Source organism: Perognathus longimembris, chromosome 24 (assembly GCF_023159225.1).
Source record: "Perognathus longimembris pacificus isolate PPM17 chromosome 24, ASM2315922v1, whole genome shotgun sequence".
In the NCBI taxonomy this organism is placed as follows: domain Eukaryota; kingdom Metazoa; phylum Chordata; class Mammalia; order Rodentia; family Heteromyidae; genus Perognathus; species Perognathus longimembris.
The window spans coordinates 7539205-7673928 of record NC_063184.1 but is presented as its reverse complement, the minus strand read 5'-3'; the positions used below and the strand labels follow the sequence as shown (position 1 = coordinate 7673928).

General features: G+C 42.6%; 2 protein-coding genes, 1 long non-coding RNA gene and 1 pseudogene across 4 annotated transcripts; 1 reads left to right on the top strand and 3 right to left on the bottom strand.

Annotated features, from left to right (window-relative positions):
• The first annotated feature begins 15897 nt into the window (after window positions 1–15897).
• On the top strand, window positions 15898–35132 carry Mettl14 (methyltransferase 14, N6-adenosine-methyltransferase subunit). Its single transcript, XM_048333777.1, has 11 exons — window positions 15898–16117; window positions 18500–18588; window positions 19912–19999; window positions 21804–21884; window positions 22161–22248; window positions 24579–24669; window positions 25905–26046; window positions 27655–27747; window positions 30154–30270; window positions 31796–32006; window positions 33913–35132. The coding sequence occupies exons 1-11, from the start codon at window positions 16052–16054 to the stop codon at window positions 34215–34217; spliced, it is 1371 nt and encodes a 456-aa protein (XP_048189734.1). The 5' UTR covers window positions 15898–16051; the 3' UTR covers window positions 34218–35132.
• Window positions 26064–29845, bottom strand: LOC125341689. Its single transcript, XR_007209049.1, has 3 exons — window positions 29834–29845; window positions 29067–29068; window positions 26064–27080 (listed from the first exon to the last, which is right to left on the bottom strand). It is a non-coding gene; the product is annotated as an uncharacterized LOC125341689 (long non-coding RNA).
• Window positions 35133–36985: 1853 nt separating the features above from the next.
• Sec24d (SEC24 homolog D, COPII coat complex component) lies at window positions 36986–127079 on the bottom strand. 2 transcript variants are annotated; one of them, XM_048333775.1, is made up of 23 exons: window positions 126893–127079; window positions 124731–124886; window positions 116306–116435; window positions 111923–112071; window positions 109425–109697; window positions 109029–109159; window positions 102641–102752; window positions 101826–101953; window positions 74807–74945; window positions 70432–70547; window positions 64477–64601; window positions 58527–58718; window positions 57258–57351; window positions 54564–54680; window positions 53813–53983; window positions 52024–52120; window positions 51763–51908; window positions 50001–50139; window positions 48929–49047; window positions 45029–45208; window positions 43503–43694; window positions 40278–40367; window positions 36986–37797 (listed from the first exon to the last, which is right to left on the bottom strand). In XM_048333775.1, the coding sequence occupies exons 2-23, from the start codon at window positions 124843–124845 to the stop codon at window positions 37657–37659; spliced, it is 3096 nt and encodes a 1031-aa protein (XP_048189732.1). In that variant the 5' UTR covers window positions 124846–124886; window positions 126893–127079; the 3' UTR covers window positions 36986–37656. The 2 variants fall into 2 exon arrangements, with proteins under 2 accessions (XP_048189732.1, XP_048189733.1); XM_048333776.1 differs by having other exon boundaries at window positions 109029–109156.
• On the bottom strand, window positions 89234–89336 carry LOC125341733 (annotated as a pseudogene).
• Window positions 127080–134724: the final 7645 nt, after the last annotated feature.

Here is a 134724-nt window from a genome sequence, read left to right as displayed (position 1 = left end):
CGCACCCGGCCGCCGTGAGCAGAACCAGCTGCCGAGCCGGAGCCCGAACCGGAGCCGGAGCCGGAGGTGCCAAGGCGCGGGGACGAGCCTGCTGCCCTTCGCCAGCGGGCAACACCAACGCAGCCCGGCGTCTGGCAGCGCCCCAGGCTGGCACCGCGCCCTCGGTCATCCCCTCCACTCCGGGGCCTGCGCGTTGTTCTCTGTGTTTTGAAATAGTTGAAGTGTGCAAAGACTTAGAGACGCCCTCCCTTCGCCGCGGCGCGGCCGAGCTCTCCGACCCAGCAGGAAGGTGGACGACGGGGTGGGCATTTCAAGGACAAGTCTCTCTCAGTCACCTTGGCATCGGCTCCCGGAGCCAGCTTAACACGCCGACCCACACAGCACGGGCTGAAATTAAATTCCTGAACCGACCCTGGCAGAGCAGCCGCGAGCCTTTCTGCTTCCTGCCTCCCACTTACCACCCGCTGCCCTGGGCAAGGCCAGTTGTGTGGCTATTATTGGGTTTCGGTGAGGGAGGCTTTCTTAATACCAAATTTCCTCTCCATCGAGGCTTCATCCGCCAGCCTTCCATCCCGTCTCAAAAGCCTGTCCTTCCAACACCTGCCTCGCTTTTTGCAGAGCGAGGGACTTGAGTGAATGAAGCTTCTGCATGCATTGGCCACACCAACGTGGAGCTCTGCCTATGGGTTTCCTAGCTTCTGTTGGCTTGGCCCTGGCCTATGATAGGCCTTCCAACTCCGCTCTAAACATTCCAAAACATGTGTTGCTTAGTATTTATTTTTCTTTTAAATTGACTGGGTGCCAGGCACCAGTGGCTCATACCTGTAATCCTAGCTGCTCAGGAGGCTGAGATCTGAAGGTCGCCATTTGAAGCCAGCCAGGATAGGAAAGTCCAGGAGACTCTTCTCTCCAATTAACCAGCCAAAAGCCAGAGATGGAGCTATGATTCATGTGGTAGAGTGCTAGCCTTGAGGGAGAACACTCAGGGACAGTGCCCAGGCCCTGGGTTCAATTCTCAGTACACACACACACACACACACACACACACAGAGAGAGAGAGAGAGAGAGAGAGAGAGAGAGAGAGAGAGAGAGAGAGGAGCAGGCTGGAGAGGGAGAAGACAGTAACATGATTTCCTGGTGGGTCTCTGTGAAGGATAACTTAGTTGCCTTTTCTGCCTCTCAACAAGTATGTCCCTGAAAAGCCAGTATTTGGTATTGCCTAATACTGGCAAGAGTTTGGCCAAGCATAATGGTAGTTTCAAACCCTCATCCTTATGGCTGCAAGTGGGCCTTAGCCACATTGAACAAGTAAACAATGGGAAAAGAAGCAGCACCTGGTTGCTTGCCAGTGACAGGATTCTTGTTGAAAGCACTCAAAAGTTCCAACTTCCTGTCACATAGAGGAACCTTTCCAGAACTTCCTGACACATGGACTTCCATCTACTCCTTGAAAACTAATCACAGGAAATTCCTGCTAGGAAGCGGTATTTCATCTCTCAGAAGTCCAAACTGTCTGAACAACGTTCCCTTCCACTGAGCCAGAAGTTTCCTCCTAGTTGGAAACCCACTTCTTTGAGCTGGGATGCTCTAAGTGCCTCCCAGGTGATTGGAGGGTCCAGCCGTGGTCCCCAGCAGACCTGAGCTCAAAATCTTGTCATGTATTGGCTTCTCAGCTTTCAAAGGATGTGAAAGATTCCTCTCTTCCTTCTTCCTCTTTAAGAACGAAATGCTGACTTGGAGGTGGACATCAGAAACCACTGATTCCACAGTAGTATTTATTGACTGAGATGGAAATGAATTGGTAATAAGGATGAAATCTTTACCTTCTTTTATTCAGTGGTTTTCCCTTGCTTCAGTTGAAGAATCTGTGTGTGTGTGTGTGTGTGTGTGTGTGTGTGTGTGTGTCCACACTAAGGCTTAAATTTAGGGCCTGGGCACTGTCTGTGAGCTTTTGTGCTTACTGCTAGCATTCTGCCACTTGAGCCACAGCTCCATTTCTGGCTTCTGGGGAATTCGTTAGAGATAAGAGTATCACTGGCTGACTTCAAATAACAACCCTCAGAGCTCAGCCTCCTGAGTAGCTAGGATTACAGGCAGGCATGAGCCACCCTGTTTGGCCAGCTCATCTGAGTAATCTTAAGAACCATTCATAAAGCTGAATTTAGGAGAGGTCACACTGAAAGGAAGAGAAACAGCTCGCTGTTTGGCTAGACAACTAGGAAGTCACTTCAGAGTCTGGGACAGCGTCCAGGATATTGTCAGTTTGCATTTGCCTGGGGAACTCATAGAACGGAGATAGAAGACATGGAGATAGGCCTTAGAGATTGAAACTTTTTCATCACCTATCTGTCACTGCTAATCTCTCTGGATATAATATAATATATCATATCATATAACACAATCTCTTGCTCGCTTGTCTGGGAGAGGGAGATGAAAATTCAGCTTCAAAAAGTTATAAGGATTAGAACTTTCGTGTTAACTTTTATATTATAATCTCTCTCACTTGTCTGGGGTTTGGAGATGGCAAGTCAGCTTCACAAATGGGTGAGGATTAGAACTTTTATTTCAAGTTCTGGACACAGAGAAAAAGTATAATGTTTACATGTGCAAAGAAAATGATCAGAGTTCTGCTTTTCTAGAGTAGACTACCTGAATAGCTAGGATTACAGGCATGATCCCCAGCACCTGGCTGAACCCTTGCCTTTTGAGAATTTATAGTATCAAATATAAAAAAAAATCCCATGCAAATCAGCAGCCTGCAAAGCTGGATATGTATTGTAGATACATTGTATTTAGGAAAATCTCATTTTAGAACCAGAATTTTATGCATGGCTTAAGCATGGGTCAGCAGCTTACCCAATAAATATCTAGATCACTAACTTTTCTTATATATCTGCTTTAAGCTGCATGTAAAATAACCCTCAATTCAAATCTGGGGTTTTAATTTTTTTTTTTTGTTCTTACTATAAAGCCCAAGCGGATCTGGAACTCAGATACCTCAATGCAAGCTAAACTAGCCTTGAACCCAGATCCTCCCATCTCTGCTCCCCAAGTGCTAAGATTACAGGTCTATGCTTCCATGTCCCGCTCAAAAGTAGGTACTTTAGATGACTTGTATGTTAGTATACCACAAGGAATATCACATGTAGCCAGAGTGATTGCTTTAGTACCTGTGTATGCTACTGAGACCTTGATACCTGTTTTATGTTTTTTTCAGAGCTAGATATTATACATGACAAAGAAGTCCTCTCTCGCTTGAGCTACACCTCTAGCTTCTTTTTGCTTATTTGTTTATTTGTTCACTGTTGTTGAGACAGAGTCATGCTACCTTGCGGGCGGAGGCTGGCCTCTAACTCATCATCCTTCTGCCTACATTTTCTGAGTACCTGCATTACAGGTATGTACCACCATGATCAGCTCTTCTCCCTCTGTATTTGACTATCTGAATGTTGGCTTCATCTTCAAACTGCCAAAAACAACCTCACATCTAAATAAAACCTGTGTTTAGAGGAAGAAAAGAAAATTGCTCTTTTTTTTTCTGTCTTTTCATTTTTAGGAGCAAAACAAAACAAAAACACTTTCCCAGAATCCCCTACATCTCTTTCCAAAGCTTGTGGGTCCACACAGAGTCCCATGCTTCTCTCAGAGAAAACAGATTGCTCTGATGAGTCTGGATGAGCTCTCAAGGGCGTGACAGATTCTTGGAAAGAAACCAATGTATGTGTGCTACATCTTGAAAAATCACAAGCCCTGGCAACATGATAAACGGCACACATGTCTATGGCCTATTCCATCCTTAGCACTGGAGGACAGCCCCCCTCCCGTCTGTCTGGCCTTTGTCAGCACTTGAGCTACCCTCATCTCATTTAGGCTTCTGTATCTGGCAAGAATCTATCTCCTTCCCTTGGGATGTTTCATGGATTTTGTTAGACTATGGGTTCTGGAGATGAAGGGTGAATAAGTAGCAGGTTTTCTCACCACTTTTTGGCTTACAACAAGTCACCAAGTTTCTGGTTGTCAGGAATCCAAGAGCGGCAAATCTGGTGGCTCTGACTCAAGGTCTTGAAGTTGCAAGGAGGGAGGCTTGATCAACCTAGAGGATTTGCTTCATGTGGCCGCAAGTGGAGGCCACTGTTCCTTACGGAACTCCATAGTGGCCAAGCCACCAAGAGAAACAATCAAGACAGCAGCCACAGAGACTTCCATAAATCACTCACAGAAGAGACTTACAATTGCTTCTGCCACATCCTGGTGCTTTCACAGTACAGTATCCCTGGGATATGGCAGGAGGGAATCACACAGGATCCGAACTCAAGAAGATGGGGATTATTGGAATTTGGCTTCGGTTATGTTCTGTAAAATTGCCTAAAACAGAACACTTGAAGATACCATATTTATCCAAGCACTGGGGGCTCATGCCTGTAATCCCAACTACACAGGAGGCTGAAATTTGCAGATCATGGTCCAAAGCCAGCCCACTCAGAAAACTTCATGAGACTCTTACCTCTAATTAGCCACCCAAAAACTGGAAGTGGAGGTGTGGTTCAAGTGGTAGAGTGCCAGCTTTGAGAGACAGGGATAGCACCCAGGCCCTGAGTTCAAGTCCCGGTATTAATACACACACACACCACACACACACACACACACACCACACACTACTGTATTTATGTCAGTTTTCCAAATGTAAATATCTGTCTAGGGGCTGGGAATATGGCCTACTGGCAAGAGTGCTTGCCTTGTATGCATGAAGCCCTGGGTTCAATTCCCCAGCACCACATATATAGAAAATGGCCAGAAGTAGCACTGTGGCTCAAGTGGCAGAGTGCTAGCCTTGAGCAAAAAGAAGCCAGGGAAAGTGCTCAGGCCCTGAGTCTAAGGCCCAGGACTGGCCAAAACAAAAACAAATATCTGTCTAGCTGCAAGAAAACAAAATATTTTATCAATTAAATCAAATGTCCAGTCTCTAGTAGCAGACTACAGAATGTACCAGGTGCCAGATGAGATTTAATGTGTCTGGAGTTATTAGCATTTTCACAGAGAAAGAAGAATGCAAAGAATGGACAATGGAATTGTAGGATTTCAAGAATCTCCTGAATTGAGTTCCAAGGAAACAAGAATTTGGTTAAGGAAGATGACATCACTTGAAAGGCTATCCATGTTACAACACTGCTAAAGATAAAGAAACATAAGAATAGCTATGTTTTGCTGGGTGTTGGGTGGTTCATGCCAGTGATCCTAGCTACCCAGGAGGCCAAGACCTGAAAATCAAGGGTTGAAGCCAACCCAGACAGGAAAGTCTGTGAGTCTAACCTCCAATTAACCACAAAAAGCTGGAAGTGGAGCTGTGGCTCAAATGATAGAGTGCTAGCTTTGAGCAAAACAGAACAGAGACAGAACCTAGGCTCTGAGTTCAAGGACTACCACCAAAAAAAGAAAGAAGGGAGGAAGGGAAGAAGGAGATGGGAGCTAGGGAGGAAAGGAGGGAGGGAGGAAGAAGGAAGGACAGAGGGCCTGGGAATATAGCTAGTGATAGAGTACTTGCCTAGCATGCATGAAACTCTGGGTTTGATTCCTCCGTACCACATGAACAGAAAAGGTGGGAAGTGGCACTGTGGCTCAATGGTAGAGTGCTGGCCTTGAGCTGAGAGGCTCAGGGATAGAGCCCAGGCCCTGAGTTCAGGCTCCAGGACTGGCAAGAGGAAGGAGGAGGAGGAGGAAGAGGAGAGGAGAGAGGAGGAGGAGGAGGAGGAGGAGGAGGAGGAGGAGGAGGAGGAGGAGGAGGAGGAGGAGGAGGAGGAGGAGGAGAATGACAGCTATGGTTTGATTTGATAAGATCGCCACTTTTTCAATCAAACTATATTCACTATAAAACAAACTACTGCACATCTTCAAATACAACCGGTTCTTTTTTTTTAGCACAAATATGCTGCACACATTTCTTTTACTTCGCTGTGTTACACACCCCCAAAACATTGGAAGTCTTGTATTTGTGCATAATGAAGCAACAATAACTAGACACAAAACATTCTAGTAGAGCTCAAATCAGAATTTCTTTTTTCTCCTTCTTGCATAAAATGTTACATTGTGAAGCACATATACCTTCATTTTTAGTACTGAAAGATTGATAGACATTTCAAGTAGGAACTCATTGTCAGTATTTATAGCTGAGTTGTGTAATAAAGCAAACTCGGAGTATTAACAGTTTCATGCTGCCCTAGACAAGTCTTTATTTTTAGAAGGCTTAGAGATCTCTACCCCGTGTAAAAAAGCCTCTGCATCTAGCTTAATGGTTTTTACTACAGCTGGTAATAATTAGTCATTAGAAAGATGAAATATAGCAGTCAGAACTGGCATGTGCTCTGTTGAAAACATCAGATGAGGCCAAGCAGATAACCTTAGAGAAAATGCTGGCTTCTATCACAGAATCTAAAATAACAGACAGTAACTAAAAAGACATTGTTCTAGGAAAGAATAGTTATGAATATCATGCCTGGGCCTTATGGAACTCTTTTTTTTTTTTTTTTTGGCCAGTCCTGGGGCTTGCACTTAGGGCCTGAGGACTGTCCCTGGCTTCTTTTTGCTTAAGGCTAGCACTCTGCCACTTGAGCCACAGTACCACTTCTGGCTTTTTCTGTGTATGTGGTGCTGAGGAATTGAACCCAGGGCTTCATGCATACTAGGCAAGCACTCTACCACATTCCCAGAACCCTTATTGGAGCTTGTCTTCAGAAATGGAATGGCTTTGAACCACAATCCTCAGATCTCAGCCTCCTGAGTAGCTAGGATTAAAGACACAAGCCTTTGGACATTCCATGGCTCAGTAGGCTAGATTAAAGCAAAAAGGGAATGATCTAAGAAATAGATCTGAAGTGAGGAGTTTAAAGTGCTTAAGTGTTGAAAATCTACACAAATGCTGAACAATGAATGATATGAGCTTTAAGAAGGTAAACAATGATACAAATTTTATTTTATTTCATTTCATTTTGGTACTGGGGTTTGAACTGAGGGTCTGGTCAATGCTCCTTAGTTTTATTTATTTATTTATTTATTTATTTATTTTAATATAGATTTTTTTTGTTATTGTAAAAGTGATGTACAGAGGGGTTACAGTTACATAAGTCAGGTAATAAGGACATTTCTTTATAGACAATGTTACCCCTTCACTTATTCTCTCCCAGTTTTCCCTTTTGTCCCCACCCACAACTTGTGTAGTTCATTTTCAACATGGTGTCTAGTAAGTACCACTGCTGCATTTGTTCACCCTTTGTTCCTCCATTTCTGTCCCCCCCTTACCCTCTGCTCCTTAGTTTTAATTGGAAATAAGAGTCTCATGGACTTTCCTGACCAAGGTGGCTACGAACTCAGATCTCAGCCTCCTGAGTAACTAGGATTACAGGTGTGAGCTACTAGTGTCTAGCCAATTTTCATATTTGAATATGATACATAATTGTCTTTGGAAGCTATGATGCTGTGATTTTTCTCATACTTTTTTCAAAATCAGTTGGTAAAGATCACTAAAGAATGTCTGTGTACAGTAACATATGTCTGAAATCTCAGTTACTTAGGTACAAAGGTAGGAGGATCAAGGTCTCAGGCTAGCGTGGAGAAACAATGCAAGATGTCTGAAAAATAACTAAAGCCCTAAAGTGCTGCAGCATGGCTCAAGTGGCAGAGCACCTGCTTAGCTAGCAAGAGCCTAGTAGCATCTTTTGATTAATTCAAGATGTACTCACATTTTCAAAATAAAGACTTTTGCCCCAGAGATTGGATGAGTTTGTGTTATTTCACTGTTAAGTAACCATTTTATGGTGTTATTTGATCTTTAATCTGGGGATCATTATTTAATGCTATTTAGTGCAAGCTCCTCAAATGTATTTCATTGGCTCTCTCTTTACTTAGTGCTCTGTGTGCTCTGTGGGTTGATTTCCATTGGGAGATGACTAATTGGTGATAAATGCATTGAATGTGGTTTACTTTCCCCTGTAAATTAGATTTTCCTAGGAAACGGTGATTAAAAACAAAGAAAACTGGCTTTGGCTAGAGTACTTTATTTTGCTACACATACAACTTTTCCATTACACTGCCTTTCCAGCTCTCACAGACAAAGGATTTGATTTCGCAGCTCTAGGAGCACTGAAGGGAACTGGACCCTACACAGTTTGTAAAAGTGTCTGCCGGGAAACTTGGAGCAACACCTTGCAAAGTACTTTATCATTTTGGAGGGTCCAGAACTGGGGCTTGAACTCAGGGTCCTTGAGTTCTTTTGTGGCCTTATTGTTTAAGGTCGGCATTCTACCACTTGTGCTTAAGGTGGGCATTCTACCACTTGAGCCACAGCTCCACTCAGATTAACCATCCCTTTGGTGTGTCACCAAAGGAGAGGTTTAAATTCTAGACCAGGTAAGGGGTGAGGGCAAGTGACAGGGTGAGACAGATAGCTCTGATACATAGCTGAATTATTCTAGGTGTATAGCCAATGAGTTTTTGTTTTCAGGGTTTTTTTGGTGCGGGGAGGAGAGGTGATGGTTCTGGGGCTTGAACTCAGAGTCTAGGTGTTATCCTTGAGCATTTTCACTCATGGATGGCGATCTACCACTCAAGCCACAGCTGTACTTCAAGTGTTTGGGTGATTCATTGGAAATAGAGTCTCACTGACTTTCCTGTTTGGGCTGGCTTCAAATTGGGATCCTCAGACTTCAGCCTCCGGAGTAGCTATGATCACAAACACAATCACTGGAATCCAGCTTGATAGCCAGGATCGTCTATGGCTCTCCAGAGTTGATGCACAATCACCTTGAACAAGACCTTGGTGGTGGTGGGAAGGGTTAAAGTTATTCACTAACTGGTTGGGTTTTTTTCCCCAATACTGTTTATGGTGATTTGTCTACATTTTCATTCCGTTTGCTTTCCTCTCATTTCTCAGCCAACCTCTCCTTCACCTTAATGTTTTCGTTGTCTCTCATGATATCTGTATCTCATGATATCTCATGATTGTCACACATGATATCTGTCCTGACTCAGCCAAAAACTGCTCCCTTCTCATTCCTACTTTCCTTTTCCATATGTACAATATATCATTATTTAAAAAATCTCACTTTTGAAATCTTTTTACGTACACAATGGATGCACAAACTCCGAAACTGCCCCCTCAAAAATGGAAAAAAGGGCCAGCCATTAGTAGATCATACCTATAACACCAAAGAATCCACTTCCATCATCTATAAATGAGCTCTGAAGAACAGTGGTGCATTTCTTTAAACTTAAGAATCCAGCTGTGCCAGAGCTGGTGCCTTACGCCTAGCTACCCAGGAAGTTCTGAGGATTGAGGTTCAATAAGAGCCAAGGCAGAAAAGCTGTGAGACTCATCTCCAATGAACCACCAAAAAGATGGAAATGGAGCTGTTGCTCACGTGGTAGAGCATTAGCCTTGAATGGAAAAAGTTTCAGGACAGTGCCCATGACTGAGTTCAAGACACACACACACACACACACACACACACACACACACACACACACACACACATTTGCTGAGAGCAGGTGGTTCATGCTTATAATCCCAGCTACTCAAGAGGGTGAGACCTGGGGATCCTGGTTCTAAGACACTGGGAGAAGGCAAATCCAAAAACTTTTTACCTCCAATTAATCAATAAGAAAACAAAAGGGAAACTGGAAGCATAGTTCAAGCAGTAGAGCACCATCTGTAAGCATAAAGGCTGGAGAATCAGCTATTGCTAAAAAGATCCGGGGACGGTGTGGTTAGGTTTAGTTCAATACAGCACAAGAGAGAAAAATTTTAAACAGTTGGATATTCAATAAACATTATGAACTTAGCTAGAAAGAAATGTAACCATAAATATCAAAAGACAAAGGATAAATCTGTGTGAAATTAAGAAACAAATGTGAAATTATTTAATCCAAAAAGCCAAAATTATACTGAAAACTCTCCATTTAATTAAAAAAGATGTATAGTCACTATTACTATCAATGATAAGGAATCACTTTTTTAAGAAAAGCACTGACTATAATATACAGTAAGCAGATTTTATTTTTAGTAGACAGGTTTCATTTTAATTTTTATTTTTTGAACTTCTTATTTTTATTTTTTTAATTTATAAAATACCTCCTCCCTCATTTCCCTCTCCCACATCCCCCTTTCCCTCTCCCCTATAATTGTCCAGTTGGTTTACACCAAACAGTTTTGCAAGTATTGCTTTTGTAGTCGTTTGTCTTTTTATCCTTTAATAGACAGGTTTTAATGGAGTCATCACAGAGCTCCATTCTTAGAAGTGGCTCTAAAGTCTGTGTTTTGTTTTGTGCCATTTTGGATTAACACCAGTGTCCAGCACTTGGTAAATTTCCAGCAATGATAACATGAACTTAATTAATCAACCCTGCAGAGTAGCCATTTAACACGGTGATGCCAAGGTTTAGTGGTTAGGTGATGAGCTGCAACTCAGCCCTCATCCTCTGCTCTCATCCCGCATGCAGGGACACTCGCTGGCAGTGAGAAAGTCATGTCCTTTCTTAAATTAGATTAATCCAGTACTCTGGGAACCCACTAGTGAAAACCTAAATGAAACAAAGAGAGGAGAGCACTGAGATTTAAATACACACACATACATACACATACACACACACACAGTGTGGAATAAACAAAGCCAATGGCTTTCAGAATAAACAAAGCCAATGGCTTTCAGAGTATGAGCTTTGTCTGTTGTCTCTGATCAGTGATGAAATATAGTTGAACTGATAATGATCCACACAGAAAAAAAACAAACAGACTTGTGGAGGGGAGGGAAAGTATGCAAAACATGATAATCCTTCAGACTGCTGTCCTTATAAGTTATAGTTGTCTTTCTCAGACAGCAGCGTTAGACATGACCTATACATTCTTTTGGAAATACATCAGTGTGTCCAGTTAAAGTTTCAAAAATGTTACTCAGTACAGAAATAGGTAACAGTTGTTATTCCAAGTTAAAAGCTTCTTAGAAATCTCTTCCCTTGGCAATCAATGTGTTAGCACCCAGGAACATGTCAGCCTTTGAAGGCCTGCATTCTCAACCTTCAGGATTTGGTGAGAATTAACTTCTGAAACTGGTGCTGGACCAAAACAATAAACTTTCTGGTTACTTTTAGAGGTTTCCCCAATGCCTTATCTGTGTTCCATAGCCTGGATTTATTACATTTCCGCCACTTTGGTTACATCTTTCTTTCTCAACTGTGAGCCACCAGGGTGTGGAGCTTGAACGTGATCTCTCTGCTTAGAATCTTATCCCAACGTACAAATAACCCACAGGCTGAAAGGGGTATTTTTTTTAAAAGGCAAGGAGAAAGAGGGAGAGAGGGGTTACTTCTTTGAGAGGAAGGTCAGGCAATGAACATAAAGGGAGGGAAATAGTAAATCACCATCTTCTAAGCACTAATGTGATCATTACATTCAGGAAAGATCATCAATGGGTGCCCAAACCACCAGGTGGTTAAAATGTTGTTGGGGATAATGGAGACAGTGCACCCACCATCACCACATTTTTTGTATGCTGATACTGGGACTGGGTGCTGTTCCTAAGCTTTTATGCTCAAAGTTAGTGCTCTACCACTTGAGCCACAGCTCCACTTCCAGCTTCTTGGTGGTTAATTGGAGATCAGAGTCTCACAGACTTTCCTGCCCTGGCTAGCTTCAAATCTCGATTCTCAGATCTCAGTCTCCTGAGTAGCTAGTGTTACAGGCATGAGTCACCAATGTTTAGCTAAACTATATATTTGTTATAAATTGTTCAGAAAAACATGATCCCTTAACAATTGGAGAAATCTAGCAGATACAAGGTTAACTAAGTCATAAGATTGGACAGTATCCACAGTCATTGGAAAGAATCCTTCAGTGGGATTGAGCAGAGTCCAACTTCCTCTTCTTAGTCAACAGAGGTTTCTTTAAGTCTGGTAGACAAGGAAAAGCTTGCTCTGTCAGAAGCCAAGCTTTTTTCTTTCTCTCTTCCATTCTCCTCCCTTTTCTCTTCCACTCTCTTTTTCATCTGGCTGAGATGACAAATAGCAAAGCCCAGCAATAAGCTTATGTACAGAAAACACTGACAATCAGGGATGTGAAGAATGTGGAAGAAGAAATCCTGGTGTTTGGGTGGAATGTGAGATATCTGTGTGAAACCATTTCAAGCAAATGAGTTGTTCAATATAAAGGGACAAGAAGCTAGATAGGTATGTACATAGACATATGTGTATATATGGATGACACATATGGATAGGTAGATTATCGTTGATAGATATTAGGTAGACAGAGAGCAAGATAGATAGATAATGGGTAGATGATAGGCAGATAATGAGTAGATAGATGATGGATGACAGATAATAGACGTAAATAATATAAAAACAAGTAAAAGCACTTGTATTTGTAGATACAGCCACATGCATATATATTTCTTAACTCATTCAATAAGAGGAACCAGAAGTAAAGGAATCACTTTAGTAATGAGCATACTTTGTGCTTAGTTATGCCTAGTGCCTAGACCTAGTTTCACTCAACGCTGACAAACCTTCAGTGTCTTTATTGCAGAGGTGTCCTGCAGCTCCTCACGGTTGAAAGACCTAGGAAGATGCTTCAGGCAGAACAGGTAACAAGAAGAGATGGTAGCAGGAAGCAAGGTCCAAAAGCCAAACAAACAGGCATCAGAATGAATGAAAAATTTTGAGTTAAGTACCCACAAAGCACCCAAAAATATGAATTAATTAGGAAGAAAGAAAGATCTTGTCTGCTTTATCGTGAAATGCCACAATCTAAGAAGATTTTCTGTTTGGCAACGATTATAGTAAAAATCGATTCAAGTAAAAATAATGAAGAGGTTGGGTGCCTATGGCTCATGCTGTAATCCTAACTATTCAGGAGACTGAGATCCAAGGATAATGGTTTGAAGTCAGCCTGGGCAGACAAATCCATTAAGACTCTTATCTTCAATTAGCTAGCAAAAAGTCTGAAGTGGAGGAGTTGCTCAAGGGGTAGAGTGCCAGCTTTGAGTGAGGGTGGAGGGAGAAACAAGCAAAAGCTCAAGCCCTTGAATTCAAACCCCAGTACTAGCCTTCTTTGCTCAAGGCTGGCACTCACTCTAACATTTGAGTGTACTTTTTGCTGGCTAATTGTAGATCAGAGTCTCATGGACTTTTCACCAGGGCTGGCTTTGAACTGTGATCCTCAGATCTCATCCTCTGAGTAGCTACGATTATAGATATGAGCCACAGAAATTTTTACTGCTGAGTAAAATATTTATTGTTTTATGTGCAAAGATAATATTAGAATGAAATAAACTGTTTCTTTTTAAATGATTGCTAGATAGGTTACATGAAACTCAATAAAGGACAATCCTTTGGCAAAAACACCGTTGTATTTTCTATACTTACAAAGTAATTCTCCTAGAATGCTAATTAACCATAGTTTAATGAATTACTCCTTTCTTAGGATGCAAATTAATTTGCACCCAGAAAGTTAATTTCTAACACTTGGTTAGAAAAATATATTTAAAGATTTGTATTAATATAATATCCATCTGTCTTGTACATAAGGCATTGAAATTATCCCAGAATCTGTTTTATAACCTGTGCATGCATTTTCTGGGTGCATCAGTTAAAATTTCCTTCTGAAAATTGACACATATGCATGATTTATGAGTCATATGGCCCATGAATACCAAGATTTCAGATTTTTCTACTACCAGAATGTACAATTTTCCTTTTATCTTATTTCATTACTTTTTCCTCTTGGGTCTTTCCATTCTCATTTACATTGTCTTTCACATCAGATACATTTCACACTACTATCCCATAAATTGCCCCAGGCATTTAAAAATAGTCTTGGGAAATTAAATTCACTATTGTCTGTGTGCATGTCTTGAGTCAGTAGAATACATCCTATATTCCTAAGACCTATTCACAATACTATATAAAAATGACCATCTGTGTGTTATCGCTCTATTGTACTTTACTGTAGGTACAGGTTATATATTCTGACTAGCCAATTCTTTAGGAATGGGTCTCAAGGCTCTGCTATCTATCCTCTGCTATCTAGGTATCACAGATAATACTGGGAAAACACTCTGGTCGATGTCTCTTATGGACAGACGTATAGAGTACATACAGGTGTGAGACTGATGGTTACATGAAATGAGATAGATATAGTCAGTCATGAACAGTGTACTATGTCAGTCAGTGAGGAACCACATATATAACAATAGCTCCATAAGATTATACTGAACCTGTGGCCTCATGACAGATACCATACACTCAACAGCACAACACAAGGCTCACATTTGTACTGGTGCTGGTATAAACCAGCCTACTTTACTTCTTCATATAAAGGCATGGAATATCCAATTATAAAAAGCACATGCTTGTTTAATAATATCAATGCTTTATGTATATACTGTGTTTTTAGAATTATTATAGTGTACACACACACATGTAAAAGCTGGGCTCCAATGCTCATGCCTGCAATCCTAGCTATGGAGGAGGCTGATATCTGTGGATCACAGCTCAAAGCCAGCTTGGGCAGGAAAGTTTGTGAGACTCTTATCTCCAGCTAACGGCAAAAGCCAGAAGTAGAGGTGTGGCTCAAGTGGTAGAGCCTTGAGTGAGAAAGCACCCAGGCTCTGAGTTCAAGCTCAAGCTAGTACTGGTGCACCTGCATGTGTACATCCACACATCCACACATACCACTTCACTGTGAGAAGGTATGCTGGGTTATATCACCAACTTTGCACAGCTCAATAGCCCTGTCTCTTGAACTCAAGAAGGCTCTGTATACTGTGATTGACATACACCCTCTAGGTTTGTGTAAGTACACTCTATAATGTCAACCCCAAGATGAAATTCTCTAATGATGCTTTCTCAGAACATCAAGTGACATATAACTGCAATTAATTTCACAATGTAGTTTATACGTGTACCACCAGTGCTTGAGTAATCTCATTTTAGCCAGCACTTGGTGTTAGCAGACCTTCTAAGTTTTACCAATTGTTTGTTGACTCAATTTGAATTCTCTGACCACAGTGAAGTGAAATAGATCTTCAGGCGCATTCCAGCTATCTAGGAAGGGCTCCCTTCTTTGAACTGTTTTTACCCTTTATTCAATTATGTGGTTTCCTTAGCGATTTTGGTAGTTTCTAGGTTGCAGAGTGTGGATGTTAAATGGTTGAATTTTATGTTTTGAAGACATTGTTCCTGATCTGCCACCAGATGCCAGTTTCTGACTTGGTAGTTTGAACACATCGTTGGGAATGTCACAAGAATATGACCCGGGTGTCTCGGTTGGTGCTGTGTGTGTGTGTGTGTGTGTGTGTGTGTGTGTGTGTTGGTCCAGGGCTTGAACTCAGGGCCGAGGTGCTGTCCCTTAGCTTTCTTGCTCAAGGCTAGCGCTCTACCACTTGGAGCCACAGGTGCATTTCCAGCTTTCCGGTGGTCGACTGGAGATGGATCTCGTGTATTCTCTTGCCAGGGCTGGCTTGCACTGAGATCCTCACATCTCAGGGCCCTGAGAAGCTAGGACTTCAGGTGTGAGCCCCGCTGCCGGGCTTCGGCGGCTGCTCTTGGAAGCGCAGAGGTCTGGCTCGCTCGGCCAGGCGCGTCAGGAGTTCCTGGTTTGGTCCTCGTCGTGGCCGGGCCCGGAGTGTCCTGGCCGGTGCCCGAGCGCCCTGGTCGGTGCCCGTTATCACTGGAGAGCAGTCAGCTCCGCAGCCACCAGGATGAGGACTCAGAGGAGGCCACAGCGGGCCCGCTTTTACCACGCCAGACAGCGCGCCTCGGGCTTCAGCAGCGCTCATTGGTTCTTGCCTAGGCGACATCACCAACCCACGTCTGGGTGACGCCAGGAGGCGGGACTTCCGCAGGTGGCCGCGCCAAGTCTAGCAGCACCGGAAGTGCCCCACGGAGGAAAAGGGAAACGACCCTGCTGCAAGTTCCCGGGTGAAGGCAGCGATCCGCGGGTCCGGAAGAACAATTGGCGTCCGTTCGCCAGTAACGAGTTTTCGAGACAGTGAGAAACACGAGCTGGGGCATGGATAGTCGCTTGCAGGAGATCCGGGAGCGACAGAAGTTACGGCGGCAACTCCTGGCTCAGCAGGTCCGCGGCCGGTGCGGGGCGGGATCGACAGTGCCCCCGCCCCCGCCGTGTCCTCCCTCCTCATCCCTCACCGCCCCTCTCCGCCCTCCACCCTGTCTCCCCGTAGCTTCCCACCCTTCCATAGCCCCCACTCCCTCCTCTACCCCAATGCCCCCACACCCCACTGCGCCCTCCTTCCCCCATTCTCTTTGCCCCCCCCCCCTTTGCTGCCGCTGTGGACGTCCCCCCTTCCCCCCTCCCGAGTCTCGCCCTTGCTTTCTGTTCTCACGGGACCAGCCTCTGTTGGTGACCAAACCCAAACCTTTCGTGTTTGCCGCCAGCGGTCTGGCGTGATCCTCAGTGGCGGGCGTGCACGGTACTGGCCTTTGTGAATACATTTCCGCAGTTCCCGCGAGGACAAGTGACCTGACATCTCCTCCCACGCTCGCTTCTCTTTTCTCTATTTATACCACCTTCTTTGCCCGGCCTTTCCCTGCAGTCAGCACATGTTCTTGGGATTCATTTTGAAATAAGTTTATCAAGTCTTTCCTTCGTGGTCGTGTTCGGAAAACTGCATTGCAGGTGGCCTGGGGGTAGACTTTAGGTTTTGCCTCTTTTGTGCAACATCTTTGATATTTATATATTCGAAGATGGAGTCATCTAATATTTGTATTTCATTTATTATTTAGATGTCCCCCCCCCCCCCCACGAAACTGGAAGCATTCAATTTACTTAGTGAATAAATGGGTTTCAGATTTTACCCTGGTCACTCAAGTCTCATCAGGTTGTACCCCTGTCCCTCTGTCTCCACAAAAGGTTGTTTTCTAAGCCCGTCTCCACTGCTTCTTGTGGATGAGTAAGTTGATGTTTGCTGGTTGGTTGAGTTCCCGTGCAGGGGAATCAAAGGCTGTTTTCTATTCTGCCATGAGATCAACACAAGTGATAGGGAGACATCCTGCAGTTCACTTCAGTGCAGAATTTTGGTTTTACTAAGTGCTAATCTGAAACCTGTCCTTTCTGATCTGATGAATAAGTGTGGTACCTTGTTTGAAATATGAGAATTTGGATTTCGTTTTGTTTGGCATTGAAACCTCTCAGAGGAGATATTCTTTCTCTTTCTGCTAACTCTTGTCATATATTCAGAAATGTTTGGTGGCACTTTGGTGTCCCCTCATAAGGTCTTTTACTTAATTTTCACTTCAAAGCTCTCTAAAAGCTCAGGGATAGCACTCAGGTAGAACTCAGGCCCTGAGTTCAAGCCCTAGGACCAACGCTAAATAAATAAATAAAGCATCTGTCTTGTACTACATTGTATTGTAATTTAGATCCAGGTAGGAAATCTCTTTCCTTCATTGAGATACTTACTGGGTCAGCATTACTATGCTGGCTCCTGAACATAGAGGTTATCAACAAGACAGATAGGGTTCTCAGTGAGGTTACATTGAATGGGAAGAAGTGAACCAAAGGAAACTTTGTAAGTGTACAAATAATTGGGAATTGTGGTATAATGACATAAATAGAACATAAAGGAAGAATTGAAAGTTGTACTGTGCTGCAAATGAATTAGGAAATGACGATGCTGAGAAGGGCTCTGCTCCTTCTGTGTGTTATGCTCATGCTCATGGAAGAACTCTTGGAGGAAACACCTGGTATTCTGAGATAGGAGTGTGAAAAGAGGAACTATGACTAACGAGGGAGGAGCCAGCCATGGAAGAAAGCTAGGAAGTTTTGTCTATAGGAAGTAAATGTGCTGTCTCTTGACCAAAAGGAAGAGTCAGGAAGATTTTGTGGTGGAGGGGAGAGTTTTGGACAGTGGATGTGCTGGCAGTCAAAAGGATAGGAATTGTTTAAAATCAAGGCTGGTGACTGCTGCTCTTATCCTCTGCTGCTTCGAAATACTAAATATTCTTCATGCTATTCTGCACTTTCTAGTCTACCTTTGCATTTTCATGAATTGATTCTACCGTACTTAACTTTGACTTTAATTGCATTCGTTGCATTTTGTAGAAATTATTCAGATGCCAGTTAAAGTTGACATTACTGTTTTTAATGTTAAAACCTTAAAAGTGAGGCTCAGAATTGTGCCTGCCATCAGTTATAAAAGCCTAGCTTAAATAACACTGGGTATGTTTTGGCTTGCACAGTCACTAAGTTACATATGAGCTGACATATACAAAGTGCTCAATATGGTACCTACAAACACACATACACATGGTGTTAGCTGCTCTTTGGGGGCTATTGCTACTACCAGTTCATGTTTTATTATTGACTTTAAAAGTCAAAAGTTGACTAAAATTGTCTTAATTTCAAGTATAATCAAAAGCGTAACATACTTTTCCAGCTGAAACAAATCATTCTCAGTTATCACAATTTTGTGATCTGATTTTTGGGTTTTCCCCTCAGTTGGGAGCTGAAAGTGCAGACAGCATTGGTGCTGTGTTAAATAGCAAAGAAGAACAGAGAGAAATTGCTGAAACAAGAGAAACTTGCAGGTAAGTAGGGTAATTGTTCAGTGACATACTGGTTAATATTTTGAAAGGGACTATGTTTTAATAAACAACTAACTGTAGATGTACATGTTTTGCCATAAGTAGTAGCATCCACAGATAGATGCTGGAAACATGGGATTTGAGGGCCAACTTTTGGATTGTGAAACTTTATTCTCTGAATACAGTAACTTTTCATTTAAAAAGTAGCTGAAGCAAGGCGCCGGTGGCTCATTTCTATAATCTAGCTACTTGTGAGACTTAGATCTGGAGAATTGAGGTTTAAGGCCAGCCATGTAGAAAAGTTTGCCACTAGCAACAAATAAGGCTAGGGACATAGGGAATATGGCCTAGTGGTAGAGTGCTTGCCTTGCATACATGAAGCCCTAGGTTCAGTTCCTCAGCACCACATACATGGAAAAAGCCAGAAGAGGCACTGTGGCTCAAGTGGTAGAGTGCTAGCCTTGAGCAAAAAAGAAAAAAAAGAAGCCAGGGACAGTGCTTAATTCCTGAGTTCAAGCCCCAGGACTGGCAAAAAAAAAAGTCACAAACAAGGCTAAGTATATGGCTCAAGTGGTAGAGCACCAGCCTAGTTAGCAAGCTGAACAAGGCCTTGAGTTCAAATACTAGGGCTGTCCTCCAAAAAGTATTAGAACAAGGAATGTTAGACTGATAAAGCTTGCATCAGAAAAAAATTGTATTTTAAAGTATAAATTATGTTTTATAAATTTAAGAAGAAAATATACTTTGTTCTGAAAGTGATATTCATTTGATTGCTCAGAAAACAGTTTAGAACTTTTTTCAAGTACTCAATTTTTTAAATTTGGAATCTGATCTTTTTCTAACATATTCCTTTATTTTTTTGGTCTGTTGTGGGACTTGAACTCAGGGCCTGGGTGCTGTCCTTGAGCTTTTTTTTTTTCTTTTTAAAGTTCAAGGCTAGCTCTCTTCCACTTTAAGCCACAGCACCACTTCTGGTTTTCTGGGGGTTGTTTGGAGATAAGAATCTCACAGACTTTTTGCCTGGGCTGGCTTTGAACCACAATTCTCAGATCTCAGTCTCCTCAGGAGCTAGGATTACAGGTGTGAGCCACTGGCCTCTGGCTTTTAATATATTCTTTATAACAGCTTTTTTCTTTAGTTGCTTTCTCAAGAAAATACAATATCGTCATTTAGAATGGGATCATTTGTAAACAGAATAAACAGATGTCATTTAACTAGGAGAAATCTGCCTTGTTCTGTTTTTAGAGCCTGTTATTCAGTAATGCCAGTAGATGCCTATGTGTGTCTGTATGTATTTGTATATGATGCTTCTATTTTAATTTTCAGGGCTTCCTATGATACCTCTGCTCCAAATGCAAAACGTAAGTGTTTGGATGAAGGAGAGACAGATGAGGACAAAGTGGAAGAATATAAGGCAAGTAAAGAAAAAGAAAATCCTTATAGTAATAGACTTACATGTAAGAAAACCAATTAGATGGGAAGCTGAATGTGAACCTAGGTGAAAACCATTGTCAGTTGCATCTGTTATCAGTTAAATTAAGGCATGTAAATGGTTACCAGTGGCTCACATCTGTAATTGTGTTGGTAGGCTGAGAATAGTAGGAGATTGTAGGCTCAGCTCAGCATGGGAGAAAAGTTTGAGAGACCTCAACTCATAGCTGGGCTCAGCAGTGCACACCTGTCTTTCCAAGTCAGAGACCAGGATTGGGAGTAGGGAGTAGGGAATAGCAAGGTTCTAGGCCATGCCAGGCAAAGAAAAACAAATGTTCATAAGCCTGTCTCATGGAAGGTAGCTGGATGCGGTGCACGCATGCCTGTGATCATAGCAGCGATGACACTCCTGGAGTAGGTGGATCACAGTTCAGAGGAAAAGGGAGACTGTATCCTAAACATGACCAATAAAAACAAGGCTGGAGATGTGGTTCAGTGAGTAGTACTGCCCCAGCTCAGCAAGTGATGGGCCCTGAGCTCAAATCCCAGTACTGTCAAAAAAAGAGAAAGAAAAAATTAAAGCTTTCCTATCATTCCCCTCATTTTATGTAGGAGTTGCATGTCTTCTTCCTTTATGAATGTAAATGTGGCCTATAGTTATGAATATAAAGCATTTAGCAAAATTCTTAGTAAGCACTGGCAATATTTATTTTTCAGTGTTATAAAAAGACTTTAAGCAATTTTAGCAGGATTAAAGCAGGGAGAAATGGAGGAAAGAAACATTTCCTCCTCCCCATGCAGGAAATGGAATTAAAACTCTAGTAGTATTTTTTAAGAAGAATGAATTAATAAGTGTACAAGTAACTTTGGATAACTGGGTTTGATTTGAAGAGACTACCTTAGTCTCTTTTTGTTCTCCAATATAGGGTAGTACAGTTTAAATGTTTTGAGAACTCATGGGCTACACAGCAGAAAGAGGCCCAAGAAAAAGCAAACTTCTGGACTTCTAATAGCAATATTTTAAGAGGAAGTATTTTGGGCAAAAATACCTCAACAATTTTAATAGTACATATTTATTGTAGAATCAAATGCCTACTTTGGTAGTTCTATTTCATTCCTAAATTTTTAGGAAGTTCAGTGACATAATACCTATTCTCATGAGTACTAATTTACATGTTTCATTTTAATATGTGCTTATACATAACAAATATTTGTGATTTTATTAGGTAGAACATACATAGTTACTAATATTAGAACATTTTATACCTATAAGAAGTAAACTTGCCCATTAATAATAATAATCATTCTAACATTTGTTTGTTTGTTTGTTTTTTGGCCAGTCCTGGGCCTTGGACTCAGGGCCTGAGCACTGTCCCTGGCTTCCTTTTGCTCAAGGCTAGCACTCTGCCACTTGAGCCACAGTGCCACTTCTGGCCGTTTTCTGTATATGTGGTGCTGGGGAATCGAACCCAGGGCCTCATGTATACGAGGAAAGCTCTCTTGCCACTAGGCCATATCCCCAGCCCCTCATTCTAACATTTATATGAGATGATGCTAGACAGTTGAGTAAATAACATTAATTGTAGGTAATTATTCATAATAATGAGAAAAAATTTATTGTAAAATTAATCAACTACTTAGATCTGGTGATAGGAAAGCAAAGCCTTTACTGTTTTTTAATGCTAATTTGAAACATAATCTTAGGGAAATAAATATTCTGAGTCTTAAGATATAATAAGGAGATAGACCATATACATTAAATGTTTCCTTAATGCTCCTTTTCAAAGGATGAACTAGAAATGCAACAGGAAGAAGAGAACTTGCCATATGAAGAAGAGATTTACAAAGATTCTAGTACTTTCCTTAAGGTAAAATCAATTTTTAAATCTTATAACAGCACATATTTAAATTATGTGCCTGAAAGTATTGTTTGTATCTATTTGTCTTTCAGTTACTGAGAATCACTAATACAATTAGAATTATCTAAGTTACTTTTGAAATACTCTTGTGTTTAGGTTGGGATGGTGGTATGTTCATGTCATCATCTCCTGAAGAGACTGTGTTATTACTTTCGTTGTATTTTCAAAGTTATTGTATCTGCATTGCAGTGCATGCCACTAATTTAATTTTGACACTTTCTTTAGGGAACGCAGAGCTTAAATCCTCATAATGATTACTGCCAGCATTTTGTAGATACTGGACATAGACCTCAGAATTTCATCAGGGATGTAGGTATGTCAGATGGATTTGGGTTCTCTTATTGTAAGCTGTTGATTATATGCTTGTGATTTTATTCTTTTTTTTTTTTTTGGCCAATTGTGGGGCTTGGCTTCTTTTTGCTCAAGGCTAGCACTCTACCACCTGAGCCACAGCGCCACTTCCGGCTTTTTCTGTCAATGTAGTACTGAGGAATTGGACCCAGGGTTTCGTGCATGCTAGGCAAGCACTCTACCAGTAGGCCATATTCCCAGCCCTTACTAGTTACTTTTAAGACCATTTAACACTTGCAAAGTACTTCAGAATAATATCAATCATGGAAAATATATTTTAAAATGAGGGTAGTTTCCAAAAGCTGATGAAGTACTTGATCTTTTTTTTCTTTTGCCAGTCCTAGGGCTTGGACCCAGGGCCTGAGCACTGTCTCTGGCTTCTTTTTGCTCAAGGCCTAGCACTCTGCCAACTTGAGCCACAGTGCCACTTCTGGCCTTTTATATAGATGTGGTGCTGAGGAATCGAACCTAGGGCTTCAGGTATACGAGGCAAACACTCTTGTCACTAGGCCATATTCACAGCCCCTTTATTCATTTTTCAGGTTAATTTTAACTATTTTTTTTTCCCAGCTTGGACTTGCTCTTTCTCATCTCAATGCTTCTAGTAGATCTTTATTTTCCATTGAGCAATGCTACTTTTGTTTTGGCTCTGCTGAGGTCTTTGTTTTGTAGATAATTTGTGTACTGTAGTCAACCCATTTAATGGTATAATTAGTGAATTAGTATAAATCTTTTAGTGTTCCCATGAGGTTGTTAGCAACCATTACCACCACTAATGGTAGAACATTTTCATTTTTGCTAAACAAGCTCTATACTCATTATCAATCAATCCTCTTATATATTGTATTGTACTGTTTCTTTCTTTCTTTCTTTCTTTCTTTTTTGCTAGTCCTAGAGCTTGAACTCGGGGCGTGAGCACTGTCCTTGGCTTCTTTTTGCTCGAAGCTAGCACTCTACCACTTGAACCACAGCACCACTTCTGGCTTTTTCTGTGTATGTGGTGCTGAGGAATCAAACTCAGGGCTTCATGCATGCTAGGCAAGCAGTCTACCACTAAGCCACATTCCTGGTCCCTTGTATTGTTTTCTTTTCAGTTTATTTTATAATTGCATAATTTTTTCTACCCCCCTCTCCTTTTTTTTTCTTTTGGTGCTAGTACTAGGGCTTGAAATCAGGGTCTTGAGTTCTTTTTGCTCACTGCTGGCATTTTACAGTTAGCCATGCCTCCATTTCCCGTCCTCATATTTTAGATAGGACACTACACATCTGTTCATCAAATTCTTTAAATTAGGCCTTCGATTTTGTTAGGCTAAAGAGCTTTTGTTAGATTAAAGAGCTTACTCTGCTGACCATCACAAAATCTGACCATCACAAAATCTTCAAATTTGTTTTATTTGAAGTGTGATTTACATTGGTTGGAAAACTTTCACATTTTTCATTTTTACTCTTGATGGTAAAAACATGTGGCTTTTGTGTTTTGTCAGTACAGGGGTTTGAACTCAGCACCCCATGCTTGTTGGCAGGTGCTCCATCACTTGAGCAATGCCCACAGCCCTGTTTACTTTTCAGCTAAGAGCCTCCAGTTTCTGCTTGAGGTTGGCCTTGGACTACAGTCCTTCGGTAGAAGGTCCCTTCTAGCTGGGAACACAGTGCATGTCACTCTGCTCAACTTGGTTGCGAGAGAGTCTTGCCTAACCCAGGAAGATCTCGCCTTCTGATCACCTTCTGATCTCTGCCTCTTGAGTAGCTGAAATTCTAAGTATGCACCACTATGCCCAGTCAACAACTTTTGATGTTTGAATGAAGTTTACATAACCTATTGTTACTATTATGTTCAATATGAGAGGAAAGCATACTAAAAGAAAAAGAATGAGGCTGGATATGGTGGTACACCCCTATAATCTAGCTGCTGGGAAGGTAGAGATTGGGAGGATGGTGGCTTAAGGCCAACCTAGGAAAAAGGTAGTGAGAGTCCCCTCCCAGTAAATAATCTGGGCATGGAGTGCATGCACACTTAGGATTCCAGCTTCATGGGGAGACATCAGTAGGAGGATCACAGACCGAGGCTGATCCTGGCCAAAAATGAGACTCACCCCTATTTTAAAAAAGGGACTGGGGTGTGGCTCATAGCCTGCCTAACAGGCATGCGGTCCTGAATTCAAACCTTAGTAATGGGGTGTGTGTGTGTGTGTGTGTTGTTTTGCTTTCTTGGAAGAACTTAAAAGCTATGAATTCATTAATACATTAATATTTTATTTGAATTAAAAATTGTACTTTATATTTCCTCCTTAGGTTTAGCTGACAGATTTGAAGAATATCCCAAACTAAGGGAACTCATCAGGCTAAAAGATGAGTTAATAGCTAAGTCTAACACCCCTCCAATGTAAGTAGCTCTGTTACTTTTTGTTCCTAACTGTGCCTTAAAGTAGCAGTCTGTTCATCCTATAACCTTGCTTTTCAAGAAAACTGTGCTTGATGTTAAAATATTCCATGGGTCTGTTTCTTGGAATTCTTTAGTTGAGTACATAATGGGTTCTAATTTAACTTGCTAGATAATTACAGTGCCTCCAATTTTCTAAGTCTTCTGACCTAGAAAACCACTTGGATTTATTGTATTCTTTTTTTTTTCCGTGTGTGTGTGTGTGTGTGTGTGTGTGTGTGTGTGTGTGGTGGTGGTAGAGATTGAACCTAAGGCATTGAGCGTGCTGAGTCAGTGTTCTACATCACCAGCCAGCCAGATGCTTGTATTGATAATTTGCATAAAGCGCCTTTAATGACTTGTTTCCCCCTTCACAAAGTAATTTGTTGAAAGTTTAGGGCACTTAGGTGAAGAAAAAGAAAACAAAAATTATAACTTGCCATACTGAAATACTATTTTTAACCACTTGGAATACAATAATTTATTTTACCTTTTGCTCAACAGAATAAGGTTTTCTTAGAAATGTATGTATATAAGGAGTTTTAAATTTGGACTGTATTTGGATATCTTATACTTGTAACTTGTTTGTCATTAGAACAACCTAAAATCAGTGGGAAGTCTAGGTATATTCTAATATTTATCTATTTTAAAATATTCCTTAAACTTAAAATACTTTCAAGTTACATGAAATATCTTTAAACCGGTAATAATTACCATTATGTCATGTGTAAAGACTACTAATATGTACATTTTTACTAATGAACACATGTTAAAAGAAAATTATGTCCATATTTACAAATTTTCTTATGGGGATGAACTTGAAACTTTGTGAGAAATAGTTTATCTTACCTAATTAAATAATCGAGAAAAAAGCAATACAATATTTCTTAGAACATTCCAGTGGCAATGGAAAGTGGGTTATGGACTCAGATCTGAGTGTAGACTTCAGTGTAAAAGTGCAGAATATAAATGGCTGTTAATGGGAAATAATGTGGCATTTACTTTGTCTTGTCCTATGTCATAGGGCAGAGATATCGGTTGATGGATTCATATCTATGATGAAGAAAGAAGACCCTCCGAAATATATTACTTTGAAAATATTTAACAATACTGTTTAGTAATAGTTAAGCCATTTCTTTGATTACTGTCTACAAGGTATTTGAAAATCTTTTACTTATTCTTTTTTTTTTTTAAACTAGGTACTTACAGGCAGATATAGAAGCCTTTGATATTCGAGAATTAACACCCAAATTTGATGTGATTCTTCTGGAACCTCCTTTAGAAGAATATTACAGAGAGACTGGCATCACGGCTAATGAAAAGTGCTGGACTTGGGATGATGTATGATCATACTTTATCGATATTTCAAATGTTTATTTGATCAGAAAGTAAGACTATAACTACTATTTTTGTATTGATAATAAATAAAAATTTATAGAACTTTTTGTAGCTGAAGGTCCAAGGAACACTGACATATAATAAATTGTCTTTAATTTGTTTTTATTTTTGAGTAAAACCTGAGCAGCTAGTAAGTAAACTATGAAAGAACCATAATCCTACTTGTAGAGTCCTTGAATATATTGGGAAAATCTAAAAGCAAATGGAATGATTTCTAATTCATTGAGCATTTGTTCAGTTTTAGTAAGAAGCATTGGAATATGTATGTGTATGTATACATTTCTGTTCTTATATACAACTTGCAGTCTTGTACAGTATAGATCATGACATGGAAGCACATAATTTCATCATGATAAAGTTAAATTTTCCTAAATAACTGATTATTTCAATTCAGTTACATAAAGTATCTGGATCTGTTGATCCAATAATAAAAGTAACAAATATTAATTGAGCACTACTCATTACTGCATAACTTCCTACAGATTCAACACTTCATACTGAGGGAATAGGGATGAGCAGGGCCCTTGAACAACATTTGCATTATGATTCTGTTGGCTCTGTAGTGGAGAATAGCGTGATGCTAATGAGAGCACTGACCATGCAAAGGAAAACGGCATGTGAGCATGCAGAAAGTGACACCTGCGAAGGGTATTCAGGTGGAACTGGCTCAGTGACGAAAGTTGGGGCGCAAGGATTCTTAGCTGAAGGAAGAGTGAGAATACAAGAGATAGAGGTAGAAGATAGTGTCTGCTTTGTGGGTGGATATGGTTCGAGAATAGATTAGGGTTACACTGAGATGATTTCTCAGGAGCTTGAACTTTTCGTATGAAGGCATTAAGGTGTTTTGAATATTCAGAATATCCTGTTAGTGTGGCAGAGATGGGACAAGGGGAAAAGCATCTAGGAAAAGCAACTGTTGGTGGTTCCTGCAGTGACCTATCTGCAGATGCTGGGCCCAAGTGACCCCAAATTTAACTCTTTTTTTTTCGTGTGTGTGTGTGTGTGTGTGTGTGTGTGTGTGTGTGTGTGTGTGTGCAGGGCCTGCATACTATCTGCAGATGCTGGGCCCAAGTGACCCCAAATTTAACTTTTTTTCGTGTGTGTGTGTGTGTGTGTGTGTGTGTGTGCAGGGCCTGCATACTATCTGCAGATGCTGGGCCCAAGTGACCCCAAATTTAACTTTTTTTTCGTGTGTGTGTGTGTGTGTGTGTGTGTGTGTGTGTGTGTGCAGGGCCTGCATACTATCTGCAGATGCTGGGCCCAAGTGACCCCAAATTTAACTTTTTTTTTTTTGTGTGTGTGTGTGTGTGTGTGTGTGTGTGTGTGTGTGTGTGCTGGGCCTGCATACTATCTGCAGATGCTGGGTCCAAGTGACCCCCAAATTTAACTTTTGTGTGTGTGTGTGTGTGTGTGTGTGTGTGTGTGTGTGTGTGTGTGTGTAGGGCCTGCATACTATCCCTGAACTTTTTTGCTCAAGGCTAGTACTCTCCCACTTGAGCCACAGCTCCACTTCTGGCTTTTTTGGTGGTCTCATGTTTTGTTTTCTTACAGATTATGAAGTTAGAGATAGATGAGATTGCAGCACCACGGTCATTTATATTTCTCTGGTGTGGTTCTGGGGAAGGCCTGGACCTTGGAAGAGTGGTAAGATCTGATTTTTTTTTTTTTCTTTTTTGGTTCTGGGGCTTCAACTTGGGTCCTACACTCTGTCCCTTTCCATTACCACTTGAACTGCATCTGGACTTCCAGCTTTTTTGGTGGTTAGTTGGAGGTGATAGTCTCATGGACTTTCCTGCCCAGGCACGCTTTGAGCAGTCCTCAAATTTCAGCCTCCTGAGTAGCTAGGATTACAGACATGAGCTACTGGCACCCAGCAAAATCAGATTCTTTTACTGTGGGTTCCTAAATTCATAAAGAAAAAAATATAACAGTATGTTGCAGAAAGAGTGTAAATGTTCATGTTATTCTGTCATTTGTTTCTTGAGTAGTTCTAAAATATTCAAGGAAAAAACGTGTAAGGCCCTAAGTTAGTTAACAAGCACTAAGGTAAATAAATATTGATTCTTCAGAATACAGTTTAGTAGGTGTACAGGAAGAGAATAAGTTAGAGGCTGAAGCTCAAGATAATAGCAAAAGAGTGAACTGTTTGTTGCTCTTTATGAGTAGCAAACACTTGCTCTGAGTAGTGTTGACTTCTGAACTCCAAGTGGGGGACACACTGGGGGAGTAACACAGCCTCTGTACCGCATAGTTTGAATGCCTGACTGGAGAGAGAACGGCGGAACTCCTCAGCTTATTGTCTTTTAGACTCGTTTGCATCTCAGAACTTTTCTTCTTCTTTATTATTTGGAGTAGTTTGCCAAAAAGAAATAAGTGACCATAAGTGCCTTTAACCAGAAATAGTGGGGCCCTTGGCTCTCTATCAGAAGTCTTCCGTTTGATCTTAATTCACTGGTGTGCAGCAGGAACTTTGGTCCAAGAGATACAACTCCTCTGGGGATTGGTTTCATCATGTGTCACTGGGTAACACTTTCCTAGTTTAGGTTATATCACTCTCTGTACAGGAAGCGGTCCTGTTTAATCCTGCTAATTTGTCCATTTGACAGATGAAGATTTTAAGATTATGTGAGATAAGTTAGGATCATATTGAAGTAAATTTCTACTCAAGGACTGACATTCTTCATTTCCTTTGTATTCCTTATATTTGGAAGTAGTGAGTTAGAGGCTACTGGATAATAGCATTGTTTTCATCACTAATTAACTCCAAGCTAAGGGGGGGGACTCTTTTTTTTTTTTTGCCAGTCCTGAGGCTTGAACTCAGGGCCTGAGCACTGTCTCTGGCTTCTTTTTGCTCAAGGCTAGCAGTCTACCACTTAAGCCACAGTGCCACTTCCAGCTTTTCAATATATGTGATGCTGAGGAATTGAACCCATGGCTTCATGCATGCTAGGAAAGCACTATACCACTAGGCCACATTCCCAGCCCAAGGGGGGACTATTGTATTGATCTTGGTCCTTGATAGTTATTTAAGTAAAAATCTTAAGTTTCACTTGAGTTGTTAGCTCACTATGAGTAGTGGAGAACATTTATGACAATTATGTGTTTTACCTTTCTGTATACTTGATCATACTACAAACAGTACTGCACTATACACTTTGCTTATTCTTCCTTACTTTGCTCTTCAGTGGGCAATATCAGCATATGCACTATACCATTTGCTCTTCACTGGGCCAGAGATCGGGACCAGATCTTACTCATGCTTTTATTCTCAGTAGCTGGCCAGCGCCTGCATTTGGTAAGCCCTGCACCTGCCACTCTGAGCAATGGTTTAACTAAACTAGTATTTTCCATATAATCTTATTTAGCAGATTTTGGATACTGAAGATCATATCTCTATTTTGATGATTATTAAAGGTCAAAAGTACAATTTTACCCAATAAGGAGATAGGCATAGCAATTTTGTGTGCAGTTGAACGTAGTCAATACAGAAATGAAGTTTTATAGAGCTTATTTGAAGAGAATTGTCAGGAGAGTTCAGCTGTATTTGCCTATGTCAGCAGACAGAACATGGAGGTGGTAGGATTCAGATTCTCTTTTGGATTATTTTGTGATTATGCAGTTTCCTTACACCTGACAGCTCATTGTCTGTCGATGGCAGTGGAAGGTAGGGCAGGCCAGTGGCCCCATTCAAATGTTTCAGACAAAAGTGTTTCAGATTTGGGAGTTTAACGCTCCCAAATCCAGAACCATCTGAATATTTTATTAACAATTGAAAAGTTATTTTGAGAGCATTTGTGATTTAAAATTTGCTGATTAGGAATGCCCAGTCTGTAATAATGAATTGGTTGGAATATGATGTAATCTTTTTTTATACTTTATATATGATATAAATGTTATATATATATTTGCATTCTGTATTATGGCTACCATTTTTTTCCTTCTATATCTATACTCAAAAGTTACTTTAATAATGTAGAATTTAGTGTCCCTCTAGAAAAGTTTGAAGGTATTATTTCTTTAATTGATAAACTTAATTTTTTAAATTTCTAGTGTTTACGCAAGTGGGGTTACAGAAGATGTGAAGATATTTGTTGGATTAAAACCAACAAAAATAACCCTGGAAAGACGAAGACTCTAGATCCAAAGGCTGTTTTCCAGAGAACAAAGGTATTATCATTAGTTTTGTTTGTGTTCTTTTTAGTCTCTCAAAACTTTCCAGATCATTGTATGCTGTTTAATTTATTTCAGTAGCAGGACTGTTTTCTTAACACTTATAAAAATAACACTGAGCATTACACAAATATATCCAAATTAATTTTAAGGCGTTTCATTCACTATTTTTTTTTTTGTTTTTTTTTTGGCCAGTCCTGGGCCTTGGACTCAGGGCCTAAGCACTGTCCCTGGCTTCTTCCCGCTCAAGGCTAGCGCTCCGCCACTTGAGCCACAGCGCCGCTTCTGGCCGTTTTCTGTATATGTGGTACTGGGGAATCGAACCTAGGGCCTCGTGTATCCGAGGCAGGCACTCTTGCCACTAGGCTATATCCCCAGCCCCTCATTCACTATTTTATATTGACCTCCACCATGCTGGAAAGGGGAAAATATTCTTGTATGTTCTAAGTTTTTTTTTTTTTTTTTTGGCCAGTCCCGGGCCTTGGACTCAGGGCCTGAGCACTGTCCCTGGCTTCTTCCCGCTCAAGGCTAGCACTCTGCCACTTGAGCCACAGCGCCGCTTCTGGCCGTTTTCTGTATATGTGGTGCTGGGGAATCGAACCTAGGGCCTCGTGTATCCGAGGCAGGCACTCTTGCCACTAGGCTATATCCCCAGCCCCATGTTCTAAGTTTTATATATCAAAGTTAGATATGGGCATTTGAAATTTCTGATGCTCAGAATTATTTTTTTTTCTCTAGGCTTAGAAACAAGAAATAGCAACAACACTCATAAGTAGAAATTACTTTTCTTTCCCATGGGAAGCGTTTTTCTTCCTTTTTTTTCCTACCCAAAATGTCCCGAGAGTTTCTGCCTCAGTGGACTGTACTAGTGTCAGCTTCAGCATTTCTTACTCAGGAGCTTTTGGGAGCCAGCAGTGGATCTTTGTTAAGTCCTTGGATTTAAAGGCAGGCATGGAGGGGGGGTGCTTTGAGGGTGGCATATCTGGAAGCTCAGTTCCTTGCCTCACACTTTATCATATGCATTTTTCCTACCTGCCTGTTCCTGAGTCACAACCTTTTATAATGAGCATGTAATACTAAACCACTCTCCTGAGTTCCATGAGCCACTGTGGTGAGCGATTCAGCCCAAGAGAATTATTAGAACATTTGACTTCTAGTTGGCCAGTCAGAAGCATTGGTGACAGTCTGGACTTGTGATTCGCAGGATGACAGTCCTATGAGAATGAGCCTTTCACCTCTGGCTTTGTGCTCATGAATCGTAGGTAGTATTAGAATTGAACTGACATTGAACAGAATCGGTGTTGGTGGAGCATTGCTGCATTAGTGTTCTGAAAGCAGTGAGTTTTCCCACTTCCTGGTAATCTGCTCACACCCACCTCCCAAGCCTTTCTACCAAGTGTTTACAATAAAAGTTTCCTAAAGATTAAGAGAAACCAAGAATGTTTTAGAGTTGGTGACATGAGCAGTGTAAAATGCTGCCAGCTGTGCTTATTGATGAATGAGTCCCCTTCGTTTGCTACAGGAACACTGCCTTATGGGGATCAAAGGAACGGTGAAGAGAAGCACAGACGGGGACTTCATCCATGCCAATGTTGACATCGACTTAATCATCACAGAAGAACCGGAGATCGGCAACATTGAAAAGCCTGTGGAGATTTTCCATATAATTGAACATTTCTGTCTTGGCAGAAGACGTCTCCATCTGTTTGGGAGGGATAGTACAATTCGGCCAGGTAGGAATAAAAAGGATAATGCTGATTCTTTGTGATGCAGGTGTTAAGAAATAGGACACAGTGCTTCCTAAAATATAATTATTATATATCTGTAGTTTTAGGTTCATGGCAGAATTAAGAGTAGAGATTGCCCAGATCCTCCCTGCCCCAGCATGCTTATCACTTCCTCCTGTGTCATAATTCCCCGCCATAATGGCACACTTGTTATACTGGGCGAACCTTCAGGGATGCTTCAAATCTTCAGTGTCTATGCTGTATGTGTGTACATTATGTGATCAGAGTGGGGTAATTGGTGTATCTAAAGACAGCTATGCACCATTTTTTAAAATGTTGTATTTAAAATGGTCCCTACTGTTTTGGAGTATTTGATGTGTGTGACCAACCAAGGTATTCCACTGTGCTACAGGACATTTGAAGTCGTTCCCCCAACCCAACTGTACATCTTTATGAGGGATGTTTAGTTTCTATCTGTGAGAATACGCCATGGTTGTCTTTCTGTGCCCAACTCCTTTACTTATTAATGAACATGGTGTTCTCTAGTTTCATCAGGTGTGTATGCTACATTGTCTTTATTCACTCATCTGTCAGTGGATACCCAAGCTGATTCCGTATTATGTTGGCTCCTGTGAAGAAGAGTACTTTGAAACAGGCAAGGGCAGATGTCTCTTCAGCACAGTAATTTCGACCCTTCTGGCTACGTTGCTGGATCATGATCACAGGGAGTTCTAGGTCAGGTTTTTTGAGGAAGCTCCACACTGCTTTCCCTAATAGGTATCCTAATTCACAATTCCACCAGCATTGATAATAGCCATTATTATCGGCTGTTGATGGGGGCAAGTGATAACTCCCTGGTTTTGATTTGCACTTCCCTGGTGATTTGTGGTGTTGAGCACTGTTTCAAATATTAGTCACTTGAATATCCTCTTGTGAATGTCTGATCCACTCATCTGCCCATGGAAAGATGGTGGGAATGCTCTGTTTCTACGACCTGTGAACTGAGAATATTTTGCTGTAAAGCAACAATGGGTTCCAAAATATTAGTCACTTGAATATCCTCTTGTGAATGTCTGATCCACTCATCTGCCCATGGAAAGATGGTGGGAATGCTCTGTTTCTACGACCTGTGAACTGAGAATATTTTGCTGTAAAGCAACAATGGGTTCCAAAATATTAGTCACTTGAATATCCTCTTGTGAATGTCTGATCCACTCATCTGCCCATGGAAAGATGGTGGGAATGCTCTGTTTCTACGACCTGTGGACTGAGAATATTTTGCTGTAAAGCAACAATGGGTTCCAAAATTTTGGGCAGGAAACAGTGGTGCTCTTTTCGTAAGTAAGAAGTGTATGTGTAACTTAGTAAATTTTCAGGAACCTAAACTTGGTCTGTTTTGTAATTGCTTTTTTAAGTGGCATGTAGACCATGGATGGGGAGTAGGGAGGATGGTATCTTGTGAAAGTCATAAGCTAGAAGGTAAAACATGATACATAGGTGGTCTCTAAGATATGACCATGATATCAGTGCCATACATTCAGTAAGAGGCTTTCACCATTGGGTGGATTTTTAATGATTAAGAATGAATTGGGGCTGCGTGCCGGTGGCTCACGCCTGTTTTCCTAGCTACTCTGATGACTGAGATTTGTGGATCATGATGTAAAGCCAGTCTGGGCAGGAAAGTCTGTGAGACTCTTCTCTCCAATTAACTACCAGAAAGCCAGAAGTGGTGCTGTGGCTCAAGTGGCAGAACTCTTGCCTTGAGCAAAAGAGCTCAGGGACAGCACCCACATCCTGAGTTCAAGGTCTGACACCTCCCAAAAAAGAGAATGGATTAGGGATTCATATTACTCCCCCAAAAGGATGGATAAGAGACAGGGAAAATAAAAAGAATGCTTTTCTTTTGTTTCAGGTTGGCTTACAGTTGGACCAACACTTACCAATAGCAACTACAATGCAGAAACGTATGCCTCCTATTTCAGCGCCCCGAATTCCTACTTGACTGGGTGTACAGAGGAAATAGAGAGACTGCGACCAAAGTCACCTCCTCCCAAATCCAAGTCTGATCGGGGTGGTGGTGCTCCCAGAGGTGGAGGGAGAGGAGGGACTTCTGCTGGCCGGGGCCGAGAGAGAAATCGGTCCAACTTCCGTGGAGAACGAGGAGGTTTTCGGGGTGGCCGAGGAGGAGCACACAGAGGTGGCTTCCCTCCTCGATAAGTTTCAGAGACACGGGTCTCTGGTAGTGCAGCTCAAAACTCCCTTGTGGGGTGCTGACTGTCAGTCTTGGTTCCAGCTTACTTTTGCTTCTCCATACAGCCAGGAATATTCTAGCAAACTCCCTTGCATTTGGCACACACACAGTCCAATTCTGTACCTCAAAACTAGATGGTCCTTCCGGATGAGCCTGCCTTGGGTGTGTAACTGAACAAAGTGCAGGGGCACAAGTAGTTTTACTTTAGACTGAAGTTATCCTGATCTCATCCACAGTTTTTGCGTTTTAGGAAGAGTAAAAAGTGCAAAAGATCTTTGCATATAAGCGCCTGCAGGCAGGGGTCAACGTGTGCTGTCCCAGTACTGGGACACTGAAGCCTCCTCCAGGGTGCTTGGGACGAGTGGGAAGCTTTGGTCTGGCTTTAACACTGTCTTATTTAAACAATAAAAAGCACACTTTTTTCTTCCTTTAATGAGAATTTTAGTAAGTACGTATGTCATTGGAGTACCAAAGACATTGACAGAACAGGAATGTGAGGCGGAGCTCCCACAAGCGGTGGTGGGAGAGGTAGGGCTGTGTAGGCAGAGGTCAGAATAGAAGCCCGTTCTCAGGCCTTTGCTGTGGCTGCAGGTAGCCTGCCCATCCTGAGGAGGCGGAGGCAGACGATGCCAAGCACTGAGGCTGCTGCCGACTTTCAGGCCAGTACTCGCCCATCTTTCTTTTCCTCAAAAGTAACAGAGGCAACAACAGATATCTGAATATTTGTTAATGAGGTTATAACATAAATCTTGTAGCTTGTTATTAGGAAATCCATGTACCTGGGCATCAGTGGTTCATGCCTATAATCCTAGCTACAAGGCTGAGATCTGAGGATCAAGTTTCAAATTCTGCCCAGGCAGGGAAGTCCATGAGACTCCTACCTACAATTAATTACCAAAAAAAGTTGGAAGTGGAGCTATGGCTTAAGTGGTAGAGCACTAGCTTTGAGCAGAGAAACTCAGGGACAGTGCTAAGGCTCTGAGTTCAAGCCCCAGGCCCGGCACACACACACATTGCAAACAGTTGGGAGTATAGCTTGCAAGTGGGGTTGTCATGTGGTGTGTGTTAAGGGTCTGGCTGTGCACATCAGCTGTATAAGACTTCATGCTGTCTTTCTGTATCTTCACTCATGTTTAAATGAATTTCCTGAATAAGATAGTACATTATTCTTGATTACTATGTTTTATTTTGTTATAAATTTTGTAATGAAACTTCACAAACCTCTGAAAGTTGTTTGTTTTCTATAAGTGGAATTATTATTGTTAGCAAATGTTAAAGTGCAACCTGAGATCAAAGCTCTGCTGCTGGCCTTGCATTCTGTTGCTCAGCTGTTCTCTTCTCACAGTGCGCCTAAGGTGAGTTGTGTCACTCAATGAGACTAAGGCCTCAAAAGCCGGGTGCCCCTAACCTGTCCAGCCAGTCAGGACTTTCCAGTACAGACAGCATTTGACAAACAGCTTTCCTGCTGTCATTCCATATCACAGTGGGTTAGAATGTTTAAGGGAGTGATGATTTCAGCAGGAGGTGTGAATGGGATGCTTCTGTCACGTGGTGGCCTCTCCCCACAACTGAGAGAAAGTGCTTTGCGATAACAACCGCTGTTCCCACACTTCAAGTTCCTTTTTTAATACCTACAGAAGTGTCTCCCACGTGTGCATCTGGCCTTTTTTTTTTTATGCAAGTCTAGAAGCTTACAATTCTTGGCAGTTAATATTGGAGGGATGTAAATCCTGTCACTTTGTTTTAACATTAGAGTCAACTTCATGGCATCTGCCAATTTCACACTCCGTGTTAGGCATGGAATCATAGGCAGAGTACTTACTTGCTTCAAGCTCACTTGTTGTATACATGGAACTGATAATGGGATTAGGTTTGGTTCAAAGGAATTAATGTAGAAATGGTCACAAAACTCTTGGGACATGCGCTTCATGGTATACTGTAGCTGTTATTCATACTTTTGATAAAAGTTGAATAAGGCAGACACTATTTGATGTCACACACCCCAAATCACTGATATATATGTATATACATATGTCCATATACATATATACACATATACACATACTCATCATTACTAATGTCTGTGGTCAGTTTGTATTTCTTTGCCCACAAAGATGTATTTGAGAACTTTTTTAATGTTTTGAGTACATGGTCTTTAATAGCTCCTAGATTTGGGCTGGGAATATGGTCTAGTGGTAAAGTGCTCACCTCGTATACATGAAGTGATTCCTCAGCACCACATAAACAGAAAAAACTGGAAGTGGCACTGTGGCTCAAATGGTAGAGTGCTAGCCTTGAGCAAAAAGAAGCCAGGGGGGCTGGGGATATGGCCTAGTGGCAAGAGAGCTAGCCTCGTATACATGAGGCCCTGGGTTTGATTCCCCAGCACCACATATACAGAAAACGGCCAGAAGTGGCGCTGTGGCTCAGGTTGGCAGAGTGCTAGCCTTGAGCAAAAGGAAGCCAGGGACAGTGCTCAGGCCCTGAGTCCAAGGCCCAGGACTGGCCAAAAAAAAAAAAAAAAGAAGCCAGGGACAGTGCTCACGCCTTGAGTTCAAGCCCCAGGACTGGCAAAAAACAAAACAGCTCCTAGGTTATAACACTCCTCAACCTGGAAACAAAAGATTATCTTCTCATCCTGATTTACTCTTAGTGACCTATCCAGTTTTCCCCAAGACACTGTATTATCCTTTTTAAAGAATCTCAGAATGCCTGAAAAGTACTTTTACACTGATTTAAGAGTATATGAAGTGATTTATTGGTACTGGTTAAGATCCATTATATACAGGTAGAAACCATGAAAATTGTACAAAGAACCATTAAGAATATTGATAAGACAGTTTTATAGACAAAACACCTGGAAAATACTTTCAACATAGACAAATATAATTATGGAAAATATAGTAGAACACAAGTTCTACCAGATAGATTCCAAGGTTATTAAAAGTACTATGCAAACTTTACTTTGAAAAATTAGTTCAATGGAGTTCAACGACTTTAAAAAATTAGGCATAATGTAAAAATTAATTTTCCCTCTCACTGTAAATATGAGGGAAACCAGACAACTTTTTACTCCAAATCTATACACTTTGAAAAATAATTTATATGTCTAGCACAAAGAAAATTGAGAATGTTTATGTTTCTGTAAACTACGCTTTTCATGAAATGGAAACTGCATCAGTTTTCAAATTAAAAGTTGTGCAATCAGAAATAGACTTGTTCCCTTTATGGTACAACTGTCCCTTCACTGGCTTTATACCTGAGCACCAAAGCTACAGTCCTAAATGCCGTCTTGGAAAGATATTCTGAAATTGAGCAAGAAATCAAAACTAGCCTATGTCATCTGGAAAATTAGGCACCAAGAAGGAGAGACCTCTTTCAATTGCAACATTGCCGAAAGAAGTTTCAGTTAAGCAGCTGGCAGATCTCCTTGTGAACACAACACAGGAAGTCCACGTAGGATGCGCCTCCGTACAGCCCTTTGTCTTCCACCAGGAACTGTCGGAAGACCATCTCTGGCTGTTCTCGCTGCTTTACTATTATCAGCTAGGAAACAACAGCCGCTGGTTACAAACATTTTCTCACGTGGCTCTGTTTAGCTTGCTTCCATTTTTCCAAGTGCTGTAGAATACTGACTGTGGATTAACCCCCCACCCCCGCCCCCAGAGTGCCTGGTACCAGAGCAGAGGAAGGCACCAGCTCCACACCAGACATTGAATTTTCAGTGGCAAAGAGTAAAATTTCCACTAGGCTCCTGATGGCTCATGCCTGTAATCCTAGCAATTCAGGAGGCTAAGACTGAAGATCTTGGTTCAAAGCCAGCTTGAGTAAGAAAGTTTGTAAGACTATCTCTGGTTAACCACCAAAAAGCCAGGAGTGGAGGTGGGGCTCAATTGGTAGAGTACTAGCCTTGAGCTAAGGGAGAATGTGAGGCCCTGAGTTCAAGCCTAAGTACTGGCACATGCACACATATACATGCAAAATTCCCATAAGTAGAGTGCTATGGGAAAGGCTTTACAGAGTCACTGTCACGTAGGTTTTCCTAGGCCTTTAAGGGATGGGGTAGGGTTTGAGAGCATTCCATACCGGAATGCTTCATGTATAAGACAGCTGGCGTGTAAATTATTGCAAGGCTTTGTGTGTGTGTGCACACATGTAACACACACGTGTGTCAGTACTGGAGCTTGAACTCAGAACCTTGGTATTGTCCCTTCACTTATATACTCAAGGCTAACATTCTACCACTTGAATCACAACTCTTTTTGCTGGTTAACTGGGGATGAGTCACAGACTTTCCTGCTTGAACTGGCTTTGAACAGTGATCCTCAGATCTCAGCCTCCTGAGCAGCTAGGATTACAGGTATGAGCCTCCAGCTTCCACCCCTTCTATCCAGTCTTAACTAGGAAGAGTATGATTTTGTTTCCTTTGTGTGGTCATTTTGCAGATGTCAGGAGAAAGATGTGTAATGCTGACTGCAACTGTGCTGTAGGTCTTGACTTTCTGATGTCAGCATGAAGAGTTGTGGGGGCTCACTGGTCTACCAGAGAGGCCTCAGAAAGCAGTGTGCACCATACTCAGTCTCCTCTCCCAAGGCCTGAGTCACTGCATGCTGGAGCAATTAGGATGTCCTAGGAAGGATGTGCTGAGAAAAAAAGCAGAGCGCCATGGACACAAACCATACCCCACTCTTAGGGGGCAGGTTAGCTGGGAAGGTCGCTGGGAAAGAAGAGTCGAGATCACTGTTTTAAAAGGTGATAGAAGACAGAATTCCAGGAATGAGGTAATATTCCATGTTGTACATGTTGCTAAAAAAGCCTTGAAAATCTGTTGTCTTCAGCAATTTAGCTGTTTATAGACTAGTGGAGGGAGGGGAAGGAGAAGTCACAAATAGTCAAGCACAGATGACTTTTTCAAGAACCTGCTGGTAAGGGAATGTCTGCTATGATGATAATATGCAGTAAATATTTGTAGAAAGAATGGCTGGGAAGGGAAGCAGAATTCTGCAGGAGCAGTTAGGCTTAAACAGTTTGCAAACTGTGGAAAAGAGCCAGAGGGAAGAGAGTTGTCCAGAAAAGACAGGAGCAACTGAGGGCAAACCTCTGCAGCACAGAGAACCATGAAGAGCAGATCTAGAATGTATCAGCATTGTTTCTAGTCATCTCACGAGGGAAATCTTTTTTTTTCCACCACAAAATTAAGAATGAGGCCCAAGAAATTGAGTCTGAAAAAGTAATTAGCATCACCTGAACAGTGGCAGCACCTTCTAATTTGATTTTGCTTTGTTTGTTGTCTTTAAAAAAAAAACAGTCTCAGTAATGTTGCCTAGGCTGGCCCTGAACTCATGGACAGAAGCAATTCTCTTGCCTCAGCCTCCTGAGGAGCTGGAACTATAGGTATGGCCACCATACCTGGCTCAATTTAGCTTCTTAGTGTTTCTTTCCTATTCAATCTTCTGTCTCTGTCTCTGTCTGTCTCTCTCTTTTGTGCCAGAACTGGGACTTGAACTCCAGTCCTGGGCCCTGTCCCTTAGCTTTGAAGTACTTTTAGGCACTGAAGGAAAAGTTATTTCAAAGCCTGCCAATGATATCAATTGCTGCTGCACCATGAAATAGATCTTCATGATTTTAAGTTGATACTTAAAGCTAATTCTTGGTGATAACTCCTAATCGGAAGTTAGTATGAGTTACATCATAGCAATGTGGAATATTTGCTGGGTGCTGATGACTCATGCCTGTAATCCCAGCTGCTCAGGAGTCTGAGATTTGAGAATTGTAGTACAAAGCCAGCCTGGGCAGAAAAATCCCCAAGATTCTGATCTCCAGTTAACCAGCAAAAAGCCAGAAGCAGAGGTGTGGCTCAAGTGGAAGAGGTCAGCCTCCGGGGGGGAAAAAAAGCCAAGCAAAAGTGAGTTTAAGTCCCACTTACTAAGTAAATAAATATTAAAAAATACAGACATACCCTTAAAGAGTCATAAAATAAATGGAAAAATAAACCCTGATAAAGCCCAGCCAAATCTCCTTTTCACCTTCATGGAATACGGCCTCTTCTGCTGGAGAAGATTCATGGTCATTCTGAGCTGTTGCGAGTATGGATTTCCCACCTCCGGAAGCAGGGTCTACAGTGAAGAAAATCACAGTTTCAGTTCACTTTCGAGGATGACATAGAAGACGTGACGTGAGAGAACATCAGATGTATCCTTCGAGTACTGGAGGCGACGGGCTTAATTCACTTACCTGAAAACAAAATATGGAAAACTCTGAACTTAAAATTACTTTTTTGGGGGCACACATTCCCACTGATGAAATCATTTTCTCTATCTTTTGAAAATAGTTGTTTAAAAAAAAAAAAAACAACCAAACCCTCCTGTGGAATGTGACAGATGTGTGTGGCTGCGGTGGCCTGTCGGATGTGATGGTTTATCTCAAGGACGCCTTTGGAGCCTGCTGATGCTGAAGCCCTTCCCAGGGTCTGTGCTTTAGGGTTGCATGTCCAAGTAAAAAACGTGCTGTATCTCCTCATTGCCTTGTTTGGGTCCAACATGAAAAAACAAACTACCAAACTGCTTATTTTTCAAGGGGATGTGGTCTCTCATATTTCCCCCAAATCCGGTGAGTAGTTTACAAAACAGTCTGGCTGCACACGGCTGCAGGAGCCACTTCCTGGCTGGCAGGGTCAGATGTTCCCCGCGACTCCCTGCACGAGGGATGAGATCCAACACCACACATTCTTCAGGGAGCCACACAAGAGGGAGTCAGGATGCGGGCCTGGAACAGCTCTGAGCCTCAGGAAAAGAATACAGCCCACTGTGTTCGAGAGGCTTCATCATGCACATTCATACTTTCTCCTCTGTGTAGTCTTGGACGTGTGTGTGTGTGTGTGTGTGTGTGTGTGTGTGTGTGTGTGTGTGGTTACTAAGGTTTGTATTCAAGGCCTCCGGCTTGCTTACCTTTTTTTTCCTTAACATTTTTAAACTCTAGTTTTATTGGTATTATTAAGGTGTTGTACAAAGTGGCTTGCCTTGCTCGTGGCTGGTGCTCTACCGCATGAGCCGCGGCCCCAGTCACTGATGGGTCCTTTATTTTCAGCAAATAAAGTACTCTTGATGTACATGCATCAATGTGCTAGCTTCTTTGGAAAAGAATGTTTTTAATTTTGTTTCTTTTTTTGAAGAAAGTGCAGATGTTTACATAAACATAAAGGACACAAAGTCCTTGCCCATGGAATTTTAATTCTGGTTCTCTCTTTAAGAATTTCATTTCTGGGGCTGGGGATATAGCCTAGTGGCAAGAGTGCCTGCCTCGGATACACGAGGCCCTAGGTTCGATTCCCCAGCACCACATATACAGAAAACGGCCAGAAGCCGCGCTGTGGCTCAAGTGGCAGAGTGCTAGCCTTGAGCGAGAAGAAGCCAGGGACAGTGCTCAGGCCCTGAGTCCAAGGCCCAGGACTGGCCAAAAAAAAAAGAATTTCATTTCTAACAATGCCTTAATTTCTCCTATGTGCAGGCATCTTACTGTTCCGAGATCTTCGTCTTAATCCTAAAGCGAGTCTCCATGGACTATGTGCACCTGGATTCCTTTCAAAACATTTTTATGGCATTCGTAATGGTCCGCAGCTAGCTCTGAACTGACCACCAGCCTATCTTTGGAGCTTTAAACTTTATTCCTACTGCTTTCTACAAGAGATTACAGGTTCCCTAAATTATACACTCACACTCAAAATTAGACAGAACACCTGGAATTAGCCATCCTGCCAGGACTTCAGGGAAGAATTCCCCAGACTCCACCACCGTGCAGAGCAACAGCCCTGCCACGCCAGCCACAGTGCGACATACAGGCGGGTACATCTGCAACCAATGTCAGCCCCCAACGTAACATGGCTGGGGGTCCTAAAATGTTTTTAAAAATTGGCATTTTGTGTTCATTTCCACACCCAACCCACACTGTCTTTTGTTGTGATTACAATTAAAGGGCCTATCATCTGTTCTCATAACTGTCTTGTCTTGTGTTAATCTGATTTGAGTCTCTAGCCCAACATGGATGCTTGCATCTCGTCGGCATTCAGAATAAGCTGGGGCTGAGGAAGCAAGTCCAGGCCCGCCTTTACCCAACTGCCTGCAACAACTCAGCTCTGGGCCTTCCTTGGCTCAGCTACAAAAGCTTGACAACAGGCAATGGAAATGAGGGTTTTTTTCTTTGCTGTTATTTTGTTGTCTTGTCTTTTTGTCTTGTTTGTTTGTTCATCTGTCTTTGAGAAGGTAAAGGGGACACAGAAATGGAGGGAGGGAAAAGTGAACAAATGCAGCAGTGGTACTCACTAGAGACTATGTGGAAAAATGAACTATACAACTTATAGATAGTAGTGATGAGAGGGAAAAACTAGGAGTTAGAGAAGAAGTAACATTGTCCAGAAAGAAATGTACTACTCATTACCTGACTTATGTAACTGTAACCCCTCTGTACATCACCTTTATAATAATACAAAATAAAAATTAAGTTAAGGGCTGGGAATATGGCCTAGTGGCAAGAGTGCTTGCCTCATATACATGAAGCCCTGGGTTCAATTCCCCAGCACGACGTGTATAGAAAATGGCCAGAAGTGGTGTTGTGGCTCAAGTGGCAGAGTGCTAGCCTTGAGCAAAAAGAAGCCAGAGACAGTGCTCAGGTCCTGAGTCCAAGGCCGAGGACTGGCAAAAAAAAAAAAAATTAAATTAATAAGTTGCTCAAATTTCCCAAATTGTCAGCCAAAATACCCATTTTTGTCAAGATAAGTATCTTGATTGTCACAGTGATGGAAACCTGATTACTAAAAATGTCTAAAATTTTAATTTAAAATATAGGTGCCATATCTGCTTTACTTATTTGCTAGGAGAACAAAATGACAGGTATGACTACCATACAGCAAGTGATCGTAAAGCACCAGCAATTCCTGCTCAAATCATATAGTGTGGTTAATTCTTTTTGTAAATAATTGTCTTTTTTTTTTTCTTGTCAGTTGTGGGGCTTGACCTTGTGGACTGGGCGCTGTCCCTGAGCTCTTTCACTCAAGGCTAGTGCTCTACCTCTTTGAGCCACAGTGCAATTTCCTGTAAATAATTGTGTATCAGCTCTTATTCATCAAAATCTGGTTTTGCTCATACAGAATTACTTGCTCTATTACTTTTTTTCTTTGTAATATTAAAGTACACAGGAAATTTATTTAGGAATGTATCTTTTGTATACATCTCACAAAACAATGCCAAAATACATACCATATCTGTGTTGACATGTGCAAAAGATGGCACATTAAATATCGCCTGGATCAGCTCAGGCGGGCTGCTCACGCCCAGCCAGAGGAACATGTGCAGACCATTAGCCAACAGGAAGATGCCTTCCTCCGAAAGGCGGGACTCTGAGCAGCGGACCGGGGCGGGTAGCGCTGTGTTCTTCACATCTAACGTGTGCTGTGTGGACAGACAGAAGAGAGTTCCAACCCTCTTCCTCCTCTTCTTTATTCTTCCCCTCCCTTCCTTTCCTCTTTCCCTCCTATGCACACTTAACCAGTATCTACTCAAGGTCAGATATTGCCCTAGTTATTATCTGGCTGGAAGAAAAGAGCATAAAAAGTAGAAAAATAAGCTCAGCTACTCAGAAGGGTGAGATCTGAGAATCTTCAAAGCCAACGCAGGCAGGAAAATCTGTGGGACTTATCTCTAATACACTACTCAAAGCCAGAAGTAGAGCCATGGCTCAAGTTTTGAGTGCTAGCCTTGCACAACAACAACAACAACAAAAAGCTCAAGGACCAGCACACAAGTACCAAAAAAAGTGTAAAATGTATACAAGTCTGGACAGTTATATTTAATAACTTTTCAGAGTTGGGTGCCAATGGCTCATACCTGTAATCTTAGCTAGTCAGGAAGCCAAACTCTGGAAGACTGTGGTTCAAAGTTTAAAGTTTGTGAAACTCTAACTACAAAATAACCAGCAAAAAGCAGGGCAGGAGGCATGGCACAAGTGGTAGAGTGACAGCCAAGTGACTACCCTAAGCGAACCTGAGTTTCTGAGTTCTAATCTCAGTATTGTCAAAACAAAACAACCTATGCAGAACCAACAGAAAAGTGGGAGTGGAAGTGTATTGGTAGTGAGAGAGGAATGTTAGAATTTTAATTGGGGCAGTCCAGGCAGTAACTTCTGAGTAAAGATTGAGGCAAGAAAATAAGTTTTCTTTAATGTTGTAGAGTTCCCTCCCTCGTTCCCTCCCTTTCTTTTTTTGTTTTGTGGGCTACGGGTTGGTAGAGCTCTTTTGCTCAAGGCTAGGACTCTACCACTTTGAGCCACAGCATCATTTAGTTTTCTGGTAGTTAACTGGAGATAAGAGTCTCATGGCTTTCCTGCCTAGGCTAGCTTTGAACCACAGTCCTCACTCAGATCTCAACTTCCTAAGTAGCTAGGATTACAGGTGTGAACCACCAGCACCCAGCTTTGCTGTGGAGTTCTTTAACGATTGCCACTTAGGTGATTCCAAGTTATCTGCAGATTTCGCAGTGTGCCTTTTCAGTTGAAGATGACTGAGTTGAGAAGGAGCCAGGCAAGCCACCCAGCTGAGCTGTTCAGAGAAATCTGGACTCCTCCTAACTCCCTTGCTCTGTGCTGTGCACAGATTCTGAAAGCCATTTGTAATTTTGAGTTTCTTCCAAAAGGTTTGCACACATATCCATGTGTGCAAAAAAACAAAAAATGCAATCCCTTTTTCGACTGTGCTAGGAAGTGCAAGTGTGACAGGCCGCTCGCTTACGATGGGCAGCAACTGCGGGTAGAAGAAGAGCTGGGAGTCTGCCACTGCCATGGCCATGACCAGCTGCCTCTGGTACGCCCGCTCGTCCGTGGAGATCTCTGGGCGGCTGAGCAGCACACAGTTCTTCAACAAGCAGTTCATGTACACCGGGAACACCTTCATGGATTCCGGCAGAATCAGCTGGAAGAGAAAGGCAGGTGTTCAGCTGGACTTTGGCAAGGAAGACCCCCAAGTTCCCAGGTGTAAGGAAGAATCATTTGCTTTGGAAGTTGTGTAGATTAAAGGCACGCATTTCTCCACCATCACTCTGGTTCAATAATGATATGCTATGAAATGCCGAAGACCACCTGACAGTTCATAACATTCTGGATAATAGTCTATCAACAACTATCTGTAGATACAATAATCAAGTCTGACTGACCACAGTGACTACCTTCCTTCTAATAGGATGGGTCACCAGTAAACAAGGAAATAAAAATTAAAAATATGCAAAAGGGCATGTTTGTATATGCATAATGCCAATTTGTACATAAAGGCCTGAAATATCTGCCCCATATGTCCATGATTTCTTTGTAGATATCTGTCTTTTAAAGTGATGGCTGTAATCCTAAACTACTCAGGAGGCTAGGGCCTGAGGATTGAGGTTCAAAGCCAGCCTGAGCAGGAAAGTCCATGAGACTTTCATCTCCAATGAAGCAACAAAAAAGCCAGAAATGGAGCTATGGCTCAAGTGGCAGAGTCCTAGCCTTGAGCAAAAACAGTTCAAGGCCCCAAGTTCAAAGCCCAGGACTAGAAATATTAAAAAAAAAACAAAACAAAAAAAACAGAACCTACTCTGAGAAGAAACTCTCCCTTCGGGCTCTATTAAGACTTATTTTTTGTCTCAAAAATTGTTATTATAAAAGTGATGTACAGAAGAGTTACAGTTACATAAGTCAAGTAAAAGTATATTTCTTTCTGGGCAATGCCACTCCTTCTCTCGCTCTCTCCCATTTTTTCCCTCCTGCCCCCACCCAGAGTAGTACAGTTCATTTTCCACAGTGTCTGGTGAGTATCACTGCTGCATTTGTTCACCTTTTATTTCTGTGCCCATTTCTGTGCCCCCCCTTTTGCCCTCCCAAAGACAGATAAATGAACAAACAAGACAAAAAGACAAGACAGCAAAAACAACCAAAATGAAAACCTCATTTCCCTTTCCTAGGATGCATTTCAATAATAAATAAAGTAAATATTATTTTATATGATCAGAGGCACACAGGCATCATGCCTTTGTGTTTCTCCCCTGCTTCATCTTACATCTTTCACATTACAGGTCTCTTCTCATGATCTAAATAAGGAACATATTCTAACAGACTCAGGCACATGTGATCCTCCTTTGTGGTTTCTTTCAAAGCACCAAAGACAGTTTTAACATTTTTCTCTACTAGAAAACATTTCCCTTGTGATAATTATTTCTCTAGCACAAACATTTCTACTCAGCAGCACATGAGACTGAGTTGCTTCCTCAGCCAAGGAAAGCTGCCATCAAAACACATAGGAGTCCCAGTCATGTTTCAGAGCCATGTCCGCCAGCACTATTCCTGGACATCACACACTAAGAAAGTTGCTAGAAAGTTCTTAAGCACTAAGAAAGTTCCTAGATCCACAAATAGAAGTATATATGTACTGTTGTTGTTTTTCCATACTATTGGTGAATATCACAGATTTCTTCTGATTAAAACAGGCCACATTAAGAAAGTTAACTGGGCATCAGTGGTTCATGCCTGTTATCCTAGCTACTCAGAAGGTTGAGGATCCAAGTCTGAATCCAGCTGGTGCAGAATTTTCTGGAGATGGCCTACAATTAACCAGCAAAAAGAAAAGCTGGACTGGTGGGATGGCTCAAGTGTAGAGGACAAGCTGTGAGCCAAAATGCTGATTGAGAGTACAAGGCCTGGCTGGGAATGTGGCTTAGTGGTAGAGTGCTTGCTGAGCATGCATAAAGCCCTAAGGTTTGATTCCTCAGTACCTCATAAACAGAAAAAGCCAGGGATGGCGCTGTGGCTCATGTGGTAGAGAGTGCAAGGCCCTGTGACGAAGCTCCAGTACTGGCACACACACAAAATTCCCTGGCATGCCTGTGCTCTTCCTATTTATGTCCCCCTGGGCTGTCAGATGGCAGATGTGCCTCCAAATAATAGTAACAATAACAGTAAGTGGGCACTGTGCTCAGCCATTGGGTGAGATGGAGTATCACAAACTTTCTTTTGCCCTACAAGTTTTTTAGGGGCCCTCAAGTTGTGATCCCCCAATCTCTTCCTCCCAAACACTATGCCTAGCTAAACTTTGTCATGTTTAAAGACATTCACTTGTTAAGAATGTACTGAACATGTACTGATGGAGGAAGAAAAATTTCACTGTACGAACAGGGATAATCTCTCTTTCAGAGAATACAGACATCATAATATTTTTTACGTCAGGATAACTAAACTATTAAACAGATGGTATAACAGTAGGGAAAATGCTTTTAAACTGATAAAGTCTTTTTCTCCCTTCATTAGAGTTTTCACTTGTGGTCTTTGAGCCCAACATTCTAACATTAACAAATGAGTTTGCAGAGAACACTAACTGTACCTATTCATCTCATCCCTTGCAGAAGTGAGACACTGCAGATGGAAAACTGTCTTCCCAGAGGCCCAAGACAAACCATAAAGCCTGGGCTCTGTCCAGGTGAGACTGCTGGTAGCGCTCACGGGCTTCACCCAACGTCAACAAGCACAGTAAGCAATAGTTCACTGAACACTCACATTTACTATAGGGGAACATCTGAATAATAATGAGTGTCAAAACCTCAAATATAGCCAACAATTGCTAATACAATTCTCAGCATGGGAGATGAAATGTATAGGCAATCACTTTGAGCCACACAAAAGGAACTTTTAGGGAAAGTCTAATCTCAATATGCCTTTGTTTTCCTTCTGGAACACAGATTATGAGTTTGGATCCAGAATTTATCAGCTTTGTTTTTCTGGCTAAAGGTTTCCTCGCAGGGGTGCTTTCAGACATCCTGTCAGTAACCACTTTGACAACGAATGAACTACAAGATGTGCCCATCTCTGGCTCACTCTTTGCTTTTTCAGTTAAACTTTTATGGCCAAATGTTTAAGACACAACTATGAGAAATAGCTAACTATTGGACTAGGGAAGAACGTAAACAAGAGAACAAATGTAAAAACAAACATGGATTTGAGGGTGGATTCTGTTGTGTGGTAAAGCATCTAAATGAGGGTTATTTAAGTGATTTTCTAAAATTTCTGCTAGCTACTCAGAAGGCTGACATATGAGGACTGAAGATCAAAGCTAGAGCCCAGGCAGACATATCCAAGAGACCTGTGTATACAAATATAACTGGAAAAAAGCCAGAATGATAGAGTGACAGCCTTGAGCGAAAGAAAAGAATTTCCAGAGATATATTTTTTTCAAAATTCTTCATACCTGTAACTTCTCAGTATGAGCAGCTAACATATGTTTATAAATTATATTTTAATAACATACATTATTACTGCCATCAGTGATGACATTGTTAATATGCTTACACATATTTTAGCATACATATTTCACACAAAAATATCCATCTTGATACATTCTTTCATTTATACATAATGTTGAGATTATCAGCTGGATGTATATACACATTTCAGGTCTGACATTCTGTAAAGCCCAGCTTTTCAATGTTGATTATATATAAATAAATATATATATACTTCAATCCCACCCCCTCCCCATTGTATTCTCAGTCTTCCTGGCTGTAGGCTTTCCTACCAGCATCTAAGTGCCCACAGCATCATTGTCTTCCGTAGCTCAAGCTGAAAGATCACGTGTGTTTTATACTTCACCGTCTAAGCACCATAGGTAGCTTACCTGGCTCACTGCCAAGGGGCTTGCACAATTCTTCCGGTAACACGCCAACATATGGGCTGTCTGATTAACGAGGATTTCCCGGATCACCTTCAGAGGCTGGTGTAAAACTGCTTTAAAAGCTATGTGCACACAACCATGAACAAAAAAGAAAGGACATCAAAGTCTTAGAAACTGATCTCTTCAAATAAGAGAAAAGAGCAAATGACTGTTTATCTTAGATCACCTAGCAAGGAGAGCAGCATTTGAAAGCTATATGCCAATGGCTCTCTCTCCACCAAAGAATAGCCAATGGAAGACGATGGCTCCCTAGAGCAAAAAGTTTTAGGTTGGTCTTCAGAATATTAGAATCAAAATTCTACACCCAGCAAAGAAAAAGGCCAGTTTGTCCTTTTTTTTTTTTTTGTCATGTGGAATTTTCTGGGCTGCTTGTGACTTCTTAACTGAGGTGTTTCAGAAGGAAAGACAAAGAAAAGACTCCCTGAAGACCCATTCTATTTCTTAGACTCATCAAAGTATGGATGGTCAAGGGTGTCCAGAGTCACCTGCCACTGGGATCTGTCATATACATCATAAAACCCTTCGCATCACCTTCCCTCATTTCAACCCAGACTCTCCACCAGGAAGAAAACCAGAGTCTGAGCAGCCTGGCCCTGTGCTGAATTTAGATGCTGTATTCATTGTCCTCTACTCTGGCTTTTTCGGGGGGGGGGGGTGTGGGTCTGTGGGTGTGTGGGTGGGTGTGTGTGTGTCCTGGCTCAGAGACTGAGTGCTGGCCCTGAGCACTCTACCACTTGAGCTACATACAGCTTTACTTCTGGCTTTTTTTGGTAGTTTTAATAGAGATAAAGAGTCTCACAGGCTTTCCTGCCTGGGTTGACTTCAAACCATGATCCTCAGATCTCGGCCCACTGAGTAGCTAGGATTATAGGTGTGAACCACCAGCACCCAGCTTAATAATTTTCTACCACACACTTGTACCACCATAGTAAGTTTCTAGGTACTGCCTCTAACCCACAAGTATTGACTGAGTTATGAAGCAAGGCTTACGGAACTGCAGGGTACAAGGTGTTACCTGACTTGGCAAAGAAGTTGATCAGGGCATCTGTCTCACAGCTCTTGTACAGATCAGCTAATTGGGAGCTGCAGTTTAACCCCAGGTTGTGAATCCGGAGTCGCCTTTGGCCACCGATGGTTGTGTAGAGCACAGCACACTGCAGAAGCAACAATGAGGCAGGGGCATTAGCATTCACACAACTAGCCATGCTAACTTGAGCTTATCAACATTTGCAGAACAGTGGGCTTAGATAAAAGTGCTCTCAAGTCTTCATGGCATTTTTTTTCCTATCCTTGTGAGCAACACTGATGAAGAGGGAATGAGGACCACACCTCATCTGCAGAGTTCTTATGTGCCATTGATGGGCGGTTCGCACCTTAGTATCTGCTCACATTTCCATTTTGCAGACCTCACTTAGCAAAGTTCAGGTCAGGAGCCTTCACAAATCATAGCACTACTCAAGGCTTGCCTCCTGTTAAGTATACAAACAGCTTTAATAATCTTCAACTTACTGCCTGCTTTTCTTCACTGTTCAAGGGTGATATCTGAAAATGATGCCTTTTGGTATATGTTTTTCCTTATTTTAACAGAAAAACTCCATGGTCCCTAGTTAATTTTACTCATTACAAAGCCAAATTCAATTCCATTTATAATACCATAATGTGCTTGACATGCTCTTATGGGCCCAACTGTGATTTCCCCCAGCCTTGTATGATGGAGTCCTGGTCCCCAGCACCTCAGACTATAGCTGGACTTGGGTGATAGCACCTTTAAAGAGGTAAAGTGACTCTAACAGGGCCCTGGGGGCAGGCCCCAACCCAATGTGCTTGTGTCTTTATCTGAGAAGGAACTTGAATAGAGGGAAGACTACACAGACACAGAAAGACAATGACATGCCAAGAGGAGAGTCCTAGTATAGATTCACGCTGGATGGCCCTCAGAAGTCTTTGATTTTGAATTTCCAGCCTCCAGAACTTTGAAAAGATAAAATTCTTTTTGTGGTACTTTGTTATGGGGACATCAGCCAACAGATGCATACCTGGCAGAAGTAAAAGGGTCCTAATGCAGAAAAAAGTCATTCCCACGAGTTTTCTGGGTTCCCTTGCAATGGCATGTGAATGCTCCGTCACATTGCAATGACATACAACTGTTACATCACATTTCAAAGACACATGCATGGTATATATCATATTGTACCATATATATACATGCATGAGATTGGGGGGGGGCATAATATGGTACTCTAATGACATTTTCACTTAAAGAGAGTTGGGGTGTGTGTGTGTGTGTGTGTGTGTGTGTGTCACTATAAGGTTATGAACTCAGAACCTGGGCACTCTTCCTTAGCTCTTTTGCTCAAGCCTGGCACTCTACCACTTTAGCCATAGCTCCATTTTGGGCCTTTTGCTGGTTAATGGAAAAGAAGTCTCATAGACTTTCTTGCCTGGGCTGGCTTTGAACCTTAATCTTCAGATCTCTGCCTCCTGAACAGGATTGCAGGCATAAGCGACTGGTACCCAGCTCAGAGTTAAAATTATTTTTAAATTATGACTTTATTGTTATTATAAAAATGATGTACAGGGGGACGACAATGACATGAGTTAGGTAAGGAGTACATTTCCTTTTATACAATGTCATTGCTTCCCTTGCTCTCTCCCATTAGGTTCTTTGTTTAATGAAGAAACTAGCACGTCTATTCAAATGGCTTGTGTCCCTGTCCCTACTCCTCTCTGCCCATCACACACTGAAAAGCCAAAGCTGAGAATCATCATTGAGTCACCTGGATCAAGGCCCCCGTGTCTTCGCTGAGCTTGTCATCGTGCTTGAACTCCACAGTCACTGCCTTGTCGCAGTCAATGGCTGCCATCTCCACGTCAGTCGTATTGTTCATAAAAATGGCACCAAAAAAATCAGTGGCTCTGAAACCTAAAGACAAAAATATAGGGTCCTCTGACTGTTACTGTTTTACTGTCTTTCTGTTGAATTTGAAAAGAAAAGCATGACTCCAATGATAACTAAACATGGTGCAGGTGGTGGTTACCTGTGCTGGTGCGAACTCGCATGATGGCATCGAAGCCTATTTTCTTTTCGATGTCGTTTCTGAGGTCCTTCAGAAACTGTTGGCTGTCCAAATGAATCTAAAAAAGAACATGCGATCAGTGAGCACTAGAGGGCAGCAGCATACTTCAAATAGCAGTGTGGGTGTGGGTGTAACCTGATTTAAAATAGTTCTTGTTTTTCATTCTAATTCAATATATTTATGTGCATAGCTTGTTTCTTTGGCTAAATAAATATAAATATATATATATAATATTATATACCTATCTTATCTATCTGTCATCTTTGGACAATGATTCTTTAAGGTTCCAAATGAAATCTCAGCTACATTTCATCGTTATAACGTTTGAAAGGGGGAAAAAAAAATCAATCATTTCAATTTTCCACTGTGAACATAGAATAAATTATCTACTCAAGGGTTTAGTGTCAGGGGTAAGGTTAACACCCAGTTCAATGAGTCTGAGGTCCTTTTATGTCACCACGGACAGAGCTCAGTGAAGCTAAGTGAGCCGGTATTTCACACGTGAAGTGGGTAGAAACCCTGCTTGGGGCCCTTTCCTTTCCTTTCTCTTTTTGGTGGTGGCTGTCAGTCCTGGAGACTGAACGCAGGGCTCAGCACTTCCCAGCAAGTCCTTTACCACTCAAGCTCACACCAGCACTTCACATTCATTTTGTTTTTAAGATAGGGTCATGCGCAGTGTGCTCTGGCAGGCTCCTACAGTCTCCACCTCCTGAACAGCTGGGATTACGGGTGCTCACCATCATGCCTGGACCATCGACTGGTTTTCTTCACACATCTGGTCTCACTTTACTGTTGAAAGCTATTCTCTGCAGGCAACACCAATGCAATGTGCACACGTGTGCAGGGCTGAGCTCAGAGCTGGCCCCGGAGAGTAAGCAAGTGAGCTGAGTGCGAGGCTTGTGCAGCAGCCCCTGGGACCGCACTGGTCAGGGCAGCTCTTTGAGTTCTCACCTACATGTGAGAGGCAGGGGAGAGGTGCACTATTCCATCTCCAGCTCCCAAACCCCCAGCACAAAGGGAGGCAACTCCAGTCTTGAAAACAGACTCAGTTCTACCTTGTAATACCACTGGATGGTAGATCCTATTATAACTTGAAATGCCAGAATGTGATTTCATTTCACAACAATGTGCAGTAAATGCAAATAAATGAGAGTAACATAGCCCAAATTAGCACTCTTAACTGTCTTTGATTACAATCCTAGCACAGTTTGCTCAGGATTAGTGCCTAACTCAGTAATGTCAAGAAACAGGAGAAGGCCATAAGCCAGGATGGTCTCGCTGTGGGGCCCCGGCTGCCTCTGCTTCATCCAGCCCCATGTTCTAGAGGGCTGGCACTCTACGGCAGATAATCAAAACAGAGCCCAGCTCGGGACCCTGGCATTGCTTAGATGTTCCAGGACAGAAAAACAAGATGCTGGAAGATGGTGGCTTATGCCTATAACCTAGCTACTCAGGGGGCTGAGGTCTGGAGGATTGTAGTTTACCATCAGTATAGGAAGAAAAGTCCATGGGACTTTATCTCCAAGATAACAGCAAAAAAAGAAGCCAGGCTGAAGGCATGGCTCAGTGGTAGAACGCCTGTCTAGTAAGCATGAGGCTCTGAATTCAAACCCTGCTATTGCCCTTCAAAACTTAAATATATCTTATCTTTGTCAATTGGCCACAAAGGATTATAGCTTTCTTAAACTGTAAGCTAAGCATCAAACCCAACATGGGAGAGGATGGAGAAGAACCAATGGCGGCTATGTACCTGGAAATTGTTGTATTTATAGAGGGTTCCTCCAGTGAGCTGAGGAACAAGGCTTAAGGAGGCCACATCCACATACTGGCTGGGGAAGAGGAAGAGCGTCACTGAGCAGCCGTGGGACACGCAGGCCTTGGCCAGAGACTCATACACATTTGTTTGGGGCTGAAAGAGTAGCTGGAGGAACAAGACCCAAGAAAGGAAAAACCAAATTAGTTTCAGTTTAAAGTTAAGTTTCTATTGAACTCTTAGAGAAGTTGTAAATGAGGAAAAAAAATATATGAGTACATACACATACACACACACAAAAGTATATATATATGTATATATATATATATATATATTCCCCTCCCCCCCCCCCAGTTAACTGGACTGGGCTAAAGAAACAGTTTCATACACTTCAATTTCACTTGATTCTCTACTGGACCCTGGGGGCCAGGACTGGCATTGCTGTTCCAACTCAGGCCTGCAGGGGGTGCTTGTGTGGCATTAAGTGGTTGATTTGGATGCCTTCATCCAAGGCCTTACTGTTCCCACTGGCTTCCCTCCCTCCCCCCACTGCTTCCTGTGTCTCCTACACAGACCCTACATGGAAAAAAAAAAAGAGTAGGATCTGATTTCAACTTAGACATTGCAGATAGAAACCAGGGTTTGTACTCCAAATATTCCTACAACATATACATTAGATTTGGCTTCTCTTTTTTAAGCACCGGACACACTGGCCCCGCCTCTGCAGTGGAACAACACTGTTCACTACCTTCTCCTTGTCTGTGTTAACCAGCTTTTTGTCGTCTCTGTTTTTCAGCTTTCCTGGTGCTTCCGCAGTGGGCAAGGAGGAATGGAAGATGAACAGCTTCCCAGGACATTCTGCTGCCTAAGACAAAACAACAAGAAAGAATTTGAGAACATGCTTGGATACGAAGGATTTTGGGGGGTTGGTTTTGGTGCCAGTTCTGGGGCTTGAGCTAGAGCCTGGGCACTGTCCCTGAGCTTTTGAGCTCAAGGCTAGTGCTCTACCATTTGAGGCACAGGTGCACTTCAGGATATTCTGGCAGTTAATTGGAAATAAGTTTCGTAACTTTCTTGCCTGGGTCGGCTTTGAACTGTGATCCTCAAATCTCAACCTCCTGAGTAGCTAGGATTACAGGTGTGAGCCACTGGGACCCAGCAGTAAGGTTTTACGACAATCAGAAATATATTAAAATATTTAACTTCTTTCTATGAGCCAAACACTGCAGCCACCAAAGTGAACAATAGCCTCGGGCAGGAACTATTCTCTCCACTTGATAGATTGGTAAACTGAGGCTTACCAAGGATAAGCCAACAGATATAAAAGTGAAATGGAAAGACCAATGTTTAAATTTCGATCTCGAGGACCTAGCTTTACAACGCTGGCAGAGTAGAATGACACAGGGAAAGCTTGGACTTGTTTAGTCAACAATAGAGTCTTTCAAGACAGGAAAATCCCAGAATGCAACAGGTCATGAAAGGACCCCGGGATCCGTCATCCCAGGATGTCAGAACTTCAGTGCACACGCATGACAATGAAGGTGTATTTGATGGAGGAAGGCAAAAAGCATGAGGTGGTAGTTTGGCTACTGGGGACACAGGGCACTGGATTCCAGGTGCAACTAGGGAAAGGTATTTCCTAGAATGGTCAAGGTCACAGGTTTGATCCCCAAAACCACAAGGCAAAAAAAAAAAAAAAAAAAGACTCAGGCTCTATGAAAACCAGCCCAGTATTAAATTTAAAATCATACCTAAGGAGTTAAAAAGTTTCAATGACAAAATTTTCACTGAAATGAAATATAATTCAGTATATGGGCCCATGCCCTTATACTGCTGTCTCTAAACCAGACCTCACGGGATGCCAGGACGGCTGCCCCAGCTCCACCCGATACTTTTGGTGGAGTGGGTCACAGCTGACGTGAGCTGTCTGGGCTTGGCTGAGTTATTGGTGAGATAGGATGTAAGCTGTGATCTTGTCTGTGTGGTCAGTCCACTGAAAGTCCCACACAGAGACAGCATTAGGAAGAAAGAAGGCAAGGGAAATCAAGAGCCATAGCTTGGAAGCTAAGCTAAGTATGTCAATAACATTGAAATTCTATGACTAATTTACAATCTGTCACATTCATTACTTTGAAAACACTGTCTTCAGTGGAAGCTGGGCGGCAACAGGGAAAAGCAGTCAGGCATGTGCAGTAGTGTACAAACATCTCCTAGATATGTAATTTAGACACTAGCAGCAGCTACTATGTGCCTTAATAATAGCAGCAGTAATAATAATAATAATAGCAATAATAACAACAATAATAATAACAATAATTCTAGCTATTCAAGAGGCTAAGATCTGAAAACCATGGTTCAGAATCAGCTTGAGACAAATCTGCAAGACACTTACCGCAACACGTAAAAACAAGTACAAAGCCCAAAGTTCAAACCCCAGTTCCTACAGACAATAAGCAAATAAAAGTCTCAGAAAGAGGTGCTGCACTAGAATCACGCTATAAATCTAGATATGAAATTTGTGCCAGAAGTGGTTCACACCCTCGGTTTTGTTCTCTTATTGCTGATACTTGTATTACTGTATTATGAATAGTCGTTTTAGTTTAAAAGTAAGTCTGAAAGTGAATACTCAAATTTAAAACTAATTGTAAGAATAAGCTCGAAGGTAACCATCACTTAGAGCAAGGGCCTCCAAGGCATTTGTCTTCGTTATTTTACTGTGTGGACTACTAGGAGACTGACCCCAAGTTGTTTGGGTTCAGCTTCCCGAATGGGCACTGGGCCAAGCTCTTGTTCCCTCGTGGCCACCAGCGAGGCCCTGAGTGGCACGCACATCCCATCAGTGGCCATGCCAAGGCCTGGCCCACACAGAGTTCAAGGTCCCAAAGAAGGAGAGGGCAATTGGGAACTGAAGGCTTCAGAGCAGTGATCTGGGGATACAAAGGTCAACCAAAAGCAGAAGGGAGGAGCTTAACTGGAAATCCTGACAATTTCAGTTGATGGCTGCTGAAAGTGCTGGAATGTAAGTGCTGGAAGCAGTGGTGTCTTGGCTGTCTCCTCCTGAGGAGGAGAAGGAGAGAGGGGGAGGAGTCTGCAGCCGCCTCTAACAGCCTGCAAGCTTTGGTGACACTGCACTTCCCATAAATGAAACTGTATTTTGTCTCATTTTTCTTTTCTTTCTTTTTTGTGCCAGTTCTGGGGCTTGAACTCAGGATCTGGGTGCTGTCGCTTACAAGGCTAGCACTCTACCACCTGAGTCACAGCTCCACTTCTGGCTTTCTTGGTGGTTAATTGGAGAAGAGCGTCTCATGGATTTTCCTGCCCCAGCTGGGATAGAACCAGGATCCTTAGATCTCAGCCTCCTGAACAGTGAGGGTCACAGGTGCCAGCCCCTGGCGCCAGGCTCTCTCTCACTGTTTTGAAAATGTATTTGGTAGCCTCTCACCTTCAGGGCTTCCATGCCAGCCTGGATGACAGGTGCGAAGACAGTTTCGTTTTCACTGGAGTCTGCAAACATCTCTGGAATCTGGTCCAATAAACTTCAGGAAGTGAAGGAGGACAAGATTTTTAAATAATCTCAATAAATAAATCAAAGAATAAGCCAGTAACATTTCAAGCTAAACACTCATGGTATTTATTTTATGTACAGCACCTAGGAGAGAGTTTTACCTACTGAGAAAGTAAGTAAAATGATAAAGAAATTCCTTAGGAAATGATGTCCTACTGTGGTTTGCACCAAACCTAAGATTTGGATGGAACACTTTTACTCAGTCACACTTTTTGTACATATTATTCTAGTCATTGTATTACTATTCTCATAGACACTAAATTCTTGGAACTGTAGCTGCATCTTTAATTTTTATCATCACTATGTCCATTCATATGCAGAAAATGCCTTCTTGCATTACTTTGAAAGCCAAGACAAAAAATTCCCAAGATTGAAAGTGAGTATAACACAATGGGATTCTATTCATCCATCAGGAAGGATATTATTTGCAAAAGGAAGGGCTGGAATTATGTCACAAGAAGTCACGCTCAAAGATACAATAGATGCATGTTTTCTCTCATATGTGGAAGTTAGATCTAAACTACAGACATAAATAAAAACATGTACAGGGTCAGATGCATATATACACAACAAACTGACAAAAGTATGACACATGCAGGGAAAGATTCCAATGGTGTAACTCCTCTGAACAAGGAGGTTACAGTCTAACAAGAATAAATACTAGGAAGATGAAACACATGTTGTCAGAGGGGAAGAGGTCTGGGGGAGGGAGCAGGTGGATGGAGAGAGGAAGGGGGGAGAGAACAGTCATAATATTCAATGTGCCAATGTGAAAATGGAACCAGGTAACTTGAGGAGAGGGGTGGAGTGGGGAAAAGATGGGGAGAATGATGGAAGGGGTGATATTGATCAAGATGCATTACTCTCATAATCTGACATGTTCAAATGAAACCCCTTTGTACAACTACTTAAATATACCAGTAAATACATTTCAAAAATAAAGAGTGTAATAAAAATTCTTCCTTCTAAATACTGGTGTACATTAAAAAAGAAATAGACCTAACAGAAATGATAGTGTTTTACAAGCCATGTCATAAAGTCCCCTTGCTTATGACAAAATAAAACACTGTATAATGGAATCAAAGCAAAATGCAATCAGAAACAGATGTCCAGTTGCAGTTAGATGCTACAACACTTGCTATTTACTTGTGAATCACAGATTGGGACTCCTGGTAGTTGACAAGGAAGCCATCTAACAAAGGAACGAAGACTTCTCCCACGTCAGTCACCACCATCATCTGAGGCTGGGCCAAGTTACTCTTCACGTTGAAGAAATGCAGAACTTTGTTATAGGTGATAAAACCAACTCGAATAGCAGACGTCTCTTCTTGCTCTTCCCTGAGAGAACAGTAAGTGTTTACAGTCCTTTTATCAGCCTAAAACGATGGACTTTTTTTTGTCTGAAATTCATTAAGATTGTTTTTGTGAAATTGGCATATGTTTGAAGTTCCCACCTGCAATCCTAGCTGCTCAGGAGGCTGACACCTGAGGACTGAAAGTTGAAGCCAGCCTAGCAGACAAATCCACCGGGGTCTTTAGTTACCTACTTTCTTCTTTCCTCTTACTCTTCTCCTAAAGTCTAACACTGAGATGCATTTCCAGTGACAGTTAGTACACAGTGCTCAATGATCCAATGAAAACCATACAATATACATACCATTTATTTTATACCTTTAGATGTCAGTTAAAAAAACACACACACCTTATTTCACTTAGGAGATACTTTAAAAAAAAAAAAAAAAAGAACCTGATTTGCTCCACTTCCACACAGCAAAAAGCTTAAACCCAAGAAAAAGAGAAATGGAAGTATAGTGATGAAACATCTCAAGCTCAGGTGTGCCTCCACCACTCACATCTGCCTCAGTTTCTTTCATGTTCCAGCAGGCTGACCAGCGCTGGTTCTTCCTTCTTGCCAGTCCTGGGGCTGGAAATCAGGGTCTGAGCACTGTCCCTGGCTACTTACTTTTTGCTTGAGACTAGCACTCTACCACTTGAGCTACAGCACCACTTCCAGATTTTTCTGTTTATGTGGTGCTAAGGAATCGAACCCAGGGCTGCATGTAGGCTAGGCAAACACTGTACCACTAAGCCAGCCCCCAGCACTGGTTCTTTAATTCTGTTTTCTTTCTTTCTTCATTGTGGACTTGACAAATGGATGAACAGTTTAAAAATTCTCATAATTACCAGACACCAGTAACTCACCAGGCTTAATCCTAGCTACTTAGGAGGCTGAAATCTGAGAATCAATGTTCAGAGCCAGCTGGGTAGATAAATCTGCAAGGGTCTTATCCATAATTAACCAGCAAAAAAGCTGGAACTGGAGACATAGCTCAAATGGTACAGCTCCAAACGTGAGTTCCAAAGCAGAGTGAGCACAAGCTCTGAGTTCAAACCCCAATATCAGAAAAATAAAATTCCCATTGCCTTCCAAAAGCACTTGGTACACGCTTATGTTCTAGACCCTTGCAAAACTTTTTGGCAGTGAAAATTTCATCTTTTATGACTCTCCTCCCACCCGCCCTCCTTCCCTGCCCAGCACCTCAGCCCTGTGAGCGCTCACATCCACCCTTGAACTGTACTCTGCCATGCTGCACCACACTGCTTGCCAGCTGTCCTCTCCTCTCCATTATTCAACAAGTATAAATCCTTCCTCTCTGAAACTTCCCTATAAACACCAATCAGAAGGCAATCATTTCCACTATGCTTGCAGTCCACGATGACTTTAACATTTGATGAATCTTCCGCCAGCAGTGAATAAGGAGTGCTGCACAAGGCCTCCGTCCCCAGTCCTCACAGGGTCTCCCTGATCCAGTGTGGAGAACTGGAGGTTTGACTGAAGAGGTTTACAGAATAGGGAGACATTGGCTTTGGGATGGCAAGTCAGAGCCCTCAATAAGCCAACGTTAGGCAACTCAGGTTTTGCGTCACCTCCCTAGTAGCTTAAGGTCATCCAGCTCTAAGTACTGACCCCATGGAATGAACAGACACTGCAAACCAAGGCTTGATTACTAGCAAACTACTGGGTAAGTTTCCATCCCCCCAATTAACCTCATCACATAAGGGAAAGTGCCTGACTAGTTACAAAGTATTCTCATTTCTTGGTTAATCTGGAGTCAACTAAGGTAAGAGACACAAAAGAAAAACTACACAGCATGGTCCTCATTGCCATTTTCCAGTGAATCTGGGCAGATTCAAGTGGTGGGAAAGGAGTACCGTGGGATTTTCAGGGTTCACTAAGAACCTAAATTAACATTTTTGTAAAGCATTTAATCAGAACATTTCACATTACTGTGAAAATATTATTATTGTCTCCATGGGAACATTTTTTTTTTTGAGAGAAAAAAAAAAAACTATCCTAAAAAGTTCATCAGGGCTGGGAATATGGCCTAGTGGTAGAATACTTGCCTCACATACATGAAGCCCTGGGTTCAATTCCTCAGCACCACATATACAGAAAAATCCAAAAGTGGTGCTATGACTCAAGTGGTAGAGTGTTAGCCTTGAGCGAAAACAAGTCAGAGACAGTGCTCAGGCCCTGAGTTCAAGCCCTAAGACTGGCAAAAAAAGTTCATCAACATTATAGCTACCTCATTAAGTTATATTCAGAAGAAAATTAATTCTCTGTCTCTCCTCTGTATTAATTTTATACCAGCTTTGTGAAGTTATATCATGGGTGACATGAAGTCTAGCACAGGTTGCTCTTTTGTTTTTCAATGGCCAGTGTCTTCAATACTTGCTCCTATCATTTTAATAAAATGAATCAGACAGAACAGCATGGAAAATGTACCAACATAGAACCAGAAAAATCCCTAAATCATGTATTGCAAACATTATAGTTACAGTAGCACTTAAAAAAAAATGGGAGAATAAAAACTCAATCCAGGAACCTGATTTGAACAACAGGTGAAACATTTCAAGGTTTGTCTTTCTTGTTCCAAGGAAGTCAGAAAAGCCTGGAAACATTTCAAGGTCAGAGATAGAAATTCAAAGTTGACTAGAGAGGACAGACTCATTTTCTTCTCAAAAGCTTAGCTCAGGGCTGACCACACCCTTGGCTGATTCCAGAGCTCAGGCTGTGACTTAGAAAGGCTATTCAGCATGTTTTTCCCACTTCAGTACAGAGAAGCAAATCAAACTGACAGGGCAATCTTACTATGAAAATAAAGGTTCATAAACATACAGCTCCACAAGTTTGTTTTAAAAAATTTTAAAAAAGGGCGGGGGGAAGGAAGTAGTTGCCTTGGGGGTTAGGGGGCACTTTTAAGAGAGATTTTCATAGGGTCAGAAATAACCAGTGGTAATCTTTTATTCTAACCCCCATCTTTTGCCAAAGCCACACATCCACTTTAATGGATAGTAGTTCTGGTGACACATAAGGAAACAATGTGATTTGCTCTCTCATATCAAGAGATTTTAAGTTTCACACCACCACTGTAATGGTAAGAAAGAGGGGGTGGAATGACTGGTCTATGAAAATAGGGTAGATACACTACATCGAATCAGTTTCAGACAGGACGAGACCATTTTCAGAAACTTAGGTAGTTTTCTTTCACACTAACCAAGTTCTAAGTTCAGGTTTAGATGTAAAACAATCCTGTCAAGAATTGCCACAGGTGACTCACACCTTTAATCTCAGCTACTCAGAAGGCTGAGATTTGAGGATCAAGTTTCAAAAGCCAGCCTGGGGCAGGAAAGTCTATGGAATTCTTATCTCCAATTAACTAGCAAAAAGTCAAAAGTGGAGCCATGGCTCAAGGGGTAAAGCACCAGCCTTGAGCAAAAAAGCTAAGGGACAGTGCCCAGTCCTTGAGTTCAAGCCCCAGTACAGACACCATACCAAACCAAACCAAACCGACAAAAACCCTGTTAGAGATCTCCTTGATAACATACACCGTATTCTGCAGAAAATCAATCCACACATCTCAAGTTTCCCTAAGGATGGGCTAAGAGAAACTCCTGTCACCATGTCTGCAGGCGGAGGAGGCCTTCCTTATGTAGGACCTTCCACTTGCTCCCGGCTTATTCCTCATCTGGATTCAGTTTGAAATCATCTCAGTGTTTCTCAAACATCCCCACTGCTTTTCCAAACTATCCTGCAGAATATTATGTCTTCAGCTTCACAGATACAAACAAAGCCACTTCTGGGAGGTCCCAAGTTCCCTTGGCAGAGCCTCATGGGGCCCAAAATATCCGCCTTAGGTAGAAGGAGCAAGAAGGGACAGGCATCCAAAGACCCAAGGAGCACTAAGAGCTGAAGTCAGGCCCTGTGCCTTGCAAAATCCACTTTCCAAAACAGTCTTTGCCCATGTGTTCAGTAAGCCAGAGGTGGGAAGGGCAGGAACTATGGCACTTGTTAGCTGCTTTATTATCAAGCAAGAGATGGCAAGGACCCATGGCCTTTACTGATCCCTAATCTCCTTGCCAGATGCTTGTCCTGCCCTAAACAACAAGCAGGTACACTGAAGACATTTAAAACTAGCCAGATTTGATACTAGTTAGGTCCTCTCCCTGAGGGCTCCATGTAGATGCCCCTACCTCATTAAGTCACCACCCAGTTACCTGGGTAACCTGCAGACCTGGAGGCAGTTACCTCCCCTTTCCCTGAGGTCACATCCTAATCCACCTGGCCACACCCCTTGCCCCTGCCCTAGATATAAGGCAGGGCTGGGTAGGGGTCGCTCTCTCTCTCTCCCTTCTCTCCGGCCATGGATCATCTTGGCCACAGGCCAGCAGTTCGGTAATAAACTTTCTCTCCTGCCTGAATACCGCGTGGCGTTCTCCTTTACCGGCTACCTACTTTAAAAACCTAACAATACTAACATCAGTAGAGGAGGCAAGAGAAAAAAAAATGAAAGGCTTCCTCGAGCTATTCCCAGCCACTCTTCAAATCTGTCTGAAAGGGGGCTGGGAATGTGGCCTAGTGGCAAGAGTGCTTGCCTCCAATACATGAAGCCCTGGGTTCAATTCCCCAGCACCACATATAAAGAAAACAGCCAGAAGTGGTGCTGTGGCTCAAGTGGCAGAGTGCTAGCCTTGAGCAAAAAGAAGCCAGGGACAGTGCTCAGGCCAAGTCCAAGGCCCAGGACTGGCAAAAAAACAAAAAAAATCTGTCTGAAAGGATTTTATTCAAGCCAAAATACCTTTTGCATACCCCTCCCTTCATTTTTCAAATTTGCTTCTTTTTCTCCATAAAATTTATGTAGGGCTGTGTACATGTGGAGTTTCCTATTTTCTCATAGTGAGAGTGCTATCAGTTTTAGTTACTTATTTGTGCTAAACCGGGGACCGTGCCAAGTCTCCTTTCTTCCAGGATGGTGAAGTTCATGAACATCTAGGATAATGCTCACTTGCTGGCTATGCCCAGGTGTGCTCTGCAGCAGCAGCAAGTAGAGGGATGCACCTGCCACCGAGGGGGAACTCAAGGGTGGCAGGCAGCAGAGTGAGCCAGTGCACTGGAAAAGGATACCATCTTGGCCTTAAGACAGATATCCAAGTTTTATAACACTTTTAGAACACTTGTCACTTCCAGAAACTTGCAGTTCTCACTAGAAAGCCGTTTATCTAAACTTGCAGTTCCCACTAGAAAGCCGCTTCCAGACTTCCCTCTCCTACTGTTAGGATCCTCATAACTTATATGTTTTGAAAGTTTTCCCGCTAACATTATTATTTTTTCCTAGTTGGTGTGATTCTTTTGCTTTATACAAAAGATCACTCTGACTTTTTTTTTTTTTTGGCCAGTCCTGGGCCTTGAACTCAGGGCCTGAGCACTGTCCCTGGCTTCCTTTTGCTCAAGGCTAGCACTCTGCCACTTGAGCCACAGGGCCACTTCTGGCCATTTTCTGTATATGTGGTGCTGGGGAATTGAACCCAGGGCCTCATGTATACGAGGCAAGCTCTCTTGCCACTAGGCCATATCCCCAGCGCCACTCTGACTTTTTAAAGCTTCTAAGGAATCAAGCTGTTTGATTAGCTGACTACTCAATGTTCTCATTAGTAAAAATTAAAAAAAAATACCCATTGGCCACTCAGCATTTGTTTTCTGGACAATGCATTCATTCAGCAATGGAAGCTATGGAAAGAATGGTGGTTCTCTTACTTTGGGAGCTTTTCCAACACGGTCTTCAGTTCTTCACATATGAGCTTGACAAGTCCGTTCTTTATGTTACTATATGAAACATCAATCATGAAGATGAAGGCTGGTGGGTTGGGAGGTCTGTTCTTCTACAAGAGAGCAAACACATCACACAAATTGATAGAAAGTAAATACACTTCAGGATCCAACTTAAACACTCACTAGGAGCTTCAAGTTGATCAGATGCTTCATGCAAGATGTGTGGCCTAACAAGTAGTAATCAAGTCACTTTCTAAAACAGTTTTTTTTTTTTGTTGTTGTTGTTGTTGTTTTTTTGCCATTCCTGGGCCTTGGACTCGGCCTGAGCACTGTCCCTGGCTTCTTTTTTTTTTTTTGGCCAGTCCTGGGCCTTGAACTCAGGGCCTGAGCACTGTCCCTGGCTTCCTTTTGCTCAAGGCTAGCACTCTGCCACTTGAGCCACAGTGCCACTTCTGGCCGTTTTCTGTATATGTGGTGCTGGGGAATTGAACCCAGGGCCTCATGTATACAAGGCAAGCTCTCTTGCCACAAGGCCATATCCCCAGCCCCCCTGGCTTCTTTTTGCTCAAGGCTAGCACTCTGCCACTTGAGCCAGAGCGCCACTTCTAGCCATCTTCTATATATGTGGTGCTGGGGAATCGAACTCAGGGCTTCATGTGTATGAGGCAAGCACTCTTGCCACTCGGCCATACTCCCAGCCCTCTAAAACAGTTTTTGATGCTATATATTTTAAAAAGACAAAAGAAACTGTTTTTCAGGATGTAGCCTGAACTAGCCAGGGCTCAAGGATCCATTAGTACAGTTACTAAAGGGAAGGTATGGTATTGTGGCCAGCCCTGCTGTAACACTGTCTTCCGGGATGAAATGTGTTTGGAGCCCTAAAGTCTTGCTAAAAAAAGTGTGTGTGTGTGTGTGTGTGTGTATACTAATACATATATTAGTGTGTATATATATATGTGTGTGTATACTAATACATATATTAGTATAAATTAGTATTTATTTTGGAAACTGAAAAAACTTCACTAACTTGGATATGCTGTTTTCAAGGCTTTTATGAGTTCTTTCCATTTAGAGATATAAAATTATATGGGAACATGTAACTGCATATTTTAAAAACCAACCATACTGTTAAATACTTACCTGATTTATTGCATATTTACAGTAAGAATGGCCTTTTCTCTGTGTTTAAAACAATCATTCTGACATAACACAGCTGCTGTAACAATGGTTTCTAGCTGTGGGGCTCTATTTTGGCTGGTGGTCAAACAGTACTTAGGGAAATGATCTTTCAGTTAGGACTTACAAAATATTTAGAAAAGACGGCTCTGGGAGAGCAATGTTAGTGACCCACACTAGAGAATAAAAGATTAAGACCAAGTGAATATTTAACTTTGTGATCAATTTAAAAGTTAGATCAATTTTTAAATTAAAATAAAATTGGACTTCAACTACTATAAACTTAGGAAATACAGGGCTAGGAAGGTGGCTTAGTGGTAGCATAATTGCCTAGCATCCATGAGGCCCTGGGTTCGATTCCTCAGTATAACATACACAGAAAAAGGCAAAGTGGCGCTGTGGCTCAAGTTGTAGAGTGCTAGCCTTGAGCAAAAGAAGCTCAGGAACAGCAACCAGGCCCGAGTTCAAGCTCCAGGACTGGCAAAAAATTAAAAAAATTAGGGAATACTGCCAGTAAAGTTTTTTTTTTGGTGCTGGTCCTGAGGCTTGAACCCAGGGCCTGCACACTGTCCTTGAACATTTTTGCTCCAGGCTAGTACTCTACCACTTGAGCCACAGCTCCACTCCCTAAAATACTTCATTTTAAGTAAAAAAAAAAAAACAAACTATAAAACTTAAAGATTATCAACCTGTAAACATCCAAAATAGGCCAGTACATCCTCTGCTTCTATGTGAATATATGTTTCTCTGCATGTGTGTGCGTGTGTGTGTGCGTGTGCGTGTGTGTGTGTGTGTGTGTGTGTGTGTGTGTGTGTATGGGTGGCCAGGGGCTTAAACTTATGCCTTCAAACTTGTACTTGGCTTTTTCCATTCATACTTGGTACTCTACCACTTGAGGCAAACCTCCACTTCTAGCTTTCTGATGGCTAACTGAATATAAGAATCTCAAGGGCTGGGAATATGGCCTAGTGGCAAGAGTGCTTGCCTCCTACACATGAAGCTCTCGGTTCAATTCCCCAGCACCACATATATGGAAAACGGCCAGAAGGGGCGCTGTGGCTCAGGTGGCAGAGTGCTAGCCTTGAGGGGGAAGAAGCCAGGGAAGGTGCTCAGGCCCTGAGTCCAAGGCCCAGGATGGCCAAAAAAAAAAAAAAAAAGTATCTCAAGGAATTTTCTCCCTAGCTTGGCTTCAAACCATGATTGACAGATCTCAGCCTCCTGAGTAGCTAGGTGGGAGTCACAGCACCTGACCAATCTATTTCATAATAGAGCACACTGATTTATATTAGGTGAAAATAATTATTGTTAATTAAACCAAAAACTTTGCAGCAGTGGGCTGGGGATATAGCCTAGTGGCAAGAGTGCCTGCCTCGGATACACGAGGCCCTAGGTTCGATTCCCCAGCACCACATATACAGAAAACGGCCAGAAGCGGTGCTGTGGCTCAAGTGGCAGAGTGCTAGCCTTGAGCTGGAAGAAGCCAGGGACAGTGCTCAGGCCCTGAGTCCAAGGCCCAGGACTGGCCAAAAAAAAAAAAAAAGCTTTGCAGCAAACTCAAACATATCTTCCTATCTTTATATTCTCTCCTAAATTCAATGTGAGCAATTCCCCAGTAAATAATTTTCATAGCTCCAGCCTGCATATTTCTACATAGCACTTCACTGTAACTTGTTTCCTATGTGTAGAATTAATCCATCATTCCTCTAAATCACATTATCTTCCAGCTTCTCTTTGTGTGTCTATGACTCAAAGCCTTCATAACTTGAAATAGGTTAAACAGTTCTTTTTCCTTCCATCACTGAGCCCCAATCCCTCTTCTTTAAAAATGAATATCCTGCTGGGTGCCATGGCTCACGCTTGTCATCCTGGCTACTCAGGAGGCTGAAATCTGAGGGTCATGGTTCAAAGCCAGCCCGGGCAGGAGAGTCTGTGAGACTCTCATCTCCAATTAACTACCTAAAAGCTAGAAGTGAGCCGTGGCTCAATTGGTAGCATGCCAGCCTTCAGCAAAAAGTGAGGATAGTGCCAAGGCCCTGAGTTCAAGCCTCTGTAGTGGGCACGCGCACTCACACACACTCCACACACACACACACATATACACACACACATACACACAAAGACCAGAAATACAATGCCAGTAGAAAATGAAAAAGTAGAGTGTTTAAAAAACTTTCCCTCGATTTACTTCCCATTACTTTACAATAAACATTCTCCCACTTAAGTGGAAGTCAAAGCCAGCTAGGGCCAAAAGCCTGGGGCCTTATCTGAAAAGTAACTGAAGCAAAAGGGCTTGTGGGTAGAATTGAAGTGTTGAAGCACTTGTCCAGCAAGTACAGGCCTTGAGTTCAAATTCTAGCACTGTCAGAATAACCAAAGTTGATGTTAAGATCAACTACAATGGACAGAAAAACATGAGTTTTGTAACTCTCCTTCCAGTGTGTATGGTGCTAGAAAAATACAAATACGAATTAAATAAGCTCGCTCCACATTCCAAATCCCTAAGCTAACCTGTTATTCTACTTCATTTACATTTTAAATTATAAGTAAATCTGAAAGTGTTCATAGCCCTATTCATTATAAACTCTACTTGGAAAATGATAAGGAAGATTAAGCTTGCTAAAGCCTCTTATTTGGTTCTATGCATGCTGGGTGTGATTTTTTTTCCATCACACTTCTGGAATATTTCCATATAACAGAATCTGAAGATACTAAGATTTTTGTTCCCAGAAATAGATTTGACTCTCTACCTAAGTTTCTACTAAAAAGCATAAAGTCAAGATAATGTAGCCATTTTGGCAGGCAGCTGGAGACTGGCAATGTTGCAAGATTTATACTATAGTTGTAAAGATCATTCACTGAGTAAATTCTCCTACTACAGGTTATGATGGCTTTATGAGGTATAAACAGGATATTAAATGTTCATGCCTTGCCTATTGATGCTCCTTCAGTCAATAGCAGGAAGGAATAAATGAACAATTCAGATGTCCTTGGAGACCTGCTTCTTGCCTGACAGAAAGCATTTGTACTAAAAAGTGTTCTTTTATTCCCACTGTATGCTCAATCATGATGGTGCTTCTAATCAATGAGGCTCACAGTTCTTTCTGTAACTAATTCTATGTAACACAGTGCAAACTAATATAATACACTAAAATAAATGGAGGTGTTAATTAAGAAAAGAGATTCAGTCAATGGAGAAAGTGCCTAGTTTGTACAAGTACTTTTTGTTCCGTTCTCTTCTCAATAGATGAGCAGGACAATTAGAAACCATCTACAGAAGAAATCTGTGGATAGAGGCAGGTTTCTGGGCAAGAAGTGTTAGTGGAATTTCATTTTCAGAAGGGAAAGCAAGGCAAGAAGACAGAATGACCCTGTTTCATTCAAGCCTTCTCATGATGCTTCAGATGGAAGCTGAATTCTCAACTAAGACTTGAAGCAACACACATGAGTTTCAAATCACTACACCACTATAAATCGGTGCAAGGTGCCTATAGTGATGTCATGAAAACTGACACTGAAAAGGGGGATGGGCAGTTGTGACACACTTGTAAATTCACTCATTTATTTGCTCATTCCATACATAATGATTAATTGTCCATCTGTGTGAGACACTATCAAAATGTTATTAAGAGATTTAGGACAAGATTTGGGTCTCCAAGGACATAGGAAGAGAGTAGACAGGCAAGAAGACTTAAATTCCATAGGGAAAACTGCTAACATAGAGATAGAGCTAGATGGTTTGTGTTAAAAAAAATCAGAGGCTGTAGTGAACAACTATTGTGACATAGATAGAAAGTTGTACACATACACATAACAAAACTTCAGCGAGGATGGTAAGCACAAGTGTGCCAGAGGGGATCTATACACACAGATGTCACAGGACAACAGAAAGGCATAATGAAGGGACATGACCTTGTCCAAGAGCTGGTAAGTTCAGAGCACATGGTAAGAGCTTTGTAGAACTGAAGATACACATGGCTGAAGTGGCACTGTAGGGTGCAATGTCAATGGCTTTAAAAGGACAGGTACACTTTTGTAACTTAATATTCTAGAAGAGAAAAAGCCAGAAGAGGTTTGTGGAGCAAGAGGCCAAGATCCAAGGCCACCAAAATAACAACTAGAGTATAGAACAGATGCAAAGAAACATGTCAATGGTTCTGCCACCTAAGATGGGCAAGGTCGTCTCTTGGTAGAGAAGTTTCCCTGAGGGGCTGGGGATATGGCCTAGTGGCAAGAGAGCTTGCCTCATATACATGAGGCCCTGGGTTCGATTCCCCAGCACCACATATACAGAAAATGGCCAGAAGTGGCGCTGTGGCTCAAGTGGCAGAGTGCTAGCCTTGAGCAAAAAGGAAGCCAGGGATAGTGCTCAGGCCCTGAGTCCAAGGCCCAGGACTGGCCAAAAAAAAAAAAAAAAAAGAAGAAGTTTCCCTGAGATTACTGACAACAAATGAGGCAGAAGATCTGCATGATGCTGTTGCACTAAGAAGCCAGTATATTCTCTCTGGAAGAAATAAAGTAATCGTTTCTATTTCTGGCATCCTATTTCTACAAATGGGTCTTTCCAAGAGGATGCTTGAGCAAGTGCTTCATGTTCACAACCTAGAAGTTTGGATATGGGTCTCACATCCAGTCTTTTTGCATTCCCAGGGTACCGCCAACATGTTTTGTTTATGAATCAAGTCAGTTCTGAACAGAAGAATGTTGGTCACTTGAATGTGACACTGATGCATAACTACTTGTGCAGCCATGGGAGCAAACACTTACTCTGCAATAATCCAAAGTGGCAACGTACTCATACGATCCCAGCGATAACTCAGGCTTCTCGTAGTGGTCCAGCCTTCTTCCAATGTGGTCCAGATGTTGGAAATAGAATGGTGGAACTAATGAGAGCCAAACAGAAAAGGACATGCTTTGTTTTCATAAACAGACAATTTAATACATTCTCAAAATTTATTATGGGAAGGAAGGAGGTAGTTTAAGAAAAGTAGTTTAATGCTGGAATGCAGAATATTCTAAATACAAAAAGCATGTCTTGTGGGGCTGGGAATATGGCCCAGTGGTAGAGTGCTTGCCTCAGATACATGATGTCCTGGGTTCAGTTCCTCAGCACCATAAATATAGAAAAAGCCAGAAATGGTGTTGTGGCTCAAGTGGTAGAGTGCTAGCCTTGAGCAAAAAGAGGCCAGGGACAGTGTTCAGGCCCTGAGTCCAAGCCCTAGGACTGGCAAAAAAGGAAGGAAGGAAGGAGGGGAGGGAGGGAGGAAGATTATGTCATGTAAATTTAAGTGTTTCTTACAAATCCACTCAATTCTTCTACAAGTTATGGTGACAAAGAATGTTCGTGATTGGGATCATCAAGAAAACAGGAAAACTGAGTGCTAGTGGCTCATACCTAGTTAATCCAAAGACTGAGGTCTGAGGATTATGGTTCAAAGCCAGCCTAGGCAAGACTTTTCATCTCCAATTAACCACCAAAAAAGCCAGAAATGGAACTGTGGCTCAAGTGGTAAAGGGACCAGCTTTGAGTAAGGGACAAAAGTTCAAACCCCAATTCCAGATCCAAAACAAACAAACAAAAACTAGGACAAAAGTTACCATTGATTTTAAATCTATAGTCATCTGTGATTGAAATCTCTTAAAAAGGACTGAGTTTTCTATCTGAATTTTCAGTCTACCTAACAGAGATAAGCACTGGTTATTTGAACTACATTATTAACTTCCATATTTATTATATTTTAATTAGGAAATGTTTTCAGCCCTAGGGAAGGTTGTAGGGTAATCTTTTCATGGCTGGGTTGGAGAGTGCTGAAGATGACTGTATTAGGGAAAGTCTGCACCACGGAGATCTCTGAAGAATTTGATTCAAATGTCTCAGAAGGTTAGTTCTGGCTCAGTCCTGGAAGTCATCCAGTAGCACAGAAATACTTCTGAGTCACAGACAGAGCACTTGAACAAATAAGGCCTGGTATCTGTGCAAGAAAGAACTCTAGTTGCCTCAAGATGAATAGGGAAGGCTAGGAAACTTCTGCCAACAAGGGTGTTTAGAGAAACTCCCAGTGCTTTTGTGTGAGGCATTTTGTAAAGAACAACATCTTCCTCTGTAAAGCTTTACAAATAAAGTAAGAACTTTTGTATGAAACTAGCTGAATGTTCTTTACTTTTAGTTGTGAAAATGGCATAAATGTTATGAGGGACTATTTTCTCTTTCAATAATATTTAGTTGGCCAATAAAAATTGCCTGTAGTTATGGCATGCAATGCAATGTTTCGATAGACGGATACCTTGCCTATTGGCTAAATCAAGGTAATGAATGAACAGTTGCAATGTGCAATTCACTGACAATTTATACATTCACAATATCATATAACCTCAGTTGTTTTGGTTTCAAGGTATTTGATCACCTCAGAAGAAACTCCAGACCCCTTAGCTCCCTTTTTCTTTTGGTGGTACTAAGGTTTGAACTCAGGGCCTTGTAGGTCCTTTACTGCTTGAGACTTGTTCACAACAAATTTTCTAAGGTAAGATTTGTAGAAAACAATCATCAAACTTTGATTTTTTTCTACATTCTTAACATATCATGACCATTTCTTTTAAAGTTTATATTTATATATAGGTCTCTGAATGTGGAAAATTCAACATTTTTAAAAATTATGACTAAGTTGGAAACTGAGTCTCAGCTTAGTGGTAGTGGTGCCAAGACGTGAGACAGAAGACATGGGCTGTCTGGCTGAGGACATATGGTAGTGGCCTGTCTGTTTAATCACTTGTAGCATATTCCAGTGTCTACACAATCACCTATAGTTCAACTCACATGTAACATTCCACATCACTTAGCCTACAGCTGAAATCCACACATCTACATGAATTTTCACTCTTGAAATTTATCTTCATTAGCATTTAATATTCTCTGTCATCTTTACGATCCAAAATTTAAGTCATAACAGAGATCAGGCACTGCCATGTGATTCCTGTCTTCCAGCATCCTTCTACCATCATGGCCCCCACCAGGCAATCTCTAGACATTACAGGGTAGAAAGAGTAGAATTATTTGAGCAAGGATTCTTGTTCTAAACATCTACGCCCTTCTGTCTTCATTAAACCAAAATGGAGGACATAGAGATGAACCTAACTCCACAGGATCCTGGCCTACAGCCTGGGAACACTGGCCTGCAGGCTGTTTTAAGCTCATGAAATCATTTGGTACAAACAGAATAGACATGTCAACCACCTGTCGGCTGCCCACAGCCTGACTTTCTGCACTGATACTTTTGTGAGGCCCATAATGATGTTATAAATACCCAACTAGCACTTGGTAGAAAAAACGTCCCCAAATCCTGTGAGAGAACAGGGAATGACAGCAAATGGAAGGTTCTCAGTGTTCTACACCCTTGATACTTTTCTCATCACTTTCCAAAGACAGCTGAGGGTTTGGTCTCCAACCCCAAGGAGCCAGTGGATGGGGGAGGAACTTCATCCTAGTGTTTCAAGAGAGGCCTCTGCCATCTCACAACAGTCCTCCCCAAAGACAAAGATGAACTTCCCCAGCCTCCTGAAATGCAAGTGCTGAAACAGAGGGCCAGTCAAGGATCTGGTTACAGATTGCGTTTGGGGATGAGCGAGTAAGCACACCTTCCTCAGGAAGCATCAATCCCATTTGCTCTGAGTAGATGTTATGTTTGGCATGAGGACAGACACCTGCAGAGGGGTCCATGACACAGTCTTCAAGGTAAGACTAGAAGCCAACCATGCAAATCCATAGCAAGCTACTTGTACCAACTGCCCGACTTTCCTTATGAGGAAGACTCCCAACACCAGTGTCCAGCACTTAATGTTTCTTTGTTGCACAGAGGCACCTCTAGACTGTGTGCACAACAAGAGCACAGGAAAGAAGGTGACAAGCAGTACTCTCCCACCGGGGAGCACTCAGAGCCACCAGGCCACAAACATGATGAGATCGGCAGGAAGCTGTGGCTGGGCACAGTGCCCATGAAGGGGCAAAGGAACAGGGAGCACTGTGTGGCTACGCGGCACATTCTTCTGGTCTCAGGACCTGTCCGGAAGCACATCCGTGATGATAAGGAATGGGGGGAAATCCTAGGACAATCATTCTCCCATAATCACCAGAGTTAACAAACATCAACACATGTACACAAATGTGGAGACATGTTTCATTTAATACCAGGGAATTAAAAATATAAAGACATGTTATAAATATGATACACATGAAAATAATCTTGGAAAGGCTGCAGGTTTTTTTTCCCCAATGTCAGTGAGTTGGAATGATACTAAAAATATAATGCCTAAAAAATATAGACAAGTGTCTCATAAAAACATTCCTTCCTTAAAATATTCAGCATTTCTATCAGAGGAGGAAAGGAAAGTCTATTGAAGAGTTAAAGCTTTGGGTAGCATCTGTGCTTTTTCTCCGTGCCAGGGACTTCACAATTGGGAATACTGAGCCTCATGCTGGTGGCTCACACCCATAACCCTAGCTACTCAGGAGGCTGAGACCTAAGAATCACAGTCTAAAGTCAGCCCAGGCAGAAAAGACCTGAGACTCTTACCTCCAATTTACCAGGAAAAGACCGGAAGTGGAACTAAGGCTCAAGTGGTAGAGCACTAAAATGCCAACTGACAGTGCAAGGTCTGGAGCTCAAGACTCAGGACCAGCATGAAAAGACAGACAGGCAGACAGGCAGAGAGAGAGAGAGAGAGAGAGAGAGAGAGAGAGAGAGAGAGAGAGAGAGAGAATCCCAAGGGTTCACAAATGAGAAGTCTCTAGGGTTTATCCTCTGTAAACTTAAAGGTAAAAAAATAAATAAATAAAATCTCATTTTGCTGCAACCTGGTCTTTTGTGTAAGGTAGTTGGAAAATAACACCCACCCCAGCTACCACATCTGAGTTTTCTTTCACAATTTCCATGTGGGACTCAGCCAGCTACAGAAAGCTAAGAGGGGAAGGGGGACATGTATTCCCAAACAGAGCATGCATGTTCTATTTAGTTAACCTCCAGGAAATGACAAGGTACTAGAACAAATCAAAGGTGGGAAAAACACAAGTGCATTTTTGCTGAGCTAAAACGTGTTGTGCATTCTGCTTCTAGAGGGAGACCTTCCACAGAGCAGGCGCGGCACCTACCGTCGTTGACACAGTTGCAGAGGCCACACTGGTACTTCCTCCCTCCCTCGATGAACTGCATGAATGGACACATGTAGGCTTTGCACCTGTTGCACCGGACGGGCCCGTTCTCACCATGGTTTACCAAGTAAAGGGGGGTCTGGAAGAAGCAAGTCAGACTAAATGAACGGCTGAATTGGAAATGTCTTCTAATATAGCATTTGCTCACTAAGGAACACAACACAGAGAATTTCCCAGGATGGCAGACATCTCTCCCTGGGCAGCATGTGAACATGCCCACAGGGCCCAAACTAAAACCTTAAACTATCTATATGTAGCATATCATCATACGGTATATTATCAGTAGATAGCAATCTATGTACACTGTCATCTAGCTGGTATATTTACTTTATGTGTGTATAGGTAGGAATTATAATACTTAGTTGTACTTATATTATGAACCCCTAAACCCACACATTTTGTTAAATTTGCTAATAAACTACAAATGAAGAAGCAGATGATGGACTGGGTTTTCTCCTCTGTGTCTCCTCTGACCTGTGCTCTTTTGAGGTGACTCTGGTGCTCACTGGCAGGACTGAGAAACAGACTATATGAGTGTCCAGTCAGTACAGAGTGTTGTACCCAGTGTCAATGGCTGGAAAAAGGTAACTTTTACCATTTCAAAACCATCACTCATGAGAAAGTATCTCTACTAGGGGTGGGAGGTGGATTAGTATGAAAAGAGTTTACTTTTTTTAAAGTGAACCTTACTTTGTAATTGTTTTGTTGTCGGTCGTATGGCTTGAATTCAGGGCCTGAGCACTGTACCTGAGGTCTTTTGCTCAAAGCTAGTGCTCTACCATTTTGTGCCATATTGCCACTTCTGGTTTTCTGGCTATTAGTTGGAGATAAAAGTCTTGTGGATTTTCCCATCCTGGCTGGCTTTGAACTGTGATTCTCAGATGTTAGCCATCTGAGTAGCAAGGATTATAGGCATGAGCTACTAGTATCAGCTTTCAAAATGAACTTTATTAATTTATGCAGAACATTATTACAATCTAGTCTGGGTGCCCATGGCTCACACCTGTAATTCTCAGAAGGCTGCAAGCTGAGGATTGTGGTTTGAAGCCAGCCTAGGCAGGAAAGTCCCTGAGACTCTTATCTCCAATAAACTACCAAAAAGCCAGAAGTGAACTGTGGCTCAAGTGGTCAGAATACCAGCCTTGAGACAAAAAAAGCTCAGGGACAGCATCTATGCCCTGAGGTCAAGGCTCAGGACCAGAACTAAAAAATTGAAAAAAAAACAAAACATGAAGATACTCTAGAAGACAGAAGCTCTAGCTGAATATGTTCTAGTGTTTGAAAGCTGAGAGGCAGAGTAGATTTGTAACCACGTCAACAATTTGCTTTCATGTGGATTCACATACACAGGTCACCTATTGATCTACCACCACAGTTGTGTACACAAACCTTTTGTGTGAAAGACATGAAGCCGCAGTGTTCATTCTCTTTAGTCGGTAATAATGAGAAATTGGGGGGTGGGGGAATGATGGAAGGGGTAATACTGACCAAGATATGTTATACTCATACATTGGAACACTGAAATGGTAAACATTTCTACAACTATTTAAAGATAATAAAAAATATAATTAGGGGCTGGGGATATAGCCTAGCGGCAAGAGTGCCTGCCTCGGATACACGAGGCCCTAGGTTCGATTCCCCAGCACCACATATACAGAAAACGGCCAGAAGCGGCGCTGTGGCTCAAGTGGCAGAGTGCTAGCCTTGAGCGGGAAGAAGCCAGGGACAGTGCTCAGGCCCTGAGTCCAAGGCCCAGGACTGGCAAAAAAAAAAAAAAATATATATATATATATATATATATATATATATATATATATAATTTAAAAAATGGTCTGTGGATGGGAAGGGATGGGAAAAACTGGGAGAGAGTGAAGGAAGGAGTGACACTGTCCAAAAAGAAATTACTCATTACCTGACTTATATAACTGTAACCCCTCTGTACATCACTTTATAATAACAATAAAAAATAAAAATAAATGGCCTGAGGAAAGCAAAAAAAATTTACAGATTAAAAAAGAGAAAGAGATTCTTAGGAAGATGAAGGGAGCTATCAGAGGATCAGAAGCATAAGATGATGGCAGACACGCCTTAGTGGGCTTCAGAGCGGAAAGTCCAGGGGTCAATTCTGCCTGTGATTTCTGTCTGGGCTCCAGCTCCATCCTCCTCAGTTCAGAAGATACCTTCCAAAGCTAAACTACATTCACTCCAGCCACATCATCTATTCTCATCCTTTTGTTTTCAGAGTTCAAAGACTATACTCAATTCTCTGAGATACTTGAGACCTCAAACAGAATGCAATTATTTTGCCTTGTTCTACTCCTATGATTTGTTCAGGGGCAGAGGCAACCTAAAGTTACCATGACTTGTCAGCCACTAATGCTTAAGCCTTCTAATCCTGACAGATTCCAACTTGTACAACTGAAAATAAATGTCTAGCAACAAGTTGCAGTCAAGTTGCAGTGATATCTAAGCAATTAAGTACACTTCTTTTTTTTTTTCCAATTTTCACTCTTGCAAAGCAGATGATAGATAGGTAAGGAAGGTCTTCAGACAATCAAGGTGACAGTAAAGAATGTTAAAAGCTTTTTGACTGTTTACATTTTGTTTGGGGGCAACAGGGCATGTGTTTCTAAATGACACTGTTATGTTTCCTCTCTCACAGGCCATCCTGAAAACAATCAGGCTTTTTTTTTCCCTCTTTCCCCAGATGTCTGCTTATCTGCTTAGTGGGACTGTGTAAGAACTTATAAACAGCTAAGTTTACTTTGTTTCTGTCGTCAATCTATGTGAATATAGCTTTAAAAAAAAAAAGAAAGAAAACCCTCATTACTTAAAAAAAAAGAACAACAATGAAATGCCCTAACTTGTTTTTTTTTTTTTTTAATATCCTATTTACTTGAGAAATATTTTCAGGTTTTAACTGCTTTGTTTATAAATGTGCTTTAATCTTCACTCTAAAATATCCCTGCCAGCTTTCTTTTCTTGTCTTCTCTTATAAATGGAAGAAGGAAAGGACAGAGAGTGGCTGGCTCCAAGCCCTCAGCTGACTATTCTTAGTTCTGCCATTATGGGCCATGATTGAGATAAGCTAAGAAGGAAAGTAATTTTGAATCGCATGTTGCTGGATAAACAAGGGAGTATCACATTAACTAGACTGGCACCAATTTTCATTAAAATGTTTGTTTTCATCTTTAATTAACATGACCGGAGATTACACAATGGGTTTTGCTGACAACCCTATGAATTCAGACATTTCTCCATCAAGCCATGCCTCTCCTTCCACACATACTCCTTTCTCCACTACTTCCTTCACCAGTTTTATTTCTCGTGCCAGTACTGGGACTTGAATTCAGGGCCTGTATATTGTTCTTTAGCTTTTTTTTTTTTTTTTGCTCCAGGCTGGTGATCTACCACTTGAGCCAGAGCTCCACTACTGGCTTTTGCTGGTTAATTGGAGACAGGAGTCTCATGGGTTTGTCTCTCAAGGCTGGCTTTAAACCATCATCTTCAGACCTCAGCCTCCTAAGCAGATAGGATGATAAGGTAGGCACAACTGGCACCCAGCTTCCTATTCCATTTTTTAAAAAACCATTTTTAGTGAATTTCATTATGCTATTTTCATACACACATGCACACACAATGGACTTTGACTCCATTTACCCCCTCGCTCTCTCCTTTTCTCCTCCTACCAGTTCCCTCTGGCAATTAGTTCCCCTTTTCCAATCATGTTTATTATTATTATTATTATTACCATTACTATTATCATTATTATTTAGATCTAGGTTCCACATGAGTGAAAACTTGAAGTTTTTTTCCTGAGTTTATCTTTTTCAACATGGTGATCTCCATCCATTTTCCCTCAAAATGTCTCTTTTTTAATTCATATAAAACAAGTACCGTGAACCTTACTATTGTACATTTTGGAATACAAGCAAAAGTACCATCCACTCACTAGTCAAATGATGCCAATGATTTAAAAAAACAAAAAACCTCTTGATTATTTCCCATGTTAAAGAAGGTATCACTTAGTATCAATCAATACCTTGATACTACTTATAAAATTTTGATATTTTCTTACTGCAACGTGTTATCTAACTTTAATACCCTCTGCAGCACAGTTTTCCCTCAGGAATCATGGAACCCGGCATGTAGTCTGTTTGTGGGGTTCACCAGGCAGTGGAGCAGGAAGACAATGACACAACTGAGAGAGAACAGAGTGCACACAGACAAAAAACTTTCCCAGTTATCACTAACTAAGGTTATTTTTAGATTACAAAGGCAATGCTAAACCATCCATATTGGATTTCCAAAACAGAAGCAGATGCTCCAAGAAAATGAAGCACAATATAAGATGACCCATCTCTAAGAATGTCTAAGTTTGCAAGGTATGAGGTTTTTTTATTCTTACAATTGAAAGAAAACTAAATATCCAGCTTGGTGAGATGGCTCATGCCAATGATCCCAGAACCAGGAAAATCATAGAAGGATGACAAGTTCTAGGCAAGCCAGGGCAACATGGAAAGATCCTGTCTCAAGAATGCATGAACCTGGCTATCGATCTTCTCAGCAGTTAAATACCAAATCTGGGAAGTCAAACTGTTAAGGTGTTTACTAACATACAGCCAGTAGGTGGCACTGTGCAATCAAAAATTAAAACAAAGCTTTCACAGGTCATAAAATATCCAAGATAACTGTAACCATTTTATGTAACGTTAATAATTGTTAAATGAATTTACAGCATCATCACAAAATTGAGAAACCTAAACTTTCCTTAAAATGAATCCATCTTTGATTAAGGGTTTGAAAAGGTACTAAAAGTGAAATCAAATAAGAAATCTATGGCTACTACTGTGTAAATAAACTTTATAGAAATTAAGTTTGGCCAGGTTCATACCTGTAATCCCAGCTACTTGGGAGGCTAAGATCTGAGGATCATGGTTTGAAGGCAGCCCAGGCAGGAAAAAAACTGGAAGTGAAGCTCTGACTCAAAGTAGTAGAGTTCTAGCCTTGAACAAATAAAGCTCAGGGACAGTGCCCAGGCCCTGAGTCCAAGCTCCATGACCAACAAGAAAGAAAAGAAGGGCTGGGAATATGGCCTAGTGGCAAGAGTGCTTGCCTCGTATACAGGAAGCCCTGGGTTCAATTCCTCAGCACCACATATATAGAAAAACAGCCAGAAGTGGTGCTGTGGCTCAGGTGGCAGAGTGCTGGCCTTGAGCAAAAAAAAGCCAGGGACAGTGCTCAGGCCCTGAGTCCAAGCCCAGAGACTGGCACAAAAAAAAAAAAAAAAGAAGAAGAAGAAGAAGAAGAAAGAAAAGGAAGAAGAGAGAGAGAGGGAAGGAAGGAAGGGAGGAAGGAAGGAAGGGAGGGAGGGAGGGAGGGAGGGAGGGAGGGAGGGAGGGAGGGAGGGAGGGAGGGAGACTGGAAGAAAAAAGAGAAAAAGAAAGGGAGAGAGAAAGAGGAAGAGAAAGACAGAAAAAGGAAAGAAGAAAGAAAAAGGAAGGAAGAAATGAAAGGATGTGCTAGATTTACTGATAACAGACAAGAACTTATTTTAAAAGTGTCTCCTCTTCTTTCAGCATTTCTCCCCTTCTCTATGCAGAACAGAGAGTGTTGGGGCAGTGGTCAGCCCCAAGCCCACGTGGTTGCCTGAAGCAAAGGGCACCAGAGGGTTGGGGTGAGGGAGGCCACCCTGCACACTGGCGAATGTGGAGGACACTGACACTTGCTGAGTCATGCTGTTTGGCAGCACACTGGCCTGAGGAGGTGATGGTCTTCAGCAACCATCTACCTCCGATTGGAACAATAAATCCAGTCACCAGTAAAGTGAGGCTGATACAGGGGTGACACGACACTGAATCAGCAATGTCACCCTGACAATACCCAAAATGCTGCTGGGGAGATGTCCCCATGGCTCCTCTCCTACTGCGCACTTTCAGTCTCTCTCTCCACTTTTCTCTCACTGCCCCCACCCCCGCCTTCTAAGACTGGGTTATTTTTAAAGCATACAAATTCTGCATTTTCACACTTCTCTCCATCTATTTGTTCCAGGTAAACTAGGCCAGGGTGGCTCATGCCTGTAATTCTAGCTATTCAAGAGACTAAAGGGGGAGGGGAAGTTTCCAAATACAAAGTCAGTAAGCTAGTGTCCTGAAACTGTATTGCTGTCTGCATGTCAGTTATCTTCTACTTCACTTAGTTAATATCTCAGCAGAGGTGAAGACAGGGGTTTTTTCTTCCCATACTCCATCCTAAGTCAGATGAGAAGACTGAAAATAAGAAGATGAGACAAAGGGCACACAGTTGTCCAGCTGGAGTGACAACCACAGTCAGCATCGGCCAATGCTCCCCAGCAAACGTCCCTGAGAGGCTCTGGGGATAGGAGCAGCATCTGGTTTCTGAAATGTCACATAAGTAGGCAGTGGGCTAACTTGGAATGACTGCAGGATGGAGGCAGAAGCATGGAAATGGGTATGTGTAAAAGATCATCTACAACCTGTGATGAGCAACTAAACTGGGCCAGCTTGATAAACATGAGGAAATGCCATAAAGGGATTGCAAATCAAAACAACACTGAGATCCCATCTCACCCCAGTAAGAATGGCCATCATCAAAAAAAAAATCTACTGTGAGTATATGGTCAAAAAAACGTATTCTGCTAAGAGGTACAACAGAACTCAAATGACAGTACATCGCTCTCAGAGACATAACTTACCCTTGCACATTTGAAATGTTTTCTACAAAGTGCAAAATTTGAAAGACAGGAGAGCCATGCATATGGTCTTCGATGAAGCTAACACACAGGTGAGGCGCCATCTTGGGACATGGCCATTTGGGCTTGCTGGGCCAATCCCAGGGAGGCAGATACCTACCTTTTGTAAGTTCATTTGACTTGAGTAAACAAACAGTCACTATCAAAAATAAGGTTTTTAAAAAAGTTGGGTTGAAACAAGTGGGAGAGAATAATGGATGGAGTTACACTGATCCAAATGCATGCGCTGAGTGCTGGTGGCTCATGCCTATAATCTTAGCTGCTTAGGAAGCTGAGGATCATGGTTCAAAGTCAAACTGGGTAGGAAAGTCTTTGAGACTTTTATCCCCAATTAACCAACAAATAAATGGAAGTGGAGCTATGGTTCAAGTGATAAAGCACTAGCCTTGAGCAAAACAGCCCAGGAACAACACCCACACCATGAGTTCAAGCCCTAGTTACTGGTGCCACACACGTGCATGCACAAAAGCATTATACCCATAAACTAACATGTTGAATTGAAACCCCTTTGTACAGATTAAAAAAATAAATTTTGACACTATGTTGAAAATGAACTATAAAATTTGTAGGTTGGGATGGGAGAGAAAAACTGAGAGGGAGGGAGGGAGGGAGGGAGGTGGGGAAGGGATGACATTGTCCAAAAAGAAATGCACATTTTACCTGACTCAAATTACTATAACCTGTCTGCTTTGTAACGAAAAGTTTCACAAATAAATAAGTTTCATCACTAAGGAGAAAAAACAAATACTTAACAAAGGTTCTCATTTTTTAAAATAATCTAATTTAAAAGCATCTAAAATAAATGTTTTGTGTTTTCAGTATAAATCAGTCATGAACTGCAATAAGAGAAGGTGGTCCATTAACTCACCACATGCAATAAGAAAATGGATAAAAATTAGTTAATCCACCTTTTGTATCCTTTTCCTGTGAAAGGAGGACGTGATATAACAGATGAAATTGTAATTTGCAGTATTGAGATGAAAAGTTATATGACCTATGAAGATGCAGAAAGCATGGGAAAGCAGAAACTCAAAGCTGGAATCTCACTCCTGTGTTACACACTCATCACAAGCCCACCACTAAGATGGAGAAAGGTGAGTAACATATGCCTTGTAATTAGGGTTCTTGTGTTTAATTTGATTTTTTTTTCACTTGAAGACATTGTTCAGTAAAGCTCATGATGGTCTTATTTTCTCAAATGATGGATGCATTTTGAAGATCTGAAGATTCAGACCCACTCTTTCTTTGCACATGGCTCACTTATATGCTTCCCTGCACACAGGTGCACGTGTATAAATACTATACACCTCCCCCAATATGCACATGTACAAACACTTACACATGCATAATACAATATATCTGACAGTGAAATGATATTGAGAAAAACCAACACTGGGGGAGAAAAAGAAATGTGAAACCTAAGCTAAATCTAGGGAAAAATTTACTGTCCAGGAAATTCCTTAAGCAACTGTTCCCAGAGCCAACACAGCTGTCTTTAACTGCTAGCAGTCCTAACAGCCAGGACAATGTGCGCTGAGTGTGCACTGAGTCCCCTGAGGGCAAGTTTTCACTAAAACGTATGTATGGAAATACGATATTTTCATTGATACAGAACATGGAAGCTTAGGTAAATGGCAGATGGCTGCATGAGGAGATGAAACATGAGGAGAATGATACTATGTCATTTGCAAGGAAATGGACTGACCTGGAAACAAATTATGTTAAGTGAAGTAAGTCAGGCTCAAAGTGACATTTGTGGAAGTTAGATCTATATTATAAACATATATGAAGGAGAGGATTCTAATAGGGAAATTCCTTTGAGTAACGAACTTACAGTTTAAAAAAATGAATACCAGAAAGCTGGACATGTGTTGAAGGGAGGACTACGGTATGGGTTCAAAAGTCAGGCAAACAGATAGAGGAAGGGCAGATGAGCGCAGTCATAATATTTAATGTATATATGGGAAAATGGAACTAGGAAAATTGAGAGGATGGGTGGGGTGGGGAGATATGGGGAGAATGATGAAAGGAGTGGCACTGGTCATAATGCATTGCTCTCATAAACTGACATGTTAAATTGAAGCCCCTTTGCACAACTATTTAAGGATAAAAGACAAATAAATGACTAAAGATGTGGGTTCCAGGCTTGTCAGGGCTTTCCCTATTTATTTGTAACCTTTGTGTTTCAGATACAGCTTTTATACTGCAAGAAGAATGCCCAATGAATGTTTGGACATAGAACTCCATGGTGAGAAGTCTCATCAAATTACTTGTCCTCAAAGTTCTAGCAGATTTCCACATATAGGTGAAGGTAGACAAGCTTACTTGAATATTATTTAGCACAATTGTTTTTCAGATTTAGTCTTTTAGGCTCTGAGAAAGCAAGCCTATGCTCCTGACAATAATCACTTCAACATAACTGACACTCCAGACAAACATGTGGGTGACATTATCAGACATCCCAAGAAACAGCTATAAACATGAAACTTAAGACTTTTTTCCCCTACATTTAAAAATATGATTTTGTTGATTAGCTTAAATTTTTTTATTCAGTGAATGCCTGATACTTAGGAAACATTCACATATCAAACTCCACAACACTTAACTTTCTCCCACGAGGCACACCCCCCCCACCCTCACACTGCCTAAACATCCACAAAGTTTCAATGAAGCCAACAGCAGGAAGCAGGGTAAAAACTGCCCTTAGAGAATCTGAAATCCCATGGGGATTAAGAAATTCCAAAGTTTCTGGGCAAACACAGCACAATGCTGAGAAGGCCTGCTTACAAAGACACATCCCTGTTTTTTGAAATGTTAAAATGTGGAAATGGAGTTGTGGGTCAAGCAGTAGAGTGCCAGCCTGAAGTGAAAAAAGCTAAGAGACAGCACCTAGGCCATAAGTTCAAGCCCCAGTACCAGCACTAGAACAAACAAACAACAAAAATGTGAGAAAATTCAGGTCTTAATATTAACCAACAAGCTGGTGCCATTGGCTCACCCCTGTAACCCTAGCTACTCTGGAGGCTGAGATCTGAGGAACATGGTACAAACCCATCCAGGACAAGAAAGTCTGTGAGACTCTTATCTCCAATTAACCACCAGAAAACTGGAAGTGGCGCTGTGGCTCAAGTGGTAGAGTGCTAGTCTTGAGCTGAAGAGCTCAGGGACAGTGCCTAAGCCCAGAGTTCAATCCCCAGTACTGACAAAAAAGAAAAGAATCAACCAGTGGAATGGTAGCTAAAAGGCTCTAACCAGTCCCTCTGTGGAGGCTTCTCAAAGAGCCTCTGGAGTTTAGCCCCTGGGCTTATATCACAGATTCCATGCAAGCAACTGCCACTTACATTCTCTGAAAATTAAATCATGGCAGAAACTTGTGAGGTTTTCGTGCGCCAGTCCTGGGACTTGAACTCAGTCAAAACTTGGGCACCGTCCCTTAGCTTCTTTTACAATAGCTAGCACTCTATCACTGGAGCCACAGCCCCACTTTTGGGTTTCTGGTTGGAGATAAGAGTCCCACAGATTTTCTTGACCTATCTGGCTTCGAACGAGATCCTCCAAGTAGCCAGATGCTCCTGAGTAGCTAGGATAATGGCATGCACCACATGCACCTGTTAGCACTTGTCTTTTTTTTAAATTATTGTTTTTCCTAAAGTTATTCTTCATTTAAAATTAAAATGGAAGATCTACATGAACAATTCTGTGGTTGAGAAAATCAGCTCAGGATGTTTGGCTCCTCAACTGGAACTTAAAATAGAATTCTAACAACCTTTGCTCCTGACAAATGTGACCATAACTGTTTGTCTGCTCCTGTTCTAACACGGTTCTAAAAGAGCACCCAGCTCTGGTTTGCAGCTGCCAGAATCACCCACAGTCCTTTCTCACAGGGCTGCAACCAGAGTGACCAAACACCAGAAGGGACATGACTCAGTTCCTAATAACTTTATACCACAAAGGTACTTTAAATGCTACCATCACCATCTTATTTCTTTAATTTTTATTAATTTTAATTTTTATGGTTAATATCTGGGTGATACACAGAGGGATTACAGTTTCACAAGTCAGGTAATAAGTACATTTCTTTTTTGGGCAATATCATCCCTTCCTTTACTCTCTCCCAGATTTTCCCTCCTATACTGTTGCTATTTTACAGTTTTTACATTTTTGCTGATGTAGCAACAGGGAGGGTTATTCTGAGCAAAATGTAATATATGAACATCTGAAATACCACAGTGAAAACCCTGGATGTAATTAATACACACTACAAAAGAATGACAGGCAAGTACAGCAGGCTCCTGAGAAGAGTAAGCTCCAGGGGGAGGGTGAATGGCTACAGGGGGGCTTGTTTATTCATCTGAGGCCTCTACTGTATTCCCTCTCACTGCTTGGTTCTGAATGGTGCCTTCTTTGTCTTCAAGGACTACTAAGCAGGAACTTAACATCAAAAGACAAAGAAAAGAAAACCAGTTTCAGATAGACACTTTTCAAGATAACTCACAAACTTGCAACAGTAAAAATGCCGTTGCTAACTCAATAGCCAGCAAGAAAAAAAGGAATACTGTTTCACATGTGGAGCCCATTGAAAGCAGGCAAGCACAGCAGCAGCCAGGGGAGCTGGAAGATCCTGGCACTAGGGTTCTTGCATTCTAGCCACATCACCTGTTGATGTGGCTGAATGATTTCCAACAGCCCAAAACCTTTATTTCCACCATCTCTAAAAGTAGGATAATGCCTATTTCTCAAGCTACCATTTTCCTAAGGAGCAGATGACGCAAGGTCACTGACTTAAACTACTGCAATGAGCAGAAGTGTGCTCTCTGATATATTAAGCCGCAGTTACCAATTCTGCCACAACGACATTAAGTCATACAAGCAAGACGAGCTGAAAAGCCACAGGCATGCCCAGCCATGCCTCCTGGAATGAGTGGTGAAGGCTGGCGGGGGCTTTCAGCATGAGTCTTTTCCTTTTATGCTGACTTTATTGATCTGTCTTCCCAACAGGCCTTCTTCATACTTAGTCTATCTGAATGTGAACCCTCATGAAGAAAGAATGGAAATGGTAGCAAATAGAACAATTTCTTCAGCAAAAAACCTAGAATAGCCAAAGAAATTCTAGGCAAAAAAAATAGTGCAGGAGGTATCACCATACCAGACTTCAAGCTCTACTACAAGGCCATCATAACAAAAACAGCATGGTATTGGTATAAAAACAGATCGGAAGACCAGTGAATTAGAATTGAAGACCCAGAAATAAAACCGCACTCTTACAGCCAACTGATATTCGACAAAGGAGCTAAAGACATACAATGGAATAAACATAGCCTCTTCAACTACTGGTGCTGGGAGAAGTGGGCAGCCATATGCAGAAAACTCAAAGTAGACCCAAGCCTATCACCATGCACCAAGATCAACTCAAAATGGATCAAGGACCTCAATATCAGACCTGAATCCTTGAAACTACTGAAGGACAGAGTAGGAAAGACACTAGAACTTATAGGCACAGGAAGGAACTTCCTGTATAGAGTCCCAGGGGCACAACAAATAGGGGAAAGACTCAACAAATGGGACTACTACAAATTAAAAAGTTTCTGCACAGCTAAGGTCATAGCCACCAAAATAGAAAGACAGCCAACGATATGGGAAAGGATATTTACCAGCACAGCAACAGACAAAGGCCTGATATCTGTCATCTACAGAGAACTCAAAAAACTAAGCCCCTCCAAGCCCAATAAACCTATTAGGAAATGGGCAAAAGAGCTAAAGAGAGACTTCACAAGAGAAGATATAAAAATGGCAAAGAAACACATGAGGAAATGCTCAACATCCCTGCTAGTAAAGGAAATGCAAATAAAAACAACCCTGAGATACCACCTCACCCCAGTTAGAATGGCCTATACTCTGAACTCAGGAAACAACAAATGCTGGAGGGGTTGTGGGGAAAGAGGAACCCTTCTCCATTGTTGGTGGGAGTGCAAATTAGTACAACCACTTTGGAGAACAGTATGGAGGTTTCTCAAAAAGCTCAATATAGACCTACCCTATGACCCAGCCATACCACTCCTAGGCATCTATCCTAAACAGCAAAACCCAAGATATCAAAAAGACATTTGTACTTCCATGTTTATCGCGGCACAATTCACAATAGCCAAAATATGGAAACAACCCAGATGCCCCTCCACAGACGAATGGATCCAAAAAATATGGTACTTATACACAATGGAATACTACATAGCGATTAGGAATGGTGAAATATTGTTATTCGCAGGGAAATGGTCAGAACTCAAACAAATAATGTTGAGTGAGACAAGCCTAGAACACAGAAAACAAAGGGGCATGATCTCCCTGATATATGACTGTTAACAAAGGGAGACGGAGAGACAGTAGAGACCAAGTCTGTGAACACTGTATATGTGCTTGATACACTGTATATTGCATATGGGTCTACCTGACCTAGACAAGGGATGGAAAAACAGGTTGTAAGATATCACAAGAAATGTACACACTGCCCTACTATGTAACTGCACCCTCTTTGCACAACACCTTGTAAAAAAATTTATGTTCAATTAATAATAAAAAAATATATATATAAAAAAGAACAATTTCTTTTCTTTATTAAATCATTTTAGGCAAAAGTCTCTCTGAACTGAATCTCCCAAGAATGAAGCTATCCTTATTAGAGCCATCTTCACAATGAAAATTGTTATGCAAATTGCCTATAAATTCTGACCAAAAAATAACTGACTTAGTGGGGAGCTTGTGGCTAACATCTGTCTTCCTGAGCTGCTTAGGAGGCTGAAATCTGGAGAACTAGAGTTCAAAGACAGACTGGACAGAAAAGTCCACTAGATTCCACTTCCAAAAAAATACTTGAGCCACACACCCCACTTCTAGTTTTTTGCTGGCGAGTTGGAGATCAGAGTCTTTTAGATTTGCCAACGCTGGCTTTGAATCTTGATTTTTAGGTTTCAATCTCCTGAATAGCTAGGATTGAAGACATGAGCCATTAATGACCAGCCAGAAAGTTTTTCTGTTGTTTTAATGCTACAGTAAAGACTAATACTAGTAAGATAAGCACTCAAATCCTAACATTTTGCTAATATGAAAATAAACAAGTAATTTAAGGTCATTCATGAGAAGAACATGAAATTCATTTGCCTTTGAGAGACACTTTAAAACATTGAGTATATGAAGATGAATACTTAAAACCAGCCATCCTTTATTTTCTGTTACTTGTTTCATTTTTTCCTAATTGGTAAAGGTTTGAACCACTTATTGACATGTGGGTGATTAGAAATTCGCTTTTGTACATGTGACATTGGCATTTTCTCGGCAGTACCTCAGGAAAGCTGTGAGAGAGGCCAGAGGACTGCAGATTTAGACTTAAGGAAAGCAGGGTTTAGCTAGTGAAGGTGCAGAACTCAGAAAGCACACCACCTGGATGGGGGATTCTAGCTCTGCCACTTAGCCCTGACCCCAACAAGGTATCAAACCCTGCACCTCACTTTCTTTTTCTTTTTTAAGCTTTTACATCAACTTTATTCTCAGAGCCAACCTGCATGAGTTAACAAACCCCCATCATTGTCAACTATTGTAGCAATCATGTTCCTTCTTACATGCAACAAAAACTCATACTCAACAATGAGTTCTGGGTTGCAAAAAGAGGATTCACAATTTGCACCTGGTCCCTGAGACCTCATAGCACCTTGCTTTCTTTGTATCTAAACTGGAGATAAAAGGCTGAACTAATTAAAATAAGAAGAAAGCCTGTAATTATACTCTTGCAAATTGTATAGTAGGGTAACAATGTTTCTTTATGTTAATATTTCACCAAAGTTAGATCTAGTTAAGTACCTCCATACTTAAGGTTTGTTGGGTTGTTTTGTTTTGTTTAAGTATGGCCTTGGGGAACTTCTGCCTAGTGCTTCAGCATCTGTTTCACACTCCTTCACTTTTCTACTTCAACAAAGAAAAGTCAAAATATTTCTTTAAAAAGAGCAAGTCTTTATTTAAGGAGATATTGCCATGTAAGGGACAGACACAATTTTTTTTCTCCTGTCCTGGGACTTGAACTCAGGGCTTGGGAACTGTCCCTGAGCTTTCTAGATCAGGGCTAGTACTCCACCACTGAACCCAGCTTCACTTCTTGCTTCTTAGTGGTTAATTGTAAATAAGAGTCTCACAGAATTTCCTGCCTGGGCTGGTTTTGAACCATAATCCTCAGATCTCAGCCTCCTGAGTAGCTAGACTGCAAGTGTGGACCACCTACAACAATCTAGTACCACTTCTTAAAAGTAGTATGTTCAGAGTAATTCTACTCTTGAAATTCTAAGAAAAAAGGAAGAGCTTTTGGTAGAAATGGCCGGAGCAGAGAAAGCAGCTCTGTCACAATGCACAGAGCTGGTCAGGAGTGAAACTCTAGAAACAGTAAATGTGTTAAGCACCGTACTGGTAGCTCACACCTGTTATTCCTAGCTACTCAGGAGGCTGAGACCTACAGGATCACAGATCAAAGCCTTCTCCCCCTCCTCCCCCCCCCCTTACAGAAATGTCCATCAGATTCCATTTCCAATAACCAACAAAATACTGAATTAGAGGCATGGTTGAAGTGATAGAGCTTCAACTGTGAGCAAACAAGCCAAGCAAGAGATTAAGGTCTTGCGTTCAAGCCCTGGTGAACAGCATGTTGCTTCCCCACGTAGAGTTTCTCTCTATGTCAGATTTCAGAAATAAGCTATTAGTCTAATGTAATCTGTTTATTACTTTGGAAAGCTCAAAGACTTTAATGCAGTATAAGTTTTCACAAAAGGAAAATTTTAGGCTAGACAGGAGATTGTATTTATTTAAAATAAAACTTTAGATAACTAGAAATATACCCAGTGTATATGGATATAGAATGCCTATCAGCATTGTGGGAAAGGCTTCGATTAATATTTAAAAGCTTTTGTTGCACATTGATGGCTCACGCCTGTAATCCTAGCTACTCAGGAGGCTGAGATCTAAGGATTACGATTTGAAGCCAGCCCGGGTAGAAAAGTCTCCAGTAGACTCTTATTTCCAATAAACTACTCAAAAAAGCTGGAAGTGGTGCTGTGGCTCAAGGGGTAGAGCGCTAGCCTTGAGCACAGAAAGGCTCAGGAATAGCACTCAGGCCCTACATTTCAAGTCCCAGGACCATCAAAAAATAAATAAAAATAAAAGCAAAACACCTAAAAAATGAGGTTTTGTTTTCAGGAATAGATTAAACAAATAATTTCACTGTTAATATAGACTTATGTCAAGAAAACTTAAGAGCCTAATTTCAGATGTGAACAGTTACTGAGTTTTTGACTTTGAGCTTTGTCACAAGTAGGGGGAGGGAAGAGAGTCTGTACTTGTGTCTGCTTGAAACCTTGGCAAATTCACTGTCGTGTAGAAGGTGAGCCCGACAAGGACACTATTCTGGGGCATAAGTCCCACACAGCCACAATTCTGCTACACAACAGTGGCTGCCCAGGATATTTATGTTCTTTTATATATGCTTCAGCTTTCTCTGGAGATACAAATATTATCTTCTCCTGATTATGAAAGTGAGGGGCTGCAAAACCATCCAAACAGCACAGGAGCCAAGTGAAATAGGAAAGACACATGCATAGCCACCCTCTCTGGAAGGACCATTGGTGATGATGATTGCCCCCTGCTTCCCAAATATTCACAGCAATGGCTGCTGCCATTTTCTCACATCTATGGGCATCTCAAACTTGATACAGATGCCTATTAACACCTGTGCTCTTATTACTAGATTAGGCTTATTTGTTTGTGTAACTGTTTATTTTTGTGTCAGTACTAGGATTTGGACCCAGGGACTCAGGCTCTTGTTTGGCTTTTTTTTTTTTTTAACCCACAGCTGTTACTCTATCACTTTAACCACTCCTGTACTTCTGACATTTGCTGGTTATTTGGAAATAAGATAGATTCTCATGGATTTGTTTGCCTGGCCTGGCTTTGAATCATGATTCTGAAAGCTCAGCCTCCTGAGTATCTGGGATTAGATGAGCCATGGGTACCCAGTCTTTCACAGTTCTGTACACAGAAGCACTGAATGAGTACTAGACACATGGCCTGGAAGATCAGTGTAGAACAATGTGTGAGCTGCGTCACCATTTACATAGTTGTATTCTGGTCAGTGTATGCTTTATTTCTAACAGGAATCACTAAAATTGGGGAAAGATGTCTGAAAATGGGAAAGGGCATAGGTGGAAATAGACTATAGTTCAATGAGACATTGAGTTCAAATCTCAACACCACCAAAAAGCTATAGATACATATATATAACTTTACATGTGACGTGTATATACATGTATGTTACATATAATATATAAAACTGTATATAAATATATATGTAGTGTTATATACTAATTGTGTATATATACTTATGTTCCTCTATATATATGTGTGTCTCTTTATAGATATGACACACATATCTATACCTATAGGTGTATATATAAATGTATGTATACATATATATGGTAGGAAGAGGCCTATTTTTCCATCTTTTGAATGTTTATATTTTGCCTGTTTCTTACTTATGTGAAAGTCAATATCTCTAAAAAGTAATGAACATTATTATGTATCAGTATGGTTACTTGCATAGGAAGTGACATGCAGAAACGCACAATGCTAACTCAAGAGGGAAGGAAGCCATGTCCCCAGAAAGGCTAGGATTCATAGCCACTTTACTCATAGTAGCCCAAAGGTGAAAGCAAAGCCCAGATGTCCATCCCAAAGACTATGTGAGTGACCCATCAAATGCTATCCCTGATAATAAAGAAACAGACACTGGAACATAGTGCTTTCGAAACATTATGAGATATAAGGAAAAGCTACCATGAGAGAGTGCATATTCTACTACCCTTTTAAAAGGCGAGGCACTGGAATAATCAAACAAATCTGTTGTGGAAAACAACTGAAACACTGTGTCGTGACAGGCAAATGAACAGAGGTCAGGGAAAACAGAAGTCTACAATTTGATATGAGCCCTTGATTTTGGTGGGTCTTAAACAGTGTCATCCACTGTCACTTGATGAACGTGATCCCTAGCCTATGACTGGCCCTTTGGCCAGCCCCCTTTCTTTCCCGCCATTACTTCTATATAAGTGCCCTTCCATATTAAAGTCTTTGAGACGCTTCCCACCACCGCAGCGTGTCCCTGATGCCTTCCTTTTCGCCTCCGCCCTTGGTAACATGTGGGGGGACTGGGGGGAGGGGAGGCATCAGCAACCCTTCCTCAACTTAGCGCTTGCCCATGTGAGCACGCCTTTGGCCTTCCGCTGGCGGAGGGCCAGGCTGAGTGCTCTTTCATAGAGTTTGTGGTTACCATTCTCCCCGTGGGGGGAGAAAGGGGGTGTCCAAACCCCAACATAATGGCGCCCAATGTGGGGCTCGAATCGTACGGCCGAGAAGTTCGGGGTACAGTATCCCCACAGAATTGTGCTAAGTAGGGTTTTAGAGGAGGGTCCTGCCCATCCAGACGGGGCAGAAGCATGGAGACAAGACAGGCCAGACATGGGCTCGCGGGACGCGGCCAGAGAGTTGCCCCGCCGTGGCGATTTGGCGCCAGGCGGCGCGCGGAAACGTGTCAATGCCGGAGTGAGAGGACGGTGACCCCGGGCTGGGGTTGGTTCTGCTCTGCGCACCCCGGGCCAGATGGCGGCAGGCACCGGCAGTGGTGCTTGAGAAGCAGTGGGTGGCCGAGCGCCGGAGCGGTTTGGCTTGCGCGGGCTGAGCGTGAGTACACTGGGCTCTGCGCAGCCCCAGGTTTGCGAGCTGCGTGCGCTGGGGCTCGCGTGGCCCCGGGCGGCACCAGGCGTCTTTTGCGGTAGCATTTGGGCAGCCGAGTGTGGCGGGCCGAGCACGGCGTGGCGGAAGCGCGGTTCCGCCATGTGGGAAGCTGTGGCATGGCGGCGGCAGAGCATTGGGGATCGCTGCTGCTTTGGCCAGGCTTGTATTTACAGTGGCTGGGCTGGAGCCAGCAGCTTGCCTGCAGCCCCAGCCTGCGGATAGAGTTAAAAAAAAAAAAAGGCGTGGCGTGCAGTTTAGGCCATGGGCCGGCGTCCCAGTTGGGATGCGTGGGTGGCAGCAGCGGCGGCAGCAGCCCCGGAGTGGCTGGACCTGCTGCAGCCCGGCAAACTGCTTTATGCCCGCCGATGGTCGTTAAGCTCAGAAATTAGGGTGAGTTGGTTGAATCCTGATTTCTCTGACTTAACACACACGTGGAGCACAATGGGGCACGCCATATTGGAGGCGGGGCCCCACTCATTCCCCCCAGGTGAGGGGCATGCCAGACTCCCCTGGGCTGGGCGATTGCGCTGCAGCTGAGAGAGGCAAGCACCCCGCTGTGCTTGCCTGCACGTTTTCTCTCTGTGTCAGACTTACAGCTGCAGACGGGGTTGGAACCAGGAAAGTCTCAAATTATAAACTAAAATGGAATATTAAAAGGAAAACAAAGAGTTTTGATACAACAATAGGTAATTTGATTGAACTTCCATGTTTACCAGTTCAAAGATATGAAATCAACTGGAGTTTTTCTAGATGGATAAAAGGGTTTGCTTGTCCACTGTGATTTTAAAATTGTCATGTTGGGAGTGTGTAATTAACAGGTTTCCCTTTTGTTTTTTATTCAACCACGTGGTTCTATTATGGGCAAATTAATACCATTTGCCACTGGAATTCCAAAAAAATTAAATGGCCAATCAAAGCAATTTTAAAGAGCGCTCAGGTATTTTTGTGTGTGTGTGTGTGTGCGTGCGCACGTGTGGTTGTTGGTAAGATTTGAAAGCATAACAATAGGTTTTCATCCCAATATTCGATGCAAATAAAGGTGCCTATAAAAATTTCCATAAGGTTCAAATATGCAACATGTGGTAAAAGTACACCAGTATGTTATTTTATATTCAGTGTGTTTCCATAAGGTTCAAATATGCAGCATGTGGTAAAAGCACAATGGTATAAAATCAGCATGTTATTTTATATTCAGTGTGTTAAAAGTTAAGTGTGCATCTAGTCTTAACTCTTTGGCATAAATTAAGATTTTACCTTCCCATTTTTCTCTCCTGTGTTCTCATAAACTCTCAAGATCAAGGAATTGGGATTGCTTCATACAAATGTGACTATTAACCTCAACTTTCCTGACCCAGGATTAATATATTGCTTTATAGGATACAGGTGGACAGATGTGCTAGCCGCATGGACGGTGGCAGCCCATGGATACGGGAAGCTGCCACCACAGTCTGTTCCCAAACTGCCTGGTTTCACTACTAATGATTCTTTGCTCTCTCTCCCATTGGAAGCTGCTCGAATGATTTATGAGCCTTGTGAGGATGTGAGTAGTTCCATCCTAACAGTTACTCCAGGTTAAATCACCATAGTCATGTTAGTGGTCACAGCTAGCCAGGTAAAATTTTGTGATTAAGAAAGTCTTTGAATTTTGTGATTAAAAAAGTCTTTTCACCCTGCTTAAACCAGAAGGGCATCGATATACCAGAGCCAGAAATGCTGAAAAAATTTTGAACACCCTAACCAATCTATATAGAAATTTTGCAGGCAACCCAGAGCAAGACGTGAGTCTATCCAGAGATGCCACTGCAGCCTTGCCTAGAGTTCCCCATCGCATGGCATGGAACTTGCCAAATGGGGATGAGGGACGCAGCCACTTCCGAGACTGAGGATTCCACAATGCTTTAACCCTTTGCCCTTGGTTGTCATTTATCTGTGTTCTCTTTCACTTGCCAGTGGGATTCAATGGCGTGATTCAAGTTGATGGCATGTAAATCTCATGTTCTCTAAGTGTTATAGCCAAACCTTCACAAGCAGTTTTTGGTCAGTTCTCAACGAGTTACAAATGGATTATCTCTGTTGTGTTTTTTCCTTGTTGCTCAATTGGGAATAAAAAGGGCTTGTAGGACTATGACTCCCTGGATAGTTCAAAGCCAGCCCGGGCAAAAGGAAAAAATCTCTCCAAAATCCCACCTCCAGTTAACAGCAAAGAGCCAGATTGAGAGCTCAACCACAGAGAGCGAGCAAAAGGCTGAAGCAGCACCGTGACTCAAGTGGTAGAGCACTAGCCTTGAGCAAAAGTGCTCATGGACAGTGCTCAGGCCCCGAGTTCAAACGCGGATGGGAAAATGCAATTCCAGCCACAAACGTTAAAATTCCTGGGACTTAGCCAGTCCAGGAGACGGAAAGGTGGAGTGGAGTGAGAGGAGAATGGTGCCATATTATCCTAAAGGGAGCTGCCTTGTTTCACCCTTTCAAAATGGATCAGAGCCGGGAAATCGAGAGAGATAATTCCTGTCCATTTCCTTCTTTTCTGCCAGTTGTATATAGGTGTATATATATATTTATTTTTTTTATTTTTTTTTTTGCCTCTGACTGGCTATGCCAAACCAGTTTTCTATCATTAACCACTTCTTTCAGTCGTTTCTCCTTACTTGTTCACTTTACAATTGGGTTTATGCTCCAAAAGGGAACTGTTCCTGGCTTATGCCCAGGGTGTGTTCTATGCCATTCATGCCAACCAGCTCTGAGAACTTGTCGATACTTTGCCTGACCTTTTCAAAAGTGTCTTTTGACAGAATAACATCTCTTGCTGAGATCACCAATGGGGAATTTGCCGTTCACAGTCGTCACCCTAACACAGGCCTGAACCCTGGAGGCACCAGCCTTGGAAACTTCTGGGTATGCCCAAAGACTCAGGGGGGGGCTGGAGAAAACCATAGCACTCTCTGGCCCTAGTGACCATACTCATGGTAATGATGGGGACTTTTTGCCAGCTACACCGGACTGCCAGGCTGACCAGGGGCCCTTGATTTACGTCGCCCCCTTGACAGCAGGAAGTAGCTACAGAAGACGAGACCTCCATCCATACTCCCTGCCTGGTGGCCGCCGGTGTCATAATTTTAAAAAACAAAAGGGGGGGTATTCCCCAGGATTAGTTATGCTTATGTTAATTATCCAGAAATTTTAAATCATCCCGAATCAGTGTGGGATGGAGTACAGTATATGTGTTTTTCCAGATTGGAAAACTAAACCCAGAGCACCCGCTCTGGAGAAATGTTTTCTTGTTCTCTCCAGGAAAAGGAGGACCATGTTGGACTTCTGCTCTCCCATGAAAATATGGAAAGTAGGACCGCCTACGGTAGGAGGCAACCAAGCTTCCTTTCCTTGTTTGCTTTCTAGATTCCTTCTTGAGCATCTCATGGCTCATGGAAAGTAGGACTGCCTACGGTAGGAGGCAACCAAGCTTCCTTTCCTTGTTTGCTTTCTAGATTCCTTCTTGAGCGTCTCATGGCTCAATGTTTTGCTGGGGCAATACTGCCTACAGCGTCACACAAAGAAACTAAAGGAATTTTGCACCATGCTTCTTCCTTTCCTCTCCCCCTGCTGCTAGACTTGGGGAGTCCTGTTGGAAAAAAATAGGAGCTGAGGGTATTGACACTCAACCCCAATGTTTTATGAGAGAAATATTTAAAAAAGTAAACGCAAAGGCTTAGCACCTTGGCTTCAATGTTTATATGAAAGAATGTTTCACTAATCACTTATGTTTGAGTTATCAGCTACTGTGAACTGCCGGGAATGCCAGAGTTTCAGCTTCTACCTCACCAGCAAAAGAGGGCACCTTCCTGCACTTGGCAGAAACCAGCTGAGGATTCCGACTTCTGGACCTAGCCAGACGGATGGACTCTTACCTACCCCTCACCCCAGTTTTGTGGAAGGGGCCCCACAGATCTTATGTCAGCATTTGCCTTATGCCCACACATGCCATGTGTTTACAGCATCCCCTGCTCATTGAAAAAAAACAAAAAGGGGGAGATGTTGGGGATTATTATGGCCTTGGGAAGGCTGCCCAGCTTTGGGACAATGGAAGTCCCTCCCACCTTCTGGCCTCCACCCCTTGGGAGGTGAACACGTGGGTGCCACCATGATGGGGTTGTCCCGCCCACAAAGGGAAGTTTCGTGAGGTCACTTGATGAACGTGATCCCTAGCCTATGACTGGCCCTTTGGCCAGCCCCCTTTCTTTCCCGCCATTACTTCTATATAAGTGCCCTTCCATATTAAAGTCTTTGAGACGCTTCCCACCACCGCAGCGTGTCCCTGATGCCTTCCTTTTTGCCTCCGCCCTTGGTAACATGTGGGGGGACTGGGGGGAGGGGAGGCATCAGCAACCCTTCCTCAACTTAGCGCTTGCCCATGTGAGCACGCCTTTGGCCTTCCGCTGGCGGAGGGCCAGGCTGAGTGCTCTTTCATAGAGTTTGTGGTTACCATTCTCCCCGTGGGGGGAGAAAGGGGGTGTCCAAACCCCAACAATCCACAGAGACACGAGAGCAAGATGGCTAGCAGCTTTGTGCTGCTGTGTCTTTTACCTTTATAGAGTTCCATTATGTGTAACTCCACAGAACATCAAATGTGGACACAAGGAATTGTGGGAGAGGGAACAAACTTTGCCTCACTTCTGGAGTTGACCACCCAGACTTGCGTTGTAGACTCTTGACTGCTGATGCCGGGCCTAGCTGCCTGCATTCCTAACTCCTGGCATTTAATGATGACTGTCTTTCTTCAGTACTGTTTATTTGTTTCAGAAATAATTGTGTTTGGGAAAATACAAAAAACAAAGGGAAGAGTATTTCACTACTAGACAGGAGTACTACTGTTGACATTTTGGTATATGATATTCCAGGTCTGTATGTACATCAATAATTTGTTTTTAAATCAAAAGTGAAGTCATCCCCACTCTAATACAACTAGCCTGTTGGTGTTCTGCCCTGCCTCTCATAGCATTAAATTCCCTGTAATCTTCTCATACCATTAAATTCCCTGTAATCTTATTTTTTTGTCTTTTTGTTGGTAGTGGGGCTTGAATTTGGGGCCTGGTACTGTCCCTGAGCTCTTTTGTTCAAGGCTAGCACTCTACCACGTTGAGCCACAACTCCATTTCAACTTTTTCTGGAGGTTAATTGGAGATAAGAATCTCACAGCCTTTCCTGCCCAGGCTAGCTTGGAATAAAATCCTCAGATCTCAACCTGCTGGGTAGCTAAGATTACAAGTATAAGGCTACCAGTGCCAGACTTGTAATCTTTTTTTTTTTTTTTTTTTGGCCAGTCCTGGGCCTTGGGCTCAGGGCCTGAGCACTGTCCCTGGCTTCCTTTTGCTCAAGGCTAGCACTCTGCCACTTGAGCCACAGCGCCACTTCTGGCCGTTTTCTGTATATGTGGTGCTGGGGAATTGAACCCAGGGCCTCATGTATACGAGGCAAGCTCTCTTGCCACTAGGCCATATCCCCAGCCCCTGGACTTGTAATCTTGTGTTTTAAAAAATAAAATTAAAACAGCAGTTGGCAAGGAAGGGAGGCTATGTGAGAGGTCTGGATGCCCAGGAAGGAGCATGATTGACTTTCTAGAGTAATTATGAGCTTCTAGATTTTGGTAAAAGTTCAGGTTACAAACATATTTGTCAAAAACTGAGGGAATAAGACGTCCATTTTATGTGTGAAGCACGGGTTCAATTCTCAACACTATCCACACAAATATATTCACACACATACATACATACACACACACACACACACACACACACACACACACAAACTTATGGTTTGTTTTGGTGTCAGTATAGGGTACATCTTGAATTCAGGGCCTAGGTGTTGTCTCTTACCATTTTTGTTGTCCCTTAGGCAGCTAGCACTATCTTCAAACCTCAATTTTCAAATCTCAGCCTCCTGAGTAACAAGGATTAAAGGCACGAGCAACTGGTGCCCAGCCAGGTATCTATATCTTTATATGTATATCTATGTTTTGTGAATGAATTCTGCCTCAAAGGGAAACAGAAATCTCTATAGAAATCTAAGCAAATACTGAACATTAATTAATGATGTGTTTGCTAGACTTGCTAGAGTGAACTGCGATCTGCAACTAACCCCGAAAGGTATGCAGATTAAAAAAATAGTAGACATGTGATAAAATAGTACATCTGAGCATTAACTGCATTGCAGAGGAAACAAGGAAACAGGTGTTCATGAGGAAGTTCTTTCAAGGCTTCTGTTGGAAGTATCTTATCATAAAATGTTGGAAATATTCTTTAAAACACACATGCCATTTAATGTAGTAGATCTCTATCAGAATGTATCAGTCTACTTCATCCTCATTGGGTCTGTAATTTTAAAAAATTTTAGGGCTGGGGCTGGGGATATGGCCTAGTGGCAAGAGTGCTTGCCTTCTACACATGAGGCCCTGGGTTCAATTCACCAGCACCATATATACAGAAAATGGCCAGAAGTGGCACTGTGGCTCAAGTGGCAGAGTGCTAGCCTTGAGCAAAAAGAAGCCAGGGACAGTGCTCAGGCCCTGAGTCCAAGCCCCAGGACTGGCAAAAAAAAAAAAAAAAAAATTTAGGGCTGGGAATGTGGCTTAGTGGTAGAGTGCTTGCCCAGCATGCATGAAGCCCTGGGTTCGATTCCTCAGCACCACATAAACAGAGAAATCTAGAAGTGGCTCAAATGGTAGAGTGCTAGCCTTGAGCAAAAAGAAGCCAGGGACAGTGCTTAATTGGGCCCTGAGTTCACATCCCAGGACTGGAAAAAAATGAAAATAAATTTTGAAAAGAGTTCAAAAGCATTAGGTTAAATTTAAGCTCAATAATGTAACTATTGATTAAATGCAGATCTTGATCCGGCTTCTCAGCATAGCTTGAGGCCTCGCATGAGCTGTTCCCTCAACTCCCCAAAGAAGAGATGGCAGCACTCCCTCTGCTCACAGAGAAAGAAGCGACCCCACACAGTATGAAAGCTGCCAGCTCTTCCTTCTGTCGTCCCTCCATCAGGTGATGTAGACCCCAGTACCAGCCCCCTCCCTGCACTGTGCTTTACCCCACATCAGCCCAAAAAAGGGGTGAGGCCTGCTCTGTCCTGGGGGTGCTCAGCCTCTTCTCTGCATCTAGATCAGCCTTCCTCATAGGACCAGTGGCTCCAGGCCAAGGGTCAGGTTGGGAGGGGAGCTGCTGGGGCTTTGGCCTGGAGTGCAGTAGAATCATGGGTGGTTCCGCCTATCTTCTGGGAATATGCAGTGGTGATAGTGGAAGCCCAGGCTTCATTTCCCATTTGGCTTCTCTGCTACCACATCTATGTCTCTGTGTGGATGAGCATCCATCACAGGACCATTAGGAAAGGCATGGCAGCACTGGAGATAGGCTATGTCCAGATGGTATGCTCATGGCATGGTGCTGCCCATCTTTCCAATGTCAACTATATACAGATTTATCTACCTCGTGTTTCTTTTATTTCATTGGTGAATAATAGGAACATATCTCTCAAAGCTCTTTGAGGGCTGGGAAGTCCAGGATGAAGGAGCTGACAGACTCAGTGTCTGCTGATTGTTGACTCTGCTACTAAGATGGCATCTTACTGTGGCATCCTCTGGAGAATACAAACTTGGTATCCTCTCAGAGTGGTTGGGCAGAAGGGATGAAAGAGACTAGGCTATCCATCTCATGTTCCTCACATCCAATTTATGAGCACTTTGACCCAGCTGGGATTACAGTCATGCACTACAATCCCAATTACTCAGGAGGCCACAGGCAGAGGCAGAAGGATCTAAAGTTCAATACCAGCCTAAGAAACATTAGCAAGACCTTAAAAACAAAATATAAACAAAAGGAGGTGTGTAGAGCATAACTCAAGTGCTACAACATTTGCCTTGTGTTAACTAAAGCCCTGGTTCAATCCCTAATCTGTGTGTGTATGTTTCTGTCTCTCTTTCTCTTTCTCTCACTCACACACAGACATAGATACACACATACACACACACACACACACACACACACACACACACACCCCACAACCAAGAACTACACCACAGGCAAAAAGGCTTCACCACAGGTCATATGTTTGACGCTACAGGACCTGCTGCTGTTTCTGTGTATATGCATTGTTACAATAGATCACAAATTGACTCAGTCCACCCATGATTGGTGGACAGGATGCCAAAAAACATAATTTAGGAGACTTATGCTGTCCCAACGAATTAGATGACCAGATGTTTCTGTATAATATAACCATCTTCCAACTTCCTGTTTCTAATAACAAATCACTGTGTAAGAAATAAAGATGAGAAAGGAATTTGGAATCTGCACATGATTGCATCTGTGCCATGCACAGTCATACCTCATTGGATGGAATGGTGGCAAAGGGTTTGATGACAGCTGCTAGCGGGATCTGAGCTTGCTTCGCCATGTCTGATGTGCACGGGAAACAGTACGTTGTACACCGGATGTAGCGAGGACTAGCATTGCCTGAGACATTCAAAGCGACACAGGCAGAACTCGTTTAGAAACTAACTTTCCTGAGACATTTACATTTTTTTTTTATTTCAGGGATTATATTTCAGGGACACTATACATTTCTTATAAGATACTGAATCCTACTAAAGATATAACAGATGTTTCAATTATACTATGATTATTTTCAATAAATCAAATCGTAATGTACCTTAATGTACACTGGACAGGTGTTTAGTTTTGTGGGGTTTTTTGCCAGTCCTGGAGCTTGGACTCATGGCCTGGGCACTGTCCCTGGCTTCTTTTTGCTCAAGGCTAGCACTCTACCACTTGAGCCACAGAGCCACTTCCAGCTTTTTCTGTATATGTGGTGCTGAGGAATTGAACCCAGGGCTTCATGTATGCTAGGCAAATGCTCTACCACTAGGCCACATTCTCAGCAGGTGTTTAGAGTCAATGGAAGATGACAAAGAGGCAAAAAAGCAGAAATCAGTAAAACCTTTGGGTGACAATCACTTCTATCAACACCTTTGTATATGGTAAGGGTAAGTAACTACACACCACTTCACACTGTCAGTGAGGCCTTGTCAAACATGACTGCATTCTGACCATGCTTCTGTCTAGATTTGTCAACTAAAGTGACACTTCTACATGGACAACTAACATATGCTAATGAAAATCTTAAAGAAAACCTTGGAATACCTTGGTCTTGTATCACACAGTCTGTGGTGACCAGGGGAGGGACCTGGCCTCTGGTGTTGGTAGTGTACACTTGTCCCCCTTTGGTGGCTCTGTCATTCTCGATCACCTGGATCTAGGAAATAGGACACCAAGAGCAAGTTAAAACTAAGTGAAGACTCATTTCAACACTCAAAGAGGGGTGCATATCAGCTGTTCGTGCTCCCTCTTGCTTCTTTCTTACCTCTTCCCTTCACACACACAGAGATACACACATGTATTCTCTCTCTCTCTCTCTCTCTCTCTCTCTCTCTCATATCAAACCCCCAGTCTGAGACTAACTGGGACTCAAATTCAGTGCCTGCTGCTTTTGATAATTGGCTAGTGCTGTACCAATTGAGCCACGCCTCCAACCCCATACCAAATTCTTAATGAGACCTACCAGGTCTTCTTCAGTTCCACATTTGTTTGCTTCCAAAATTAGACCACTAATTTTTCAGCTCTTTTCTCTCATACTCAGAGCTCTGATCCTGACCCTTTAAAGAACTTTTTCTCCAGTTTTCTACTGGGCCTAGAGGTAAGCATTTTAAAAAATATTCTGGGAGCTAGGGATGTAACTCAGTGGTAGAGTATTTGCCTAGTATGTGCAAGGCTTTGAGTTCTAACCCTGGTATTGTGACAAACACAACAATGATAATAAAACCAATACAACAAATAAGTAAATGAGTTTTAAAAATTCTTAGTAAAGGTCATTAAGAAAGTTTTAAAAAATATTTTAATAAAGAGTTGTCTTTAGAAAATTAAAAAGAATAAATTCAGAAGAGATTATCCACAATACATGACCTAAAGAAGCATTAATTTTTCTCTTCCAAATTCCTTCTGATCTTCAATTTGCCTTTCAGGTCTTCCTCACTTGAAAGACAAGAATAGTAGGGTCTCCTTATGGAGACTTCTACCTAATGCATAGAAATCAAAGGGAGCCAAGGCCCTCAAATTTTGTTACATAATTTAGAAACATATCTTTGTACTATAAATATGTATTGACAAATAATATGTAAGGGTTTAAAAAAACTGCTATAACTGTCTAGAGGGATTAAAAAGTATGAACAAAATGCAGTAGTATGGATTAAGAAGAAAAGAAAAAGAAAGTCTAATAATTATCTTGTTTGTTGCCTTCTACCTCACCTCGTTTCTTTCACCAGAAAACAGAAAAGGAAGGAGAAAAGAAAATCAAAACAAAGCAAACAAAAAGATGAAAGAAGGCAAAAAAAAAAAAAAAAAGGAAAAGAAGAAGTGGAAGGGGACAAGAGCAATGTCCAGAGTAGAATAAAAAGATGGAAGATTCAAGGGCTGGGGATATAGCCTAGTGGCAAGAGTGCCTGCCTCGGATACACGAGGCCCTAGGTTCGATTCCCCAGCACCACATATACAGAAAAAACGGCCAGAAGCGGCGCTGTGGCTCACGTGGCAGAGTGCTAGCCTTGAGCTGGAAGAAGCCAGGGACAGAGCTCAGGCCCTGAGTCCAAGGCCCAGGACTGGCCAAAAAAAAAAAAGATGGAAGATTCTGATACTCATAAAGAAACTAGCTTTCACCAAATTCTAAAATGTGTATCTTCTACCTTTTCTGTCTATCCCATCCAATCCAGACATAACTGAAGAGCACTCGTTTCTCAAAATGTTTGCAACAGATGTAGTCTGGCTTTAAAAAATATATATATATATATGTGTGTGTGTGTGTGTGTGTGTGTCGGTCTGCCAAAACTCACAGAACTTGAATGACTATTAGATTAGCGATATAGCATGTGTTCCAAATACCACTATAGAAAGACATAAAGTTACCATAGGCCAAGCTAAGAGGTGAGCAGAAAAAATCAAAACACTATAACTGCATTCTATATTTTGACTACAAGGTTCACTGGCTTGATTCAAAAATCAGCAAAGGCTTTATATTAATGTCTATTACAATCATTTCAACTAACAAAACCATCTCAACTATCTGAGGTAAAAGCCATAGTTTTTAGAGATATGCCTAATAAATTGAAGCCATATATTCAATAGTTGGTCTTCAATAGACTGTATTTCTACAAAGTTTGTTTGTAGTACCGGACACTGTTGGCTTACTCCTGTGGTCCTCACTGTTGGCTTACCCCTATAATCCTCACTACTCAGGAGGTTGAGATCTGAAGATTGCAATCTAAAGACATCCTGGGCAGACAAATCTAAGAGACTCTTATCTCCAATTAAACACTAGAAAGCCAGAAGTGTACGTGTGGCTCAAGTGGTAGAGAGCCAGCCCTGAGTGAAAAGCTGAAGGAAAATCAAATTAGAGTGGAAAGTTAAGTTCAAACCCTAGTACAGGCACACACACACACACACACACACACACTTTATTTGTAAAATCTGACATTTACAAAACTTATCCCCGAAGAAACAATGTTGTAAGTAGTAATTACACTGCTAAATGACTCTACATCTTGGCAAAGCAGATTAAAGTAGAAAACAGTAAGCAAAACATGGCAGATCCAGTCATTTTTATAAACACATGCACACTAGGGGGAAGCAGTAAGCAGAGATTTCAGTAGTAACTCTCACTGTGACTGGGAATTTGAAGAGTTTAGCAATAAAGATGGTGACTCAATAAAGATGGTGCCAATGCTTCCCCAAAGGCATAGACTGCTTTCTCCTCAGAACATATGCCTCTAGAGTCATTTTCACATACCTGCTATGAATATAGTACACAAGTTCATAAAAGAGAGTTGAAAATGTAGAGTATACGTAGAGGTGGGTTTCTATGACATAACTCTTTTTAACAACTAGCAGTTTAACAAAATGAATAAAGAGTAGGAAGCTGGAACATGTCTTGCTCAAAGCGAATAGAAACATAGGTTGCATGGTTTTCCTCATTTACAGTAGCTAGAATGTGCCTATAAATCTACAAGTAAATACATTGGGTGTTTATGCAAGTAGTTACAAATGAATTAACCGACGTATAATAGACTCTATGGAGCACTCCAACACTATAGTTCTTTAAAAAGACTAAGTCAAAGCCCAACAAAATAAGTACCAGGAAATGGGTGCTTGCAAGAGGGGAGAGTGGGGCCAAGGAGAAAGGGGTAGAAGCATGCAGGAGGAATGGGGAAGAATGCAGGCAAGAACTGACAGAATAAACTACAGAATTGAGAAATACAAGGGGGAAGGTGGGTCGGGGGAGGGGGGGTGAAGATTGAAAGGGTCATGCAGACCAAGATGCATTGTATACATAAACTCCGTTGCTAAATGGTCAAAAAAATTCAATACATACCCTAAAAATTAGGGTGAGGGAAGGGGTGTGGGTTGGGTAGGTTGGATGAGAATGTTGAAAGGAGTTACATTGATCAGGATGCACCATATTTGTAAACTGCTGTGTTGAATGGCAACTCCTTTGTACAACTACTTAAAAGACAAAAACATCTTTAAAAAATATAAGAGGGGGATGGGGACAGATGAATGGAGCCAAGAAACTTGAAGAGACTGGTGAGGATAGGATTAAATGGGGGAGAGCGAAGCAGTATAGAGGGGTTGACAGTGATCAAGAGACATTATGCACAAGTTGAACTGAAACCTCTTTGTACTACTACTCAGAGATAATTTCCAGGGAAGAAAGCAAAAACAAGATAAATGAACAAGAAGTATAAAGGAGAAATATATTAAGCTATGTGAGCTTTACTAAGGAAGGCTAGCTTACTCAAAGCAGAATTATGTGGGTTCAGGAGTGGTGACAGAGAGGGTCGCCAAGTGCAGCTTCGGAATGTGCATCCTCCAAATGCAGGACAGGCAGTGGGGATGAGTTCTGATTTTGTCAGTTGCCTTGCTTCCAAAATGTGGCTGAAATCACCACCCAGAGGGCTGTAAAAAGCATTGAGGCTCAGGATTCGAGTATGGCATCTTTCTTTCCAAAATGAAGAGTTTATGTCATTAGCAAAGGCATGTTGTTTTGGAAACAGGAACAAGCTCCATCTGGCACAGCTATTTCATTACTTTAAAATAAAGAATAAATATGAGATTGATTTGCATGTGTCTGAAGAGTCTATGCTGAATCACAGCACAGACTGCTTCCTGATTCTGTGCTGGTAATCATACCTTCCTTCATTCCTTATACAAATACATGAATGCCTTCTATAAACCAGGTAGCGTGGATACAACCAAATTCTTGCCCTCATTCATGGAGCTGACACTGTAGTCAGGAAAACAGTCAATAAATAAACAATGCATGAATAATAGCCCCCAGTCATAGAACTGTAAATGCTGTGGATGGAGAGACCCAGGTGGGAGTACCAGGGAGGCAGGCATGAGCAATGAGGACACAAAAGAGATGAAGGCATGAGCCAGGCCCTGCATATGTCTAGAGAAAAGCATTCCACCAAAGGAAATGTCAGATGCCCGATCTGTGGGGCCGGGAGCACATGAGGCTTGTCTGTATAAGACAGGGGGCTGGAGCTCAGAGGAGAGGAGAAGAAATCACATCAGGTACTCATGTTTATGCATGCATTTGCATTTGAGGAGTAAAGGAAGGGGACATGGTGGAGCCAGAGGTGAGAAATGAAGTCAGATCTCATAAGCTACTGTAAGAATGTTGATATTTAAGTAGAAGAGTGATGGCCGGGTTTATTCTGAACCAGAACCTGACCTAACTTAGAACTGGACTGCATCTCCCTGGCTCCTGGTTACATTGTGGTAGGAGCAAGGAGGGCAGGTAAAAGACACAATAATTCAGGGGGTAGATATGGAGTCTTAGACCAGGGTGAGCAGATGATAGGACAGAATTGGTTAAAGAACCACTTGTGAGGTATAAAAGAAAGACTCCATAATGACTTTTGACGAGATACAAGATTTTTGGCGAGATACTAGAAATAAGATTGGATTTGGATTTTAGGAGCAAAGGAGTAGAAACCACCGCATTCTCATTTAAAGCCACGAGAACGAGGGGGTCCTCTAGAGCACTGATCCCAGGTAGTGTGTTTATGAATCCCCGAGAGAGCCTAGAAGATAAGGATCCCCTCTGAGAGATTAAGACCCAGGAAGTCTGAAAGAATGGCCTGAACACGAATTTTGCAGAACCTCTGAATGAATGTGGATGACACTGTACTGAAAGTTCATTCCAGTACTGTTGACCTGAGATAGGGACAGTTTCAAAGCCTAAGAGCTTTGGGGCGCCTTTCACACTACGAGGTCAGAATGATGAGGTGAAAGGAACATATTTTACCAAATGGTAAGAAAAGGCCTAAGTCCTGCAGGCGCTGCAGACTTGTGAGAATGAGGGGCATGACCCAGAGTGTTGGAAAATGTCAGGGGTAATACACAGACACAAAACCAACATAATCTCAATAGAAACACCTAATTTTTAAACTGGAATAATAAAACAAAATTAAACCATAAAAGTAATGGCCGGATCCAGGCATGGTATGGTGGTGGGTAGCTCAAGCCAGTGATTTATTTTTTGTGCCAGTCCTAGAAGTTGAACTCAGAATCTGGGCACTGCCCCTGGGCTTTTGTGCTTGAGGCTAGCACTCTACCACCTGAATTCTACTTTTTGCCTTTATAGTGGTTAATTGGAGATTGGAATCTCACAAACTTTCCTGGGCTGGCACTAAACTGTGATTCTCAGATCTCAGCCTCTTGTGTAGCTAGGATTATAGACATGAGCCACTAGTTCCCAGCTCAGGCCAGTCATCTTAACTACTTGGGAGGAAGTGATTCAAGAATTGTAATTAGAGGTCAGCCCTGGGAGGGGAAAAAAGCTAGAAAGACTGCATCTCAACTAGTTAGAGCACAGTGCCACACATCTACTATCTCAGCTACAGGGGAAGCTCAAAGGCTGGATCATTGTCCAGACTGGCCTAGGCATAAAGAAAGATCTTACCATGGAAAGAACCAATACAACTGGGGAGTGATGCAGTGGCTCAAGTGGTAGAGTGCCTGCCTAGTAAGCATAAAGCCCCCAAGTTCAATCCCTAGTACCAGCAAAGAAAAAAAGAAAAGATCACAAATATGGTTGTAATAAAGTAGTTAGAGAATCTAATTTCTAATGTTATGAAGCTTGTTAGACACTTAAATCTTGACCTTAAATCTTCAAGTCTGCATTCAAATAAACACAGGATAAATGATAATTTGCAAAAACAGCCTAAATCCTCCACCGTACCCTGTACTTGGCCCTTTCCCCACCTGACTGTGGCTTCCCCTTCATGGGGCAGAGTTTTCTCCCGAGACCCCCTGTAGCACTTCCCTAGCATGATACCCCTCAGGTCTAGAGGTGGAAAGCACTGACCGGACCCAGTCATACCCGGTCACAGGCAGGGAAACTGCTAGCCATGTTTCTAGTAATGGTGAGCAAATGGTTTGGGAGGGAGACTGAGAAAGGGATTGGAGCTCTTACCGGGCTGGGGATGGAGTCAGGATCCAGCTTCTTCTGGAGCTGTGGGGGTCCAGCCATCTGTGAGGGCCCTGTGGGGAAGCCTCCCGGGTAAGAGAGCTGTGCACCTGCCATTTGGGGGCCATAGTTGGCTGCTTGGGGGGAGAAAAAAAAGAAATGCTTATCAAGTCCCAAGGTCTGAGACTCACTGATAACACTGGCTGGTCAAGTATGCTTTATTTTCATCCTGATAAATAAGAAGCAAAGTGTGAATCACTTCAGTTCTTTCCTTGCCACTGCCTGTGCTATTAAAAAACTACCTTTCTATACAAGTAAGAGACATGGGTTCAAAGTCAGCTTTCCAGTTCTGGCTACCCTGAAGCAGGGCCTTCCTCTGCCCACCTTTACCCCATCCCTTACCTTGCTGTGGATAGCCAGCACCCAGGGTCTGGCCTGGCGGGGGTGGAGGCTGGTACTGGGCATTTAGAGGTGCAGGTCCAGGGAGCCCCTCCTGCCTGTGCAAGGTGGGGGGCAGTGGCGGGGCCCCAGGCCCATTCAGCGCGGTGGGGGGTGGTGGCAGAACCTGAGAGCCAGGCTGTAGAATGGATGGCTGTGGAGGTCGTGGGGGGCCCTGGAATGATGTGGCTGACAGAGGTCCAGGGGACCCCTGGCTGGGGGAAGTCATGCCGGATCCTGTGGAGAGAGAAGAACCACTCAAACCAGTGCCCAATTTCTCAACTCCGATGCTTACAAAGTACTGATTTCTAGGAAAAGAGCAAGAAGGCAGGTGTGAAAATCATTTTGGTGAGTGTGTGCCAGTACTGAGGCTTCAACAGCTGTTTCATTCAAAGCTAGCCCTCTACCACTTGATCTGCACTTCCACTTCTGGCTTTTCACTGGTTAATTGGAGGTAAGAGTCTCATAGACTTTCTTGCCTGGGCTGGCTTTGAACTATGATCCTCAGATCTTAGTCCGCTAAGTAGCTAGGATTATAGGTATGAGCCTCTGCTGCCTGGCTACTTTTCCTTCTCGTTTTTTTTTGGGGGGGGGCACAAATGAAGTCTTCTCTCAGAATAAAATGTTATTTGTGGTATTTTATGCAGATGGAGAATTTTAAAAGCACAATTTTAGTCAAAGACTTAATATAGTAATTTTTAACTAAGTTGCATTAGCTTTATATGATCTATATATTAGTTTAGCTACCTGTATCTGGCACAACATCTAGAAAGGAATAATATCACAAGCTTTGCTTGAGGAACTTATACCTTCAATCAGTTATTTGCATTCTGATCAATGAGCTTCAGACACAGGTGGAAGTCACTAGAAAAGATACCTTCCACTTTCTGAACCCATTAGAAATGGCTGGAAAACCAAGCTGTATTTCTCTCACTTGGATTAAGCAAAATTGAATTGCTCTTTTAAGCTTATCCATTTTGAAATCAGATAGTACTCCAGGAGATTTTTATTGGTATTTCTAAAAATCTAAGGAAAACAGCTAAGGTTACACGGTGACTTCTCTGACTCCGAAGAAAACAGCTGAGTCTGAGGTTATGCAGTGAAGATTTCTGACTCCTAGAATACACAGCATTGCTACTGATAACTGAGCTCAGCACTTTAACTCTTCTCTGCCTCATGACCTCTGAGAGTTCATTTTTCCTAAGCTCTAAACTTAGTAAAATGCACTCTGAAGCATTCTATTTTCACGTTAGGACACTTACAACAAACAATACTTTTTTTGAAACTATCCTCACATTCCTTAAAATAATTCCACTCTTATGTTTAGTTGTGAAACGTGCATGTTTTTAATCATTCTAGCACAGAATGTAGGGTATTCTGACAATTCTTTAATTACCTTGAAGAAAGTGACCCGGAAAAGTGATTTACACTCATGTATAATATAAATCATTTACATAAAAATGTCCAGGGCTTGGCACTGGTGACTTAGGTCTATAATCCTAGCAACTTGAGAGGCTGAGCCCCAGTTCAAAGCTAGACTAGGCAGGAAAGTTTGTGAGACTCTTATCTCCAGTTTACCACCAGAAAACTGCAAATGGCTGGGTGCCAGTAGCCTGTAACCTAGCTACACAAGAGTCTGAGATCTAAAATCACAGTTTGAAGCCAGCCCAGCAGGAAAGTCTGAGAGACTCTTATCTCCAGTTAATCACCACAAAGCCAGAAGGGTAGCTTTGCCATGCACACACACACACACACACACACACACACACACACATACACATACACACACACACACACACACACACACACACACACACACAGAGTCCAAAACAGTATTTCAATATGGCATCCCAGAGTTATATCTACTTGAAAAACAAAGAAAATATTTCTCATTAAAAATACTCACAAGGGGGCTGGGAATATGGCCTACTGGCAAGAGTGCTTGCCTCAAATACATGAAGCCCTGGGTTTGATTTCCCAGCACCACATATATAGAAAACGGCCAGAAGTGGCACTGTGGCTCAAGAGGTAGAGTGCTAGCCTTGAGCAAAAAGAAGCCGGGAACAGTGCTCAGGCCCTGAGTCCAACATCTAGAACTGGCAAAAAAAAAAAAAAATAATAATAATAATCACAAGGAATGATGAAAGATATGACACCACCGATCAAGATGAATGGTGCCCATAAACTGACCTGTTGAACTGAAACTCCTTTGTACTTAAAGACAATTAAAAAAAATAGTATCAAAGGAAAAAAATAATCACAGGGTTTGGTAATGTATATACATCAATGGGAGAATGCTTGTCTACTATGTGTGAGGCCCTGGGTTTGAAGCCAAATGTCTCTGTCTTTGTCTGTGTCTCTCTCCCCACCCCCACATACACATACATACACACACATACACACACACACTCATCATTCATACACCTGTAGAAATCAGTGAACGCTAACAATGAGGTTATTACCATAGTTGTTGATCTGCATAGCATTGAGCTGAGTGCCCAGATGCGTGACAGACGAAGTGGCCACTGGAGGTGGATAAGATGGCTGTGTGGAGGGCTGGTATGATGCATAAGAGGGTGCCACACTGTTGGCAGGTGGAGAGCCTGGAAATCTAAGAGAGATTTAAAAAGATGGGGGGGGCGAAGAATATCATCAAATTTCTAAGGCAAGCCATGTACAATAAATTATCAGTAACTTATGAAACCAAAGAACATCATTACGGGGTACTCAGTAGCACATGCCACATGTTTGCTCTTGCTAGTGAGCTCAAAGTCATCACAGGATACCAACAGATATGTAGCTCATGCACAGTAGGTCAAGGAGGAAAAAGAAGAGAATTTGGACTGTGAAACACAGAGCTGGCTTTAGAAATCAATCTGAGCCCACCACAATTTTGTATATATAAAACATAATAGTTGATAAAAGAGATACTAAGAAAGCTAAAGGCTGCCAGGCTCTCACACCTGTCATCCTAGCTACTCAGAGGCTCAGAACTGAGGATTCCAATTCAAAGCTAGCCCAGGCAAAAAAAAAAAAGTCTATGAGACTCTTTATCTCCAGTTAATCAGAAGCACACAAAACATTCCCTGCAAAACAATATTGAGAAGTAAGGTTGGGTGTTGCTTGTTTGTTTGTTTTGTGTTGGTATCAGGGCTAGTACTTACAGCTTGGGTGCTGTCCCTCAGCTTTTTTGCTCAAGGCTAGTGTTCTGTCATTTGAATCACAGCTCTACTTCTGGCTTTTTGGTGGTTAATTGGAGATAAGAATCTCATGGACTTCCTGAGCAGGCTGGCTTTGAACTGAGAGCCTCAGATGTCAGCCTCCGGAGTAGTTAGTATTACAAGAGTGAGCCACTAGTAACCAGCTTTCAAAAAATTTTATGATTTCACTGAATGCCATAAAAGAACAGAATCAACATCAAACAAAGTTAGTAAATATTACCACAGATGAATGAAACATGAAAATTGAGTCTCAATTTAATCTTAAACCTTTATTTCAGATTACTATCTCTATTATGTTCAACTTCAAACACTTCTCATTTTGAAGTCTGAAATAAACTTGGAAATAAATGAAGGATTTGCTTAAATTTATTACTACTGGAGACTAGGTGCTTGTGTAACTTGAATGCCCCATCCATATCTCAAGGTTTTCTTTCCAATGTGACAGTTTTAGGAGGTGGAGTATGAAGCCTCCTTCATAATGGGATTAGGGTAAAGGTGAGAGTTCAGCCTTTTTGTCCTTCTACCTTAAGTGCAGAAAGAAGGAAGGGCAGTGGGCAGGTCGGAAAGAGGAAAATGAAAGAGAAAGGGAGAGAAGGAGAGAGGGAGGGAGGGAAGGAGAAAGGAAGGGAAGGGGGAAACAACTGTTTTTCATTGTTCCTTCCTTTTCCATTGAAAACAATTTCCTAGATTTCACAGCTACCAGCTGCAATTTGGGAACCTTAACTCTTCTAATTCACCACTTCTTGGTCAAAATAGATCACTTACAATTAGCTAACTGACCTTGTTTCCTTATAATTTGAAAAAAAAAAGTGACATTGGAAATTAAGATGTTAGTTAGCTCAAGTGCCCTTGAGTGGAAGAAAAAGCAGAGTACAAGGCTCTTCTGAGTTTAAGCCCCAGTTCCAGCTCCAAAAAAAATAAATAAATAAAAAGGAAAGAAGGAAGGACGGGAGGGAGGGAGGAAAGGAGGGAAGGAGGGAAGGAGGAAGGGAGGGAGGGAGGGAGGGAGGGAGGGAGGGAGGGAAGGAGGGAAGGCAGGCAGGTTGTCCGAAGCCTCTGCTCTGACACCCTCCACCATCAGACAGGGTGACTCACCAGCACAGTAACCTCGCCCTTTGCTCTACCACTGTACTACATCTACAGAAACGTGTCCCCTGAGGGCAAGGTAACAGGTACCTATGGAGGCTTGGCCTGAAATATTAGACTTTCCTCCCATGACTCTCATTTTTCAAACCCAATCCTAACCATCAGGTCAGAATTCTAGTTGAGCCAAGTGATTAGTAGAAGAAAGGAAGCCCAAGCCGTTTGTGATATCCTAAAGCTACAGCATAAGCAGATTCTACAACTGAGCTGTCCCAAGTAACTGGGCTGAGCTGTAAGGAAGGACAAGCTATGGCCCGTGGATTTTCCATCCAGTGATATGGGTTCCATAGCTGAGGAAATGCTATTAACTTGGACTCAGCCCAGGTGCTGTAATGGGGGATGTGCACTATGCAAGGCACTTTGTAGGCACAATGATCAAAATCCCCAACCACGCATCACTGCTTCCACTGTGCTAAGCCAACCAGGACACACAGGCAAAGTGCTATAATGCATCTCTTCACAATACAACAGATTGTGAGAAAGACGTTCTGAGGAGACTTTGTCATTGAACAAAAATCATCAAATACACTATGAAGACCTGGATGGGGGAGACTACACCCTGCTACACAGTTTGTGGATTCACTGCTCTCAAGGCTAAGATGGACAAAATGACATCAGACAAAATCAAGCATGAGAAAATGACGCTAACCAGAAACGCAGCTAATAGGAACTTGAAGGAGATGCTAGTGTAGCATTCTACAATGTCCTAAAGTAAGTGGTGTGTGTGTGTGTGTGTGTGTGTGACAGTACTAGGGCTTGAACTCAGGACCTCACTCTCTCATTCAGCTTTTTTTTTGTGTGTGTGTGCCAGTCTCTGGGCTTGGACTCAGGGCCTGAGCACTGTCCCTGGCTTCTTTTTGCTCAAGGCTAGTGCTCTGCCACTTGAGCCACAGTGCCACTTCTGGCCATTTTCTATATATGTGGTGCTGGGGAATCGAACCCAGGGCTTCATGTATACAAGGCAAGCGCTCTTGCCACTAGGCCATATTCCCAGCCCCTCATTCAGCTTTTCTTCACTGGCTGGTGCTCTACCGTTTGAGCCAGGCCTCTCCATCTGACTCTTTACTGGTTAACTGGAAACAGGAGCCCTCAGCTGCCTGGGCCAGCTTTCAATACAATTTTTAGATCTCAGCCTCCGAGTAAAGCTAGGAGTCTAGTCAGGAGCCACTGGCACTCAGCTCCACATTTCTTTTTTCTTTTAATCTGAGATGCTAGGAAGGTCTCAGTGAACTTTCCTTTACTTCTGGACCGAGAGATCTGGTTGTCTCATTTTACAAATGAAGACAAGGGACCTCACAAACATCAAGGGTGGTTTGTTGCTGGAAGCAGAAGTGGACTCTGGGTTTTTCCCTCCTACCTCTTAGCTTATGGCTAAAGCCCTCTGACTTCTTGCTCTGTGCTCAAACCACAATCACTTCCACCAAACTAGCCCTGCCCTGTGTGTCCTGCAGGAGCCTGGCCTGTGCAGCTCCCTCTGCGGCTCCCTTTCCTTGCCCTCTGCAGCTCCCTCTCCTCACAAGGATTACCACCAAGACTACAAAGTGTCAAATTCGAATGCTCAGAGGACAGCTTAACCCTGTATTCTACAATAATCCCCCAGGAGTTTTCTTATTAGCAAGAGCAACCAGGTCCTCGAAGAGCAGCTGGACAGGGATGCTGTGCATGGGATCACACAGCAGAGTGACTCCTGCCTGTCTCTCCTCCATCCCAACAACCTGGGGAGAAAACTGCAGCTAATCCCTCTCCTGAGGCTCCAGGGTAAATGCTGCCTGGAGCTACTGTGCCATTAGTGGTAATGCTCCCAGGATAAACAATGACAGGATTTCCAGTGGGGAAGGTACAGCACTGGCTCCACCCTGGGTGACAGTCCCTGGGGAATGCCAGCTCTGTCACCAGCATCTCACACCTTGGTTTCTCCAGGGCCTGCCTCTTAACTGTTCCCTTTCTTAGTTACAAATACAAACACACATATATGGAGTTTTTGCATTGCTACAGTAGCCCTGTCAATCAAGAAACCCTCCCTGGCTGTTCTGGATGCCTTCCACATCAAGCCACAGATTCCACCTTCATCTGAGTTCACTGAAAATGACTTAGTGAGCTCTTACTGGCATTGAGCTCAGGTCTGTAGAGGACTCTAAGAATGCAGGATATAAGGAATACATGTTAGTGCCCTGTGAAGGAATTAAGAGATAAGCACACCATTCTAAAATAATTTGACTATAACACCAGACCAAAATGAGCAATATTGACACAAGTCATTTTATATGTTTTTAAATATAGGTTAGGACTACTATTTCCATATATTTGTATTTACTAATACTTTCCTCCTAATTTTTCTAATTGCTTTGTTTCCTAGGGCAGGAGTCTAGTAGATCTGTTCAACGATATGGATATAATGAAGAGGTTAAACATTCATTCAACAAACGTGGATGTTTAGAAGGTATTTCTAGGACAGTTATAGAAGAGTCACATGATGCTCACCTCTGCGGAGGCTGGCCTGAAGCATGAGCTCCATTCTGGCCAAACTGGTGGGGTCCAGGAGGCAGAGTGCCTGGAGGTGGAAGCACCCCAGGGCTGGTGGCCCCCAAGGGTGCAGCTGGCTTCACCATACCTGCAAGAGAAGGGCATGGGTTTAGAAGCACGCTAGAAGGCAGCTACCCAGGTGTCAGTGGCTCATGCCTATAATCCTAGCTACTCAGGAGGCTCTGAGGATGGTGGGTCCAAGCCAGCCCAGGCAGGAAAGTCCATGAGACTCTTATGTCCAGCTGTTTGATCCTAATAATGGCAAGGAGGAGGAAAGAGCTGGGCTCCAGTGGCTCATCCTTGTCACCCCACTATGTGAAATGCTTGGGTCAGAGGAGGATCGGGGTTCCACATCAGCCTGTTCACAAGGCCTCCCCACCTTGACAGAAAAGGGTGGGTGTGGCCAAACACTCATCACCCCAAAGACTGTGGAATATAGAATGGATGTAGGGGGGGGAGAGATTTTATCTGAAAAATAATCACAGAGTAAAAGGCTGGAGGTACTGGAGGCGTGGCTTAATATGAAACCTTGAGTTCAAGCCCCAGTACCACAAAAAAGAATCATCATAAAAACCCCAAACTCACACTGAAATGGAGGCAGTAATCTTTGCCAATCGTAGATCATGAGATCGCACAGTGAGAAATGCCAGGGGGGCTACAGGGGCTGCTGAAGCTTTGAGTTATGGTACTGGGAGACTGACTGGAGAGCAGTGTCTGGGTCCCCAGCCAGCCCTGAGCACATCCTTAAGCAATTCACAATTCCCACATAGTCAGGTGATAAACATCTGGGCACAGCTCAGGCTAGATCACCTGCAGTTTACCAACAATCCTACAGCACCTCTTGTCATCACGAGCATCTCTTCCAGAGAGCCTTCAAACATTTCCAGCATCTCCCTCCTTTCTTCTGGCAATGGTGGGAGGGTGAAGACACCAGGCTTGGGAATTACAGGGGTTCTAAGCCCCATATGTGCCGGGGAGGAAGCTTTGACTGAGCACACGATTTCCCCTCTTGGCAGTAACAGTGAGTCCCGTTAGCCTCTTAGAAGGAAAAAAAGACAACACAATTCTGTTTGCTCTCTCCATTTCCAAGCTTGCTTTTGCTCCAGCCTGATCCATTTACTTTTCTTTTCTTTTTTTCTTTTTTGTTGCCTGTTCTGGAGCTTGAACTCAGTCTCGAGCTCTTCCTTAACTTATCCGCTCAAGGCTGGTGATCTACTCTGGAAACCATTTCCAGTATCCTCCACTTTCAATTTCTAGTATTTTCCTAATTAATTGGAGACAAGAATCTGTTGGATTTGTCTGCCTAGACTGGCTTCACACCCAGATCCTCAGATCTCAGCCTCCTGAGTATCTAGGATTACAAGTGTGAGTCACCCACCAGTGCCTAACTAAAATTACTGTTATGTATAATACCTTTATATAATTTTTAAACCTCAAACTCACCAATGTGAGAAAACCATAGGAGTTGCAATCACACTAACTTGAGTCTGAGTAGCTGACCTCCTAGTTGACACTCTCATAAGACACTCTGTGTTCTAGAGCCATGACTGTAACTGTGTTACCACAATAATGTTCCCTATGCCTAGAGCATTGACAATTGTTTTTCCCTCTCCTGACCCTGCTCTCTGCCTTCCTTTGTTGATTCTTAAGGATTTATGTTCTAACAAATCACTTAACATATATATATAATCATAATTATATGACCACTTGTATTTTCCTTTGTAAAACATTATTTTAGACAACAGCAGAAAATCTGCCATAGTAATGCTAAAACATTCCAACTGAAATAATTACATGCACTACAAGAAACCAAAATAAGCCAGTTACTGGCAGTTCATGCCTATAATCATAGCTACTCAGGAGGCTGAGATCTGAATTGTGATTTGAACACAGCCCAGTCAGAAAAGTCTGTGAGACTCTTATCTCCAATAAACTATCCAAAAAGCCAGAAGTGGAGCTGTGGCTCAAAGAGCAGAGTGCTAGTCAGGCTCCAGGAGTGGCACAAAACAAAACAAAAAAAAGAGGAAAGATGGTTTGGGCTGCATTCTGAGGACAAGAAGGGATGTTATGTAGCAGACAGGATGAGGGGTTCCAGCCAGAGGCAGAGCTTGCCTGAAACAGCCTGGCAAGATGGAAGCCTGGAGGTGGGGATGGGGAAGGATCTGCATGGAGAGGCTATAGGGAAGGTAACTGGTTGGGGTCAAACTACAAAGTCTAGAGTGCCATTGGGATCCTCCCTGGGCAGAGAAGGTGTATCATTTTTATCTACAGAGTCAACCATGCTTCCCTGGCTATATTATTGCCATTTTCGAAAGTGAACAAACATAGAGAATCAGAGTAGTACGGGAATTTCAGCAGGAAGGGATGTTACGCAGGGAGAATGAAGTCACCACGTTTACTGCCAGGAGAAAAGTGTGGAAAACCACAAAGTTGTCTTTAATACAGAAGCCAAGAGTACAAACAGGATTCTTTAACACCAGTTCCAAACCCATCAGCCTTGCCTTTCCGATGGTCCTGGAAGCTCCATCTCCTAGTCTCTCCTACATTTCAGATTATAGTGCAAAGCAACACACCTCTATATGTCCTGGAAGTAGTACAGATGGTTCTCTGGGACTAGAAAGGTAGTAACAGATGACAGGATAGTCCTGTGTGGGTAGAGCATCTCTATGAACCACCAAGTCCTAAGTCCAATATTCTGTTTGTTGCTTGATACCCTTTTACCAACCCCTTTTCCATTACAAAGGAATTTGTTATCAGCAGATGAACTTTGATCAAAACCATGTCATACAAAGTAATCAGATCAAATCAGTATATTCCAGTTTTCCCTTGGAAGTGAATCAGCAAGGCAGGCAGAGGAACTAATGTAAGGACACCTTTGACAATGTGCATAAGAAATCTCTACAGATAGGTCCATTGGGGTGGGGGTGGGGCAGTGTGATCACTGGAGGGGGTGTGGCCTCAGGCTTTGTAACCCAATGTGGGCCATTATTAATGGGTGGGACAGTGACACCATAGCCCCCTCATTCTACCAAACTGACTGCCCAGGTGAAGAGACACACTCAGCACTTTCAAAACGCATTCGGACTTTTTAGTAGAATTGGTTAGAAAACACAAAATTGAAGCTATTGTCATGGATTCAGTCCTCTGGGTCTTTGAGCACCCTTGGCAGTGAGCAATTACATGGCATAAACAATAATAAATTTCTGATGTCACACGTATCTACTTGCAGAACAAATAGGTCTACGTCCTGCTGATGCCTGGAAGGGGCTTTCTCTGTTGAAAGGATCTGTGTGGGAAAATTCTTGCTTTCAATTAAATACACATTTTGTCTTGGCAAAAAAACAAACAAACATGTCATAGCCAGGCACAGGTGGCTCACACCTACAATCCGAGCTACTCAGGAGGCGAGTTCTGACAACCTCAAGAAAGATGAGTATGAGTTATCTCCAATTAAACAGCAGATAAAAAAAAAACTGTAAGTGGAAGTGTGGCTCAAGTGGTAGAGCACCAGCCCAGAGTAAGCAAAACAAATAAGCAAGAGTGCCCCGCCCACATGTTCGGGGCCCCGGTACTGGCGCGCATGTGCGAATGCACACACACACACACACACACACAAAATGAGTTGGTCCTAGATGTGGATGATACAGAAACTGAGAAACTCTGCTGCTCCCTCTGGAGCACAGTGCACAGTGCACAGTGCACACCCACCCCTAGTTCCGTCCACACTTTCGAGTGCACAGTGCATCTCTTTCTACAGCGTACACTGTACGCTGGTTGGAACCCTTCCTAGCTAAAGGTTCTGGGTTATGCCCTAAGTGACCCCACTATTAGAATCTAAAGTCCTTGGCAAGGTCCACTTCTTCCTCAAGGTGCAGCCCTCTCTCTCCACTCTCTACCCAGCTGTTCTCCATGGCTTGTCAGCCCTGGCAAGCTGCCTCCCTGCTTGGTAGACTCTGTCACCTGCCAGATCATTCCCTCTGGGAAGATTCTCTGTCTCTGCACAAACTTCTGGCTAGGCACCTTGTCCCATACTTCCCTACCACCCTCTACTTCCTGTATGAATGTAATGGTCAAGTTACTTAGTGTGTTGTCCTTTACATAATTAAGTACTGGAAGAACAGAGAGTAGATTTATTTGTTGTTATATCACAAGTGTTTGCTCACTCAATAAAACTGTGAAATGGGTTACTGTACTACATAACAGAAGAATTACAAAACCACAGCCAACAGGCATTCATGGAGGTGGGTATGTTAGAAATAAAAGGCCAAGGTAGCATTGGCTACTGTAATAGAAAGATACTCAAGAAACCACACTGTCAGGAAGAAAGGTCTTGACAAGAAGACCCATAGTGACAAGTATCTGGGTTGGGGGTACAGCTCAGTGGTAGAAGGTTTACCTAGAATAAATAAGGCCCTGCGTAGAATAAGGTCTTGGGTAGACTAAGGACCTGCCTATAAGAAATAAGGTCATGTCCAGCACCAAAAAACAAACCAACAACATTAATTATTACTAAAGTACTAAAAAATATTTATAAATTATATATAAAATTATTATTATTAAAGTATTATTATTATTAAAGTATTATTATTAAAGGAATCTATGACATAGAAATAAAGGCTGCATAAGTTACAGAAAGCTTATACGGAGTATGAAAGTTTGGTGGCCCCTATAAAAACTGAATAGGAGAAAGAGGCTTAAATTAAAGCAGAAAAGATTCAGTCATCAGAGACAAGCTTTGAAAACACCCCTCCTGGCAAACAGCAGAATTCTACAGATGAATCCTACAGCTCACTACTCACTTCATGGGATGGATATTTACAATGAGCCAGAGTTAGCTTTCCATGAGGTATACATATTTCAAAACAACATATGTGGGCTAAATATATGCCATTTTTATGTGCCAAGTTAAAAAAATATAACTTCTAAATATATGTCTCCAAAATGTTTTAAGACACTTTTAAGCAAACATGTAAGTACTTTTACTGCTTTAGGCATATTTGATTATGTCTTTGTTCGTTTGGTGTGTTTTATTTGTGTGACTAGGTGTATCCAATTTAGACAGTCTTGTGCATGCTAGGCAAACACTGAGCTACCTCAACCCAGCCCCTGGCACAACTGTGCTGGCAAGGTAGTGCATGGTATAAAGGCTTGCACTGGTTTAGGGAGAAAGGAAACAGAAGTAAGCTTGAGGGAAAAGATGGTAGCAGAGAAAACTGAAACAGTTTATGGAGGTGTTATGCTCTGGTGGCTCTCGCCTATAATCCTCGCTGCTCAGAAGGCTGAGATCTGAAGACTGAGGTTCAAAGCCAGCCCAGGCAGAGTCTAGGAGACTCTTACTGCCAATTATCCAGAAAAAAAAAAAAGCTGGAAGTAGAATTATGACTCAAGTGCTAAGCATCAGCCTTTAGCAAAAGAGCCAAGCAAGAGCATGAGGCCCAGAGTTCAAACCCCAGAATTGGCAAAAAGAAAAACAAACTCTATAGAGATGCCCACAAGGAGGCAGGTAAGTGGAGAGGCAGCAGTGTAAAGCAATCTGCACATGACAACCTCGTGACATCTGGGGAATCGTATCCAGTATAGGAATGGGGCAGATGAGCTGGGGGGGGCGGGGAAGAAGGAGGTAATTTTAGAAATGAAGGCCTAAAGAGCTTAAAATATAAAATAGGAGCAATGGGATCCATAAAAGGTTTTAAGCAAAATCCAAACTAGATTAATGTGCTATACAAATTTCTCTGGCTCTAGAGTTGATGGTGTGCAGAAAAGTGCACTGGACAAGGGATTCATGGTGAGGTGAGCACATTGGTGGTCCAGGTAAGAGGAGGGTGAATTGAACAAAAAGGACTGGTGGGGAAACAGCAAGGAGGAAGTGGTGGGGAAGATGTTTCAATTGTTCCATAAAGGTTTGGAGGACCAGTTGGATGGGAGGGATAAAAAGTAGATTGGCTGGTGCCAGTGACTCATGCCTATAATCCTAGCTATTCAGGAAGCTGAGATCTGAGGATCATGGTTCAAAGCTAGCCTGAGCCAAAAATTCCATGAGACGGGGCTGGGGATATAGCCTAGTGGCAAGAGTGCCTGCCTCGGATACACGAGGCCCTAGGTTCGATTCCCCAGCACCACATATACAGAAAACGGCCAGAAGCGGCGCTGTGGCTCAAGTGGCAGAGTGCTAGCCTTGAGCAAAAAGAAGCCAGGGACAGTGCTCAGGCCCTGAGTCCAAGGCCCAGGACTGGCAAAAAAAAAAAAAATTCCATGAGACTCTTATCTCCAATTACCCACCAGAAAACTGGAAGTGGCACTGTGACTCAAAGTAGGGGAGCACTAGCCTTGAGCAAAAGAGATCAAGGACAGTGCCAAGGCTCTGAGTTCAAGCCCCTTGACCAACCAAAAGAGAGAGAGAGAGAGAGAGAGAGAGAGAGAGAGAGAGAGAGAGAGAGAGAGAGAATGCATTTGGGGCTTATTAACTTTTTAAATAGAGTTTCTGGAATAGATGGTGAAGTAAATGATGCCAATATGTGACAGAAAATGTCAGAAAAATACTTTTCAGCAAAAGAAGGTTGAATTGCTTGGAATGAATGTTTGACATACCTGAGTCCACAAGAGTACAACAATGATGTGTCTAGAACTGAGGAAAGACAACTGGGCTGCCCAGACAGATCTAAGAGAAAAGTATTTGATGACACAGCTTAGGGAAAAACCTGCAGACCCAGAGGAGTGAAGACAGAACTGAAGAGTCAGGTAGAAGAAGGGCTTCTTCAAAAGATATGTCCAAAAAGAAACAGAATGAAGGTGAAAGGGGTTTTGTAAAAATGAGAGTAGTAAGCAACATCTAATGTAAGAGCAGCATCTATTCCTTCCAGCATAGGGGCCACCATCATTCCTGGGGAGGAAAGTGAAGGGTGAACCCATGCAAGCTATGGATTGTGAACTATACTGAGAGCTGCAGGGAAGAATGGAGAGGAGAGGGTGGACTTGTGTTCTTTATCAAGAAAATGACATAGAAGAATGATAGTAAGGCTGGATAGGACTGAGTCTTATGCTCAGGTATATAAGAGAGTTTGTTGATTGCTTTTCTGAGGGACCTGACTATAAATCCCAGCTCCACTACATTACAACTCTATGACCTGGAACAAATTACACTAGACATTGTTTTCTTAGCTGCAAAAAGACTGCTAATAATCTACCGTATGGCACAGTATGAGGAAAAAATAAGGTAACTGTTAAAAAGGATTTGGACCAGTTTTTGATTCAAGAAAAAGAATACACATGAAGGAGTTTGTAATCTCATTACACAAAAACTGGAGGAAGATGAGTGAATGGTTTCTACAGGACCCAAAAACACAGAATGTTGAATGTCCTGGGGGGCCCTGGCTCTAGACAAGAGGGAAGACACACCCAAAATGCTGGGTATTGTTCTGAGCAATTAATATTCAATCATGTTTTTCCAGCAAAGCCATGTTTCTTCTTGTTATTATTGGCAAGAAGCAATCATTAGTGCTCAAATTTAACAGTATTTTCTAATCACAAAACTGATTTTATACTATTATATAAACCACCATAATATATAACATATAACAGCAAGACCAAGTCTAACAGTGCAAATGGAATACTCAAGAATTCTTTTGTTTCGCTTCCTAGTCAGGGAACCAAACCAAACAAAAAAGAATTCTTTTTGGCTGGGAATATGGCCTAGTGGTAGAGTGCTTGCCTCGTATACACGAAGCCCTAGGTTCGATTCCCCAGCACCACATATGTAGAAAATGGCCATAAGTGGCGCTGTGGCTCAAGTGGCAGAGTGCTAGCCTTGAGCAAAAAGAAGCCAGGGACAGTGCTCAGGCCCTGAGTCCAAGCCCCAGGACTGGCCAAAAAAAAAAAAAAAAAAAGAATTCTTTTGTGTGTGTGGACATGTCTGTGTGTGTGCACGTGCACGCACATGTGTGCACACACATGCTGCTACTGGGGTTTGAACTCAGAGCACAGACAAAAGTCCCTTAGCTTCTTCACTCAGGGCTGGTGCTCTACCACTTGAGCCACAGCACCACTTCCACTTTCTTGCTGATTAGCTGGGTTTAAGGGTTTCACTGACTTTTTCTGCCTGGGCTGGAAACTGCAATCTCAGATCTCAGCCTCCTGAGATGCTATGATTACAGGTATGAGCCACTGATGCCTGGCTTCTTCTTTGTTCACGCCACATTTAAAACCCAAACTTATATTCTAATCAATAATCCAACTAGTGTTGTTGGGTTCTGCTTTGAGAGCCATCATCTTCAGGCATGGCATCTGATGACCACCACCTGACTTTTCCCTGTCCCTCTTTTCAGAGCATCTCATGGGTCTGGGCTGAGGCATGCACTATCACACTCATCAAGATGCCCCACTTTACCTGGTGAAGTTGCCTGGGAAGGATCCCCATAGTGCCCATAATGATGGGAAGAAAGGCCCATTCCAGGCTGGGACTGAGAATAGGGGGGTGTGGCCACATAACCTTGTTGACTCATTATGAAAATTTCATTCCACAGGGTAGTTCTGCAGAAGAGCCCTGCAAGAGAAAAGCAGAAAACCACGCAGTGAGAGGGTTTTAGTTACTTCATGCTATTAGAAATATAAATACTATTAACACATACTTAGGATGGCTTGGGGAGAGGGGAGTTCAAATATCATGTACATGAAGTATTTCCATACTATACAATGCAATATTATCTTCTGAAAGGGAACTTCGGTGGTCCTATGGCAAATTCTCCTGAATAACAATTGCCATCCTTTTTGTAATAGAAGCCCAAAATGTTTCACACAGAGCCCATCATGAAAGTTCTATTTTTGTGCTTTTAGTTTCCAAGGCCACATATGCAACCCAGAGCGCATCATACCATTCAACTGACTGACCACCATAATTACCAGTTATAAAGTTGTTTCATAATTTGTTTCAGTGCTCGCCTCATTAGTCATGTTAACCTGGTAGTTAGGACAAAGAGAAATCATAGTCCAACAAACATAGCCAGAGATAACATTGGCCTTACTTTATGAGTCATAATTAGACTAAGGCAAGTGACAACTACCACTATAAGAATTATTGGTGCTTTCTCAAATCTGACATAATTTCTTTCTGAAATCATTTGCTATCATACCTCTAAGAACATGAACACCTGTATGTTAAAAATTAGGGAAAAGGAATAATCTCACATTTGTGTATGTATACGTACACAAAGTGCAAAACTCATTTTGAGTCTATTCGGCAATCATTTATCAATTTCTTTATTTTTTCCCCTCTATGTTTTCATATGAGACATTCCATGAAAACATTTTTTTTTAATTCAGTAACTAAGGGAGTCCTTGGAATCCCACTGAAAGAGAAGGCTTTCATTCCAGACCAGATAATAGTCAGCTGTGTCACAAAGAAGTACTTAAAAAACCTCTCTGAGCCTAAGTTCTTTACGGAAAAAAAATGAAACTTCCAAAATGCTTTTTAGATACAAAACACAGATTTCACAGTTCCCCTCCAATTTCTTGTCAGCTAGCATGGGCATATTCTTCCTGTGTTCTTTCATCTGCTGTCTTTGAAGGTGAAGATGGCAGCTACCTGTTAACACTTGGAATCCCTCTTGTCTTTGGAAAATAGCATTCTTGCATATGTCAACTGTCCTAGCCCGGGTTTTCATTTTCCTGGGAAACTATGTTTCCAAAATGAACGTCAGCGAGCACAGAGCTTCGGGGGTAGCTTTCATGGCAGGCGAAGGGCGATGTGTTCCTGACCACACTTTCCCTCCTCCCACTTGGGGAGAGAGACGTGGCAGCCTGAGCTTTGGTCAAGCCTGGGCGCACTCACACCCACGCAGCGGCCTGTTGCTGAGTGACCGACCGACAGGCGGACAGAAAGGAGGGAGGGAGGGAGGGAAGGAAAGAAGGAGGGAAGGAAGGAGGACGGCCACTGCGAAGAGGAGCAGGAGGCCATCGGGTCCTCCTTCCCGGTCCGGGAGGAATTTGCCTCCTGACGCAACACCGGTGCCACGTCAAACTTCCTCAGACAGCAGCACCAAGTTGGAGAACCCTGACTCAGCTTCAGGCGGCGACATGGCAGAAAACCACTTGGCACGAGCAGGCCTGGGATCCAGAAAACTGGGGCCGATCCGGTCCGGATCCCAGAGTCCCCCAAGCCCACTGTCATGCCGCGGCTCCGGCCGCCCGCGCCCCGCCCGCTCGGGACCTCGCCCGGGCTCCGCCACGTCGGAGCTTCAAAGTCCCGGCGGCAGCATAACCGCGGGGCCTCCACGCCTAGACCATGAGGGTGGCGGGGTGCGGAGCGGGGCTCCCCGGGACCCGGCGTCCCGGGCGGAGGGGCGGTCAGAGATGCCCCCGGGCCCCTCAGCAAAGTGCGGGGGCTCCGGACGCCGCCCCTCACGGCGAGCGCCAGACGCTCGCCCACCGCCACGCGCCCTCGACGGGCACCGGACACCGGGCGGGCACCGGACACCGGCCGGGCTCCGCGGCCCCTCTAGCGGCTCCTGAGGAGGCGCCCACCCGAGCGCGTCTGCGACCCGCGAGGTTTACCTGGTCCCGCACGGCGCCGGCCTTCCCGGAGCCCGCGTCTCCGCTCCCGGTGCGGGCGGCCCCCGCTGACCCGGCCCCCGCTGACACGGCCCCCGTCGCGTCCTCGCCGCCCCTGCTCGGTGCGCGCCGATTTGCAACCGGGCTGGGAACTGCCACGTCAAACCCTCCGCCGCGCGCCCCCGGCCGGGACATGGACCAGCAGCCGCGCGCCCGTCTGCGCAAGCGCACAGGTTCGTAGGGGGCGTGGCGACGCGTGCTGGGGGCGTGACTAGAGGCGTGTGGGGCGTGATTAGGGGTGGGCGTGGTCGTATCTCCCAGTGCGCTTGCCCGCTGCACCTCCTCCCTGTTTTGCTCTTTTAGCCTTTTTCCGGTTCTTTTTTAAATTTCTTTTTTGCCTCTGTCGCTGCTGTCCTTTGTTCTATCTCCGCCTCTGGCAGCGTGTCAGAGACTTGATCGTCGTTGCTACCTCGGAGTCATGAGAAGGAGAGGAGCGCGCGCGGAGCCCATTCATTCTTCCCTCCATTCAACAGGTCGCAGGTTGGGCCCTTGAAGCGCGTCGTCCGAATCCCGGGCGTCCCGGGGCTGCTCCGTCCACGCCCGCGGGGAGGAAGCTGCCGGGGAAGGCGAGTCTGGCAGGTGCACACACAGGCGGTTTCGGCAGAACGGGGCGGGGGTGGGAGCACCGCCCAGCTGAAAGCAGGGAGGGGGTATCCCCCAGAATGGGGGCTGCCGCAGCTGCGTGTCCGCCCTCACCGTCTCCTGTGTTCCTTGTCTGGAATTGAACCACGGATTCGACCCCCACAGAGATCTGTCTCAGAAATGTATCCGGAGGAAACTTGGGAAATCAAGGCAACCTGCTTGAGAACTCCGCCTGCCTATCTTGCTCTAAAATCGGGGCCTGCTGGTGAGATCCCCACAACTCCCCAGCTCCCTCAGCCCACTCCGCGCTTGGGAGAGAAAGAGACCCAACACGTGGAAGCTGAGATCTGAGAATGACATTTAAAACTTACCTCTAACTGTCCAGAAAATGACTGGAAGTGGAGGTGTGGCTCAAGGGGTAGAGCACCAGCCTTGAGTAAGTGAAAAAGTCAAGCAAGAGCAAGAAGCCCCAATGCCTAAATAAATAAAGAAAAAGAAAAATCCATCAATGGATAGTGTCAGACCTTTCATCACCCCTCTTCTCTCCTTGTCTGTTCTCTCTAGTTTTCTCCTGCCCTTCCTTCTCCTCCTCCTGCTCCTCTTCCTGCTCCTCCTCCTCCTGCTCTTCCTCTTCCTCCCCCTCCTCCTTCCCCCTCCTCTTCCTCCTCCTTTTTCTTCTCTCTCTCTCTCTCTCTGTATCGTTGTCTATCTGTCTCTCCTGAAGATTCAAGCTTCTAATCACTCAATCACCTCTCAGTGATTGCATCCACCAGCTGGGGATCAGTCCTTCAACACTAGGGCCACAGTGTGGGGACGCTCATATCTGAAGTATTACATCATTTCAGTAGTGATGATTTATGGTCCTTTTCCCAACTCTTAGAATCTGTGCTTTCTAAACCATAGACAGGGTGTGGCATCAACATTTAGCCAGGGTTAAAAATCCACAGTGAGGAATTGGTTCTTATAATCTACATACATGTAGGATGAAAATGTTTTGTGAAGGTTTCAGAAATTCTGACCTACACTGTTGGAGCATTACAGTTTACAAGAGCAACGAGAAAAGTTGTCATGTTAATTATCTCAAAGAGAGTGACTGCTGTGACACAAATGTAAGAGAGAAGAGACAGTCAGAAACTGGCATAATGGTGTGACCCACCTGGCTGGTGAGTTACCTCTGTAAAATTCCTAAACTGGATTTGTAAACGCATCCTAACTCCTTGCTTGGGAACCATACCTGCCTGAGATCAAGACAAACCATTTGTGCTTTTAGTTCTAAAAATAACTTTGAATTTCTAAACATTGAATCTATAAGGGACTGGAGAAATAAGAATATTTAGCACAATATTCTGTGATGTCTATGATCATTGTAACCACTTGATGGAGTAATAGCATAATATCTTTATAATATACTAGATTGATAACATATTTATAAGAATAGATTAATAGGGCTGGGGATATGGCCTAGTGGCAAGAGTGCCTGCCTCATATACATGAGGCCCTGGGTTCGATTCCCCAGCACCACATATACAGAAAATGGCCAGAAGTGGCGCTGTGGCTCATGTGGCAGAGTGCTAGCCTTGAGCAAAAGGAAGCCAGGGACAGTGCTCAGGCCCTGAGTCCAAGCCCCAGGACTGGCCAAAAAAAAAAAAAAAAAAAAGAATAGATTAATAACCTAATAGATTTATAACAAAAGCTTCTAAGAGTTGGGAAAAGGACCATAAATGACCTAGTCATGCAGGGTACCAGTGGCTCACACCTACAATTCTAGCAACTCAGGAGGCTGAGATTTGAATATTGCAGTTCAAAGCCAGCCTAGGCAGGAAAGTCCCTGAGATTCTTATCTCCTATTGACCAAGCAAAAACCCAGAAGTGGAGCTGTATCTCATGTGGTAAAGTGCTAGCCTTGAGTACAAATGCTCAGGGACAGTACCCAGACCCTGAGTTCAAGCTTTGGGACCAACACACACACACACACACACACACACACACACACACACACACACACACGACCTACTAGTCAGTCTTACAGCCAGTTGGAAATCAGTACTTCCTATTCTAGAATGTTCCAGAGTTTTTTTATTCCACCTATATTTATCTACTTCCTCTCTTTTTGATCACTACTCTGATTTGCTATTATTAATGGTCTCTGCCTTTTTCTCTTCTCATTGCCTCATAGTTAAGCAGCTAAAATAGTGATGGCCTACGTAGCCCTAGCAGTGATTGGAGTTTCTAATCACAGGTCCTTTCCTAATGAAGTGGCTGCCATGTGATTGTCTTGCTCCCTTTCTTCTGGCCATGGGTGCCCGTCTCTTATAGGATTGATTGATTTGTTCCTGTGTTCAGGCTGCTGGCTTTCACAGACATGAGGATCATTCTGGGTTTCAGCCTTCCTTAGTGTGACCCGCCCTGTTGCCAAGTCTCCAATATTCCATATAGTTAACTTGACATTCAGGTAATGGTATCCTGCTTGAGAGCTGAGAGCTAGGAAAAGCCCACGGACTGGAGCTTTGTGTTCTCTAGGGTCTTTCTGTTCCCTCAAACAAGCAAAAAGCAGAAAAATCAATTGTGAAAACAGACGGTATGAAAGAAAAGTTTCCTGATGACATTTGGGGTTTCTTTTAATGGTTGGGCTTTGAAGCTCAAGGTGACGTGGCTCTCATCAATTTTTGTAATTTAAAACATCTGCAAGTTTCTTAGTAAAGAAATAACTCAATGTGCAAGGGAGCTAAGGAGAGACTCTCAGAAGAGTTAAGATAGCAAAGAAACATGAGGAAATACTCATCATCATCCCTGGTCATAAAGGAAATTTTTTAAAAAAACAACTGAGATTCCATCTCACCCAAGTCAAAATGGCCAACATTTTGAATTTGAACCACAAATGCTGGCAGGGATGTGGGGGAAAAAAAGGAACCCTACTGCACTGCTGGTGGGAATGTAGTACAACTACTCTGAAAAGCACTCATGGAGGTTCCTCAAAAAACTAAACATAGACATTCCCTATGACCTAACCCTCCTAGACATCTACCCTGAATGCCATGAGCCAGGATATGTTATGGCATATCCACGTTCATTGCTGCACTATTCACAATAGCCAGGATGTGGAAACAGCCCAGATGCCCCACAATAGCTGAATGAATCCAAGAAAAATGTGATATCTAATACAATGGAATTTTACACAGCCATTAGAAAGAATAAAATAATGTCATTTGCAGGGAAATGGATGAAACTAGAACAAATTTTAAGTGGGATAAGCTAAGATCAGAGAGACAAACGGCACATGTTCTCTCTGATATGCGGAAGTTAGATCTGAAACACAATATGACAAATTACACAGGATTCTAGATACTTGTATACAGTGAGACCAAAAGAGGATAGTCTTAGGATGGAATCACAACGGTGCAATGCCTATGTGCCTAAGATATGGAAACAAAAGACTTTATGTGTTTTTTTTCTTTGTCTTTGGTTCTGTATTCTTTACCTTACGTATGGTGTATCCGTGTATATATTTTCAGGAGGGTGGAGGTAGGGCACAGAGCTTGAGGAAAAAGGGTGAAAAGTGCAGCAATGGAGCACACTGGATATTAATGGAAGTGAACTTTGCAACTCCTGGGTTGGGACAGGAGGGAGGGACTGGGAGAGAGTGAGGAACTGAAGACACTGTACAAAAGGAAGTGTAGGGCTAGGAATATGGCCTAATGGTAAAGTGATTGCCTCTTATACATGAAGCCCTGAGTTCGATTCCTCAGCACCACATATATAGAAAAAAGCCAGAAGTAGTGCTGTGGCTCAAGAGGTAGAGTGCTAGCCTTGAACAAAAAGAAGCCAGGGACAGTGCTCAGACCCTGAGTCCATGCCCCAGGACTGGTAACAAAAAAAAAAAATTCAGAAAAAGGAAATGTAATTGTTTCCTGGCTCATGTAAATGTAACCATCTGTACATCACCTCTAGAATAACAATAAAGTAAAAATTTTTTAAGCCTGCAACTTTCTGATTCCAAAGCTAAAAACAATTTGAAGAAACTTTATAGTTTAAAAACTGGAATGACCAAATCTGGTATTTTAAATACTAAAAGTACAGTAAATAATGCCAAGTTAAACAAGGATGACAAGAAAAGTACATGATAAGCTAAGTTGAATGGCAACTGATTGTGGTAATGATAGAGTTCAAGTTCAAGGCCCAATGTCAAGGTGTTCCTAGAATTAGGTATTTAATATCTCTTGCTGAGGTCACTACATCACTTTCAGTGCAGACTGGGCAGATTCCATCACACTGCCATCAGCTTGACTCCAGCTTTAATCCCAGCCCGAGGACTCACTGCTTCCTGGACAGGGGTTACCATTCAGCAAGTTTCAGCAACCACTTCCTATGAGTTAGATACTGTACGGGTATAGATAGCATCAGCTCAGATCTGCCCTGGCTGTTCATAGTTTGTGGAATTGTACAGAGATTGGCATACCAGAGCAGCATGTGGGCCATTTTATAGAAACTTCAGCTGATATGAATGTATATATAATATTATATAAATATAATTCTGTGTGTGGTTTTTATTTATTTTTATTTATTTTATTTATTTTTGCCAGTCCTGGGCCTTGGACTCAGGGCCTGAGCACTGTCCCTGGCTTCTTTTTGCTCAAGGCTAGCACTCTGCCACTTGAGCCACAGCACCACTTGTGGCCATTTTCTATATATGTGGTGCTGGGGAATCGAACCCAGGGCTTCATGTATACCGGGCAAGCACTCTTGCCACTAGGCCATATTCCCAGCCCTGTGTGTGGTTTTTAAATAGTGAATACATTGGAATACATAACTACTATATGAGATAGAAATTAAGTGGTGGAGGTATGGCTCAGTTGGTAGAACAAATAGCCAGTGAGTGAAAGTGGCAGGTTCAGAGTTTGAATCCCAGCCCCAGACATAAAAAAAAAAAAAAGGAAAGGAAATTTAAAAGTCCATCAATAAAGCTTTCTTAGATCGCAGCAATGCTTTTCATTGTCATTCTCTGTAATTACTTTTGCATCTAATGGCAGAGTGGATACAGAAATCTGTGATTTCTTTTTCATCGGTTTTCTTTCCTTTCCTTTTTTTTGTTGTTCTAAAACTGAGTCTTGAACTCAAGGCCTGGGCACTGACCTTTAGCTTTGTCTCTCAAGAATGGTCCTCTACCACTTGAGTCACACCTCCACTTCCTGCTTTTGGGTGGTTAATTGGAGATTAGCATCTCAGAGATTATCCTACCTGGCCTGGCTTCAAACCATGATCCTCAGATCTCATTCTCCTGAGATCTGTAACAATCACAGAGTTGTTATAGCAATCTTAAGGCCTGTCAAAATGTAATATCAATGATAAATTTAAAATATATATGACTTGGCCCTTTCCATAAAATGTTTGGTCTCCTAAGACCTGCAGTTATAATACATTAGATTAGCATCTGTGAAGAGATAAGATTGAGTAAGAAGGGAGACAGCTCATGTAGAAGAAGCAAGCATAATCTCCCTGATGGAGTTGGCGGCTGGACTGAGGCCTGAGGACTGAGGCCTGAGGACGGGTGAAGAGCAGCAAGCAACACATGAGCAGTTGAATGAGGGTGCTCAGAGTCCAAGACAGTGTGTGGGGGGGGGGCGCTTCTAGAGGACTGAGCAGAGGAATGAGATAGGGCAGATAGATTGGGATCCTCAAAGGCACTGGAGAGGAATGAAAAATGTTATGACAAGATCAGAAAGGTCAGGAGAGAGTGAAACACGCTGTGCTTTCAAGCATGTTCCAATGGGAGGGGGAAGGAGGGTGAACCTGGCTGAAGTACTTTATATGCAGGTATGAAAGTACTGCTAGGAGTTGGGCTCTGTTTTGTAATCCTAGCTACTTAGGAGGCTGAGATCTAAAGATCAAAGTCCTAAACTAGCCAGGAAGTCTCTTATCTCAAATGAGCCACCAAAAAGCCAGAGGCTTTTGTAAAATACTTTTAGTGAAACACTTGAACAAGAAAGCTAAGCAAAGAATGCAGGCTCCGAGTTTAAGCCCTAATGCTGGCACACAAAAAAAGGAAAAAAGAAAAGAAAGGAAGGAAGGAAGGAAAGGAAATAAATAAATTAAGCAAGCAAGCAATCAGAAAGGGAGGGAAGGAGTCAGAGAAAGAAAACGAAGAAAAGAGAGGGAGAAAGGAAGGAAAATAGAACAATGAAACCTGATGCGAGTAGGGTAAGGAGGATGAGGATGACAGATAGATGGGGTGAGTTGGGTTGGGGTACATTGTATGGGTAGATGGAAATGTGATAATGACCTCTCCATTTGCCACTAATACAATCTTTTTATTAAATGGGACATTCTTGCCTTTAGTTAAATAATTTCTCTTCTCACATTGCACCAGATTCCTAATAAGCAGAACTTCATTCATTTTCTAATTTTACTACTAAAAAGTAGAATGCATGGGGTGTTAAGAAGGTAGCTTGGTGGTAGGTGTAAGTAAGGTTCTCTGGAAAGGAAACCCACCACATGGTTCAGGCAGAAAGGAGTTTATTGAGGGGTGAGCAAACTGCCAGCCCGTCTACACAAGACAGAGACATAGGGAGACAGAGGGGAGGGAATAAGAAAAAGAGAGCAAGAGAGAATAACAGAGAAAAGGCAAAAGAGAAAGGGAAAGAGAGAAAAGGAAAGAGGGCGGGGACTATGTTGAGCCACATTATATAGGGAAAGGCAGGATGTATGGCCAGGTGGATTGGATGTGACCTCAGACAAGGGGGAGGTAACTGCCTCCAGGTGCGCCAGTTACCCAGGTAACTCAGGTACTGGGCGCAGACTTAAACAGGTGGGCGGGGGGGAGGGGGGCATCTGCATAGAGCCCTCCCAGGAGTGGACCTTACAGTAGGGTATTTGTTGAGCATGCACAAGCCCCTGGGTTTGGTCCTCATCAACACACACACACACACACACACACACACGCACATGCACAGACAAAATGTTTTCAGTGTCCTTTTGTATTGAAGACATGTAGTCAGGGATAACAAATGATTTGAAGCACCATGGTGGAGCCAGAAAACAATATCTATTAATACTAGGTTGAAATAGGAAAGATAGCTTAAACTTCAGAGATAGAAGCGCAGATACTATCTCCCCTCTCAGAGAATGTAAATGCTAAACATCTTTCCATCTAGGAAGGACAATTTGATTTTTCAATGTCTGCTCCCACTTAGAACCAC

What these genes read in the sequence shown, in the direction of transcription:
- Sec24d (XM_048333775.1), bottom strand. Translation starts at nt 124,845, where the DNA reads ATGAGTCAACAAGGTTATGTGGCCACACCCCCCTATTCTCAGTCCCAG. An exon ending in GTGTTGGAAAAGCTCCCAAA is followed by an intron (nt 58,719 to 64,476) that starts GTAAGAGAACCA and finishes CTGTTCTCTCAG; the next exon opens with GGAAGAGCAAGAAGAGACGT. An exon ending in TTAACACAGACAAGGAGAAG is followed by an intron (nt 53,984 to 54,563) that starts GTAGTGAACAGT and finishes TTGTTCCTCCAG; the next exon opens with CTACTCTTTCAGCCCCAAAC.
- Mettl14 (XM_048333777.1), top strand. Translation starts at nt 16,052, where the DNA reads ATGGATAGTCGCTTGCAGGAGATCCGGGAGCGACAGAAGTTACGGCGG. An exon ending in GGCAACTCCTGGCTCAGCAG is followed by an intron (nt 16,118 to 18,499) that starts GTCCGCGGCCGG and finishes TTTTCCCCTCAG; the next exon opens with TTGGGAGCTGAAAGTGCAGA. An exon ending in CTGTTTTCCAGAGAACAAAG is followed by an intron (nt 30,271 to 31,795) that starts GTATTATCATTA and finishes CGTTTGCTACAG; the next exon opens with GAACACTGCCTTATGGGGAT.